The sequence below is a fragment of the Leiobunum rupestre genome, chromosome 2 (assembly GCF_980474605.1).
Source record: "Leiobunum rupestre chromosome 2, qqLeiRupe1.1.hap1, whole genome shotgun sequence".
In the NCBI taxonomy this organism is placed as follows: domain Eukaryota; kingdom Metazoa; phylum Arthropoda; class Arachnida; order Opiliones; family Sclerosomatidae; genus Leiobunum; species Leiobunum rupestre.
Window position 1 is genome coordinate 13,820,518 of NC_143385.1, and position 144,179 is coordinate 13,964,696.

The following is a 144,179-nucleotide window of genomic DNA, read 5'->3' on the forward strand; positions in this document are numbered from 1 at the left end:
TAGAATGTCGTAGAAAAATAAACCGTTTTATAATACACTAGGCTCTTTTTTACCAAAACGATACTTTTAGCTAGCAAGGGGGGACACCCGCTGTGTCTATTTTACGCGTTGGGGGGGGGGGGGAAGGGCCATTCTCTAGCTACCCTTTACCAATTAGGGCCGATATTCCGTAAGACGGATAGCTTTACGCATCGTGAAATTGTTTGAAAATAATGTTACACGGGGAAAGTGTTTGTCGGCGAAAACACAAAAGGCTCGACCCATTGAACTATTTGGATTTATTACATAACACCACTCGCACGTGGAGTAAAGTGTTTGACAGATGCCGTAGGGGGACATTCCCTAAGACGGATAGGTTTTTGACAAGTGGTTGAGAAATAATGATGGACCTATTGACCTATGAGTAAATAGGCCCATTACTCGGGTTTATAGCTACTGGCTGTTTGCATAACATCATGTCAGATGATTCCACCACCCCCACCGAATAGGGACGCTAAAGGGGAGATCCATAACACCGCATAATTTGACTAATCGCGTGAGTCATTGAGTCAACCCATTACATCATCCTGAGTACGCCATCAAATTATTATCTATATATAAGGCATTCACCCGCGTCATCCATCGGCAGTACACTACAAACCGTTTCTCGAACATCATGTCTAAACGAAGCTGTGTAGATAACGTTCCAGGGCCTACTAAAATGTCTAAATTTGACCCGACTCAGCGGAAAGTTAACCCTCGGTATTCACTTTCATCGGAGCTTTTCGTTACTACGGGGTTCACGTCTGAACTCGATATATCTGTAGCTCTATGCAATAAAATCACACACCAGGTTTTTGAAATGTCTTCGCACGCCTGGGATGATTTATACGGCCACTGGGAACAAATAAATGATCCCCAACGGTTGCCCTTTCGATCACCGTTCCCGCTATCTGATGCGCTTGTGACCGCCGCCATGTCTGACCAAAAAGAATTAACCTTGCAAAGTACGATATCCGAAGCGTCGGTCGTAATCAAAGCGCCGGAAACCCGAGAATTGGACAGACTCAAATATTTCATTAATTCGCACATTCAACTGCTTAAAGTGAACCAAAAACTATTTGAATTAATGGGTTACGTTATAACCGATAATTATCATAAAATTTACGAAATATTGTATAAAGAACCATGTGCACCCAACAATTTATTTCTATCGGATGAACATGAAAGGTATGATACCGTTGTCCGCTATGCGTCCAATTACGTAACAGCATTTAAAATTATTGACGATTTTAAAGAAACAGTGGCCAACCAAAATATGTTTTGCGTATTTAACTTTTACAATTTGTTTACTATGGTATCTACAGACCATAAATATATTAAAACTAAATTGTTTTATCTTTAAGCGTTTTTCATCCGCTTAATGTACTGATATATATATATATATTAAAAATAATTTGTTTTATCTTTAAGCGTTTTTTTTCATCCGCTTTATGTACTGTAACTTTGAATGTATAAATAAAACCTTATAATTATTATACACTCTTCTCTTTTTTTCCAAAACACTTTTACCGATGACCGCCCGCTATTTTACGGTACCCTTAGGGGCCCGAAAGTGTTTGTCGGCGGAAACCCTATTTATTACCAACTCGAAAGACAGGGGCCAGACATTAACTATGACGGATCGGTTTTGACGGCTGTTTGCATAACATCGTGTCAGTCCACACCACCTGCGGAATAGGGGCAGATAACCTATTGACCTAAAATGAGGGTAACATCGTAAATCAGCTAACCTTTTGACCCTAAAATGGGGTGTCCCAGCTATTGACCTTTTGACCTGCCGAAAATGTACGCAAAATGGGGGGAATGCTTACCCCCACAGGGGCCCGTTTCACCCCCGTTTCCCCCGCCCGCAGGGGCCCCTATCGGTAGATCACCTCCCTTATCTCTAATAAATTTATTCAAAATTTGAATATTTAAGTTTTTCAAAAGTAATAATTGATAATTAAAAAACATTGCAAACGTATAAAAATCATCGTCATAACTTTTTAAGAAAATATCGGTTGGCAATAAACTTTGGCTCGAACTCTATACAGCACTAATAGGTAAAGCGTCAGATAATTTTCTTAAATAACTTTAATTTAAAATATAAGTGTTATGCCATATATTAGGTGCATCCTTCTATGTGTAGTATGAAATTAACTATTTCTACAGTATGTTTTAATCATGTCCCCGACTGTACGTCGCAGCGTTATGATTTACGAGAGAAGTATTCATCTATCTCTTAAATAGTAGTATATCTTTACTATTTTTTTTTAAATATTACATATGGAACTGAATTTTAAAATTGATGACAACTTTGTGAACTTCTGGCGTTGGCTCTATGTAAACTGAAAAGGCTAACTGATTGTGTCACTTTGATGCTCGATTTGACGGGAAGAGCTCACAAAGCAAAAACCGACGTCAAATTTGTGAAAACGTTACGAAATGGGTAAAAGCAAAGGATTTAAAATCTTTACGATTACAAAATTGTATAGGGTTGCGATAATATTCGAAGTTAATTTCCCCTGACTTCTCTGTTTTTCCTGCCAATGTGTGGAGATATTTTTGACATTTATAAGGCCCCAATTAGGAAATATGTCTATTTTTAATCCACAAGTTAATGAATTTACTTTTACTTATATTTGAGTACAGATGTTATGTATTAAGAACCAGAAAAAATTAATATTAATCCTAGATTTTTACAAATTAACAAAATTCCCTAAATTTTTAAAAATTCTTAAAATTATCTGACTTTTTAGAACCATTCTGAAATTCCCTGACCTTACATAGCAAACCTGTTGTTAATAAAATAATTGTTTTCATATTAAAATATTTTATTAATACGTCGAAGACAAATAAAATTATTTATTAAAACGAACTACTAAGCATACTGTATAAAGAAAACCAGTCATCAACAATGGTTAAAATGTAGCTTTAGGCAGTATCAGAGGCATACTAACATTTTAAGTTGGTATTAGGTAATTTCCCTCCATGTTTTTATCATTGGAGAACGTTGCCTTCAGATATCATTTTATTTCGCAATTTAGATTTAAAAATGAACATTAGTCGGACATAAAAAAAGGTCTTTGGTCCTTATCTAAAGTTCTTTCAACTCCATTAATAACAAACCTACATTGTCATTGATTGACAATGGTGACCTTTGACCCGAAGTGTTAGTTTCGATTTTTTTCATTTATGCAGGGAGTTTAATTAATTTATCGGTTGGTTTATCCTAAACGTCGAATATTTTTAAGGAAAGATAAAAAACTTTGTAATTGAAAGTTCTGGGGCCAGACTTTTAAACGTGAACGTCTACGTGGGAGTAACATTTGCAGTCGACACCCCGTTTTAGTAGCATAAAAATGTTTCTATTCCAATATCATTTCTTAGAGACGATAATTCTTCGACCGCTATTTCATTTCTTAGAGTAGATAATTCTTCGACCGCTATATCATTTCTTAGAGTAGATAATTCTTCGACCGCTATATCATTTCTAAGAGTCGATAATTCTTCAACCGCTATATCATTTCTTAGAGTCGATAATTCTTCGATCGCTATATCATTTCTTAGAGTCGATAATTCTTCGACCGCTATTTCATTTCTTGGAGTCGATAATTCTTCGACCACTATATAATTTCTTAGAGTCGATAATTCTTCGACCGCTATTTCATTTTTTACAGATAATAATTCTTCTGCCGAAATTCCGCAAGGTACATGTAGTTCTCCAGTGAGTTGTTCGTTTAAATAGATCATCGCAATATTTTCTTCAATGTCTGTTTCTTGTTTCAAAGTTTTAAGTATTCCATTGTAGCTCTTCAAAACAGAACTTGACAATTTCTTAAGTTTGACATAACAAGGCTGGATTAAAAGCGGAATGGGGTTCGGTATAAGCACCTTGCATGAATTTATCAAGGTTTCGTTTGCCTTGTGAATTTGGAGTCTTTGATTCGGTTCGGCTTCTGGACAGATCTCTGATGGGCTTTCTTTATTTGGTATTAGTTTTTCGGCTTGATTTGAAGTAGAAGCTGCAGGTCTAGTGTTTTGACCAGTGTGAATTTTCTGGTGACGTTTTAAATCGGACTTTTGCCTAAAAGCCAAAGGACACTGCCTGCAATCGAACCATTTCTCCACCTCATTTCTTTTTTCATCTTCGTTCGAAGCCGACTTCGTAGACTCGTATACTCGGGCGGAGCCACGACAAGTCAGCTCGTGATCCTTCAATCTGCCCCTTCTAGTATTGGAATAGTCACACAAAGCACACTTGAATCTTTTAACGACTTCGTGAGTGTGCAAGTGTAATTTTAGAGACTGTATTCTATCGGTTGCGAAACTGCATTTAGCGCAGCGATGTTCTTTTTTGGGTTGTTTGCCAACAATATGCTTTCTATCGTGAATCTTCAATTCAATTGGCGAAGTCGTCGAATAATTACACTTTTCACATTTATGTGGTTTAGTGCGGTCGTGTTGATATTGGTGCAACTGCAAACCGTATTTACGATAAGACGAAAAGGGACACAGAGAGCATTTGAATGGCTTTTCGCTGAAATGCGTTATTTCATGTTGACGTAAATGTTGGGCAGTGGGAGCCGTGAAAGGACATGATTGACATTTGAAAGACATGATACCAGTGTGCAGAGCTAGGTGATTGTTCAAACTTACTTTGTAGTGGCTTGAAAACTTACACTCGGTACATTTAAATCGTTTCTTGTTCGTGTGACTATTCTCGTGTAATTTTAATCGACTCAATATGGGTGCTGTAAATTCACACTTAGAGCACTTGTACGGATGATAAGTGGCGTGATATTTCAGTCGGTGTAATCTTAAACATCTTTGGTGTCGAGTTGAAAATGTACACTCGTTACATTTAAATGGTTTCTCGACCAAATGTTTGCCTTCGTGACGATTGACATCACGTTGGTTCGTCGTGGTATAACTGCATTTAATGCACTTAAAAATTCCCATCGTCAATTCTATTAAAATAAAATGTCAAATATAATAATAATTAATTCAAAATCAATCATCGTAGATTTAAATAATGTTTAGAATCTAAACTATTTGAAGTTCACAGAATATCTTTAAAAAATGTCAAATATAAAATGTGCGCTTAGCTACGGGGTGGAGCTATTTCAATGTTTTTCAACGACACTGTAAAGTAAACAATTTACCCAAGTGTCACCCAGATGGTTATTATGTTACTTATGGGCATTAAGTTATGATTTTACTACAGCATATTTTAAAATAAATTTTATTAATTATATTTCCTTTTTAACACATTGAAAATATTATAATACCTGGTTATGAATGGCAAATAACCTTATGCGCTTACAAATCATCCGCACCATCGGTGTCAGTAGAGTCTAACATTCGAAAATATTCCATTTAGTTTCGTTATGAGTTCTGTGCTATCGTAATTTTCTGTCCTCGAATAACTGTATTTGACACAAGGGTTTTTTCAAATTATGTAAATTTATTAATCATATTCTTCTCCGACTTATATATTTCATTAATTTTTATGTACTTACAAATGTGCAATGTAATGTTCATTAACAAAACAACAGACATACACTGACTAGTCTGGCAACTTAATAATAACAAAGAGCAACGTGGAAATTCAGTCGGAATCGTAAGTCTTTCAGCACCCAACATTTCGAAAACAATTATTTCAGGATATGGCAGAATATGTGACGAAACAAAATAAAATAAAAGGCAAGACTAAATAAAATATTATAACAGAACAGCAATTTTTTTAATGATTTATATTTATTTATGGCATAATATTAAATCTATATAAGACCGGCTACACTCGTAAGTCGTAATATAGTGGTTTAATCCCAAATTAAAAAGTCACAGAAAATGTATTAAAAAAATTCCAAACTAACCTCCTTATGATTTTCTCCATTAAAGGCAATTTAAGGTATATTGCAATAGTTTATGATGGTAATAAATAGCATAAGTCTATAATATTGTTCCACAAGTTTGACATTTTGGGGAAAATTTTACTGAGAGCTAGTAACGGAGTGACGTCATCACAAGAAAAACATTTCCCCCTAGCGAGGCGCTGTCAAAAGCTACGTGTGACGTGTTAGCAAGCGGACGCAAAACTGCAAAGAAACCCGTAATGCAGTCTGTCTTGTGAATAGCTAGCTCTCAGTAAAACTTTGGCATGTGAAGAATAGGAAGTGTCACACTTACGTAACAATATTATACACTTATGTAAATAGTTACAATCAATTAAGTTAAGAATGTTGAACGGTGTTATAAGGGTAAATATATAATTTTAATTTTTCTATTATGATTTATACTCTCACCTCCAAGATTTCAAATAGTCTCTGGGCAAAATTCTGACAATAATTTATGCCAACCCTACTATGATTGATTTCAATTCATTTTTTTTAAATTTATTTACGAATTTAGTTAAATCACTAAAAGTTTAATTTTATAAAATTATAACTTTGATACTTACACTTTATAAAACGTTACATCACTATTTGGACCAAGAATTTAAGAGGATTTAACTAAAAACACGTCTTAGCACGAGTTATCACGGCCAGTTTTGGTTGATTTCGCTGTAGTCTATTTCTAACGACCTTCGTAGAGATAGTTGAACAACATTCTTAAAGCTCTTTTTCTCGACGTGACGAGGCTAGCAGCTTGCCTTCCTATTAAGTCATACATACCGTATCCAAACCATATTCAATGAGTCCCTTATAATCTTTCAACGAGAACTCTAAAGTCGGGTTAAGACTCCGTTTGGGCAAACCCCAGTTAACTTTAGGTGCTAAAATATATATTAAATATACAGTTTGGTTTAATAAACCCAGTTTTATAGGCCTCGTCTGAAATGGATCTCATAATTAAAATCTTGGCCATGCAGAGCCTCATTTACTTCGCCACCTAGCGATTTAACTCCTCTTGACTTCGGTTTGACGTACTCCACTGTTAGACGCTACCTACAACGGCTATCGGTTGCTAAATCTCCGGGCACAGATAATGTTCACCCTCGGCTGTTACGCGAGTTTGCTTCGATTTTAGCCTCACCTTTACTTTCGCTTTATACGCGCTCTATCTCACTGGGTTGTGGAAACAGGCAAACATCACTGCTGTCCGTAAAACCCCTGGCTCCTGTGCCTATGATAATTTTAGAGGCATAAGTCTCACCTGTATCCCTTGTAAGCATTTGGAGACAAATGTTCGAGATACTTAGGAGTCTTTCCTCGAGAGTCAATCGTTCTTCTCTAAAGATCAACATTGTTTCCTGTTACGGCGATCTTGTTTCACTAATATGTTGTCCACTCTTGAGGAGGTCACTCGATGTCTTGATGGTGGTGACTCGTTTGATTTAATTTATTTGGACCTGCGGAAAGATTTCGACACGGTGTCACATTCTCTACTTATTCGTAAACTGGAGCTCTTAGAGGTCCCCCCTACGATTGTAAATTGGATTTCTGAATTCTTGACTAGTCGCTCTCAGCGGGTTGTTTTGGGGGGTGCACGTTCTTCTTGGTGTGAGGTGACTAGCGGTGTCCCCCAGGGTTCGGTTTTGGGTCCAACTCTCTTTGTCATCTTCATCAATGACATGCCCCTGGTTGTCAAGGAGTCTTTTCTGACACTATTTGCAGACTACAACAAAATAGGCCACAAAATTTCGTCACTGGGTGACTCCACGTCCCAACAGAATGACATCCAAGCTATTGAGCAATGGATGTCTTCCAATAGCATGGGTTTCAACGCCTCTAAGTCAATGGTACTGCACTGTGGGGATAAATACCCTGTTTTGGAGTTCGGCGAAAATAGGGAACTCTTGTAGCTCCCGACGGGAAAAAACAGGGGACGCCGGCCGCCAAGGCTCGTTTTTAGGTGACCACAGAGACGGACCTAGGCTGCCCAAGCCTAGCTCCTAAGTTATAGCCACCCCGTGAGCCGTCGCGACCTAGACGCTCCAACGGTCCACCACCCGTTACCCTTTTCAGTTGTACCTTCTGTTTATGTGTTTTCAATCTGAATTGCATATCTGAACAGAATGAACCTCGTCGGATCACAAACATTTGCGACTGATTTTTAACCGTGACAATGTTTTATATTTTATATTTTATTATTTTATATTTTATGTTTTATTATTTTATATTTCCTATTTTATTATTTTATATTTCATATTTTATTATTTTATATTTCATATTTTATTATTTTACATTGCATATTTCATATTTTATTATTTTATATTGCATATTTCATATTTTATTATTTGATAATTAATATTTTATATTTTATTTTTCATATTTTATTATTTTATATTTTATTTTTCATATTTTATTATTTTATATTTTATTTTTCATATTTATTATTTTATACTTCATATTTTATAATTGCTTAGTGAAATATTTCATTGAGCCGGGAGTAGTGGCTCACTCCTGTAATCCCAGGCGTCCGGGAGGGAGTTTGTGGAAGGCCGTGTGAGGACGACCACTAATCCCCCAACGGGTGGTTGTCATACTTCCGCCACGGGTGTCCCAGCCCTATCCCCAAGTATCCCCCCGTTGGCGTGGCCGTAACACATATCTCGCACCTGATTAATCAAATGGACGAGCGGACTGTATTGTCCCATTGATTATTGAAGAAAAATTCTGATCAAATTATTGCTGCCTCATTCGCTCGTTAAATAAATTAAGTGTTGCAAAAATCCCAGTGGGTCAATACTTCCCTGCGCAATGATAATAATACGATAAATTATTCCCAGCGTGGTAATAAGTAACATTTGGCCCGTGTTTACTTTAAAAGCTCGTTAACGGTAATTTATCTGATTAATCTGTTAAAATATATAAAAAATAGCTAAACCGATTATGTCTGATAACAAGGTTTATAATTAATAATTAATACTTTACATACGTATAAAAACCAGTTATTGGTTAACTTTTATAAGAGAGATGGTTCGTTTTTGCGATAATTGAACAGTAATAGTTCTCTAACTATTTTTCTTCAAAAACGACAATTTTTATACAAAAAACTTGTATTTTCTCTATACCGATTAATCCTTTATAGACAAGCTCTACTTCTTAATAACCACAAAGCCAATCAATACTTGTTTTATATTCCTTTTTTGCATATTAAACCCGGCCCGACAAGAGAGGGGGAAAACCTGGTACAGTATAGCGGGGCCAGCGCAGCTTAGGGGCCCGGGGTATACTTATAAAGTATAACTATCTCCAGAATAAATGGCTCTAATTTGGGCCCGCAATTTATATTTTACCGGGGCTCGGGCCCGTTCTCGGCGGCCCTGTATGAAACTAAACATATCAGGTGGAATAGAAATGCATCTGATGCACCTTATTATCTTTTACGGCATATTAATCTACAACCCAGTGTCTCTCACTTTATACACAATTAAACAAATCACTAGAAATTATATATAGATGCAATACAAATCTTTTGCTTATACAAGCAATTAATTTTTATTTTTAACATTTAATGTAGGTTTTTTAGCTTGGATAAGCTTATTGTCTATTCACCGCTATTCTTAAGTAACAAAAATCCATACCTCTACTTGGTATGCTGATCCTTCAGTATCGTATATGGTAAGATCACTCTGACGGCTTGGGCCCCGCCTACGAGATAAAAAGTCCCCTCTGCGCGCGCTCCCCTCTCACGTAGTTGTTTGTTAAGTTAACATAGTGACGTCAAAAAAACCGTCAGCCACATCGAGACGAAAATCTGCCACGATAATCATTCCAAGTAGAGGTATGGATTCCTGTAAATAGTTTTTGTGAAAATTTTACTCATTACTTTAATTTGAATGAGTGGTCATTTGGCAATAATGGTGGTTGGAATTTGAGGCGAAACGCGAGTTTGAGACCGAGTCCTTAAAATAAATATGAAAAAGCACGAACCCAAGCCGAATCCATCCTAATTTTCGTGAAATTTTGAGCTCGAGCTGACATGTGTCAGATTTATAGCCCGGTGTACCGGTAAGATTTAAACCACACCACCTGAGGTCTATCATCAGAATGCCCTTCGCCGGCGTCCACAAGCCCGGACAGGTTACAAAACCAGCATGGGTAGCAGAACCCTACTACTGATGGTCGCACCCTCGACGGAAGCCGCTCAACCCAGCAGAAAGTGCAGCAATGGTTCGACCAGCTCGCCACTTCGCACACAGCAGTGGGAATGAGAGCGGATGCTCTGGCAATTCCGGCCGACACCCTACCTAGGAAGGTAGAGAGCCAAACCCCTTGGAAAGAGCTCCTAAAGGGGAACGACGAGCACACAGCAGCCCAAGTAACCCAGCACAGCTGGCACCGGAGATCCCGGTGGACTCCAAAGGCCGGGAAACAGGGCCGCCGTGCCCGCATATGGAGGCCCGCCGCCCCACAGCAGGCTACCCATTCCGCCGAGTCGGCCAGTTTGGCCGGACCCTCTCCGTTAGCCTGGGCCGAAGTCCAGTATCCAAGCTCGAGCTAACAATGTGAATCTATTAAAAATATGTTAAATTTATTGAGGTCTATCATCAGAATACCCTACGCCGGCGTCCACAAGCCCGGACAGGTGACAAAACCAGCATGGGTAGCAAACTGATTCCAACAATTATTTTGGCTTATGTATATAGGAGCTGAGCCGAGACGCAACATTTTCTTGAGACTAGTACTTTTAGTTTCCCTAATTTTATGAGCGAAGTGCCTATGAGGTAATTTAGTTGTTGAGACGAGCTTGAGCTTAGTCTATTTGCGGTATTTTTCTCCCGAAATTAAATATTGTGGTGTAAAGGATACCATTCATTCTAAAAAAAGCAATAAAAGAATTTAATTAAATTACTTTTGGTCATACGCCCAAGACTAGGTCGATCAGTGTCATACTTAATTGTTACTTCGGATCATACTTTGAAAGCGCGGTGCACTCTGAACGGCCTTGAAAAACCCCTAGATGGAAACGGGCGCGAAGACGTCTATAACGCGGATTTACCATGTAGGAAATGGCGGATGTCCGTATACGCTGCCCAAAAAACCTTACTTAGAATTAAAATTAAGGAACGTATTTGCAACTCTAGGTTATATGTAAACCACAGCTATTCAAAAATATAACTTTCATGAAAATCGGACTTAAGTTAAGGAACTGTATGTAGATTTTTAGGCGAAAATATAAAACCACGAAAATTGGGGTCCCGTAAATTACCCTGAAAACTATACTTAAATTTAATATTTACTGATATAACCGAAGTTGTAGGTCTACTGAATCCTAACCTATCTTATAAAAATTTTTTTTTAACGGACTTAATTTTAAATAAAATGTCTACCACATAAAGCGAAATCACCGAAAATGGTAAATTGGGAAAATGCCCAACTGACTGATTTATTATTTAAACGACATTATATAAGTTATTTTAACGACATTATATAAGTTATTTCAACGACATTATATAAGTTATTTCAACGACATTATATAAGTTATTTCAACGACATTATATAAGTTATTTAAACGACATTATATAAGTTATTTCAACGACATTATATAAGTTATTTCAACGACATTATATAAGTTATTTCAACGACATTATATAAGTTATTTCAACGATATTATATAAGTTATTTCAACGACATTATATAAGTTATTTCAACGACATTATATAAGTTATTTCAACGACATTATATAAGTTATTTCAACGACATTATATAAGTTATTTCAACGACATTATTAACCGTTTTTCAACGACATTATATACATTAATACATAAATTATAGGTAAGCCAATTTTATAAACGTTTTAAATTTACGGGCCTTGAAATAAAATAATCTTAGAAAACTTTTCTAATTGCTTTCCCTTTCATTTCCAGGGCTTTGTCTCTGGCAATTTTGTGCAGGCGAACTTGGGCATATAACATAACTAGTTTTCTAATTAAACTTTTGCGATGATGGCCCATCCGAAATTTAAAGTCAAACATGTGGTCCTGAAGTTCGCCGAAAATGAAAAAAATATATATTTCGAGATTAGCATGAAATAATTCCTATCATATAACACACTTATGAAATGAGCATTTTATTTCTTACCGAAATCGGTTATACAGGGCAAAAAAAAACCCAATATTTTACCTTTTAAAATTTTTCGCGGTTATGCTTTTAGACGTGAAAAACGCAAAGACAAAAGTACCGTCACTGCGCACGGAGCTATGCGCAGTGGCACGCCGCTTTCAAAATTTCCGCCGTAAACATGGCGATAATGTTTAATGCGCTTGCCTGATTCCACCCTAATGGCAGCCTTCTGCTTGCCCGTTTCCTTTGGGATTGGCGGAAGGCGCAGTGGTTTTAGTCTCATTTCTATTTCTATGGTAGCGAATCGTATGTGAAAATCTCTAGATATAGATGAGCCCAGTGGCGGCGCTAGGGGGTAGGCCCCAAAATCACCCTATAAGGGGCCCCAAATTGATCTAGAAAGGGTCTCAAAATTGTCCCAAGAGATAAAATTATTTATAAATAACAATGAAACAAATGTCGATAATGTATTTAGAAATGTTTGAGGTATCTCCTAGTAAATAAAACCAGTTCTGTAAAACTTATGTTATATTTGGACTCGTTTTACTGTTGTTAGAACTTTTTTGTTCGTCATGTACACTCTGTTTAAAAAGTCTTTGACAGGTGAAATTTTTGCCCTCTTTTTAATTCTGCTAGAAAACTATAATAGATATATCGATGAAACCAATTGCAACTACTATTTATTTTCCAATATCTTTCGTTATTTATCGGTTTCATCCGCCAAAAATTAATAGTTTTGGCGGGTACCGTCAAAACTCATTTTTGACAACTTTTTAAATATTGGTTCTACGGCTTTGACTCGCACGTTTTTGAATTCACAATAATCGATCGGAGCAAAATGGAGCTAAATTGGTGCAATATTTTAGAATTACTGATTTTTCAGAATTTTCTAAAATCTGAATATCATTCATTTGGCCCGAAAATACTTAATTTCAGTTTCGTAATTAACACGGATTCAGAGCAAAACTAGATAGATACGGAGCAAATTAGAGTAAAATTGAAGTAATTATATGTTGTTGTATTAAGAAAATTTAACTGGTTTTTAGATTTCATTAAGTTAGCCCCTTAATTAAATGTTTTTACTTCATTCTCCTCGCTTAGTAAGCTAAGGAATTTCTGAAACCACTATAGAGCTAAATTTAAATCTTACAGAGCATAATGGAGCAAAATTAGAGCAATATTTTTGTTTGGATGTGCGTTTTCATTTTAGGTACACTCTGTTTAAAGGCTGGTTTAAAATTGTGGTAATCATTATTATAAACAATTTATAACGCAAATAGCTTTTTAAAAGCTTTAGCGTATAAAAAAGGATATTCCTAAAACCACTTGCTAAGTTGTTCTTGGGATTTGTTTTTTTAAACCGGCCTTTAAACATATTTTAAATGTTGTTGGATTGCTGTCGAAGTTGCGTTATTAATAATCGCTTGATGCATTTTAGGTGTTTCCCAATTTCGACGAAAGTTTGTAAACGCGATAACGTCTCAACCGTTGGTTGTAGAGGGAAAATTTTTCAACTTTCTAAAAATGAATCGACCATTGTGAATTCAAAAACGCGCGAGTCAGTGCCGTAGAACCAATATTTAAAAAGTTGTCAAAAATGAGTTTTGACGATATCCGCCAAAACTATTAATTTTTGGCGGACGAAACCGATAAATAACGAAAGATATTGGAAAATAAATAATAGTTGCAATTGGTTTCAACGATCTATCTATTGTAGTTTTCTAGCAGAATTAAAAAGAGGGCCAAAATTTCACCTGTTGAAGACTTTTTAAACTAATTGGGAATTAAATAAGCAGTGTGAACCACAAATATTTGGCTCACATTTTGGGGAACCAACACTCGGTCTGCTACATATATAATATTGGCATTATTGAAATAGCACCTAATACCTTTTACAAATCTAATTTCTAAATTTCATACAGGAAATTGTTTAGCATGAGAAAAATGTGAATAATCCCATTAGAGGATTCGAAAACGTTAGCCCTCATGTGGATAATTTTTGTACGAATGCGACACACCCAAATTCAAACAATTTTTTGGTGGATAACTGAACGGCATAGGGTGATCAATTAATTAGACGTAATCAAAAAATTCTGACCAATAAAATCGCATAGTCTGAACGTTACTTTATTCAATATCTAGGATTGGAAGTTACGTTTGGCTTAGTAGAATTAGTTTTTATATGTTAAGGAAATTAGTTTATTTGTTCTAAGCATAGTCTCGAAGAAAAAATAGTTTTTCCCGCTAAACAAAACGACATCGGCAGAAAAATCTACTTTTAACGACAACTAGAGCTTTTAAGTTTACGTAAGCGTATTAGCTTTGTACAATCTTTGGTTGCGGCGTTCAATTTGACAAATAAATAATTGTGAGAATTTGTCCTTGGTGGAAAGATGCTGTTCTACAAGGTCAATGTCGGCTCTTTATCAAGAATTGAAAAAACTTATCTAATTTTTAAAATTCCGGTTCCTTTCCTTAAGAATAGGGTAGCTGTACATAACACTTTCCTCTCAACTTCCTCGTTCAGCCCCAGATAGGCATCCTTCCAGACTTAGATTTCGTCTCCCGAAAAGAGAGCTGATAAATTAACTTTTTGTGATGTTTTCTTCAAAACTGAAGCAAACTTGTAAAATTGCAAATACAGCGTCTGATATCTCCAAATAATACTCACTTAAGCGGGTGTTTTTAAAGCATTTCTAAGGTAAGAAAGACTCACTGTACTAGATAAATTTGCGCGATTTTCTATAATATTTTTTTATGGTTTGTCAACCGTATAGGGTGTAGTCTCGCCCGTGAAATTTATTATTACATATTACACGCGTTTTTCTTCCATAGATAAGCGAATTTCAGATTTAGAACTAATATTATAATTTTGCATCTTGTACTTAATTATATTATTTCCATAGACTTTAAAGATTTTGGTATTTAATATAGCAGTATATGAAAAGTTTCAATATTTTTTTAGAAACTGTGCATATTGGCCAATTTTCTTAAAAGTCATAGAAATTAACTTTATCAAGAAGTGTTTTATAAATTTCTTAGGGATTAATTTGTGTCGGCTATCGCATTTTTGAGAAATTAGTTGCGTCACAAAAGGGGAAAAAACCACTTCCAATTCAAAAACAATTTCGATGAGTTTTTTTGATAAATTATTTTTGAAAGTATTAAAGTTAAAAAAATCCAAAAACTTATCGCCTTCGAAGTGTCGAAAAGTAAATGAATCAGCAAAAGTCGGTGAAGGTTTCAAGTGAATAACATTAGCAGTACAAAAAGATGGTTTCTCTCATAAGATATATATTCAAGAACGCCAAGAAGTAACTAAGAACGAATTAAATATGAAATGCTACTACCATGAAGTTAAACTTCTCAAAATCAGGGAATTGACGTATTATTATTATTATTTATATAACTTAGAATAAGTATACTTCAGTCAGCGAATTCAATTATTTTTTTAATCTTCTATCAGACCGTAGAAACAATATTCCACTTTTACCCTTTCCCGATGGAATATAAAGACAGATTTTTAGGCTGTTTCCATTCTCATAAAAGTATAAGATCATGGCAACTAGAAGCAATGTTACTATACATAGTTCTTAGTTATCTCTATGCGTTCTTGATATATTATATAGTATACTAGTAACTTTATGTATGTACCAGATAATCTTTTTTTAATATATTTGAACATATAACATTACCTTTTTCTTTTACAATTTACACAGTAACCTAGGAGGATTCTTAATGCTGCCATAAATAAAGAAGAAATTATTACTAGAGGCAAAAATCGAACGATACTTTTGCAGTTTTAACTGGTTAACCTTCATGCGAGTACGATGACCAACCTCACTTTGAAAACCGAATATTGCCTGAAACCAATACGCCAAGTGGGACAATTGGATGCCCAAACATTTTACCTTGGACCTGAAAAGGATACTTATACGATTGGATGGTCCAATGACTCTGACTTTTGTGTAAATTGCATCAACGTTCGCCCACAACACTCACTTCTAAAATTGTCGGCTTCAGGTTGGTGCATTAAAGATATTGCGGCAGATGATTGGACTGTTCACTTAAATTGGATGAAAATTGACAAAGCGAAGTACTACGAGTTGAACGAAGGCGATGTCGTCGCTTTCGGCATCGGCATCAATTCCCATTCTCATCAGCAATTTCAATATATTTTTTCGATCGGTAATCGTAAAACGAACCTTTTCAACTTCGAGATCCTCACTTATCGAATTTTGCACCTGGGAAGCCATGATAACGAAAAAGAAGTGATGCAACACGAATTAATAGAAGCCCTGGAAAAACTGAAAGAAAATTGCGAATTTCTCGGTAGAGGCCTTTTAGCGAAAAACCTAGAGATGAGAAGGTTACGCGCCAGCTTGGAAATGTTATCAAATGAAGGTTCTTTTGATAACTATCACAACATGCAAGTCGAAACTAACTTTGGAAATGAGACGTTACAAAATCGGTCGTTTTCCGAAGCACCGACTCTTGCAATTGATTTCCGTAGTCATAATGAGAACGGCCACTCCGTGTTGGAAAGTCCACGAATGACAAATTACGATGAAAATAAGTGTCAGGCGCCATGTTTACAAGGAGAATTTATAAGTACAGGAAAGTCAAAGTCATTCATTTTCTGCGAAACGGGAGACTGGTGTATGATCAGAGATGTGAAAGCAAATAAACCTCCATTCCAACAAGAAAGAACGAACCGTGACGCTGAAATTTTTGAACTCAGGAAATTACTGCGTGATAGAGATAACTATATCGAATATTTACTCCAGAGTTTCAATCGAAGCAAACCTTTTATTGAAGCGAGCGATTCCGACGAGCGAGATATGGCCACTAATGCAAAGAATATTGCAGTTTTTCAAGAAAGCGAAAAGGAGTTGCGGGAACTGAAAGAGTTATTGCGACAGCCTTGCGAACGCCAAACGAAAATGTATCGAGAATTGAAGTCTGAATTAACGTGTTCCATTTGTGTCCAGCTGTTCGTTGACTCGGTGACACTGAATTGTTCACACTCATTTTGCGAGAAATGCATTGGAGAGTGGATGAAAGCCAAAGATAAATGTCCGACGTGCACTGCCAAAATAAAGCACCTGTTTAAAGTTAATACTCTAAACACGATACTCGAAAAATTCAATGATTGTTAGAAAACCATTTGTCAATTTGTTTAATTTTCAACGATTATGCCTTAATTTAATTTCTTCGAAATTAAGTAAACGTTTTTTATCTGTAATTTCCATTTTTATTATGTTTGGTTTAATGCGAAGAAAATGATAATGTTAAATGTCATCTTATGGGAGTTTTAATTGAAATATATTTAAAACACCCTGATGATTTAAGCTTTCAAATAAATCGCCTTTAAAGTTTTATCAGCTTTTGTATATTACTCAATTTACAATCATTGTATTATGTGTAATATTCATGGATAAAAAACATTTGGCAAGAGATGTAAGTAGTTTCGTAAAGCCAATTTGTTTAAAAAAAATGGCCATTCCATATTAAAAGGGGGGAATTTACCAGTCAGCAACTGCCGCAAGTCTAATAGAGGTAACTAATATCACTTCCAAATAAACTTAATGAGCGATTTAAAGAATCACAGAATCATAATAAAATTCGGCCGAATTTCAATTATATTATGGGATTTTTCGAGCCCTATTTCGGAACAAAAGCGCGAGAAATTGAAATGATTCCGTGTTACATAAAATACGATATAGCAGAGGTTTATATATGCCGATCGGTAATCCTTATTTGATAGGTTCTAGATTATTTTGAAAGTGTTGATAGGATAGTTTTTAAGAATATAAAGTAACATTTCAGAAGCATTTTTTCAACTAAAACAATCAAACCAATTGGTTTTTTAATCACATAAGTAACTGATTTTTATACAACGTCTAATTCCGAGACCATTTAGGAAGGAAAACTAAAATTTGTATTTAAACTAAATCAATTACAATTTTGACAATCCACGAGCTCTTTTTTTAACACAATTCATACCTGGTTAATTATAATTCAATCCGTTTTACAAAATTATTTAAACTTCGACAGCAAGGTACATGTGTCAATTTAATGGTAAAGGTTTCAGTTTAGAAATTTGTTTGTTTAATGGCTATTATAAACACAGTGCCGTAACTAGGGCTGTGCCAGCGGTGGGCGCAGACCCTGTAGGGGCGCAGAAATGATCAGACTAGAACCCAGTTTTGGCAGCACTGCATTTTTCAAGGGCGCAGTTATAGAAGCTCGCACCGGGCGCATAAAAGGCTAGTTACGGTACTGTATAAACATAGTTATTTTTTTCTGGAGTTCTGCAAAGAACATGCTTTGTGATATCTAAGTTGCACACTTAAGGGTAATTTAATAATGGCGTTTAAAAAGTTTCTTTAAATTGAACTTCAATCTGAAACGCACGTGAAAATGGGTTCTGCTTTCGAAATAGTTAGTGTATCAGCATATTCAAAGTAACCTGGTTCGTCTTTAACTTAAGTTTTTGAAATAGATACTGGAACCATGGAATCTCAAAGGTTTAATTTAAATGTTAACGTTTGCACGAAACCCAATTCTGGATTTATTTAATTCTTTTATTTTATTTTAGGAAGTGGGTTTTGTTCAGACTGTGAAATATGGCGAACTGTCACTACATTATCTAAACCATCAGAATTATTTTCAACAGAGTGATTCTTTAAATGGTTCTTGAAAGCGCTAATTTCAGAGCAGGTGAAAGAGCAATTAGGGCAGCAAAACCCCTCCTTTATAGAATGCGCAGTTAGATGACAATGAAAAACGTGTTTATTTGGGGTTTTATAGACGCAGTTTGTACAATGGTACCACTTTACTTTTTCAGTTTTATTACTTTCGGAGGACGTTTCCTGTAGCGCGCGTTTTCTTTTACCTAAAAGTTTTTTATTCTTGTGCATACTCAGATGGCGTACTAAACTGCATTTGAGCATGAAAGAGGCGCTGCAATACTTACATTTCAATCGTTTTTGGCTTTTATGAATTTTAAGATGATGAATTAAATTGCTTTTAAATGCGAAAGATGCGCTGCAATCTTCGCATGTAAATTTGTTTTTGCCACTGTGGATTCGAAGATGACGAGTTAAATTGTTTTTATACATGAAAGAGGCACGGCATTCCTTACACGGAAATCTTTTCGGGCTCTTGTGTATAGTTTGTCTGTGACGAAGTAAATTAATCCTGTGGGCGAAATAGGCACTGGAACTCTTAGATACGACTCGTTGTTGTCCACTGTGAATCCTAAGATGACGATGTAAATTGCTTTGCTGCGCGAAATAAAACTGGCCATGCGGACCAGAATACGGCCTTTCTCCCGTATGAACTCTTAGGTGGCGATTTAAAAGGTAATTACGCTTGAACGAGGTGTTGCAATATTTGCAAGAAAATAGCTTTTTTTGGACGTGATGTCTAGGTTGATGGTGCTCTAAATTATCTTTTTTCGCTGCTCTGTAAGAATATTGTGGACAACGACCAGGTTGGTGCATAACTGTTTTTCTATCTATATCTTGATTTTCATTGTTAGAATCTGAAGCATTTTTCCGTTTCATCCTATGAGACTGTGTACTGTCAATTTCAAAATCTAATCTTTCTATACAAACGAAACAAGAAAGGTGTATCTTGTCGCTTCTGTCAAATGATTCCAAGAAGATTTTCATGTCATTCCCCGTTGAACCAGATTGGGTTTGAATAGAATGCATCTCTTGGTGTTTGATCAAATCAGATAATTCAAAGCACGTGAAAGCACAATATGGACACAATAAAGATCCTTTAATGACAGAACTTTTCGAAAGTTGTGACTTGCCGTCAGTTAGGTAGACGGGCTGACGACGTAAATGACGCATCCCATGTTTATTTAATTCATTTTTAGAGTTGGTTTTAAATGCACATTGTGAGCACCAAAACACTTCACAATGGGAGACGAATTTAGATTCAGTTTCCTTCCTTGTAATGCTATTGCTCACAGAGTATTTTAATGTTACTTTGGTGTTTGTTTTCTTCCTTGGTCTTGCCTTAATATGTGTCATTTCATGTAATTTTATATCATTTTTCAGTTTTGCACTGAAATCACATCTTATACATCTAAATGACCTTTCATTGGAGTGATCTTTGAAATGTTTCTTTAGCTTTTCCACGCACAAGCTACTATAAGTGCATTCATTGCAGCAATACAGCTCAGGCAGTTTTTGTGAATTTACGAAAATGGAACTAGACTTGGACATTTTGAACTATCCGATATGTCTTTAGTACTACCTGAAATACTGAACATCAATTTGATACCACATGTAACCCAACGTACCTAACTTACCGTCAATTCAATTTTAAACTAAGCCTTGGATATCCTTGGAATAATAAAACTTCTGTATCCGTAAAGTATACTAATATATAAAAGTAATTCACAGTTGCAATATTAGTTATAATAAATTTACTTTGAAAGTGATTTTCCCTAATTTTTACCGAAATTATTTGTGTATGCAATGGGACTAAGCTTATTTCTAGTTAAGTTTACGTTTCACCTAAAGAAGTGTATCGTAGATTCCGGTAAACTTTTGAAATATCGTCTATATGGTTAATGCAGGGTACGCGACGACGCCAAACGAGATTGAAACATATCGAGGCGCCAAATTCGAAATCACTCTAATCTTAAAAATAAACTGATAGAATACAGAGTGAATATTTAAATCCTATCCAAATTCAGTTTGTTGACTGTAGTGTAAATTTTCCAATTGGAATAAAATTGGATATCAATTGTGTTTTAGACATATAACCAATTTAGCAATAACATTGATATAATGGTAACAGGAAACGTATAGGCGCTTTAATAAACCCCTCTCTGACTGTCTTGAAAAATGCTGCCAGATCTAAGGATAGAAAATTCTCAGCTTCGGCAGTTTAAACAGAAAGCAGGCAGTCGCAGCAGCACATACTCTATAATCGGCTATGAATTATCTTTTATTGAAAGGTCTATTAGTATTGGCATATATTTAAAAAATAGAAGCTGTCAATTAAAATTTTTTTTCGTAGTTAATTGGTCCGGCGTGTTTTTTAGTTTAGTCTGAGTTTCGCGTTTTAATTTTATAGTTCGAAAACCTTTTGGTCCGAGTATTTCGTAAGTTTTTTCATTACTTTAAATTTGTTAGTGTTTGGATTTTTTTGCCCCCTTTTTATTATGGACTTTTTTCCTTTTCGCGTAATTTAACTGAATTATAGTCCATAGGTGGTTTTTATTCACTTTAACCCGCCATTGCCAATCTGTTTCATGAAGGAGGTTTATTTCAATGGCTTAATAAGCTTCAATAAATACTCCTACTAAAAGTAACACATTAGATTTAAGTATGACACTGAACGATATTGGTTAATCATAGTAAGTTATATCAGAAATACATGAACCGAAATTATCAACGCCCTATTCCTCTAACACGGGAGGCAAGTTCCCATTCCCCCCTCTATTTAGTGAGGAGGAGAAAACCCCCCTCGAAATTCTGCCTCTCCCGATTTCACCAAGGCTACTTGAGTACGCCACCTGGCTATCGATCTTTCCTCTCACTAGATGTCGAAGTAATCTACCCGTGATGCACTAGAATTTTTCCTCTCCCGCGGGCGGGCAGAAATCCGTTCGGTTTTTATTTCCTCCCTCTCCTTGTAACTATGGGAAAATGCCCCCCAATAAAAAGGAGGTCGTTGATAATTTCGGTTCATGTATTTCTGGTTATATAGTAATTGTCTATTCGGGTTTCAATGCGTAGGAGGGTTTTGGCAAGTCCTTATGTCACGCGAGCCAACAGCTTCCTACACTAACTATTACTGTTAACTTCAACCAGTATTTATTGAAATGGAAACTGAAGAGCTCGGGAAAAAACGCCCTTCAAACAGTGGGTAGAGAACTAGCACACTCAACGCAGAAGGCGTTGGTTCGAGATTTCACCCTGTGTCACAAGCTAGGATCGCACCCGGCTCCTCTTGCGGCGAGGCGAAAGTGCTCACCACTCCGCCACCCCACCTGTTTCGCGCTTTTTTCATGTTAAAATTCAGAAGCATTTCATGCCGTTGTACTCAATTTATATAAGTTAAATATGATGTCTACATGATGGTGGTTTCGACACTTGGCTTATTCTTGTGAATTATAGAGGTCAAATTTAAAAGTACCTGCCACCAGATGACACTATTCAATAAATAGCTAGGTCGTTCCCGCTGTTTCATCATTATTATATAAACTTTAATGGCGTTTAATCGCCCACTGGGTTTTCACATCTCTTTTATTTATTTAAAACGAATTCTTAGTCTCATATTTCAAAATAAGTAAATAATGAATTGAAATTCTAGCATCGTTAAACGTTTTGCGACGCTTCCTTGAAAGTCATTAAAAGTGACAATATAGTTTTTTGTCCCTTTAAACCGCGGCGCTATGTTCAATCTAAAATAGTTTATTTTTTTGGTATTTCAATGTAAAGATAACCTCTTCACCAAAAAAATCATTTGAATACACATATAAAAGCATCCCAACCGCTAGTAGGTTTCATAGATTCTTCTGAGTTTGAACCGCTGAGGTCACAGTTCACGTTAAATATGGCAAAATCAATAAGTAGGACTGACAAGAAAAACAACGGCAAGAAAGTAACTGGAAGGGCTACCAAACAACCGGGCGTTTCGAAGACATCGAGAACGACGCTATCCAAGAAAGCCAATATTATTTTCCCAGCAACGCGCGCGGTCAGACTATTAAAGAAAGGACGCTATGCCAAACGAGTGTCTCCCACAGCTGGCGTCTTCATGGCAGCCGTTCTAGAATATTGCGTGAGTGAGGTTTTGGACATTGCCGGAGACGCCGCTCACGCCAACAAAAAGGTCCGCATCACGCCCCGACACTTGGCCATGCAAATTCAAATGGACCGCGACTTCAGCGTACTCTTGAGCGATGTCATCTTTCCCAATTCTGGAGTTCTGTCTGAAGCGGAAAAGGTCAAAAACGCCATACCGAAATGACTTTTTAGTTTTACCCGTTTTTTTTCGGCTTGTTTGCATTTTTCGTTTAAATGTTGATTTTACTATATTTTTCGTGTTTTTAAATTCACTTTTATAAACGTATTTTAAGTATTTGTTTTACAAATCTACAAAGTGAATAAAAAAATTTTTAATTTAAATTGGCAATCCAATTAATACCGCAGTCTTTTTCTTGCCCCCCCCCCCCTACGAGCATGCGCGCTAGTCCCTGAATAAAATAGTCACGTATTTGTTAGATCAGAGCAACATATATTTTATGATTAAAATGAAGGAGGTAGTGGTTAGTTTAATTTATAAGGCTAAAGTTGATAGCGTGCACTCAATTTTTATCATTCAGGAGGCGCGTGCGAAAATGAACGAGTACTTCTATTTTGAAATATTAAGCAGCGCGTACTTTAAAATGTAACGCGTTTACAAGTATGTCCTGGCTCTGTATTATTACTTCTAGGCAAATCGCTGAACAGGTCTATTGGAATATCTTATCATAGCAAATCTTCGTCATACGTCTTTTACGACACGCTACTTGAGAGCAAAAGTCTAAAAACACTATTTGGGAAAAATAGTGTTTTTGAACATATATTTAGGCCTAACTATAAACGAAATTATACGAAAAGAAGGTTAAAGATAGGCTACGTTCAGCAGCAGTCAACGGAAAAAAACCGATGGATTTGATATTTTCCAACGATTAGCTTTTTCGTCATAATGTCGTCGTAAGTTGCTGAACGCTTTTATTCGGTCATCGGTGTTTTCTAAAATGGCGTAGCTTTTATAGTAGTTTTACGTCAGTCATCGGAAAAACCGACTCTTCCAGCCGATGACTTCGGTGAGTAGCCGATGACTATCGTGACGTCAAAACCGGAAACGCGATAAAGCGTACAGTAGGAAACCGATGTCACCGATTAGTAATCGATGAGCTCTGCCGAACGTACCCCTAGTTAGAAAAAAGTAAGTAACAAGTCAGTCTAATGAAACAATACTGGAAGATTCTTATTTCGAAAGTCACGTAACTGGAATCGCTAGACTCTTGCTTTCAGGTAGCGCAGCTTTAAATCTAATTTATCTTAACCGCAATCGAGTCGCAATCTGACTGTAAAATCAGGGTGCCCAATTTCTCTATTTAAATGGTTGCCCTTTCGAAGGTCAAGCTCGCTCCATTTGTTGTAGTTATTTTTTAATTGAAGACTATTATATTTTGTAGATAAACAAGATCGAGATCACCCATTTGGGAACCACTGGTGAAAGAAATATCAAATTTAATTCAAAATGCCTAAAATCTCATATCTAATAAATCAATTTCTAATAGATCGATTTCGAAAGTCAGTAGGTTTAAAATATCTTCCACCTATTTTGTGAAGACTCACTTTCCTTGCATCATAACGTCGTTTGCTCCGTCATCTTGCCTAGAGCTAACGAGAGTGGGGAAGAAGATGACACAACGGACGGAAATTAAATGGAAGGCCAGAAGTACACTAATTTTTCAAAATACGTTAACAATAGAATAGCGCAGGTGAAATACTTCATAGGGTAAATTTCGGATACTATTAATTATAAAAAAAGTGGTTCTTAAATAAATATCCTTACGCAACCATAATTTTTTACATTGCAAGTTATAATGCGTTGTAATTGAGCCGTGATACTGCATACGTGTTAGTGGTTTCGGAGGAACTCCACACCCAATCGAATGTACCACTATATGCTATATACTTCTGCTATCACTGTAAGATTAAATTCGCCGAAAGAGACGCTATTATCAAACCGAAAACATGAAACACCACCCAAGGCACCATCTTAGGCCCAAGTTCTTTAGCGATTTTTATTGCCTTTAAACAGGTAGCCGGATTACTATGCGTAGGAGGGTGGTGTCAAGCCCTTCAAGCCACGCGAGCCGACAGCTCTCTACACTAACTATTACCGTTAACCTCTACAAGTTCGCCGGGAGTAGTGGCTCACTCCTGTAATCCCAGGCGTCCGGGAGGCAGAGTTTGTGGATGGTCGTGTGAGGACGACTACCAATTCCCCAACGGGTGGTCGGAATACTTCCGCCACGGGTGTCCCCACCCCTCCCCCCACGTATCCCCCCGTTGGCGTGGCCGTTACACATATCTCGCCCTGATTAATCAGATGGTGTTTCGCCGGGCTCGCGGTCTTCTCACTCATATCAGCCCTTTCTTCCTTGAATAAAAAAAAAAAACCTCTACAAGTTTTATGGTAAGGGGAAACGGAGGAAAAACACCTTTAACCAGTGGGGAGACAACTAGCAAAATCAACGCAGAAGCACAAGTACGCTTTAAATTTTATTAAGTACACGTAAAATAAAGTATTTAATTATTTTCGGAGTACAGGTTACAGATCTGCAAATAACTCAGCTACAATGTCTAGTCGTAAGATGAGAGAACAAAATTAAGTAAACGGTGATTACAATTCGTAATTATTTCCGTATTCAATACCAAAAGAAATAACACTTATCAAATTCATTTAAACAATGAAGGTTTCTGAACTAGACTCCGAAAAAGGTTTCTCGGTTTTTAACCAAAATTGGGACACAGAAAAAGAAATGTTCCTCAGACTATACATTTTTTCATAGCTAATAGAAGTAGGTAAACAGTTTCTTTTCTTCCATCGTGTCATTTGGCGGGAAACATTTCAAATTAGAATGCAATAAATGCAGACGTGGAATTTAAATCTAATTTTTCCTTGGCAAACTTTAAACCTTAAATAATGTTTAGTTTCAATCTTGGAAACATCTTTAGAGTTACGCCCGTCAGCAACTTAATTATCGCAACCGGTCAACGTATTCATTCTAGATTAAAATTAATTTTGGCACGTTTGCCAGTTTCGTTATTTGAAACGATTAAAAAAAAAAGGTTGTGTAAATTTCATATTTTATTTAGACAATACACCACAGATCGAACGTTTACATTCCAAGAGTGAAACTATTATACTTAAAATGGTTATGGCACACATAATTTAAAATTTCCATCAACATGCAATAACTTAAGTGGTAAAAATTATCGCACCTGCTTAATTAAAGGAAGACAAGAAATTAACTAAGCCTAACTATGATTTGTTTAAGAACAAAAATCGAGCCAGTCAAAAAACTATTTGGATTTCACGCTATTTATAAAAAGTGAAAAAAATAACGCTTTCGAACTAATTAAAAGGGAAAGTCAAGCTAGTCTAAAGCGCTATTTGATAAACCTGTTTTTTGTTGTTCCAAATGTAATATAATATTGTTAATATGTTAATCTAGTACTGTAAAACTCGCTGTAAACACACTTAAACGTATAAAAAATTAAGTAATGAGTCATTGTAAATTTAAAACCCACATGGATTATTTTGAATTTCTTTCGAAAAGCTCGTATCTCGACGCGCTCGATTTTTGCTCTCAGCCTGAGGTTTTTGTTAATGAGCATCAAACACCACAGGTAATTTAAAAAAGAATTGAATATAGTGATGAACTTTAAGAAATCTACCACCGACAGAATAGTATACAAAAACGTAATAATCCGTAACTGGAACAGGAATCTAGGAGGCGCGCAGAACACCTTGACCACCGAAACATTTTTAATTGATAATGAAGAAATGGAAGTGTTTAACAGTTGTCTTGAGAGTTCGTGCGTTGAAGAGACTAGATACAGTTTTTTAATTCCCGCGTGATTATCTTACAGGGAGACGTAACAAATTTGTTTTTTATAGTCAGGGAGAAAGACGATGTCAAAACGGCCATCATTGTCTAAACCCTCAATGGCGTGTGATTCAATCGCGTTGAAAAGTGTTAACTTTAGGAAAACAATGAGATACTTGGCTGATTTTAATTTCTTTGCAAAGGAAAGAGCTTACTCTTCCAAACGCGAGAGGGATTTGGAGAAAAGCTAAAAATCGTCTCAACCGAGTCATTCTCCATAAGTAGAAATAAATATGAAATTGGTCAGAGCTAGCATTCGAAATGAGCACGAATGGCAAATTTTATAGAACGGTTACAGTTACTTGTATACATTCTGAAAATGAAAGACTTATTACAATTCTTTTGCGGTACGGGAATATGAAAGGAACTAACCATCAACTGAGAGATAACAATACGATGATGTTTTTTAAAATCATGTACGTTAGATACGGGGGTCTTAATTACAATTGTTCTTGTTCAACAGATTCAATTCCACCTTGGCGTGAACTCTTTAGATACATTATCAAACTTAATGCAATAACCGCGCACGACTGAGGGATTTACAACGGCTTTAAGCAGTTGAAACCTAACTGAACCTAAAACCAAACATATTTTTAACACAATAAAATATTAAGGAACTCAAAAGTACCAGAATAGGTACGTCTATCATATAAAAAATGTTCGTGTCGACCATATACATCAAAATTAAAACGTGTCCTTTTACACGCGTGCTTTTATGTGAACCTTTAGTTTGAGATTTCAAAAACGTACATCTACAGACTCTATACGCAAACTATGATTAAGATTAACAAACGCAGGTCCTTCGTAGGCGAGTTCGCGGTTTTGAAGGGAACTTAAACTTGGATTCTTTCGGTTTACTTTGAGGTTTAGGCGAGGGCTGAGGTTGAAGTTTTAGAGTTGGCGGTTTCATTTTTTCAATTTTGACAAAACAAGGTCGAACCGTGGTTAGCCATTCGTTTTTCAGCCTAGACTTTCTCGCAACTTTGCACGCTTTGATTGTTTTAAGGCTTTCTGACTTCGGATTGGCGAAAGAAGACAGATGAGATTCCCTAACTCGCTTCTGTTCCCAAATTTCGTTCGAAACCTTCGCGGCGTCAAGTGCGCTATCATTGAGATCCTTTGGTGCAATGGACGGCTCATGTCTCTTGATAGTTCGATGCTCGTCTAATGAAAATTGATGGATTGGGACCAGTTGAGTTGGTGGGTAGAATTCATTCTCGAAAGTTGCGATGTCTTCCGAAAAGAAACCTTCAAATTCGTCGAAAAGAGTGGATTCTTTAGGCAAGCGTGTAATGTTTGGGATATTTTGCTTGTTAGCCGTGACGTTTAATTTAGTTTCCAGCGCGGTTAGCTCGCCATCGTATGAGGTGGGATAATCTTCATCAAGAAACAATGAACTCGAGTGACGTAAAATGTTTTCGTGAGTAGCTGAATGGTCATATTCCAAAACGGGATTGGAAGACCTTCCAAAAGTGGTTATACCATTTGAAGAAGTTTTTAACAGACTTTCATCGAAGGGATTTAAGGATTGGTGGTTATTGTCCAACTTCGAAAAATGATTCGAGTCGAATGGTTTGGGCAAGTCAATTTCGCAACTGCGCTCATTTATATTATTTGGATAAGATATATCATCGATGCTAGTCACCTCTTCGTCACTTTCTTTACTGTTTATTCGGTCATTTTGGTCCCGAATTATATTAAAAGAGAATGTATGGTTATAAGTAACGGTATTCTTGGGCCCTTTAGAATATGTCCGATAAGATTTCACTTTGGGAAGAGCTGCTGTGGAATGAAAACTGGTCGGAAGCTGTTTACTTAGCTCGCTTTCCGAAGAATTTTCAGTTTCGTTAGATAAATCAGTTTTCTGAATGCCCTGCATTTCCCCAATGGGAAAACCATCGAGGCTGACACTTGATTTGACGGCAAGGAAGTTATTTTTAATTGGAGTAACATTGGTAGACTTGGATCCTTTACTAGCATAATGTAAAGGACGATTAATGAAATGGTCTCCGGTTACTTTTGATTTCACCGCAAAAGCCATGATCGGAGTCTCCCTCGATGTACTTCTTTGGATGACTGATTGACTAGAAATACCAGCATTGAGTGCTTGCTGCGTATTGTGATTATTTTGATTTACTAAATTCTGACCATTAAAAAGTATTTGTGAAGGGAAGCTCATCTCTGTTCCTTGAGTTTCGCGACTTATTCTTTCCAAAGAACTCGTAGATATTCCACTGGAAATATTCAGTTTAACAGGTTTGTCCGATTTATTTAATTCACGTTTACTAATACTACTGGCTGTGGAAGACAAATTCTTAATACTAGACTTCTTTGGTTTAGCGGAACCTTTCTGTTTGGCTTTGGACTTGACAGCAACATTGCATCCCGCAATAGGATGAACTGCAACATCACCAATGAGGCTGATGGAAATCTGTTGACTATCATGAGTATTGTTTACTTTAGTCAAACATTTCTGTTTTAACTTGGTCTTTATAGCTGAATGCAACGAAATCTGTGAATCTGTATCTTGTAGGTTGCAAGAGGCATTACTAAAATCTTCCTGTTTCATAGAGATAAAATTATTACTTTCAGGGTCCTTTGAACCATCTCCGGCTGGAATAGCTAAATCAATTTTACATGTGGGCTTTTCTTGTTTCAGAGGTGGCTTCAAATGCCCATCCTTGTGTTTTTTTAAGCTATTCTTCCAAATTGTTTTAAAGCTACACATATCGCAATTAAATGGTTTCGCTACGTTTGCATAGGTGTGTATGAGTTGATGATCTCTCAACCTTCTTTCTGTTAAGCTAGCGCAGCCACAGATATCACACAGAAAAGGATACTCTCCCGTATGATACATTTTATGCCGTTGAAGATTTGCATTACAATTTAACACAAAATGGCACTGGTCACAAGGAAATATCCTTTCATGCACTTTCTTGAGATGTTCCTTTAAGCCATACTTTTTTGTAGTTTCATATTCACATAGTTGGCATTTAAAGAACTTTACGGAAACCGAAATATTTTGCACCGAGCCTTCTGTTTCAGTTCCAATATTATTTAAAGTCATTTCAGGCAGTTGGCTCTCCTCTTGGTTTGATACCTCCAATTGGAATTTAGCTGAGTCGTGATCAAACGATTTCTCGCTTGGAGGCATTATTAGTTCATTTAATGGACTAAAAAATTGGCACGATTCTAGCACAAAAGACGTCATATACACCCTAAAAATTGTTCTATTTGGTTTTGTTTAAAATTTAATGTTTTGAAAATGGGTAATATATTAATTCCAAATATATAAATTGTTGATATAGTTTTGATTTACCAATATTTAATAATTATTTTAAATTCAGTTCTTGAACTGAACATTATCAGCAGCGAAACTAGCAAAAAGCCAATGTGTTTGCTCCTGAAATAAAATGAAACAAATCTGTTAAGATGAGACAGGTATAAAGAAATATCTATAAGGAACATTATAGCTATAAATAGTCCAACTATCTTCTGGCCTAACAAAACTGACACTCTATAAAGAAGCAATGAAGTATTTTCAATTTATCACGTCACAAAAATGTTCGGGGAAATACGTTAAAATAGCCCAACTACATTTGCTACAAAAAAAAATTGCTATAGCAAAAAAAGCGAAGTTTAGTTCTATCCAACAAACTCGTACCAATATATTTTTTCAATGTGATGAGTCCTACGTTACCCCAAAATGTTTCTTAAAAAAACCATTATCAAACAAAGCCTAGGCCCATAATTTTTTACTGAAAACAGCTAGCATCCTAAGCCAACTTAATTATCTAATTTAAAATCAGAAATCCTTTAATTAAAAACCAGTAAACCAACCTTTTATCTAGGACAAATACTAGGAAATTGTGTTCCGAATTTCTGAAGTACCCAGTTTTCGTTTAGCGTCTTCACTAAGCCTCTTTTCATACACCTCTATAAAAATCGATAAATAGCAATAAATTTTAACACAATTAAATCAATTTTAGCCTTAATTAACAAACCATTTCCACTAAAACCTTCAAAGACTTTTAAACAATGTTAAAACTAAAGATGGCTTAATTTTAACATCAATCAATCGACTTCTAGGAGAGCTTCCTAATCTCAGAGACTCCGATATGAATGTATCCAGTTAAATTATCCGCCGCTTCGGTTTTGCGGAACTCCTTATTTGAAGAAATAATCTACGCGTATGGACAAATGGACGTGACCAAAATTATGTCCATTAAATAAATTTGTGACACTGTTGGGTGATATATAAAGGCGCGTGCCTAGATAACCATTTTGCCCACTTGAGGGGTTTTACCCGTGTAAAAGATAACATTGTAACATTAGTGGTACTCGTCCAAAATTACATGGCGACTGCATAGTGTATTGCTTCAACGCGCCATTAGCATATAAATAATTATTCCAAGTTGTTAAAAGTTTTTCTTTATTAAGAACATCAAAATAGGCGATAAAGCGTTTTAAAATATAAAACATTATATACGAATATATTTGGATGAAAAGACTATAGCAGTATGAAGATAAAAGAACTGTATAACGAAATGACACCAGAAACTCAACATTTTAACGAGTCATCTAATGGCTTTGTTTAGAATTCCTCCTATGAAAGAGATTAAATTGTTGCCTGGATTATATTAAAATTATCATTCTATTTTTCGCCTCGTGAGTGAGATCTTTCCAAGAAAAGATCTTGAAGATTTACCCAATTGGATCAAATGAGCTTCTGTCTCTATAGGGTCTTTCGGGACGGACTCCTGGTCCAGCTGGTTGATCACGGTTAGGAGACACGTACCAAGTTGATAAAGACCTTCCTTTTTCATCCGAAACTGAAAATTTTGAACTAAAGCGAAGCCGAATTCAATAAAAAAATTGCTTGAATCGTCATCATTCGAAATGACAGCTTCATTCAGTCATGAAGAAAAAGTAAGTAGTCGTGTTGCAAAAACATTTTAACGCCCGGTCTTTTGTCGCTTTTGAAGCAGAGTGATGACGTCCATTGGATCAGAACTTTATATACCGTTGCTCCAAGTGAATCAAAAAGCCTACTACACCGGGGGTCTCATCATAATGCCCTACGCCAGCGTCCACAAGCCCGGACAGATGACAAAAACAGTCATAGGTAGCAGAACCCCACTACTGACGGTCGCCCCCTCGACGCAAGCCACTCATCCCGACAAAAGACGCATCAATGGGGCGACCAACTTCCGACTTCGCGCCCAGCTATGGAATAGAGAGTGGATGCTATAGCAACTCCAGCCGACACCCTACCTACGTAGGTAGAGAGCCATACCCTTCAGAAAGACCTCCTAAAGGGAAAGGACGGGCACACAGCGGCAAAAATAACTCGGCACAGCTGGCATCGGTGGGCTCCAAAAGGCCGGGAAACAGGACCATTTCGCCTCATACGGAGACCCGCCACCCCACAGTAGGCTGCCCAATCCTCCCGGGCGACTAGCTTGCCTGGACCCTCTCCTTTAGCCTGAGCCGAAATTCCAGGTGGAGATAGGACCATCTGATCAGAGCAACACCACCCTTATGGGTTACAAGAGCCGGACCCCGACTCCCCGGTAAAGCCACCAGTTATTGCCCACTCCAGCCCCTTAAGGGCCGAGTGATGACGTCCAAGAGAAAGCCAGTAATAATAATTTGTCGCTTTGTGTCATCAAACCGCTTCACGAGCGAAAGAAGACGCGTTGTCAACGTTTTATAGCCAGCCCCATTCTACCGGTGGCATAACAATGAATCAATGACCCGTTAATCGTCTTACAGGACGACTTCTTACCTTTCTTCCATGTGGTGGTTACACTCACTTCTTGGATCCGTCGGTATTTATTTTCTGCTTTTCCAACTTAATCGCGTTCATTGATTGGTTTTCCGTTCTCTAAAAGAAAATCAATTTGTTTGTTCATGGAACAACTCAATTTATTTTATTTTACTTTGAGTTGAACAAGCATTTCTCTCTCAGCAAAAAACTGCATCGAATGTTCCATCGACATAGTTGGTATTTCGAAACCGATAATTCTTGGCGGAAGTCGAAGTCGAGCTTTCCAAATGGCATTTCGGTCAGCTATCATTTCCCGAGCCACTTTCCTTCTTTGATCTTCGAGCAGTTCTCGTCTCGAATCACAACTTCTTGGTGAAAAAGAAGGTGACTATAAAATTGAAGCGAATTCACGAAATCGTCATTATACATTTGTGCTGAAAATTATTGGCTAAAGGTTAATTCCGTGTATCTATGTGAGTGGGTTACTCTATGGTAACGCCTTAAAACAGCCGCCATGACATCGTTCTACGTCACTTCAAACATCACGATACTGTTTGACCAATAATCACGTGACCACCATGGTCGTCTTAATGTTGTGACTACAGATATTCATTATCATGGCAAAGAAAATAGGCCACAACCAAGAGCAACTTACGAATAATCAAACCATAACCTTCATGTTTTCCTAATGTCAGTAAGAAATATTACGTAACAAAACTAGGCTTAAATGAATACTAACAAATATGAATTTTGTGGCTCATAAGAACACACATGGTTTAATTTAGTAGAAAATAAAATTTTGAAAATAACTTAATAAATTTAACTTAACGCTGACGGTAACCTAACCTGGCCCAAAATCAAATTACCTCGACTTAAAACGTATTACCTCAATAATACTCACTGATGGTCTTGATGTAGTATCGGTCATTGGGCCAAGCTGAGCTGCGCGTCTTGCTAAAGTTGAAATGGGCACTGGTTCATCGTCCTCTATTTTCTTTATCGGAAGATTGGCTTTTTCAATTGTGGTTCTCAATTTCGCCATTCTTCTCGACTTCATCGTATGTCCCGTTAATTTTTCAATTTTCAAAAAGTTTTCGCCAGGGGAAACTTGTCTTGAAAACGTTCCTAATCGCTCTCGGGGAATTATATCAGCTTGAAGAGTACCAACAGGTGGGGTTATTTCGGTGGAAGTCTTAGACGACGACGCCACTAAAGGCCCGTTGGCAGTATCTTTCATCGGCCTTTCGTAGCTGGAGACGTTCGGCTGTAGAGAAAGACGCCTATTGGCATAATTGTAGCAAATTGACTTATTGGCGTCTTCATTATACAGCAACGACTGGTCAATTTCGAATGGCGTCAATGCTTTTGATTTCATTCGAGTTCGCAATGGTTGGAGCTCTTCGGCATCTGTGAACGAAGAAGGTAAATAAAATCTTAACTGTTACGGTACACCGGGCTATAAATCTGATGCATGTTACGGTGGTATATAAATCCATTAGTCAATGTTAAGCTTTGCTATTTAGAAGGAGCCATTACTTCATCTCCTTTCATACCAAAATTGTTTTTAAGTTCTACTGATTGCGCTGCCCTGTGTAACATTTCCTAACCTACCACTACGAACCTTTAACATTCAATCCCAGAAAAATGTGGCTCGAAATTGGCTTTAAAATGATTCAGATGCAGTCCAAACTTATTCGCCTCACGACCAGCGAGAGCGTGAAATAGATAACTTTCTCTGCCCTGCGTAGGGTACAGTTTGTAAGGCGACCTTTCAGTAATGTTATAGAAGTCACAGAGGCATGGGTGCAGTATGGTACGGTTTTTCAGCCTAACTCGTTTTTCCCACCAAGACTAGGAATGAAATTAGTAGCCTTGACTAATTTCACTCTTTCGGGAAAAGTTCACTCGGCTGGTGACGAAATGGGAGAGTGGAAAAGAGTGAAGATTTTTTATTTAGTTCCAATCCAGTGTTCCAGAGACCCCAAATTTTTGAATAAATACCACGAAAGATAATGTGGAAATATTATAATCAGCTAGGCTAATACTCTAGGCCTAAGTCATCGAGCGACTTTTAAAGCCTTTATATCAGGTGGCCGGGTTACAATGTGTACGAGGGTGGTGGCAAGCCCCGCAAGCCATGAGAGCCAACAGCTCCCTACACTTCACTATTTATGGTTCCATGATGTCGATCGTAATTAGTACACCATCAGATTAGTCAATTAGGACATTTTCAGGTTCATTCAAACTCTCTGCACAGACGAAATAAGAGTAAAAAAAAACGTTTTCGGACACTTCTTAAAAAAAGCGCAATAGTCATCTGGAAATTTTATAAACATTTTTGAGAACGTGCCCCTTATTTTAAAGGGCAACGCAAGCTCTGTGGCAATATAAAGAAAAAGCAACGTGCTTTTTACCCCCACTCGGTACTGGCGAAACCACGCACAGTTTACCGTAAGTTTCGCACTTTGCAAAGATTCACACAAATGCCAGCTCACTTGCGTTGCCCTTTAATTCAATTTACTAAAATTTGTTGATCTACGCACAAATTCAAAATAAACGTATTTAAAGTTAACTAAAATCATTGTAAAAAATTCCCACAAAACGTGAAAATTTCGGCTATAAAAAGTATAATCCTACAACTATATGTAACATAATTACTCATAAGTATGCCACTGTACCTTTATTCCATTCAAAAATCTTCACTAACGGTTTGTTTCACCACGAACCAGTAAAAAGTTGGACTACGTTAGATTTTAACCTTTTTATTCATCCTAGTAATTTTGGGAGTCACACTATTGGCTAGTAACATATTTATTTAAGCCAATGGAAAACCTCTAAATTGAGAAGGAATTTTTTGCGTCGGAATTTTAGTCAGCTCAATGTAGCTTTATTGAAATTTATAAACTCGCTCGGTTTGTGCGGATGAAGTCAAATTATGAGTAATTTAGAAAAATAAAAGGTTGAGGAAATGACCAATAAGTGATCGCTTTCCGAAAATGGAACAAGTCGCCGAAGTGGGATATTCCACCAGCGTTATTAAAACCCATATCAAACCTAGAAGAGTTAGGCCTATTCTCAAAAGAATCTGCAAAGACTCCAACCTTGTAGATGCGCCAGAAAATCTTAAAATGAATTTCAACTGTTTTTTCCAATAAACTTGCTTCTTTTATTTGACAATACAAATTTATTTTAGAAAGTGAATCTCCGAGAATTTAATTAATTTGCAAATTAATTACATTAACAGAACTTGACACTATATTGTAGTTAATTTTAGCTCCTAAGCCTTGGTTGTTCAAACTGTTTTTTTACTAAAATAATGGCCGTCGGTTTATCAGACGTAGAGCTAATTGGGCGACGGCATTATCGGCATTTGAGATTCGATGACGTCAAATATGACATCAAATATGACGTCAAATATTACGTAGGGTACGGATGACGCAATATCTGTGAAACAAACCGTTAGCGAAGAAATAGAGCTAGTGGCATACTTATGAGCAATTATGTTACATATGCTACAACCTTATTTCGGTTATACTAGTTGGCAATTGTTAAAAACTATCACAGTGTAGTAAAGCCTCATTTAGTCAGAAACCATCCAATAATTAGGTAGTAAGAAAAAAATTTCACGGATTTTTTTAAGTAGGTCCTCGAATCACCAATGGATTTAAACTCAATTTTTATTAATTTTTTTTAAAACGACAGAGAAAACACCATAGTGACCCACGAAAATATATCTATGTTAAATAATCTAAGATTAGAAGTTCGTTCGGAAATAAAAAATTAATATCACCAAATATACGTTTGTAATACTATGTCAAATTAAAACTTGATTGTTTAAGGATGATAATTCCTATAATAAAGTTCTGCCATTTCATATAACTCAAATTTACTCTTTTTAGATTTCTTCTGCCTTTTCTCAGTTGCGAATACATAAAAAACTCAAGGGGGGGGGGGCACTAAATGACATCTTGAGCTATGAGTGTAATAACAAATTATCAAGTCACCACTTGGTGCTGGGCTGCCCCTCGTATGTATTCGCCACTGCCTTTTCTAGACAGACTAGTGCGACTCTGGGCTAATTTTCGCCAATTCATTTAAAAATTAGAAATTAACTTTTTAAGAATTAGCGCGCAGATCAAAAAAATTTAAGTAAATATAATTAAAATTAGGGGCAGTGTTCTTGAATTTTTGGATAAAATTTCAGGATTACACTTTTTTGAGGAATACTCTTCTGAACATGCCCGAAAACGTTTTTTTTTTCACTCTTATTTCGTCTGTGCTGAGTTTGAATATACCTTAAATAGCCATATGGATTACTCCTTCCGTTCTTATACTATAATAAATAGTATAGTGTACTGAATCATAATATGTAAAAATATTTCCAGATTTGCTTTGGCGGAATATATGGAAAAATTTTGAGTCTCTGGAACACTGTGCACTCTCACTCTTTGTGAATCTCTAAAAATCACTAGCGATTTTGCCTATGTCTGTCCCTCATAAAGCGTTCGCTTTTTCATAGAGCTCTAACACAGCTAACGTGTATTAGTAAAAGTATCGTCTTTTGAATGTACAGAAAATATATAGATAAACAAATATTATTAACTTACCAGAGTCACAGTAATAACTCATTGCCAAATAAATCGGTCACCCTGCGAAATGAAACACATAAGAATAGCATGCAAGCATATTTTGTTAAATAAGTATTTTAATTTAGCAGAAATACATGTATTTCTGATTTCAGGTAATACGAAAATTTTCCAACCCGCCCCAAAGGTTTTTAAATTTTTGTTCGTCAAGTCCCCAAGATAAATTTGATGAAGTTCCCGAATGGGAAACGAAACTAGTCGTCGTTTTTCTAATAAAAACTTTTATTGTACACTAAGTGGTTTAAATCTTATTTCCTCATTATTTAAATGTACAAGTGCCGTTTAATTTTTTAATTTTTTAAATTCATTTTAATATATTTTAAAATATTCAATTATCTCACCTCGTCTTAAGATAGCGGGCGAACTTCCACTAGACAATATCCGTGTGGAATTGTATACCAATTTAATAACTATACACAACTGAAATTACCTATAATTTAAATACGATATTTTAACAGATAAAAGGTATTTTTCACGTAATACATAGTACTTTCACTGGTGTTATATTAGTCAAAATGTATAACTGACTGATAAGCCTAATGATAAACAAATCATTTACGGAGTAACGGAGGTAACTAGTTAAGCCTACAGAAAAAACAGAATCCAAAACAAAGACTATAAGTATTAGACTGACTATAGAAGAAATCGCGCGGAAATATGGATATCGCAATTTTTATACAAATATGGCAACACTTATCTACAGCTTTTACTAAATAACCATTATGAACGAGTTAAAGTAACAAAATCAGCTGGGGGTAACAGACATGCTATTTAAAAACCCGGTACTATAGGGGACCATTGGCTTCCGCTTCACCTCTTCAACAGTATCCCTCCTTTAAAATTTCGGTTAGAAGGGTCCGCGATGACATAATTTGGCCCTGACCCCAAACTGAATTTCGTCCAAAAGAAAAAAATGACCCAGCTGCTCCATCTTTATCTACTTGCCAGGCAATGTGAATTAAAGTTGGTTTTCAAAAATCGCCACGGCGGCGAGGGCCAACGCAAAAACAATTCCCCGTGAGTACAAAGTTCCACGACGGAAAAGAAAATGAATAAGGCTAAAAATCCCTATTAGGCATAAAGCAATATTTTTGCATTGAAAATAGCCTTTAGGCATAACGAGATTTTGCGTCGCAGTCGATATTTCGTTAATCGCAGAACCGTACTTTTCTGTGTACTACTCAGGCCCGTACACAGCCGCCAAAACTCGGGGGCGCTCAAATTATTTTAGGGGGTGCCAATGCCTTGAGTAATTTTTATCTCCCCACCTATGAAATTAGTAAATTGGGGATGCTCAAGTACTCATTTGGGGGCGCTGAGCATCCCCTGGCGCCCTCCCATGTACGGGCCTGGTATTACTCCAAGGTTTTTGATTTTTTGGGTAATTTTACTTTCCTAAATTTGGTAAGCCGTTTAATATACTTTCTATTGGTGATTTTTTTTTCCTTCCTGCCGCTGCTGCCGAAATAAATGACCACGACGGCGCCGACGAGTAAATTTTTGTGGAACAGCATAGCAAATAAAATCAGAGCTATTATCTTCCGAATGGTTTTGGTAGACCACTCAACTTGATGTTTTTTATTCGATAACTGATTTAAACTAGGACGTCATAAAACCCCGATGGGTATTTTAGATAAAAACTTGAGTGGAACGCGTGCAAAACTGACGTCACAAACCCCGACATGTATTTTGGACCAAACCTTGAATCCAATAATGTTGGGAATAAGAGTTGTTTAGGTTGGAGCTAAGACTGTCAAGGCACCCCTAAGTTTGAATTGGGCAAAAGGGCCCATGTATTCAGCACTAGACAGGCACGGGAAAAATCAAAATTACCTTTCCCTTCCTCACGACCTTCCCAAAATAAGCTCATATCTCGCACCCCCTTTACCTTTCCCCTCCTCACGACCTTTCCAAAATACGCTCATATCTCGCACATACTTTACCTGGACCAATCCTCACGACCTTCCCGAAATATGCTCATATCTCGCACCCTCTTTACCTTTCCCGTCCTCACGAACTTCCCGAAATATTCTCATATCTCTCACCCCCTTCTTTCGCTCGTTTTCTCTCATCCGATTTACTCTGTTTTGGTTGTTCCCCCCATGGACTAATTAACAACAGGGACGGTCCGGCCCGGGAAAAAAAGTAAAAGAACAAGCATCGACGCACTCTAGTGGTACTCGCGGGCATAACAGGAAATGCTTGTATAGGCTGGTGATTCAAAATAAGTGGGGGGGGGGGGGTGAAAATAGGGAGAGAAGCTTCCTTGGAATGCTTGGAATTTAAAAGTTGAACTACGAGATTACCATGCGGTGCTAATATATTAGTCTTTTAAATTAATCGTCGTAAAAATTTAGAATGTCGAGCTTTTCCGATCGTACATATAGTAAAACATTCTGCTTCCCGTCTGAATTAGTTAATTAGTCCATGTTCCCCCTTTTTCCATGCCGCTCATTAAACGGACCGACCATGGACGAATTAAAGTAATTATCAGCCATGGAATTTTTAAGGGGTTCCCAAATCTACTAAGAGGCCCAATAAATATAAAATTAGCGGGTTAACTTCTAAATTCGTTAAAATTCTACGGAAATTAATTGCATGTAGCATATTTTGTAACTTTGTTTGCTCCGAGAAATGAAAATGTCCCCCAACTTGCCTCTAAAAGGGTAAAAAAATAGAGATAGGGGAACCACTTACTTGGATTACACCACAAAATAACGTTGGAGACGATACTGCGTGCATAACGCTTAATCAGTGTAGAAGTTTGGGAAATAACTGATATAAGCATGTATTATATAAAAATGTTTATCAACTTCAAATTAAAATTAAAACCAACCCAGAAACACAGTGACGTAGCTATCGCCCGTCCAGGTTAAGAGAACATGGCAGCCATATTTTAAAATAAAATTAAAATTAAAGACTAAAGATTGAGCAGAAAACTCTTTATTTTTCTATGTAATTTAAAACGTGGGTTTCTCATTGTGATGATTGGTGCGAGGTTCGTAAATTCTAAGCTCTAATATGACCGTAGTACTTCTCAAACAACGGCAGACGATTTAGTGCCATTTAATGACCAGTTAAATAGGGTTCACGGATATTTATTAATGTTAATTTACAACCAATTTTATAGTAACAGGTATCATTGGGTACTTTCAACCTGTTTCTGATTCATACACGAAACAGTTGTTTTGGTTATTCGAGATAGGTATCACCATATCGGAAGGGTATCAAATTAACCTTAAATAAGGTTAATATTACCTTATACCTTAAAAAAAAACCCAATAAACGTATTCATGGGCACCCGCAGGGTTTTTTATGAAAGGGGCCTTCATACATTGACTAACAATTTGTGGGGAGACTTCGTATCTTTATTAGTGAGGAAAAAGCGGCCATGTTGTACATTGAAGATTTAGGTCAGCCGCCCTTTGAACTGATTAATTTAAAACTTATGTTGGGCGTTTTGGCGTAGAACAACATTTAAGCAATTGGAACGAACGGTAACGCGATCATAACTATAATGGCATGAATGTATTAATTTCAACCATGAATATTGAACTGCATTAGGTAATTTAGCAAGGGAGGGGCTTAGTTATTATGACGTTGTCACGCGCCGCCTCTAAAAAATGTATTGACAGGTAAAGCATGGAGGAAGCACGTGACTGATACTGCGTTCAGTCAATAGGAGCGGACATCTCCATAGAAGAGGAGGGGTTCAAAAATCAAGTGGCTCTGCCGAACGGCGGAGACACGAACTGAGTCTCAGCGGACGAATTTTCGTGAAAATTGTTTTTTCTCCCTAATGCTTTTCCTACGGGAATTTGTTTTCCTAACTGTGTTGCAATTCGGAGACTTTTTAATAATTTTAGTGTTTGTACTCAACTTTGAATTTTTCATATGATTTTTAGTAAGTTTCCAGGTTTTATTTAAGACTACTTTCATAATTTTCCCTTAATTATTTCGCTTGTAATCTACTTTTAAAATCGACGAAAATTTTAAGGCGAGGAAATGGGACCTGTATTTGTGCTAGGCCTCGGTTTTAATGTTTGGAATTTAAAAATCATTGCGCAATACCGAGGCCTAGCACAAATACAGGTCCCAAAGGCGGGGAATTCATTTCCTCGCCTTAAAATTTTCGTCGATTTTAAAAGTAGATTACAAGCGAAATAATTAAGGGAAAATTATGAAAGTAGTCTTAAATAAAACCTGGAAACTTACTAAAAATCATATGAAAAATTCAAAGTTGAGTACAAACACTAAAATTATTAAAAAGTCTCCGAATTGCAACACAGTTAGAAAAACAAATTCCCGTAGGAAAAGTATAAGGGAGAAAAAACAATTTTCACGAAAATTCGTCCGGTTAGACTCAGTTCGTGTATCCGCCGTTCGGCAGAGCCACTTGATTTTTGAACCCCTCCTCTTCTATGGAGATGTCCGCTCCTATTGACTGAACGCAGTATCAGTCACGTGCTTCCTCCATGGGTAAAGTTTTGAAACTTGAACAGCTATCAGTGCCAAGGCTTAGCTCAAAATTTGAATACACATCTTATTGATTGAACCAAAATAGTTAAGAATATTAATTATAAATTCCTTTATTTATGATTATCAAGTAATTGGGTTAAAATATAGGTATTTTTCTACGAATCACGAGTCATTTTAGTCGCCAGTTAAATCGTGCAATCCCGGAAACATTTTGTGGATCGAGTCAACGACAAACACCAGTCCTGTCTCCTGATTGTCTCAAGTGATTACGTAGAACACAGAACGGCACAGCCCATCTTAGCCCCTGATAGTAGAAAGGGTAATGATATAGTTCGATATTCTTGGTTAAAATGAATACATTCATGGTAACGGGTTATTTTAGTATTTTGTTGGTTCAACGCAGCCATTGTTTATTAGTAAAGTCCCTCTATAGAGTCAATATGTTTGACCAATTTGACAGCTAAAAGTTTTAAATCGAGTTCGAAAACACGTAACATTTCAGCTCACACGCTTCAATAAACGTTCTGTATACTACTACAAATTACGTCCGAAAATAATTATATTTAAATATTTCGAACAAAGCCTAGGTCATCAAAAGCGATCGTTAAAACACGTTAAAAGTGTTCCTCTAATCGAACGGAGCTAGTGTTTACCATATATATTTTGCAAAAATGTTGGCTTGTGTGAATAGACCTTAAGTGTCGCACTGTAGGTCAATTAATTTAACCCCATATATCTAAGAAGCTCTGGGTTAAACTGAATAAAAACTATCGTGTAGGTAACGGCCAAACCGATAAACGACAAAATCAAATTATTCGTGATAACGAAGCAGGATCCCGCTTTAAAGTTCATCTTCACACACCTTAATTCGTTGTATAAAATTAAAATTTCGTGGTATCTGCCTTGGCGCAAAGCCTCGTCAGTTATTGAAGGTAAGGCCTTAAATACTCCTTCGAATTGAGACGGCAAATCAGAAGCAATCATTGTTAAAGGTACTAGCAACGCGACGTCCTTCAAATGCAAAATAAAGTAATTGACCGAATAAAAGTGCTCGTTAAATGGCAGCAGGATGGCACTCGCTATCATGGCCGAGTTGCGACACAAACTGAAAAGAGTGGCTCCAAACCAGGCGAATATGATATTTTTAAAGAGTTCGTTGACGCTATCCACTAACTCTTTCATTTTTATTAGTCGCTGACGAAATGTGGACAATACTTCCAACGAACCAATCGCGCACTTCGCGGAGAAGTCGGTTACCATTTCTCGAGCTACGTCGGTTAGGGTTTTGGTTAAGAAACAATACAAAATGACCTGAGTGAAACTTATACCGATGACGTTAGGACCGTGAATTGTGGAAACGGTGAAATAGTAAATTTGAAAAACTTTCATGTTCCAGGTGGTGTAATTGCAACCGAAACAAATGTGAGTGAATTTGTCCGAAACGTAAACCTTTTGGTATATCTTCGAGGTTATCTTTATAGAGCAAAAAATATCGTAGACGGCGAAGATTATGATGCCAATTAGAGCCACGTACGATTTGCGAATCAACCTTTTCACGATATTTTTATTGGTTTTATTCGATACGTTTATAAGATTCACAGTCAAACTAATAATTTTGTTTCTTCTGAGGGTGAGTACAAAGAATGAAGAGACAAAGGTAACGTAGGTCACCACGGCCGTCAGATACTTGCGAAATGTCCGGTCTTTCCAGCCATGCAGCCAAAGGTTGTGGAGGACAGCCACGACCGAAAATGTCAAGGTCAAGCTGGAAAAAGCAGCCCACGCGACCATACACCTGGCGACCCTTTTCATTGCTCGATAAATTATAATTTAAATTTAATTTAAACAGTTGTTTTTCGAATTTCAATTTGACCAGTCAGTTACGGTCTTACGGCAAAATTCAGTGATATAACAACCTGACGTCTTTCGCAGATTTGGCATAAGAGGCAGGTTGAGCTCGCGCTAGAAAACGTGTACGGCGAACATATACGAGTGCATACCCATAGCTTTATTGCTCCGAGTTCCTCTTACGCGTTTTCGGGCTCGAGCTTAACTCATATTTTATTGATTTACCAATATATCTTAAATTAAGGAATTGATTTATGGGTGTTTGTATTTTGCATTTGTTGGCTTTTACAAATTTATACTCTTTGTGTTTCGGTTTCATTAAAAGAAGTGTCAAAGTTCGGAAATAAGTTGGATCAAGAATGACTTACGACGAGACTGCAGATAATCGTTTACTTAGTAACTAAAGTTCGTCTGCTTTAAAATTGTCGTGACAATCTTTCACACTGATGATCTTCTTATGTATACGTTTTTTGATTATAAAGCAGAAGTACTTCATACTTTTATTGTTTAATTTGAAATTAATAAAACACTTAAAAAGTAAGCTTAAATAGTGACACATTTTTATTTCCACTTTACGTTCTGAACGGAAATTCTCGTTTAGTAGCCATTTCAAAAAAAATTATATTTATCGTTGAAGTGTCGCGCCCAGAAATTGGTTTCCTTTTGATCGTAAAACGTGGTGTGGTGGCGATAATGTTTGTCCAATTTATTTATATTTATCCCATTTTTTATTAATTTTACTAATAAAGGTAAAAGCGAAAAATATTTATTAGTACGGTATCTCGGTCACCCGGAAATTTCAATGCATTTCTTTTAGCCTTCCCGTTTGACCGCAAACCTTTTCCCGCTTCGCTTATTTGCTTATTAATTAGTTTTTGGAAATATTTTTCCACTACCAGTATATTTCAAAAAATGAAATAATAATAAAACTATGTCTAGGCTAGAATAAAGTTCCATTTTTTTTATTTTTTTTTATTCAAAGAAGGGAGAAATAAGGGCTGATTGAGTCTGAGAAGACCGCGAGCCCGGCGAAGATCTGATAAATCAGGGCGAGATATGTGTGACGGCCACCCCAACGGGGGGATACGTGGGGAGAGGGGTGGGGACACCCGTGGCGGAAGTATTCCGACCACCCGTTGGGAGATTGGTGGTCTTCCTCACACGGCCATCCACAAACTATGCCTCCCGGACGCTTGGGATTACAGGAGTACGCCACTACTCCCAGCAAAGTTCTATTTTACTTTGTGATTGATATCAATAAGGTATTTATTTATTCTAAATTTAATTTTGGGCGTTGCTGGCAGTCCACCTCACGCTCTGACAGTAGGCTCCTTCCTCCATAAAATATTAAATCAAACCGGTATCTAATTGGTTTCCTAAAATTGATGCGATTGACATTTAGCTCTCACCCACTCGTGTTAGGAAGAAATTCCTCCACTAGGCCTCAGATCCTCCGAACATGGTAATTTTCCCTAACATCCAACATAGTTAGATACTAATATTTACATAGTTGAATACTCCTAGTAATTGGACCTGCAGCGGTATATGAACCGTTGCATATCGTTTGCAGGCTTGCAGCGTTACGTCAAGAGCTACTGAACGCTTATATGTACTCACACCTAGGAGCAACAAACACAACACCCCACACAAGGAGAACGCAACCCGTCAAAAGTCGTGGATTTTCTTGTGTACGTTTTTCATTGGTTAGATGCTTTAGCGCCTGCTGCCGTCGGAATAGGAAATTCCGTAAATTCTCTCCCCCCCCCCCCCCCCGTCCGTAAAACGTGTTCAGCGTAAAGGCTCGTGACGCTCGTCCAATGAAATTCGTACACAACCCTTCGTTAGCGTGTTTAAAGGCTAGCTGCGTTCTCCTTGTGTTTGTTGCTCCTAGCTCACACTATTGGTAGTTCATAGGTTCAAAGTTACAGGTTCCTTAACGTTGTGACGTCACACTACAAATGAACTTCTTCCCTCAGCAGGCTGAAATGCTTTTCAATCGACCGAGCAGCGTAACGTCATACCGGAAATTGGGAAAATCGTTCAGTAAGAAACCGCTCGATAGATTTTAAAATTTTGCATTTGCTGGAGGTTACTGAACGCAGCCCTAGTTGGATACTATTATTTACATAGTTGGATACTATTATTACATAGTTGGATACTCCATGTTTACATATTTGGAAACTCCTATTTACATAGTTGGAAACTCCTTTTACATAGTTGGAAACTCCTATTTACATAGTTGGAAACTCCTATTTACATAGTTGGAAACTCCTATTTACATAGTTGGAAACTCCTATTTACATAGTTGGAAACTCCTATTTACATAGTTAGATACTTACATAGTTGGATACTCCTATTTACATAGTTGGATACTCCTATTTACATGGAAACGAACAGTGTAATGCGGAATTAGTGTTGGCAAATGAAAATATAATTTATCGGTTTACGATGTTCAAAACCTAGCTGAAAATCACAGAATCATTTGAAAAATTCGAACCGAATTTCAGGTAGCTCTTCCTCTTCCGTACCCTTATTCCGGATTTCAAACGATGCTGTGGCCCTTTAAGTAATCACCAGATATGCGCCATGGTTTATTAAATGAAGTACATTTTTTAGATTAAACATCATTCTTTAACTGTATGAAGGGCAGCTGTTCTACCGAGGAATATACGATGATCGTTAAAATCTTAACGGAACCCTTTCTTCGCTACGGTTATTGGTAATTTTTTAGCGATAACTCTTAACGATTCGATAAGATTTGGGTCCGGTGTCTATTCTCTTTTGTTAAACGTTGAAGAAAAAATATCGTTATATTAGCTAAAGCTAAAAAGTATTTGAGTCGTTAATGATACGAATAGAATCAGGTCGGTAGATTCCCAATTTTCTATATAAATCCGAAAACAGATACTGTTTAGAAGTGGAATTTTGTAATTGAAATTCGATATTATAAAAGCTTTTTAAAATGTGTTTTTTCGTCATATTTGAAGAATAATTTAAAAATAAGTCGCGCTACATTAGCATCGTCAGCAAACTCAAAACCCGACACAATAACAGAGAAGTAGATGTAAGCCGCAGATTCTACCAAAGACGGAAATGCTAAACTTCCCGAATAACCTCTTTTCATAATATAAAAAGAATTCGCGAGCTATCTATTACATATTATCTTCGATATTATAATAACAACGTGCTAAAATCAAACTTGACATATTTTTTTACGTTCCCTTTCGTAGCTACAGGGCCAGCCAGCAACTTTCTTTTTCCGACTTCTAATAATAAAGTATGATTCGAACTCGGCCACCAGAAAATCGTCTACTTCCTCGTGCCCGGTAATCCGTAGAGACACCCACCTTTTCACTTTCAATTCCGCCTTTTAAAGTCCGTGTGGTAAAAAGTAACTTCACGCTTCGTACGTTCTGACAAGTAAGATAGGATTCTTAATTATATTTAAAAGTTTTAGACAAATTCAGTTGTCTCCGGGTAATGATACGATCACTTATTTGGCTTCGGTGAAATTTATTAGCGGCAAACGGGTAATACTAGACGTACGGCGAACTTCCCAACGTCTTCGTTCCGCTTTCCGCAACACCTTGGCAACGTAAGAAGGAAATGTTTAGCGGAGGGGCAGGAAGCGTACGTTAAGGAAGTGTAACCGGTCTCCGGGAAAAGAGAGCAGCTTGAATAATTACAAACGGCAGTGACGGTAAGAAGTCGCACCGCGGGCGGTTGCGAAGAAACGTGGAGGATGTGATTAGTACTCGTTGTACCGTTTCAATGTATCAATAAGATCAAAAGGGTCGTCTTCACTCTACCACTTTCGTTTAGTTCGGTTACACAGTGTTTTTTAAGGCTTAATTTGTTGGAATTTGTGTTTAATAAAATTTGAAAACAATACCGAATTTTGAAATCTACTTGTTGTATGATTCGGATTCACCTGTAACAAAAATATGGAGCGCCTCTTTGACACCATTCCCGAGTATGTGGATGACATTCGTGCCACAGTTAAAGGTAAGTACCCTTTTGTTTATATTGCGGAATAAGTGCCCCATGAATTCATCATTGTTTCTTCTTGAATTAATTGAAACCATGCATAATCTCCAATTTCTTTAAACGGACTATGTTTATTTTAGAATGCTTTTAAACGAAGTATGTTTATACATAAATGGCTTTAAGCGGAGATGTTAATTTTATTTAATTTTTAAACAGACTATATTTATTTTCAAATGTATTTAATTGAACTGTGTTTCGTTTAAAAGTTCTTTAAACGGACTATATATATACTTAAACATATTTTAACGAAGTGTTTATGCTATAAGCTTACTACGTTTATTCTTAAATGACTTTTAACGGACAATGTTTATTCTTAAATGACTTTTAACTTACAACGTTTATTCTTAAATGACGTATAACGGAATATGCTTATTCCTAAATGACTTTTAACGGACTATGTTTATCCGTTTTTTTTGTAAAATAAATTACTTTAAACGGGTTATGTCTATACATAAATTACATAAAACGAGTTATGTTCATACAAAAATATCTTAAAAATAACTTAATTGTAATTCGTAAGTGACTTAGGCCCGCCAGTTATTCTTTAGACTTGTAATTCATAAATAATTAACTTAAAACGGATAATTTTAAACAGATAGGCTATTCTTAAATGACTTGAAAGGTTCGATATGTTTATTCTAAAATAACTGATCTTAAAACTTAAATAGTTAAAACACACTGCGAATATATTTCAATGACGGACTAAACATGTTTACTTTTCAATGATTTAAAACAAACTAAACATGGTTACTTTTCAATGACTTAAAACGAACTCAACATGTTTATTTTTAAATAACTTATATTGATTAATGTTTATTTTAAATGTTATAAAATGAATTAAGTTTTTTTTAAATGATCTAAAATCAATTGTGATAATTTTAAAATGACTTAAAATCAATTGTGTTCTTTTTAAATGTTTTAAAAAGACTTATATTTATTTTTAAATGTCACTTTTGAATGACTTATAGTGGACTATCGTTAGTTTTCAATGATTGAGAAGTCTGTACTATCTCACAGTAAAATTGAGTAAACTTAAATGTTAACCAACGGTTGGTTCCACTGCAGTGGCGTCGCTAGGGTGTTTTAGGTGGCGCTTGAGCCACCTATAAAATTTCTGAAGCGCCACCTAAAATTTCCGAAAAGCGCCTCCTAAAATTCAAAATTTTTCCAATTCACTTGTCGAAAAGTTTCTTCGAACTTAAAAATGAGCATCAAAAATTTCATTTTTCCTAGTCGGCCTCAATGTTTCAGCTTTAAAAACCTTTTGGAAAGCCCCCCCCCCCTCCCCCATATTACTCACTAGGAGCCCCTGGCCAGTGCTTATGGCTTAAGCGCCACCAGTTTGGAAATCCTGGTGACGCCACTGTTCCACTGGGACTTTCTAAGTAAATCTCACTTCTCCTTCATGTTACATAGAAAGTTCTTGATAATAGAACGCGCGGTTATTTCTTCTGAGGAAAATAGTTCATTAGAACTACTTCGCTTCAGTGACGAGTCGCTAGAGACAACCTAGTTTAAAGGGCCTCCAAAGTTCGGTGGCAAAAAATAAATAAAATTGAGCATGCTTTTTATTCGGCCTTGGCAGAGGCGGACAGAGTCAACCATAAATTTCGCACTTTACTGACTTTACACACATTTTGCCACCGAACTTTGGAGCCCCTTTAAGTTCGCCCTTATTAAATTCCCAATGATTCGATATTGGTTAAAGAAAACAGTAATAAAAATAAGTTATAAACCTTTTTAATTGTAATGCACTTAGAAGGTTAAGCGCGGGCTTAGCCTGTCTAATGTCATCAATGCTTAGCAATATAAATCTTTGATTTCGAATGTGAAGACTTACAAAATCCAGATATACTTGTACTAAAACGATCTTTCTCTAATTGGATAATAAGAGATTTCAGACCTACAGACGATTGTATAGAGGGTTCATTGTAGTGAATTATACTTCCATCGATGTCATTTTGTTGATCTTTCCATAGGAACCATTCCCAGTTGGCTGGAAGGAAATCTCTATCGTATCGGTCCGGGCAAATTTGACTTGTCGTCGGACTTTTCCCTCAATCACTGGTTTGATGGATGCGCCCTCGTCTACAAGATGACCATACATAATCAAGAGGTACGCTGTAAATATATACTTTCCTACGCTACACCAGGGGACATACATAAAACGCGTTACGATTGTTTTTGACTTCGAATGAACTAAACGAGTTTAAATTGCATTGACTCAAAGCGAGTGGTAGTTCGCGTCTAGTAGGTTTCGCTTACGATAGAGATCCCAAGCGTAAAAATCAAAACAAATGTATCAAACTTCAAAGTGGAAGTCTTCAAAGACATGTGTAAAAGCGTTAATACTTCTTTCCATAAAGTACTGTTTTGCACAGGGCCGACTATGCTGTCAGAATTTTGACAACAGCTCTGGAAATACAATGAAAAACCTTTTTAAGTCGAGCCTCTGCATCATATACTGTTTATTTCACATTGACGAGGATTTTATTAAAAACAGCTATTCTATGGGCGCGTGCTCTTATATTTCGTGGATTGTGGATCGCGCGATTTTGCGCGAGCTGCAAGCTTTACCAGTACTAATAGATGGATGCCTTAAACTTACTTTAAAATGGAGTATGTTTACTTTTAAATGACTCTTAGCCCTTGTCACAATTATCCATATTCTCGAAAGAGTCCGTTATGAAAATTACACCAGATAAACTGAACGTCCGTAAAAGATACTTTTAAAATGTTCTAATTGTCATTAATAAAAAATAAGCATCGCAAACTATTTTTTTTTCTTTCAACATTGGCCACTGCGTCGTACTTAAGTTAATAGCTCTTGTAATAGCGTGGACGAGACTTAACAGAATTGACCATAGACCATTCAATAAATTTGCGGATGAATCTATCCGGCAGGTATCATTCAAATCACGGTTCTTGGACACCGTCGCCTACCAGAAAATGTGCAACGTCGAGAGACCTGTTTTCACGGAATTCGGAACACGTTCTTTCCCAGATCCATGCAAAAATATATTTTCCAGGTACATTTCCTCTAACTAATCGATGTTGTAGATTTGGGGTATATAACATGTTGATTGATCTGATTCAATTTTAATTTTAGATAAAATAATGATAATTAATTCACGAAAAGACGGTATTTTTGAATTTATTTTCTGTCCTTTAAAGAGAGTATTGAAAATTGGGAAAATAAATCTGTATTTTGTGATCAGTGGCGGTGCCGAGGATAGGCTGTGTCCCAGTGGTGTACCGAGGGAATATGGTGTCCGTTTCAAAGTTTTCAAAATGCCCCACCCCCTCCCTATGTACAAAAAATAAAATAAAAAACCTTGCTATTTTAAAGATAGGAGTGTTTGGGTGCACCCCTACTTGAATGACAACTTGGCGCCCGGTTCAGAGTGTGCCACCTGAACCCGGGTCGGTACGCCTCTGCTGAGTCCTACTCTTCATTATAATTGGGGGTCATAAATCAATTTTAATGGGCTCCGGAAGAGCCTCCCCTCGTTGACTAGCAATTTCACTTTTATCAAATTTTGAAATGATTAAAACCCTTCTTAAAATCCTTGTGCCGCTTCTGGGTCTGATAGGAGTTGGCAGATTCTTATTTTAGCCAATCTCCAATTTTGCATATGACGCTCCTACATACTTGTCACCCTAAAAGTCATTCAACAGTTCTCCTAGCGGCAAAAACTTGATATTCTTAGATCCACCATAGGACGATTTAATTATTATTTTTCCTTTAAACGATATAAAAATCTTATAATAGCAAGAATGAGTTTATTTATAGCTGGGGAGAGTCACGAATTTTCCACACGCAGAAGAAGGGGTTAAGGAAAACCAATGCGCCAAGAGAGGAGGAACTTTCCGGGGCCATGCAGCCTTGGGGCCCGCGTTAAATTAAACGAGGTATACTTTTCCTCGAAAAAGGATATAGCTAGCACCTGTATTGTAACGGTCCTCTTGGGGCCCGGAACCAATGAGTCACCAGGCTAAAAGTTTTTTTTTGTTGGAGGAAAGGTCTTGAACCTCCTTAAATATAAATAAATATATTCTTGATTATACTGCCAGATGTTTCAGAAACGCATTATCGACCATTTTTGACTTTTGAGTTTGAATGCTCCTCATACTAATTTTAGTCCGTTTTTTCTATCTGATCTAGTTTTCGAGATGTCAAAATGCAAAAACGCATTAAAATCGAATAGTTTCGAAAATATTTCGCAGAAGTACACTCTGTTAAATAAGTCTTCGGCCGTTGGGATTTTGGCACTTATTTGCGATTATCTCAAAAACTATGAATGATAGCAAGTTGAAACCAATTTTATTTTTAATATTTTACTAATATCTTTCATACCTCTGTCTTGATTCACGTGTAGCATTTTCATATCCACCGGAAACGCCAAATATCGTTTTTGACAACTTTTTTAATAATGATGTTACGCCCCTGAAACTTACATTTTTGGATTCAAAGGGGTCGATTCATATTATGAAAGTGCCATTGTTATCCGGTTACGTCGAACGGCTGCTAAGATATGGCCTATCAAAAATTCGAGTCCCATTCGGAAAATTCTAAAATGCTCGAGGCATCTTATTGTTGAGCAAAACCAACTTTCGTCGCGTCGTTTCATTGTGATTTAACGAGTTGTTGGAACGCTGTGGTTATATGCCGGATTAATAATATTGCTTAATTAGGCATTTTAGAATTTTCCGAATAAGACCCGAATTTTCGATAGGCCATATCTTAGAAGCCGTTCGAAGTAGCCGGATAACAATGACACTTTCTAAATATGAATCGACCCTTTTGAATCCATAAATGCAGGTTTCAGGGGCGTAAGATCATTATTAAAAAAGTTGTCAAAAACGATATTTGGCGTTTCCGGCGGATATGGAAATGCTACACGTGAATCAAGACATAGGTATGAAAGATATTAGTAAAATATTAAAAATTAAATTGGTTTCAACTTGCTATCATTCATAGTTTTTGAGATAATCGCAAATAAGTGCCAAAATCCCAACGGCCGAAGACTTATTAAAAAATCATTGTCTTCATTTCGTATAAATTCATTGGCTCTAATTTATTCAGCTGCATTCCTAGGGTAACAGTCACAATGGCCGTTACTCAGTATTATTATACCACAAAACGAGATTCTGCCTAGAGGTTTTGCCAATTATAAACGTACAAAACGCATTATGCCAAATTATTCTGAGATTTACATAATTTTGGCGATAGCTGTTGTCATATTTAGATTGCGGACTAAAAGAAACCCCCAACAACTAGTTTTGAGTTACCTAAATTTTATTTTCACAGGAATTACAAATATCTATTTATCTCAAAATGCAATTTTTGGAGATAATGTGTTTCTAAAACGTATGGCAGAATAGCTATAAAACGTAAAGCTAAAATATAAAACGTTTCTAAATGCAGAAAAACATGCGTGTTTTTAAATACCTTGTGATAATTAACCATCGTTGGACTATTCAGCCACTAATAACACTATAGTTCCGAAATCAATAAATTCCTTTTAACTAATTTGATAAACCGTTTTAGGTTCTTATCTCAAATTGTTCCTATTGAGATGACAGACAACACCGTTGCCAACATTTTCGCAGTTAAGGATGATCTATACTGTTCCTCTGAGACCTGCAATCTTTGGAAAATCGACTCCAATTCACTCGAAACTTTAGAAAAGGTACACGTACTACAAATACACTAATTTGTAAGCAGCTAATATTATTTAGTTTGATCAAGAATACATTTAAGTGCCTAATAATAATATTAGCCGGTGGTACTATCTTAGCATACTTCGTTGCGTATGGTTGTCTGCTTTTTAATAAAGAAACGTAAACATAGATGGCGATCGTCTGCATGAAATTATGTCGGTAACAAACGAACCCTCTCTACAAAGTGTAAGAGGATGGGGTTTCGAATCCCGGCGTTCCCTTAAGCTCAGGTCCCTGAATGCAATCTTCGTTTGAAATGCGTATCTATTTATTTGTTTATGTACTTAATGAGACAATTAAAAGAAAAACGATGACCGGAGTGTGAAATCAAGAGTCAGTGCTCCTTTAAATACTTGCTATTAATTTTTAAATATATTTTCAGACCGATATTAGCAAATTAGTGTCCGTGAACATGGCAAGTTCGCATCCTCAACGAGACTTGGATGGTACCATTTATAACCTTGGAGCCAGTCTCATGACTGGACTGAAGTACCATATCGTCAAAATTCCCGATTCGAGTCACAAACCAGGTTCAATTTTTTGTTTAAATTATGAGTAGCAGCCAATTAACGGAACGAACTACTAACATTACACTTGTTTCCTATCATTGATATTGCTATTATCATAAGTATAATATTAGACATAAGTATGAAACTGAACGATTTCGGTTAATGGTGGTCTGTCATGGAGTTTAGCCGTAATTGGAAGTTTCAAAATTTCTTAACAGGAAAATTACTGACAGGTTCATTTTAGAAAGTAAATGCTACTTCTACAGTTGAAATCGTTTCCATTTCCCATAAGCCACGGTTGATCCTACAAATAGGGTGCCAGTGGTTTTTTCTCTCTCTATTATTATGGTACTAATATGATCTTTAGCGAAACGGACTATCATTTCAAAAATTTGAGTCAGGAGAAGCGGCGTACTTATGCGCTTTATGTTACTTATGCTATTACACAGAGGTTATTAAGAAAACTAGATTAATTACTCGTGTACGTGATGAGTTATAAAAACGTAGCAATGATAGAATGCTTTAATAAGTCTTCGTTGATACTTTTCGCGTGTAAACATTCAGATTCAAAGTTCCTGAAAAACGCCTCTATATGTTGCACCATCTCCTCAAGTTGGAACACGTGTCTGGGCTACTATCACAGCTTCGGAATGAGCGAAAACTACTTCATATTCGTCGAACAGCCATTGCTCATCAATACGATGAGGCTGGCGGCCTGCGGCGTCAAAGGATACAGTCTCAAGGATTGTCTCGATTGGTCACCCAAAGAAAAAGTACCAATAAAACAGGATCTTCTTATGGAGAGGTCAACGCACGCATAACCCGTTCGTCTTAAGTGTAATCTGCAACTAGTGTGAGAGGACATACAGGGCAAAATATTTCGTTTAGGCCATTTAGGCTAGCGACAGCTATTGGAACTTACATGATTTTTACCACGTAAATTACAGTAGACTGCATAAAAGAAGTGTACACTATGACGCGCTAACCGCAGAATATTTACATTTTAATATGGTACATGTAAATATTTATTTATAGTTTAAATATTAAGATGTAGTTAACAACAATCAAGACTAAATATTGGTATCAAAAGGTAATTTGTTTTATAAAATTTATTATATGTAGCTTGGGGTACTAGAAAAAATTGCAAAAATAGCACACTGAGACTTTAATTTCTGCAAGAAAGTGAGCGCGTTGTCCTGTCAACATGAAGATCCTGATATAATCTAAATTTTTTAAAAGCTTGCCAAGATCTAAACCAATAATAAGTTACGAAAAGGCGAAACACGTACAGAATATCTGATTTATGTAATTCTCTACCCAGGCACGATTTCACATCGTCGAGAAGTCTTCCGGCCGAGCTTTGAAAACGAAGTACTTGTCCGACGCGCTGTTCCTATTTCACCACATCAACGCCTACGAAGAAGAAGGACACATAATCGTTGACGTCATCGCTTTCGACGACGCGGAAATTCTCGACAAGTTTTACTTGTCCAAACTACGAGCCAATATTTTCGACACTAAGTCAGAACCGCAGCCACGCCGTTACGTAATACCACTGCTAACGGTAATTTTAATTTCGGACCAATGTCGTGTTACCCTTTTTACGAATCAGTTATATTGTTCATTGTCCAAATAGGATGCAAAAAAAGGAGACAATTTGATGAAAATTGAAAATTGTTCCGCTACGGCCATCTATCAAGGGAACGGAGTTGTGTCGTTGACCTACGAACCGCTTTGTACACCAGGTGAATGCACCGAACTATTGTACAGATTATTCAATATTTAAATTAAGATATAACATTAATATTATAATTATGTTTTTTAGGCTTGGAAATGCCATCAATAAACAAGACCTTTAACACGAGGAAGTATCGCTACTTCTACGGCAGCGGAGTATTCGAGCACTCTACATTTAGAAACGCTGTAAGTTTTGCTTACAATTGCAATAAGCAAGATTTTTACTTAAAAACGTGGATTATTTTGGCGTGATTTATACAATAAGTTGAAAAACTTATCAGTATTTTGGAGAAACCAAATATGTAAAATAGTCTTATTGTAGCCTTTTCTGGGACTTTTACGTAGTCCCTTGAAACATTTTCATCGATTATCCATCACGATTTTTAGATATAAAACATTTTCAGGGATACTTTATGACGATTTTTATATATCAATCATTTTCATTGGATATCCAGTACGATTATTAGATATCAAACATTTTCAGCAATACCATGGCCTTATTCATTTCTAATATCTATATCAAACTGAATTAGTTAGTCTACCCTCAGTCGCGGGAATATAATGACGTTGATCACAAACTGCCGCTCAATTAATTTAATGTTAACCTTATTGCTAACGAGAAATGTAATATAAAATGTTAATATGCATCTTTTCGATTGCATAAAATAAAAAAAACTATTAACAGTAAATACTTTCAACTGATTTTGTAAAAGAAGAGGTATTTATTCCAGAAATACGATTAATTTACTTCACCGGTTGAAATGTGCCATCCCGGAAACGATTTGTGCATTGAGTCAACTCTCTTGGCTTGAGTGCTTACGTAAAACAGAAAGGCACCGTCCATTCTAGCCCGAGATGCAGATGGTAGATAGGGAAATGTCTTTGATTCACGGCAATACTCGATGACGTTTACAGATATAAATAATTTATAGCAATGCTCAGTTTTTCAGATATTCAATGTTTTTAACCATACTAAATGACGTTCTTCAGATATAAAACTTTTTCAGCAATACTCAATTACTTTTTTCAGATATGCAAAATCGATATTGTTGATAAAAGCCACAAAATTTGGAGAGAAAGCGACAGCATGTATCCTGGCGAAGTGACGTTTATAGCCAGTCCTACTTCCCAGCAGGAAGACGACGGTAAGCCCTTTCACTCATATTGTTGTCGCATTAGATTGATACTGTGAGAGTTTCGGTAATATATTTAATTTTTCCATTCATAGGAATACTTCTAACGACGGTAATAGACGTTGAGCCGGGGAAACCAGATTTCCTTTTGATTTTAGACGGCAAGACCTTTACTGAAATTGCCCGAGCTGATATTAACCCGGATGTCCGAGTGCCTTACGCCGCCCACGGATTCTTTAAACCAATTTAATTATTTTCAATATTGCTTGAGTGTTTACGCGTTATCTAAAGTCTTACTGCTTAAAATATTTGAGATTTTTCATAATAATAAAATCTGAGACCATTTAGATATATCTTACTTTGTAGTAAGTGGTTATCTGTTTTAAACTGATATTCAGTTATCAGATCAACCTGCTATTTTAAGATACCAGATATACGATTATTCTATATATCGGAGAAATTAGTATGTTCAAAGCTAGAGCGGTCCAATTGTGTCGGTTAGAAGCACTATACGATATAGAGCTGTAGATTACATGTAAATATTTATTAAATTGTACTTACTCATTTATTTCTGAAATTGGTTTACTGCAATCGAATCGGCATTAATATTTTAGGTATAAATGTAATTCTATGTTCAATACAGTTAATAGAAAATAATCAATAAATTTATTTCATATTTGTAAATTATTTTAAACAATTCCGTTTTAAATGTAACCGTCTGCTTATTTTTGAAACGTCAGGGATTGGGTTTTACGCCAACCATTTGTTTAATATGAATAGCAACGATGGGAGGATTTTTGGCCCTGGATATCGCAACATTCGCTTGTCCGGCATAATTGACGGTCACGGCGTATCCGGAACAAGCGTTCCCGACTAGACGTCCGCTTAGCACGTCGCAGAAAGTACCCTCGGGCAAGCCCGTGTTCAAAGTCACGTCCATGTCGTGGTCGTCAATATTGATGGCGAGGAATCCTTTGTTGGCTCGACCAAAAGCGATCTGGTTGTTTCCGTTATCCCACCATTCCACCACTTCGGATCGACCGACAACTGCCCGGAATTGCACCATGCTCAATATCGGAGTCCACCTATGTTATACATCCACAAAGAATGAAAATTAATACAACTTGAACAAAAATTCAGTACTAAAAAGAATGCATTCAGGAGCCTAAGAATACGAAGTAATAACATTAAGACTCTGGTACTTCATAGCTAAAGTTCCTCGACCTTTTAATCACATCATAAGATGACAGATTCACGAATAGTCGAAATTAGATGAACTTTAACTACAAAGTATGCGAGGGTGGGGCTTAGAATCTATGCAGTCCCATATTCTTAGAGGCCTGAATGCATTCTTTGTGGGACCCGATACACGCCTTGCAAGAGATTAAGGCCAGTAGAAAAACATAAAAACCAATGTTGGGAAATCTATAGACGCTTCAATAAAACATCTTCAAGGAAGTTGCCAAGAAGTAATATTTCCGAGAGCCAGGACCTACAAGTTACTTTTTATATAATGCTTGTTGAAATAATGGAAACTTTTAACCTTTACGGTATGCAACAAGTGTTTCCTTTAAACAAGGTAGCTTTTTTTAGACATATTAACGCTTAGCCAAAATCCGACGGTCTGTTTACAGGTGAAAAGTTTCAATTATTTCAACAAGCACTATATATACATTAACTCGCAGGTCCTGGCTCTCGGAAATATTACTTCTTGGCGATTTCCTTGAAGACTTTTTATCTAAGCGCCCATTCAAACAGGGTGGATTTACAAAGCAAATGCTCCTAGTCAAGGAAAGTTCAACAATAGATCTGATTTCTAGGCTTGCCATCCGGTCGTTAGACCAGATCAGGAGGCAATCCTTCTGATTTATAATACAACGGCAGCGTGGTTCCCGCATTGTGAAACATGAAAGCATTCCTACAAATAAAGTAAGCTCTAAAAATGCTTATTTAAAGAGTAAAAATGGCTACTAACAGAGATAATGGACATAAAGTAAAAGTTGCGTATCTTTTTCGAAATGCATAGCTTCATTGTGGAAAATTGCTAGTCTGCCAGAGTGATGGTCTTCGCGTTTGGGCTCTTTCAACATATCACCCGTTAAATAAAATTAAATTCTGACCTGTGCTCACACACCCATCCGTTTAGACAGGCGCCTTCAACGTCGACTAGGACAGCTAAGATGTTGAAATCGTTGTCATGCGGAGGACCAATCCAGTTGTTCTTATCTTCTCCGCGTACTATTTTGCGAGGCCAATTGTAGCTGCTCATGAGGGAAGGGACTCCGTAAGGCCAAGCCAACATGAAAGCGACTGCGACGACGTATTTCTGTCCGTCTCTGAAAGTGAGAACGCGGTTGTCCTCTCCCGCTCCATGTCCTCTTTGAGTATCGTGATTGTCCACGAAAACAAGAGCGTTCTGGCCTTGCAAATAGCCTACACCTTTTCCCAGTGATCGTAACAGAGTTAAGTTATATTCGTGTTGATTTAATATACAACGACCTGTGAGGAAATTGTTTCAAGTCAGTGAAGCATAAACCGTCTTGTTAGAGATGAATAAACAGTCATTTTATACCGATATGGAATTATTTTTAAGATTTCGCGGTTTTTATTACTTTTCGACCAATGATGACAGGGTTCGTACAAAATTTCCGGAATTATATTCCCTGACATTTCCAGGTTTTCCCTGTCCTTTTTTGTAGAATAAATGAATGTTTTTAGGTTAAATCTTGAAAAATATTGATTATGTATTTTTAATACATCTTTCAAAACTTTATTTGACTGATTTTTTTTGGGAACATATTAAAATTCCCTTACCTTTGTGGACCATTTCAAAATTCCCTTACCTTTTTGGACTATTTTAAAATTCCCTAACTTATCCCTGACCTTTTGGAAACATTTTAAAATTCCCAGACTTTTCCAGGTTTTCTAGGTAGTGTACGAACTCTGGAGGAAAAGGTCCGTTAAAATGAAGATAATCTAAGCTTAATTCATAGTATTCACAATAATTTATTTATACTTAGGGAGGACTACTGTGGAGACGATCGAATGGTATGATGGTCGAATATTTCCTAGGCAAGAGAGGGGGGAAGGAAAAACTTTACAGGAGGGCGCTTCAAGATTAGGTAATAAATGAGATACCTGGCTGATTAATAATAATAATAATACTAATCAGCTAGGCTAAAACCCTTGGCACCACCTTAGGCCTAAGTCATCAAGCGACTTTTAAATCCATTAATTCAGGTAGCCGGGTTACGATGTGTAGGAGGGTGGTAGCAAGCCCTTCAAGACCCGCGAGCCAACAGCTCCCTACACTAACTTTTAACGTTAATCTCAACAAGATTTGATTTATAAGAACGTGGGAGGATTGAGAGCCACACTAAAAACCGTCTCAACATAGTCATTAATCTCCCGAAGTACAAATAAATAAATTTTTGCTGTTTATCCGAGGGCGTAACTACTTGATATTTTTCTGTTGACCGATTCCATAATTATTGAATTATTACAGAGATTACGGATCGATTACAAGATGATAAAGAGGTGATCATAGAACGTTCAACAAGAGTGTACACCTATTACGGCAAATAGTCAGTCCCTTTCGTACACTCAAAGAGTACTAGGAACAATAGAAATTCCGCGAGCTTACTTAGATCGATTCCGTATTTGAATTCGGTGACTCGACTCATTTTGGTGTATTCGGCGGCGGAGATTGGATCGAGGCCGAGGTCGGTGACTTCTTGATAAATGAAAGGTTTCGAAGACGGAGGGAAGTAGCTGACGTTCAAGTCCTTCACGTGACTGTAAATGAACTCCAAGTCGTCGGGCCACATGTGTTTGGCGGCGTCCACGCGAAATCCGGCCACTCCAAAGTCGATCATTTCGTTGAGGTAAGCGATGATCTTTTCACGAACGTGTGGATGACTTTGATCCAAGTCATTCAAACCAAGAAGGCGACAATTCCGCAACTACTAAACATGACAGCATGTAAAAAAGGGACATTTCCCAAAAATACCGTAAATACGTTCCTAATTCCCTTTATTAATTTTTTTATTGCTTCCTATTAAAAGGGTAAATGACGAGTTTTGACTTTCCAATTGATTACCTCGGAAAAAACTAAATTCTTATACTAATAAATAAGTATCATAAACATAGCGATCTAGACTTTCAAAATGACAATTTTTTTAAATTGAAGATTTGGGCAGCATTGCTACACATTTTAGTTTAAGTACAATTATATCAGTTAATTCTTGCGGGAAACAAAACGTGAATGGTACCTGATCAACGTCAACTAAATTTTCGATATCGCCGCTTCTGCTGCCGCACTTCTGTTTCGAGTTGAAATGTTCCGGTTGGTAGGGTACAGCCCAATACACGGGAACTGAAGCGTCGAAAGCACTGCCCGCTGTACTTCGCATATTGTCATTGTGATGACACATGTGATTTATCACTACATCCACGTAGATTCTAAAAGATTAGATTTAAAAGGAAAAAATATCTACCAATAAAGAGCCCAAACTTGCTACAGCAAATTCATACGAATTCCATTCCAGGATGTATGGTTTTAGATTATTTTTGTAAAGCTTCACAAAATAAACTTGGGAATGCCCTAGTTACGGTATTCTCACCGAAAAAGGCATTAACAAAACCAGAAATTATTTCTTAATCTAAATGCTTTTAATTAGTCTAATAATACTTAAAATAATACCTAATATAGAATGTTATCAAAATTTGGTTGTCATTTTTATTTTTTTTTGAACGGATGTGCAAAATATTTTGTTTTACCAAGTATTCTATTCGAGCTGATCAAATAGACGAATATTGGAAAGCGGGGTAGAAAATGTTTGGTATTTCTAATAGTTAGCAAAACTGGGCGAATAACCGCTTGGGGTTTTTTTTAATATCAGGATCATGAAAGGAGTACGCGATGCAATTTCCAAAATCTACTTCGGTATAACGCGGGTGGTGTGGCGCTGTACATGATATGATAAGAAACATGTATTGTATTCCATTTTCTGAGGCGTAATAGAGAAGACCTGTACGTGTACTCAGCTCTTAGGTCTCTTATTGGTTAGAGTAGCAAAGTAAAACGGGACCAAGTACGTCAAATTATTTGGAATTCGAAATACTAATTGGTATTTGATCAGTTCACTGGCCCTGATTTTTCCTTAAAAACTATTCGACCAAACTACATGTATTTGACTTTTAAATTATCCAATTTGATAGTTCACTTGGCTAGAAAACAAATATTTGGTATTCGATTCGATTTGCACACATCTATTATTGTCGTTTTTCGCCGTAGTTTAATTATGCCCTAAGTTATAATTTCGGTATTCAAAATTTCCCAAATTAATTAATTAACTATTTCAAAAGATATGAAGTCGATTATCGAAATATAAGAAATAAAAGACAAAATGGTTGAAAAGACCGTACTTTTAATACAACTAAAATCGCAGTACTACGGAAATATTTGCCTCCATGAAGGTACATATCTTTCCAAAGTTCCAAGAATTTGGTCGTATTAAGAGTAAGGTTCCTCCAATCAATACTACATAACAAGTTAGACAATAGACGCTTCAATAAAACATCTCCAAGGAAATTGTCAAGAAGTAATATTTCCGAGAGCCAGGACCTGCAAGTTACTGTTTATGTAGTGCTTGTTGAAACAATGGAAAGTTTTCACTTGTAGGTTATGCAAAAAGTGTTTCCTTTTAATCAGGTAGCTTTTTTGACGAATTAGGGCTTAACAAAAACACGACGCTCTATTTACAGGAGAAAAGTTTCCATTATTCCAACAAGCACTATATAAACCAAAACTTGCAGGTCCTGGCTCCCGGAAATATTACTTCTTGGAAATTTCCTTGAAGATGTTTTATTGAAACGTCTATTGAAGGCAACGATTTCGATATCAATTGAAACTAAGTAATTTTCAAATAACGTACCGTACACCGGCACCGTTGCAGCGTCTGATCATTTCCTCAAAGCGGTCGGCATCACCACTTCTGGTTTTCAGTATGTAACTGACTGGTCTGTATCTCTCGTACCAGGGCCTCTTAACTTCACGACCCCAAAATGGCTGCCACAAAATACTATATTCATTCGGCGGAGATATCTGCACGAAAAGAACGATAAAGTAAAGCGGCACACGCGGCTAGAAAAATATGAAAATGTTCAATTGTAAGTTTTAAAATAAAATCCACTATTGCACAGTTTGAAATATTTAATTCGCGCGCTACGCACGTTTCGACTCGATCGCACGAGTCTTTGTCAGGCACTAAAAAAAGTAAAAATAATAATATTTATTTCTTAGCAATAAACGATATAGAAAACGGAACGACAAAAAAAAAACCAATGACAATTACAAAATAAAATAATATATTTTATTTCAAACTGTGCAATAGTTGATTTTTTTAACTTATTTATATGTACAAGGATTAGCCAGTTTTCCATAGGTTCAATTACAATATTTTACTCAGATTTTTTATTCGATTGTAACGTGTGGGACAGTTGAGTCCTCGCGTCCATCTGATTAATCAGGTGTGAGATATGTGTTACGGCCACGCCAACGGGGGGATACGTGGAAACAAGGGTGGGGGCACCAGTGGCGGAAGTATGCCGACCACCCGTTGGGGGATTATTGGTCGGCCTCACACGACCATCCACAAACTCTGCCTCCCGGACGCTTGGAATTACAGGAGTGAGCCACTACTCCCTCTTTACTCAGATTTTTGATTTCACTACTCCAGACTAATTTTTATAAGCAATAACCTTATCACTTACTTGAACTCCGGCGAAGCCATTAGGGCCAAGGTAAGTTTCGCATTCCCTGGAAATATCTTGCCATCGCCATTCGAAGAGATGAACAATAACATCCTTGTTTTCGGGTGTGATCTGAACGTGATACGGCGTCTGGATGCTGGATTCTATGTGCACTGAAATTAGCCTTTACGTTTAAAATGAAGACTCCTTAGCTTATGGATTTTCGTCTGCTAAGTAGACGCCGTCTGTTAAAATTAAAGCAAGTGCCGGTTCGACGTGTAGTAACTCTTTTTTCAATAGATGTCGCTAGCGTCGAAATAAAAAAAGGCGGTACTTAAAGGTACCCCTCGCATTGATTGGATCGTTTGTAATTTGGTCAATAACATAAATTACAGCAATTATAAACAATTTTTTACATGGAATATGTAACTTAGGTTAAAGTCCACCAAATAGAGTCTAACTACAATACTCTACAATGGCTCTCTGACGACGTAATTATTTGGCTATTTTACATTTTAGCTTCCTTTGCCATAAATAGATGGCACCACGCTCTCAAGTAAAGTCGCGTTTTGCGAAGAATCGGATAGATTCATGGCCATATCTAATAACAGAGGTATTTTCATAATAATAATAATAATAATAATAATAATAATAATAATCAGCTAGGCACCACCTTAGGCCTAAGTCATCATGCGACTTTTGAAGCCCTTAATTCAGGTGGCCGGGTTACACTGATAGAGCCGACAATTGATTTAAAATCGATAAAGCGTTTGCTTACCAGATGAAAAGTAAGTAGCAAAGAGGCTATGTTAACTATACGTGGAAAGTCTTAAGCCTTTGGAAATTTTTGGCGCATTATCACCAAATTTTATTTCATTGTATCACGTATTTTCCTGTCATTAAAAGTAAAAACAACTCACATGTCCGCCTGAGCTGACCAAAAACAGCTTCATTGGTCCTTTCCAAATGAGGAGCATCGTCGGTGTGCTGGATATTTTCCCGTTCGTATAGTGTACCATTTCCGACAACTGAACAGGTTTGGCATTGATCTCCATCCTTTGAGAGTAAACCCTTTAAAAAATTTAAAATATTTGTTGTGCTTAGTAAACGCAAGGGTTCTCTTATACCTGGAGGCGGCTTCTAACATTAATAGAACCACGGTGTAGCCAGATGTTGTGTTTGTAAAGCACACCTTTAATTACATCCCATAGGCCATTACAGCCATATATTTCGGGCGCACGTTCCCCATGTGCACCACTGTTTTCCCTTCGACGCTCCCATTGAAAAGTATTTAAAAATTGAAATTAACGCATACTGGAACGTTTAGAAAAAACTCCCAAGTTGGTTTTAATCATTTGAGATTTTAAGAAGACGAGTACAAAAAAACCAACATGAGTTCTTAAATTTTAATAAATTCGTCGGGAGTACGAATTTATTTATTTATTTTAGTACTACTAAAAATAATTTTTCTTAAAAACATTCAGCGGAATGTCGTCGGTAAAGAACTAAATAACCAACGGAGAGATGAATCAAAAATGTCTGTCCTTATCAACGACTCTTTGCCTCTGTAAGTGAAAAATATTGTCTGCGAAAATGAAAACCAAATATTTCAAAGTTGAAATTGATTACACGGTTGATCCTGCAAATTAATTACAATGTGCTTTTCCAGGTTCTCCAAAACACTAAATCGCGCCGCTTCGCACGTAATAGAAGAGAATACTAGTCAGATGTGTTGCGAAATTATCCGCTTCTGAAATGTTTTACTTACCAAAGACTTTGGTTTAAATGAAAGGTAATCTTTTTCGGTCAGTTCTAAATTAATATGTGTAGAACTGTAAACACATATTACCAACGTAAAAGGTAACACAGTTCTGAAAGTAACGAATTTAAACATAACGCGGCATCTGTAAGCTAGTTAATTCGGGGAAATTTTTAAAAACGAAAGACTAGCACGATGCTTTCAGAGCTGTTATGGACCAGGATGTACACTCTTTCGATTAGTATTGCTTATCTTCGAATCTTCGTTCCAAAGATTTAAGCGAAAATTGTTCCAACTCTCACTAGTAATATATTCCTTGTCAATATAAAGACGTAATAGCCAACCTGAATAGTTTAGTAGTTGGTAAATTAATTAATGGTAGTTCGATTAGATGCTCAACATTGTATGGAACACCTGTACTCGCGAAACATATAAATGAGGTGAATTTATATTTAAACGATACTAGTTTACTTTTTATATGGGCTATCAATGTGTCGTCTTATTAAATATATACGATAAGTTAAGTTAGAAGAAACCACCTATGGACTATGAGAAGGATGATAAAATACGTGAAAAAGTAGATAAGTCCATAATTAAAAGGGATAATATAGCTAAATCCTAAACAAATTTGAAGAAAATTAAAAACTTACTAATAACTCGTACCGATAGGTCTTCGAGCAACGCGAAATTCGGATCAAATAGATCTTCGAGTAATAAACTAAATTTTTATTTTTAATTTAGTTTATTACTCGAAGATCTATTTGATCCGACTTTCGCGTTGCTCGAAGACCTATCGGTACGAGTTATTAGTAAGTTTTTAATTTTCTTCAAATTTGTTTAGGATTTAGCTATATTATCCCTTTTAATTATGGACTTATCTACTTTTTCACGTATTTTATTAAATATATTATTATTATTCTCATTTTTATTATTGCGTCATGATTTGGAAGTGGACAATCCTAGTCACCAAGCCAGCGATTGTTCAAGCTCAGACAATGAATCAGATAAAAAATTATCTCTCTTCAAGTGCGAAAATTTTAAAATGGGAGGAAAGCAATTTCATTAGCACTAGGAAACGCAGTTGGCAAAATCACCAAGAAGCTCACATGACCAAACAACAGGTCGCGTTGGATTCATTTTATACGGGTCCCACCCAATTTATCGAGAAATTTACTTCGTTTTCATTTGATTTTAAGCATTTTAGAATAACTTAAATTAAATTATTTTAATATCATGAAGCAATTGCTTTGGCGAAAGGTCTTTTGCGATAAGAAAATGAAAAACCCGACGTTGAACCAATTTTTACCGATTGTATGACGAATGGTCAGAGCCTTTTCTATCTTACGCCGATAAACATCTGAAAAACGATTTAAAGGAAAGGGCTATACTTGCCAGTTTAAAAGATATGCAATTTTCCGGTAAACAAATACCTACCAATAATGTACTGGAAAATATAAATAAGCAACTCAAAGACGCCGGAGGGGAATACCAGATAAAGGAAGATCAAATAGTTTTGGTTAAATGAAATTAACAGGGCGTACCGAAATCTCGGTAATTATAACGTTAGACCTGCATTTAAAAATGCTCCAGAGCTAGAATTGACCAATATCAAGCTTGTGCTCGGAAACAGACATTGTGGATGCTATTCTAAAGGAGGAGTTTCATTATTTTATCGAGGAAGAAGAGAGTTATGACAGGGTTCATACAGACCTGGAAAACCTTGAAAACCGGGAAATATCAGGGAATTCAATCGCTGAAAGAAAAGTCAGGGAAATTACAATTTTTTTTTAAATTCAGGGAAATTTATGAGGGCCCAGAAAGTTTGCGTTAATGAATACAAATTTACAATAATAAGGTTTTCTTATTAAAGATTTGACTTTATTTCTTCTTTTATATTATAATATTGAACCAATTTAATTTAAATTACAATCATGAAATGAGTTACTCTGTAAATCTTAGTTTTATTTTATTTTTCACCCGGAAAAATCAGGGAAATATTCGTGGAAAAAGCTGGAAATATCAGGGAAATCGGGTTGCTAATAGCTTTATGAACCCTGTATAAGCCAAACGAAAGAATTTCCGACCCGGCATTAGCGTCTCTATGTTTCCGTTATGGAGATGTGTTTCATTCAACAGAAGCGCAATGTTATATCGTTGGGAATCCTTTTAAGAAATCGGACACCTACTCGGTTACGATGAACAAATCTACCGCCTGGTATGGATGTAAAGCTAAAAACTCATACTACATCCAAGTGGTAGAAATACTCTTAGACAGCGGGCCAGCGAAACCAACGACGCCAAATTATCTTTCAGAACTGAGAAAAAACGAACATCACGCTGGAAGGAAATGGCCAAAACGAGGCGATTTCGAATACACTTATAATGACGCGCCTGACTCTATATGCGCTCTTCAGTCAACACCAAAATGGCCGAAATGAATAACGTTCGATTCCTTAGACTTGTCAGCTATCGAGCCATGTTTTAATTCGTCAAAGGCATTTAAGCGAATTAAAAGAGAAAGGGTCCATACCGATTTCCCGAGTTCAATTCGCGACATTTGAAAAGGAGCAAATTGCGAATTTAGATATCATACCGCGTGAGAAGATCCAAGAAGATCAGCAACCCAAAACACCAGAAACTGTAGTAAAAAAAACAAGACTATGAAATTCCCACGTTTCGGTATAGTAGGATATGTAGAAAAAGAATACCCAAAATGAAAGACAAAAGTATATTAACTAATAATGTGGGTTGCGATTTTAAGGATGTCCCTTATTATGAAATTGAGTTGCAACACTTTACAGAGCGTGAAAACACTAAAAGCCTTCTTCAAAAACGTGGATAATTAACTTCGTAATAGGGGCTTAAATAAAACATCTCGAAGGAAAATTTCGAACTTAATTTCACAACATGCACATTAAAAGACGATTGCAATGGAAAAAGAAAGGATCAGCATATACTTTGTGTAACAAAACCTCATTGGTACCACGTGAAAAGTATAAATCCAAATAATAAAAAAATCTGTATTTGCGAAAACAGTAGATCAAGTAAATTTATCAATTGACAAAATATAGCGGTTCGTGAAAGACGAAATAACTATAGTTTTCGGTTGCCTTCGATTATCATCGGTAGTAGCTAAACGTCGCGGCTTTAAAGTGTACTACACTCACCAGATGAACTGTCGTTTCCAGATGAAGCGGTTTCCATTTTATAACTAGATTTCGGTAGCTTTCGATTTTAGTTATCCTATCGTCAGGCGGTATTTCGGTGGTCATCGAGTGTAGCTAAGCCTCGCAGCTGTAAAGTGATCTACCTTTTCTTGAAGACTTCTCGTTTTAAGATGAAGTGCAGGATTTAAGAGAAGTCTGTGAATTATGATCTCATTTCACTTCCAGACTACGATGAAGGATAAAGGATCTACTATTGCTTCATTGTGAAGTTAAACTACGAAGTTTAGGAATTTTTTCGCGGCTGTGAAGTGTTTTTTTGGTGGTAGCAGTCTTTAAGTCTTAATTAAAATAGTTATTTGCTAAATATAATAATAATTTGTCGTTTGTCTGAAAACTTTAGTTAAACATTTTATCCGTAATATTTATGTTTTTCCTTTTTTATTTTTATTTCCTAAGTGCAGTTTTGGCTGCTTTTAAAAGTGAGCCACAGCTCAAAAAAAGTGGCCCAATTATTATCTGAAAACTAATAAAAATTAATAGTATAAATAGCACAAGGAATTCCGAGAGCGTTGGTGGCAATGGATGCGTTAGCTAGCAGTTGCTTTTATAAAAGTGAAAATAAAATGAATAAATACATTTTAATAATATTTGACCATCACAGACAGCTCTATAGATGTCTGAAACGAACTGACGTTTAGTATTTGCATTTTTGAATAAATAAAATACCCAGTAAACTTCATTTACGCGCAAAGTTCACCTAAATACAACAGGAAGAATAAAACGACGACATTTTACCAGAGATGGGCAAAAACCAATTTTCAGAGCTCACACTCCTCTCTTTAGACTCAGATGTTGGAGCTCGCACTCTCACTCTTCTCTTTTTATGGCGGAAGCTTGAGCTCGCATTCGCGCTCTTTTCTTTTTTGGCGGAAGCTTGAGCTTGCGCTTGCGCTCGCGCTCTTCTCTTTATATGGTGGAAGCTTGAGCTCGTGCTCGCGATCTTCTCTTTTTATGGCGGAAGCTTGAGCTCGCATTCGCGCTCTTCTCTTTTTTGGCGGAAGCTTGAGCTCGCGCTCTTCTCTTTATATGGTGAAAGCTTGAGCTCGCGCTAGCGCTCTTTTCTTTTTATGGCGGAAGCTTGAGCTCGCATTCGTGCTCTTCTCTTTTTTGGGGGAAGCTTGAGCTCGCTCTCGCTCTCTTCTCTTTTTATTTCCGAAAGTGGAGCTCGCGCTCGCACTCTTCTCTTTTTATATGCAAGAGTGAGCTCGCGCTCGCTCTCTTCTCTTTTTATATGTGAGAGTGAGCTCACGCTCGCGCTCTTCTCTTTTTATATCCGAAAGTGGAGCTCGCGCTCGCTCTCTTCTCTTTTTATATGCGAGAGTGAGCTCGCGCTCGCGCTCTTCTCTTTTTATATCCGAAAGTGGAGCTCGCGCTCGCTCTCTTCTCTTTTTATATCCGAAAGTGGAGCTCGCGCTCGCACTCTTCTCTATTTATATGCAAGAGTGAGCTCGCGCTCGCTCTCTTCTCTTTTTATATGTGAGAGTGAGCTCACGCTCGCGCTCTTCTCTTTTTATATCCGAAAGTGGAGCTCGCGCTCGCTCTCTTCTCTTTTTATATCCGAAAGTGGAGCTCGCGCTCGCTCTCTTCTCTTTTTATATGCGAGAGTGAGCTCGCGCTCGCGCTTTTCTCTTTTTTTATCCGAAAGTGGAGCTTGCACTCGCGCTCTTCTCTTTTTTCATCCGAGAGTGGCACTCGCGTTCAAAAATAGCTCTCTCACTCTTTTGAGCTGAGAGTGCGCCCATCTCTGCCTTTTACCGGAGTTTCATGAAAATACACTCGATCCATCTCTACTAAAATGTGTGCCTTTCAAACATAAATTCGTATTCACGCAAAACGAACTACTAGTGTAATAAATAGGTTTTAGTTAAAAATGTGACCTTTCATCTCGCAGTTATGCTTTTTCCGGAATAGCTCCAAACGCCGTTGGAACGTCTACCACTATCCTTAGAATTGACTGGAATTGTTTCCAAGACCCCAAAGTCACGCTCAGAGAGCGTGGGAATAATTGGAGTACTTTTGATATTATAAACATAATTCGGATTCCGGCGAAACAAATGCAACGCGGGGCATTTTATAGTATTAAATGAAAGACCGCGGCAATCAGCCCAACGGAGTGATTTGGAAACTCTTAGCCGTTGCAGATTTTCCTGGCAGTTTGTTTAACGAATTCAAATAAAAATAATTTATTGTTACCCAGTGTCTTCCTTAAATGTCTTGTATAGTGTATGTCCCAATTTATATTTGAAGATATTTATTGAACATTTCAATTTTTGTATTAATTGGTCAGTAAAAAGAAAACCATTGTAAGCTGTTTTTAATATTTTTAAATTGACTGCCTTGAAAAAAACTTTTATCAATAAAACAACTGACATAAGTAAAATTGGCATTCCTATGTATTTAAAAAAACATACCTACAGTTATATTTAAATTTAAAACTTTTTGGATTAACGTTAATTATTGAACACATCGAATCAAATGGCGGTAGGGTCGTATTCCGATTTAATCTTTTTAGGATTACGTCATGCATTAAAAAGCAGTTGCCTCTCTCAAGACGCCATTTTTAATTTAGTTTGTCGTTGATTGAGAAAAAAAAACTATTTGTAAGTTCGCACATCCGAGCAATTACTACACTAGGATACTAAACAGGTAATAGTAAATATTATTCGTATCGTATTATTCCCAGTAAATTACCCGTCGGGTATTTGTTTATAATGTGGCAAGGAAAAATCTGAGAATAAAACCGAATTTGAAGGGATCCATTTTTACTGGATGAAGCAATGTCGATTTTTGTACATTGATAATTCTCGCGTATTATCAAATTCAATCTCGATTATAATAGATTTGAAAAACCAAAAGTATATAATATGCCTCTTACGAAGAGTACTTTCGACTCGCACTGATACTTCATAATTCGTTCTCATACTATTACCGGGGAAAAGAAATACTCGTAAAAATTACGCTCCATACTTGTTTACATTTGTAATCTTTAGGCTGGGTAATAAATAATTTTAAGCCGTGACAGGTTTTTCATTGCGCAGAGGCATTTTACTTCTATCTTAAGTGATTATACAAGGTGTCCACTAAAAATCAAAAATTATAACTGAAAAAGCTTTTTGTTTTTCAAAAATTTCAAATTTCTATGGAACATTCCTCGTGAATGACCTTGAACCATGTCTTCAAGGTCATTCAAAAACTATCTCGAGAACCGTCGGGTTTACGGATTTAGTTCCAATTAGAAAGTTGTTGCTCGCCATATTAATAGTTCAAATAACTTTGATTTTACCAAATTTGACAGATCCGAATCCATTAAATTAAATTTTACACTAGTAAATGTCCCCGCACGAGGAATGTTCCATAGAAATTTGGAATTAAAAAATACGTTTTTCAGTTATTTATCATTTTTTTGTTTTTTAGTGGACACCCTGTATTATACACTTCTGGTAAAAGATGTTTGGTTGTCGTCCGCTACGCATCACGTCGCCTGAAGCCCCTGCTATAAAACCTTGCAAAATTAAATTACACGAGCTGAGCATAAAACGCAGCAGGTGGGATCTAATTGTAGGATAGTGTAAAGGTTGGCCACTCTACCGGCAATCAACCTAGTGTATTTTATACCTGTGTCTTTTCACCTAACGTTAAAAAACAATTCGCGTTGGGCAGAAAAAAATATATCAAAATTATTATTATTATTGTAATTAAAATTTGCTCGAGATTTTGAACCTTTACAGTATTGCTCAAATAAATTATAGTTTATCACTTACAGGTCTGAATTGTTAAGATGCTGCTTAACAATGGCTCCAAGTCGGAAATGGTCAGCCCCACCCAGGACGACTCAAATTCTAATTATTATACCGATGGCGACGTATTATGTGGCAAATTGACGTTTCTTAGAGGGAAAATGTTCAAATGCAAAGAATGTGACTTCAGTAGTACTTCGAGACGAAGTTGGCAAATTCACCAATCGGCTCATATCGAAATTCAACCGTTCTGGTTCGATGAATACGACTACATACCCATCCTGAAGATGCGTTTTCAGACTCGCGGATCGACCAAATGCCAAATGCGTTTGTTCAAGTGTAAAGTTTGTAAATTTCAGACCCAGTGGGAGGGGATCTTCAATTTTCACACCAGCCAACATTCTAACTTCAAACCTCGAAAATGCCAGGATTGCAAGTTCTCTACAGCTGCGAAAAACCTTCTGAACTCTCATCGAAATATCCATTATTTTAAAGACTCTGTGGAATGTAATACTTCCGATACTAAATACTTCAACGTATCTTCTGCCGATGAGGAATCGACTTTTCAGTGCTGCAAGTTGATCTCGAATTCTCCAGGAATAGCTTTAAGAAAATGCTTCGTTAAAATTGAAAGGATGCCGTATTTCGTGAACCGGAAAAATCCAAATAACAAAGATTCGAATGATTCTAACTTTGGTGAGACCCAGAACTTTCATGCGAAATACGGTGAAAAATCTCAATTACATGTAACCAATGAACAGTCCAACTTTCAGTCCACCAAGTTGAACACTAATTCACGAGGAATCGAGAGATTGTAAATAAATATCAATATCGTATTTCATGTACCCCAGATTTTATTTTAATCATGATTATGATATCATTAAAAAAATCTATTTTGGTAACTGCTTTAACTATTGCATAATTATTACGATTGTGCTTTGTGGTAATAAATGAAACAATTCTATTTGTAAAGTAGTGAGTTGTTGAAAACCATTATTTCCTAAAAAGTGATATTATAAAATTAATGTAGTCGATTTTAAGCAAATATTGCAAAAGCAGGGTGCCGTGTAGAGGCCTAGAACTGGCGCATGATGACTTAATTCTAGGTTCCATATTGTTCAGATAGAGGCGATTATCTTTTTCGGTATGACGTTTCATCGTTACTCCAGAGTATTCATTAAGTATAACCATAAGTGTATAATATTTTTTACATAAGTATGATACTTCTTATTCTTCACATGCAAAAGTTGGACTGAGAGCTATTAACAAGACAGACTGCATTAAGGGCTACGTCACAGTTTTGCGTCCGCTTGGTAACGCGTCACACGTATCCTTTGACATCGCCTCGCTAGGGGGGGGGGATTTTCTTCTTTGGATGACGTCACTCCGTTACTAGCTCTCTGAAAAATATTCCCCAAAGTGACAAACTTATTGAACAATATCATAGACTTATAGTATAACTCGCATACGTACGCAAAAATATTATTGACTTACGAGACGAAGTTATGGATGGTATGGTGTTTCTAACCGACAGTCACAAATGTTATTCAGTTATACGATTACAGCAACGTCTTATTATTCATTCAAAAATCCAACTGACATTTCATATTTTAAAATCAGTGGCGTCGGAAAGAAAATATTTGATGGGGTGCAAAAGCAAAAATTTGGGGCAGCCCAGAGCACTCCGAGAAAATTACTTTTTTTTTAATTAAAAAATGCTGATGATTTCAGTTTTTTTTGTTTTTCTAAATTTGTTAGTGACTTTCACTACAAATATAGTTATTATTTCTGAGGATGTTGGAAAAATAAAAACCAAAATATGATTAATTAAATTTTGGGATGGGCAATTTGGGGGATACAAATACATTGATAGTACCCCCGCCAGAAATCTAGGAGCGTTCAATGTGCCCATGTACCTACTTGTTCCGACACCACTGGGAAACGTATCAGTTATAATAAGACGTACGACGGTCAGAATACACACAATCCTTCTTAGGCAAAGACTAGTTCGATCAGTTTCATACTTATTTGTTACTTCTGATCACACTTATTACTTCTGGTCATACACCGAAGACTAGGTCGCTCAGTGTCATACTTAATTGTTACTTCTGGTCATACGTTGAAAGCGTGGTGCACTCTGAACGACCTTGAAAAATGCTAGAGGGAAACGGGCGCAAAGACCTCTAAAAACACGCGGATATACAATGTTGGAAATTGCGGGGCTCCGTATACGCTGACCAAAAAACCCTACTTAGAATTAAAATTAAGGAACGTATTTGCAACTCTTAGTTATATGTAAACCACAGCTATTCAAAAATATAACTTTCATGAAAATTGGACTTAAACTAAGGAACGTTATGCCGACTTTCAGGCGGAAATATAAGTGTCACACTTATTTGTTACTTTTGGTCATATTAGAATGGCCTCCGATAAGTGGCCCACTTAATTGTTTCTTCAGGTCATACGTTGTGAGAACGGCCTCCGATAAGTGTCACACTTATTTGTTACTTCAGGTCATACGTTGTGAAAACGGCCTCCGATAAGTGTCACACTTATTTGTTACTAGTGGTCATATTAGAACGGCCTCCGATAAGTGTCACACTTATTTGTTACTAGTGGTCATATTAGAACGGCCTCCGATAAGTGTCACACTTATTTGTTACTTCGGGTCACACGTTGTAAGTATCGCGTATTACTCCGATAAGTGTCACACTTATTTGTTACTTTGGGTCATATTAGAACGGCCTTGGAAAATTCCAGAGAGAAATTCGCGTAAAGTCTCTATAACCACACGTATTTCCAATGTTGGAAGTTGATGGGGGTACTTATACGCTGTCCAAAAAACCTTACTAAGAATTAAAATTAAGCAACGAAATTGCAATTCTAGGTTATATGGAAACCACAGCTATTCAAAAATATAACTTTCATGAAAATCGGACTTAAATTAAAGGGCAACGCAAGTGACCATGCAGGGGGGTAAATTATCTTATAGATAAAAAGAACGACTGCGCATGCGCTATCTGCCATAGCCTTTCCCTCTGTAAAAAAGCAGAACCATATTGGCCGAATTTATTTTGTATAAATGCGCCTCTCGCGGTTTTTACGCAAAATCCATGCATTCTTTAGTCGCGAAAATGGCCGAGGAAAGTGAAGTCTCCGTGCTTACCGACAAATCGGATCCTAAACTTCTACAAAATAAATGTAATAAAAAAAGATAAATATTCTGTCGGGGTATAATGATAGGGAAATTGTTAAGGGAGACGGGATATAGGAGTGTGTGTGGTGTTGAATTTTCTTAATCCAATGTGAGGCTAGCGGCAGAGATTTACCGCGTCCAAGGCCTAATGTTTCAACTTCCATTATTAAAAATATTCAATTCACAAATAATTTTATTCCAAAACATTGTTAAATCGAAAATATCAAGGTCCAACTGTCGGAAACTAACCCAGTTCTTTTCTCCATAATAAATAAATTAAGCTAGGCCTAAATTCCTAGGTTCGTTGATTGCGAGCTAACTCAGCGCCACGTGGCTACACCAAGGAGAATAAGGCTTTCGCGCTGTATAAAATCATCCTTGGAAAACCTACTTACGGCTTGTTGAAGAAAACATAGTTCCCCCCTGCATGACCACTTGCGTTGCCCTTTAAGGAACGTTATGTCGACTTTCAGGCGGAAATATAAAACCACGAACATTGGGGTCCCGTAAATAACCCCGAAAACTATACTTAAATTTAATACGTACTGAATCCTAACCCATCCAATAATATTTTTTTTAACGTTACCGGACTTAATTTTTAACAAAATATCAACCACACAAAGCCAAACTACCAAAAACGGTAAATTGGGCAATGGCCCAACTTCTTGGGCTTCGATTTCAAAAATTTATGAAAGGCTATCAATGGCGAGATATGTACACTCGAACGAAATATCATTGACTCTTCTAGCCTTAACCGTTGAAGAGTTATGCGCGACACGGCAGCATCGGCATCGGCGGCAACGACTACATTGTACATGAGACTAATACACACAAATCCTTAGGATTGTGTGTAAAAACGGGAAAATAACCTTACAGTGATGGTTCTCTCTAGTAAATTGTTTCTCTTGCAACCTAACTTGGTGACCTAAGTAGTAGTACTTCGTTTTTCAAGTGTTTTTTTTCTTCAATCAAAGTCGAATTACGGTAGTGTAAATCTTTTATTTCCTCTAAAGAAGTGATTTAACAAAGCTGTTCTAACACGTGATATCGATGCCTGTTTGCATAGCCTTTAGTATTGTGAAGTCATTAAAGTCTTGACTGAAAAGTAAATTATTCAATTATTAAGATGATTTGCATTTACACTTTTAGAAAAGAAAGTGTTTGAAAACTTTTTTACTGGAAGCAGAGTGATAATACTTTTTAACTTACCTCCGCATGGATGGCTATGATTGGATCTTCAATATTACTTTGGATGTAAAAGTAGGCGAATCCAGAATCATCTACTTCAATTGTTTTCCCTGTGCATTGCGACTTTTCCTTGCTACCAGAAATGACGTCGCAATACGAACCTTTTGGAAGACCAGTCTGCAGACGAACATCCATCAGTCGCCAGTCGTTGTTGATGGCGATGAAACCTCGGTCTCCTCTTCCGAAAGCGATCTGATTGTCGTCATTGTCCCACCAGTTTGTCACGCCATTGAAACCAACTACGTTGCGGAATTTTACCATATTGAATATTTGCCTCCATCTAGGAAGACATAAAGTATACTGTTAATACTCCACCTTGGACTAACGAATTGTAGGGACGTTTCGCTTCAACCTAATTTCCTTAGCGAGCGCTAAAGCACTTATTTCCTTCACTCTAGTGCGAATAATAGACGTAACAGTGTCTGCGCATGTGCGACTGTATGAGTAAAAACATAGAAGGCGCTATCGAACAGAACCGCTCAAAATATTACTTTCGCACACGCTCAGAGATGATTCCGATTATAATCCGCCAATAGAGGGACCAAAACAAGCGTTTGAACGATTTAAAGAAGCAGAAATGTCCCTGTAATTAGATCAAGACTCAACCAAGGCCCAAAAAAATTATTCAATAGACCTTTCAACAAAAAGTATCCAGAAACTATCTAGGAAGTATATGTATTATTATACGCGCTTAAAGTTGTTCCAGAAATAAACGCTTTTTTAAAAAGGGCAGGAACACCGTAACATGTGTTCGGTCTAACGGGTATTTATTGCCTAACAGCTTGCCATCGCTTCGTGTAAAATATAAACCAGCCTTAAAGAAATCAATAGACAAGTTGCATAGACTAAGTCGCCATCTAACGACACTACGAAATGAAATAATGTTGCTCACTTTTTAATAACCAATTAAAGTTTCTTTGCTCCCTGAACTTTGTTGCGTGTTTTGGTTTTGATATTATTCGTAGTCATCAGCTTTAACTTCGTTTGAAATCGTGTGGCAGCGCTACTAGCTTACATTGCTACTATCGCGATTAAAGTGAATGTAGAACGGTAACCTAGTGGACTTGGTATGAGTTGAGTATAGATTGTAGTTGACTTCTTGGCTTCACGGGCTATTAAGTGCGAGCTAAAAGAAGGGGGGTTTTATTAAAGCGCTGATTACCTATGTTCGCATATCCATCCGTTTCCACAAGACAAATCAGAATTTCTAATGACACTTTTAATGGCGTAATTGTCGTCGTGCGGTGGTCCGATCCAGTCGTTGACGTCTTTTCCGTTTTGGTCGATGTACCTGGGCCAGGCGTAGCTGCTCATTAAGCGAGTGACGGCGTACGGCCAGGATAACATAAAAGCCGTGGCCATCTTGTACATTCGAGTGTCGAAATGCGTAAGGATGCTTCCAAATCCACCGGCACCGTGTCCTCTCTGGTTGTCATGATTGTCCACGAACGCCAGGCAGTTATCCGACTTCAACATTGTCCATCCTTCGCCGAAATTTCGCAGGTACTTTAATTTTTGGTTGTTGTTTTTTCTGATGACATCGCCTGGAAATGTATAATTAAATATATTTCACCAGCTATTCTTACGGAATAAAAGAATTAATAGATGTTTTTGCCCACTGATTTTTGTCAGAAGTAAATGAACTTAATATTTTTAATTAAGAGGCACACCGGAGGTATTTTCTTTATGCGAATTCATCTAATCTCTATTTGTAGCTTCCTCTTAATTTGGGTGTGGCTAATTTTCGCTGCCATGGTAACAAGTTTTATAATTTCCACGGAATTAAGACACCCATGGTGGTCACGCTATTATTTCCTAAAGAAGATCTATTGGTATTTTGCCTATAGTGAACAGTGAAGTAGGGTCCATGGCGTAGAAACGAAGGAGGGTACAATGTACCCCCTTTGAAATTGGAAAGGGGCGCCAAATTTAGCATCCAAGCTGTGCCCCTTTTAAGCCAAAACTTTTCTACGCGCCTGAGTAGGGTAATGTGTTGTTGGCTGTGTTAAGTCGACGCTTAGCTACGACGTAGGCCTACGACGCAACGACCAACTACGAAATTTTTCAAATTCACCGGAAACGAGTCAGTCGAGTCAGTGCGGCTTCATTCTTACCACCATTACGTAGTGAACGCGTTCAAGTAAAGAGTAAGAGGAAGACTGACTCTTCCAGTCTTTAAGCGAATTTCCATAACTTTAATTCCTAATCTTTTGGGTTGGTTCGTTTAGTCTTAAAGCAGTTTTAATGCATTTTAAATATTGCGTAAGTAATGGTGAAGGGGGGGAGGAAGATAATTTTTATTTCAAACCCCGTTTCGTAGTCAGCCAAATCTGTACTACGATAGGAGTATTTCTCAAGTTAACGCCAGAGATGGGAACTTTTTTGGCTATCTATCTTTTTACCTCTCAAGATGGCGCTAATATCGCTATCACGATCAATTTGTTTTTTAAACCCCGCAAAGTTTAAATATCATTTTCAAAACATAGATGAATAACTTTAATCGATCAATTTTTTTCCTCTAAAATGTGTCACTATTCCGATCAAATTTTTAATATAGCGCCACTATCACTATCCCGATCAAATTTTCTATCAATACCTCAAAAGGTTTAAATATCACCCCTCTCCTACGCATCGTAACCCGGCCACCTGAATTAAAGGCTTTAAAAGTCGCTCGATGACTTAGGCCTAGGGTGGTGCCTTGGGTGTTAGCCTAGCTGATTATTTATTATTATTATCAAGTGAATATCAAATATAATTACATTCTACCCGATCAATTTAAAAAAAACCCAGAAAGTTTAAAAATCAAATTAAAATCAAATCTTAGTACTTCCTACCCGAAGCATTTTTTTACCTTTCAAAAATCTTTAGAAAGCACCACTATCAAATCCCAATCAATTTTTATATAAAGCCCTTTAAGTTACATATCAAGTAGTAAGTTATAACTTATGAAAATAAATTTTACCTTTTAAACAAAAATTCTAAATTTGAAACGAGTCAAACGACTTCACAATGGTTGGCTTTGCAATCGCAGTGTGAGCACCCGCGAATAATGTATGGTTTGGTTTAGTTATAGTTATTTACCGCGCCCTAAAGAAATTTCTAGAATTTGTTTACAGTTTACATTACACAAAAGATGCAGAGCTCCGTGGCTCTCGGCTAGCCTCCAAGCCCACGTGATGACATCGAAATTTCGAAACCACCAATCACCAACCTATCGCGATCAATTTTTTTCAAAACCCCGCAATGTTTAAGTATCAATTTAATATCAAAGATGAGTAACTTTTCTCGATAAATTGTATTCCTCTCAAATTTTTTAATATAACGCGACTATCACTATTCCGATCAATTTTTCTATCAATAATCTTCCTTGGAATCACAAACAATCAATTTGTATAGAATTTTTAGGTTAAAAATCGTTTCAAAATTGATAAATTTATAAGGTTTATTTCTGAAATCGGTCAAAAAAATTATCAGATTCAAAAAAGGTATGATAGTGCCCATCTTTGGTTAACGCAGGAAATTGTTTTGCTATTTATAAATGTTAAAATTTCGATCCATGGTAAATTTAAACTTTAAAAATAGATAGATATCAAAGGAGCTGATACTTCATGTGTATAAAAATGTTTTTATTAAAAATTTTCGGGAGCTTTCAGACCGTGGTCCTTCGTCAGCCGTATCATCATTTCTTGTTTGAACGAATCATTTTCACTAAGCTAGGAGGATAGCTCACGAGACCGAATTATAGAGTCAGAAATAAGACTACCTACTGACTGATAACCCCAAACATCAATCAACAGCGTCCAAAACTAGTGTAAAAACGTAACATAATTTGATCTACCATCTAGGGTTTTTTCTGTGTATTATCTTAAGGTCGTTCATCTTGAGGCTCTAAATACCGAGTGTATGATGAATTTAAACTCCCTGTCATCCCCTTTTTAAGATCCTCTCCCAGTAGCTGACTGATTTACTTTAAGAATCTATTAATTTATATTCACGGGTATCATGGTCAAAAAATCACCAACCACCGAGCTGATTAAATTTTTCAGGGAGCTTACTTTTAGAGAATGAAGGGTATTTAGCAGCAACGTTAAATTTGTCTCAAAATTATCATTATCCCTAAGAATAAATAAATACATTCTTGGTTCTATGAGGAATACTCGTAAAGTGTGAGTTGCATTGGGGGATATGATTCTACCTAAATATTTTAGCGTTTTCCATTTGATTGCTCAAGATTCGCTCTGAATCTGTCTCTGACGTCATAGATCTCGCCCCAATCGACTACAGTAAAACCGCAAATGGAACATTCCACGAACGTATTCCCGCGCTTTGTTGTTTTTCGTCTGCTAGTAATTTAAATTTTCGCGTCTTGGTCTGCTATTTTGCCAAACAATCTAAAAGGAACACACGAAAATTTGCTCCGATCTCGATCTTGATCCGTTGATCTGTCGAAATCGGCAGATCGGTTTTGGGCGATCTCGGAGCACCCGAGAACGTGAAATGGAACACGCGAAACTTGATCAGAGCAGATCCGAGCACGCTAATGGAACATAAAATGTTGAGAAGAGCGATCTATAGTGCTCGAGAGCAGTCAAATGGAAAACGCTATAAGTAAGTACAGTTATATTATTATTCGTGATATTCAATAGAGAAACGAAGGTCACGACAATTTTTTTTTAAATTGATGTAATTCTGTTGGCCTATCGCTCTTTATACGTGTTGGCTTACCTAAATTCTTCCCGTATTTGAATTCTGTGACTCTTCCCAAGTGAGCGTAATGTTCGTTTTTAATAGGTTCTCCACCCATATCAATCACTTCTTGGAAAATGAACGGTCTTCTATTTTCGGGAAAGTACTTGGTGTTCAGATTGTGTAACGGGTGGAAGATGTTTTTCAGATCGTCGGGCCACATGTGTTTGGCCGCGTCGATTCGGAACCCGGCCACACCTATGTCGATTAGACGATTCATGTATTCGACGATCTTCCCTCGCACGTAGTCCTTTCCGACCGCGAGGTCGTTCAAACCAGCCAGCTTACAGTTGCGAACCTTTCGGAAGATATAAAATTTTTGAACCTGTTAGTCAAGAAATGTACTAAGAGTAAATGTTCTACAGTGTCAAGCCCATGGCAATTTTTTTTCTATCAAAGCATTCTGAAGCTAATTTGGCAAGGCTGCTCAACAATCTGAAGCTAATTGTCCAAGGTTGTTCCAGCATTCTGAAGCTTAATTGGAAAGGCTGTTCAAACATTTTGGAGCTAATTGGGCAAGGCTTTTCCAGCATTCTGAAGCTAATTTGGCAAGGATGTTTAAGCATTATGACGCTAATTGGACAAGGCTGTTCAAGCATTTTGAAGCACATTTGAAGAGGCTGTTCAAGCATTCTGAAGCTAATTTGGTAGAACTGTTAAAACATTCTGAAGCTAATTTGGTAGAACTGTTAAAGCATTCTGAAGCTAATTTGGTAGAACTGTTAAAGCATTCTGAAGCTAATTTGGTAGAACTGTTAAAGCATTCTGAAGCTAATTTGGCAGGACTGTTAAAGCATTCTTTAGCTAATTTAGCAGGACTGTTAAAGCATTATCAAGCAAATTTGTCAGGGTTGTTCAAGCATCCTCAAGCTAATTTTGCAGGATTCCTCAAGCAATCTTAAGCTAATTTGGCAGGATTGTTCAAGCAATCTTAAGCTAATTTGGCAGGATTGTTCAAGCAATCTTAAGCTAATTTGGCAGGATTGTTCAAGCAATCTTAAGCTAATTTGGCAGGATTGTTCAAGCAATCTGAAGCTGATTGGACTGTGCTGTCGGGGTAATCTGCATCTATAAAAATGCCATAAGAAAAAGTCGTCGCTTTGGAATAAAGTCAGGTTATATTTATTACCTGAAACTAATATGGAGTTATAAAATTTAAAACATGGATAAAAATGTACAATTTTACTAGAAATGTTTTGATCGTAAAATTAAAAAAATAACAGTAACATACATGTAGTATCTATTTAGCTTGTTAGGCATTCAAACTAACATCCGCTTCAACGACTAAAAGAAAATGGCGACCATATTTTAAAACATATGTAACCAAATACCTCCCAATAGCCAGAAAACGCTTAATTTTGATATGCCAGTTAACATGTTCATTCTTTTTAGTTTCAGTGAAAAAGTCAATCAGTTGCGAGTTCGCTGTAGGTACGAGGGTACTCATATTTAAAATTTGCGTGACTTTGTGCCCCTACAGACGACCAACGACATCTAGTGACCAGTTTATGAAGTTTCGGGGATGTTTAATAATTGACAAAAATATCATTTTATTAGAAATTCAGCTTAGAATGATTTCTAAAAATATTACCTGACTAGGATCGTTATAATTCTCGATATCTCCGCTTGGCGAGTTGCACCAATCACGCGGCGTGAAGTCCCAAGGTCCGTAAGGCACTCCGTCGTATCGCATGTTGTCCGGTTCGTAATAGCTTCCTCCTGTTCCCTGTCCCTTGCCAATGTGACCAGTCATATGGTTTATTACCACGTCTACGTAGATTCTATTTGTAATTCAAAATACCACGGTTAATACCAGTATACAATTAATATGAGCGATTGCAACTGCAGGTGGGTAAAAATTTTGTTGTGAAGACGCACTTCCCCTACGTCATAGCGTTGTCTGTTCCATCGTCTACCCTTAATCTTAGGGGATTATATTCTATTATAAAGTGTGTCATTTGTGGGGTCCGTCCTGCATCAACTCTCTCAAGATTAAACTAGTGTGAGGTTTTAGTAATTATGTCCATTATAAGACAATGGTTCATTGTGGCCAAACTTGTCCACAAAACTTATGTTAAGCAGGTTACTTAAGTAATCACAGGCAGCATTTGAAAGGTTAGATTTACAAAAAATTTCTCGCTCTCGATAGGCTGTTTTCCCTTGAATTTTTGAGGTTACGTATTTCTTTTGGGTTAAGGTACGGAGGGTCAATTAGTTAATCGTTGAGCTATTATTTTACTGCCCTTAGAAGTATTTGAAATTTTGAGGGTCGAAATTTTCGTAAAATTTAATTCCCCAAAATCTTCCCAAAGGAAAAACTAAAAAAAGAGGATTCGAATCAAACGTTAAAATGTGTGTTCGCTGTATGCGCTAGACGGGCCTTGTTTACCAGAATTTTTCCTGACTAAATAACTGATTGAAACTTAGAATATGTGCGAAAAACTATTTTCATTCGCTGCCTCGTTAAGCTTCAAGATAAGCACGTAAGAACCGTACTGCGGTCACTGATCTACTCGAAAACCATTTTAAATGAGAACAACCTTCGACAAGGAGAATATTATCCCAAGATCTTAATATTCACCTCCGTAAGAGAATTGAATTGCTAATTGCCATCAGATCCGAACGTGGCAACATTCATCAGCTAGCACGCGCAATATAAGTAACCATAAGTGGTACGATTTCTTTTGGGGTATAACCAGCCAGTATTTCGATTTTACCTTGTACACATAGGTCCCCCAAATTCATTATGTATAACAATTATGCTTTATTGTCAAATATTGTTTGCTACATTTGAGCTTTTAATTTTTATCATTCTAATCTAACTAATAAACCTATTCACAGTTTAACTTTAATCTGAGTTTTTACATTTTTATAATAAATTTTAATGATGACACTATTCTATTATTACCCATAAAACCCCTCACTTTTCTTTGTAAAGTATGGTTTCGTAGACCGGTTTCGTCCTATTTGGGACTCATCAGTACCGTGCGGGAAATCTGGCTTGCGACTATTACAACAAAAAGAGAAACTAAGCCTAAGCATTAAAAAATTCCAAACACGTTGCATAGCAACGAAAACCCGAATGCAGTCCATAGGTGGCTCTTATTAACTTATTAAATTAATTATAAATTATGTCTTCGTCTCTAGAGGTAATATACTACGAAATTGAGATCTAATCGCCTTAATCTCACTGGTTAATCAACGACATAATTAATTTTCTGATAATTATATTATTGGCTAATCAGTAGGAAAGAAGAAACCTACAAGGACTACTTAATTGAAACACTTTTATTTCATTTTCATTATGAGTAATTAATAAAAAAAGTTATTGAAACTTTTCCGTTATAATAGAATGAGAGGCTGTTCACAAATTACGCAAAGCAAAAAATTTACTTTTTCAAAATGGCAGGTAACAAATGAAGACCTCCCCACCTCCGAACAATTAGGGAATTATTAATTTTATTTCGAAATTAAGCCTTTGCTTATGCCTTTGCTTCTAGAAAACCAAGTTAACCAACTATATGAGACTGTAAATTAATTTGAATTAATTTAGTTTCCTGTATAAAACTATAAATACCCTCCCCTTCTCATTTAGGACATGCTGACTGGGTGGACTTAAACGTCACAACAATAATATTAAGATGGGGACAGTGGCGGACTGGCCATAGAGTGAACCTACCCGATGGCAGGTGGGCCCCACGGACCGTTCATGAAGTGGGCCCCTCAAACATGATAGCGTTATAGTTGTTAAAGCTGGGGCCCTTTGTCTTCTTTCAGCCCAACATATTAGACCCAGTCCGCCACTGGATGGGGACCTTTGAGAAAGAATTACAACTATTAAATTGGCTTACCCCGCCAAGCTGGGATTTCTTAGTTCAATGTTTATTTATATATTTATATTGATTTTTGATTGAAATAATATTAATTCTTTCCATATGTATGTTTCTAGATGTATATTTTTTATAATTACCAATTTTATTTATTTGGCTTTGATATATTTATAAGCCATAAAAATTGTCGCTTGTGAGTTCATGTAGTTATGTGAATTTCCCCTTGGTGTAAAAGGGATTTGTTACTACCAAAAGCAAATAAATATTCATTCATTCAGGAACACTTTTACAAAACACTAGCTCTTCCTCCATACTGCGTTACGTAATTTGTGAATGGTCCCTCATCCAGTAGCCATTGTTGCTGAACCTTTTTTGAGAATATCTTACCGAACACCGGCGTTGTTGCATCTGTGTACCATATCTTTGAAATCGTCTTCATTCCCGCTTCGCGTGGCAATTTTGTAACTCACGGGCTGGTATCTTTCAAACCACGGCCTTTTCACATTGTTATTCCAAAACGGTTGCCAAATTATCCCATTTTCGTTAGCCGGTGACACCTTATTACGCATGAAATTAAATTGAGGTAGTATAGCGTACCATATTTGTTTTGAAATGTTGAAGTATTTCTGTTTCAAAGTATGGAAAAATAATTGAGAGAATTTTGGAATAAATTGACCTTGAAAATTCTTTACATCTTAGAATAACGGTGATTTTTAATTTTTATTAATACTTCTTATTATTTATTTATTAATATTTATGTTATCGGGTATATGGCTACTTATATAAAAATCAAATATTCTAGTAGTTTGAAGTCAGGGTTTGCATAGAACCAGCCATACCGGTTATAGCCACCTGGTTAAAACTGGATATAGCCACTTGAAAAAATCCAGTTTTTTAAAAAAAAATTACAATATGAATATTTTAGTAAATTAATAGTTTTTATTTAGAAATTTAGTTTATTTTTGTTTACCGGTTTACTTTTACCAGTTTTTCGGTAGGTTTAAAGTTACAAAGTCCGCTGCCTCGCTTCTGTCGGTGCGTCCTACACAAAAACTAGGGGGAATTTCCCGAGGAAATCAAAAGAATTCAGTTATTTTATATAGTTATTTCGCTTTACTTGTTTAGCTCCTTATTTACGACAATAACGGCAGACAATTTCTACTTACATATATAAAAGGCACTGTTTATATTTTACCCGGTTATAACCGAAAAAAACCACTGGTCTGGATTTTTTCAAAAAAGCCGGCTTTTGAAGTGTCGTTAAATTACGTGGTTTCAAACTGCCTTGTTTATAATTACTATTGAAAATCTTTCTCCTATATAAAGCAAATTTATTAAACGCATTATAATACGTAAACAAAGCAGTTAGAAACCAGGTAATTTAGCGACTTATATTAAACTTCTCAGAATATTTGATTTTTAGATAAAATAGCCATAACCCATAGCTAACTAACCAAATATTAATAAAAATTTAAATACACCATTTTTTCTTATGCTAAGATAAGGGCATTTTAGAGTTCATTCTGCTCAGTGACGTATTAACTACTACCCGGGCCCCTAGGCTTGAGCTTTATTAGGGTGCCTATCACCATGCTCCCTTATACGTTGTCTATGGACTATCTACCTTTAGGTAAGCTCCGGACCCTAGGCTAAGTCTACTCATCCTATAAGTTTATTTTGCACAGTCTACTCCAAAACTCTCCTAAATTATTGTTCTTACATTGGAACAAAATTATTGGATAAGAATTCAACATTAAAAAAAAGTTAAATTAGGAGCACCCTAGTGAAAAGTGTACCTGAACACCACCGTATCCGTACGGGCCCAGGAATGTTTCGCACTCTTCGGCGATGTCTTTCCATTTCCATTCGAACAGGTGAACGAACGTAGTTCTTCCTGGAGCATAATTGGGGTCGTGGTATTGCCAGGAGAGCGCCAAAAGAGACGAAAGAAACAGAAGCTGAAACATGTTGTGGTGACTGCACTAGCCTCGGGAATCACTACCTTCACCACAAACTTACAAAAAACATCTGCATGATCTGCAAATTTCCATGTTGTTATTAGTTAGTTTATTAAGCTTGAACAAGAAATGTATTTATACTTAGCGTAATGAATATCTTTAGACGATTTTTGACCTTTATTCCAATCTAGCTCACGTTCTGATAGTATTCTCCTCCCATTCAAAGGCAATAGAACTGACACCGTATTTCATTGGTTCCTTAAAAATTTCGGCGCGCTTGAAAGGCACTTGGGGGACTTGTGACGGTGTAAAACTAGACCATGGCGCTCGCGAATCATTTCAACTTATCCATTCTTGCTACGGATAAATAAGTACATTCTTGCGTTGAAGTAGTAGAAAGAAAGTCTTATCTTATCTCAAACGAAACTTTGAGAAATCTTCGCCGGGTTTACGAGAATGCGAGCACCTGTTCATTTCCGCTGTGACCAATGTACAAGCCAACAATTATACGGAAAATTCCGCGTTGAAACCGAAATTTTATCGGTATTTATCTTGATCACAAATTTTCAAAGGGTTGATATTCCAATGCGAGTTGATTTAACTTAAAAGTCTATATGCACCCATAAATAATAAGTTCGTAACAGTTATACGTCATCCTTAATAGTAACATAATCAATGTTAAAAAATTAAAAAAAAAACCATATTAGGATAATTATAAATAGTGGAGCTAATTTTTGTCATTGTGATGATAAATGTACAGGGTGTCTTTATTTGATCAGCCCAGGCATTTTTCTCAAAAACTATAGAAATGTTAAATTTTCGGAATGTACTCTCTCGTTGGAGATCGTTGTTATTTGTGAATTTCAGAAAAATTGTGAAATTTTTCACGGTTTTAGAATTTGTAGTTTTTGAACGCTAGGTGGTAGACGAAAAGTTTCAATGAGTAAGTTGTAAAGCATACTCGAAAACCTTTAATGGAGTCGGAATGGTCAAAATCGTACATTTTGTCACTGAAATAATAGGTCATGAAAAATAACAATTTGGTACTACCCAACTGTTTTTACGCCTCATGTTATTGTAATGATTTTTTGTGAAAAATGAACATGTTTTGAGTCAAATCATTGTTTTATCTTTATAAATTTAGTGTTAGAACAAGTGCAATTTTATAAGGAATTACAGCAGGACCCCGCACACGTTTTCTAGGGACAAAAAGTTGTTTTGTTTTTTTTATTAAACAAGAAAAATAATTTTAAGGGTCTACAAAATGTCTGATTTATGACAACTGAATTTCCGAAAGCTTTTTTTGCACTTCTGATTCGTTTAAAATGTGGGTCCGTTTTAGTATTTAAAGTGCCACCGCTTTGTTTGAAAAACATTATCTCTACGTAATCCGGTAAAATTTTTTGAATATGAATCTCCGAGCTGTTGCTTACTTCGAAGGAGACGGCAATGTGAATCCCAGATTCCGCGGACGTCAAAACACTAATATGGAAGACACAGTCATCGCCTACTTTGTCGCTTACCCTCGAGCAAGTATAAGAATGACATGCTCAGATTTGGACTTGTCTAAATATTATGTCTGGAGTGTCCTTAACCACCATAAATTTAACCCATTCCGTGCCAAGCTCCACCAAGCACTTCACGATGGTGATCAGCGCCTTAGGTTGGATTTCGGTAACTGGTTTAGTACCATGGCGGATGCTAACGAAGATTTACTCCATTTGATCATGGCGACGAGTGTTCCTTTGGAAGGGACGGCCCATTTAACCGCCAGAATAACCATATGTGTAATTCCTTTAAAAATTGCACTTGATCTAACACTTTACAAATTAAGTGTTAGAACCAGTGAAATTTTACTAAAACGGACCCACATTTAAAAAAAAAAGCTTTCGGAAATTCTGTTGGCATAAATTAGACATTTTGTAGACCCTAAAACTACTTTTTCTTGTTTAATAAAAAACACTAACGTGTGCGGGGTCCTGCTGTAATTCTTTATAAAATTGCACTTTTTCTAACACTTAATTTGTAAAGGTAAAACCATGATTTGGCTCAAAACATGTTCATTTTTCACAGACAATCATTGCAATAACATGAGGCGTAAAAACAGTTGGGTAGTACCAAATTGTTTATTTCATGTCCAATTATTCAGTGACAAAATGTACGATTTTGACCATACCAACTCCATTAAAGGTTTTCGAGTATGCTCTACAACTTACTCATTGAAGCTCTTCGTCTACCACCTAGCATTCAAAAACTAAAAATTCTAAAACCGTGAAAAATTTCACGATTTTTCTGAAATTCACAAATAACAACGATCTCCCCCGGGATAAAACATACTGAAAATTTCACATTTCTAAAAAGTATAGTTTTTGAGAAAAATGCCTGGGCCGATCAAATACAGACACCCTGTAGAGAGGAATTTAATAAAATTAGGGAATACTCATGAGGGGAAATATAAATGGAATTAAATGAATTTAGAAGCAACCGACGCTAGCTTCCTAAAGCGCGCCGAAAAAAAAATCAGGTGATCTCCGCAGCACCTGTGACGTTACAAGCGACACTCGAATTGCCGTCCCCGCAACAACGTACTCGTAATTTTTAAGCGTAGGTCTACGTTATTTTTTGCTAAATTTTTACAATAATTTATGGGGATTAATATGGTAGAACATCCGGTGAAGATAAAGTAAATAATAAAGAAAATTAGAATGAATTTTGCAGAGGCTATTAAGGTTAAGCTTTGAAATAATTAATACAGATAGGTTACGATTCCCCAAACACACAAAACACTTTTTCCAATCGCTCTTCTGACTAGAAAATGTAAAGCTCAGTTTGCGCATGTGCGAAGGTATTACAAGGAGATAACATTTAAAACAAGGCAGCAGTAACCTGGGCTGTTTAATTACTAACTGGGTCTTTGGTATAATCATTATCTGTAAGGCGCCAATTTTAAGTAAAGTGTTCGGTTATATTATCATTAAATTCAACATACCTAGCCAAATATAGGGTGTAATCACCCAATGATTCGTCGGATTACATAATTATAATTACTCATGTTCGGAATCCATAACACTACTTGGGATGTTTAGCCGGGATATCAGTAGAGAACACAGCTACTACAGAAATAACGGATGATTAGTGTGTAGAACAGGAAAAAACGTCAAATGACATCATTGCAAAATGTTTCATTAAAAAAAGATGTTTACGGCCTACTCACGCAGGTCCTCGGCGCCGCGCCGCCGATTTGAAAAACTTACTATTGAACCAACACATTTAATTAGATTAAAACTCATGCTTTGTTTACAACGATTGTATCGTCTGGTATAAGGAAACTTATCTCCTGATTTGTCTCGAAATAAGAATTAATTATGATTAACTGAAAACATGATTTACCAGGGATAAACTACGCTTCTGACATTTTCGAGCTAAAGGACAAAGACAGCAAAGGAGAGAAGGCACACCGCTGGCTTCGTAGTGGCGCAGGTGCTCTCTCGCTGCAGGCGTATAATATCGTCGCTAAACCACGAAAGCGAAAGTTATTAGCTAGCTAGGCTAATATCCACGGCACCACCTTAGGCCCAAGTCATCGAACGACTTTTAAAGCCATTAATTCAGGTGGCCGGATTACAATGCGTAAGAGGGTGGTGGAAAGCCCTTCATGCCATGCGAACCAACAGCTTCCTACACTTACTATTACCAAAAGTAGCATAAGACCCAAAAGTGTGTCAGCTGTACCTTCGCGCCTATTAAAATTTATAGTGAGACCTAGTCACACTATAGACTACATAACCTACTAGTTGGAATAGTACTAGCAACATTATATTTAGTCTAGAATCTGGCGCGATTATCTCTCTTAGATTTAATCGCCCGTAGACATACGTTCTAAAACGCCTCACTCGGCGGCGCTGGTGTACCTCAATTTTTATGACGTATTTTCCGACCCCCCCCTTCGTTTCCTTGTTTTACTTTGCGACAAACTAACATTAACTACTATACCGTTCTGACACACGTTTGGGTCTTATGCTACTTTTGCTATTACAGTTAACCTCTACAAGTTTTAATGGGGAGAGAACTTGCAAACTCAACGCAGTAGCTGTAATTCCGAGTTTTCAACCAGTGCCACAAGCTGGAAAGCCTGGAATCGAACCTGCCTCCTCTTGCTGCGAGGCGAAAAAGCTAACCATTCCGCCACAACACCCTATAGTTGCGCCTACATATATTCACTTAACGCGAGTTAATTTTTGCTGGCACTCAAATACGAAAGAAGGATAGACTATTATTCTTCAGTAGTTGTCCTATTATCTATGTCAACCTGTAATTTTGCGATACCGGCATTGATATACCCCTGAAACCGGTAACAAGGACCACAAAACGGTAGCCTCATCCTAATTCGAAGGCGTGGTATTTGGTGAAAACCTGGGAATCATGACCTCCGTGTAGTGTTTGAAAATTCTTTCCCTATCAGGCTTAATTCCTTCTAATTTTGTTCCCATTACATCATAGTCAAGGTAGGGTGGGTGTTGCCTAGCTGTGGAATAACTGGACACAACCCAGAATCCCAACTCAAACATCAATTTGTTGATACCAATGTCGGTGGGAAAATATTTGAAATCAAAATAAATGACCCAGGTCAGTCGGCATAATCTAAGAAACCCTGAAAAGACTCGAACCAAAACTAAAATGGCAATTTCTTTTGCGAAAGAAAAAAACCAGAGTCCAAAAAGACGGAGTTTTCAAATTATACTCCAAACATAAGCTTAATGCCAAAAAAGAGTGTCAAAGGTATTTTTAATTCTCAATTTGGTTATCTTTCTCGATATGTACATGATAAAATTAATTTATTCTAAAAAAATATAATAATCAGCTAGGCTAATACCCAAGGCACCACACTTTCAACACTACTTAATAATCAGCTAGGCTAATACCCAAGGCACCACCTTAGGCCCAAGTCATCTTGCGACTTTTAATGCCTTTAAACAGGTGACCGGGTTACAATGCGTAGGAGGGTGGTGGCAAGCCCTTCATGCCACGCGAGCCAACAGCTCCCTACACTAACTATTACCGTTAACCTTAACAAGTTTTAATGGAAGGGGAAACCGAAGAGCTCGGGGGAAAACCCCTCTTAACCAGTGGGGAGAGAACTTGAAAACTCAACGCTGAAGGAGTAGTTCCGAGTTTTTACCCAGTGCCACAAGTTGGGATAGAACCCAGCTCCTCTTGCGAAAGCGCTAACCACTCCGCCATATTAATATTTTGAAAGTCAATGTTTTTGAACCCCGTCGTCAATCTAAAAAAAGAACAGTGCCAGATTTCCCGCACGGTACTGCACTACTGAATTAATGATGAGTCCTAAATAGGATGAAATCGGTCTACCGTTGGAATTTCTGGCTATTTTATTTAGTTTTTTACTCGAAGATCTATTTGGTCCGATATTTGCGTCTTTATGTATGGTACGAGTTATTTGTAAGTTTTTAGGGTTTAGCTTTTTGGTCCCTTTTCACGATGGACTATTCTACCTTTTATCACTCTTGAAAATTTTTAGGTCAACTCCATGTCACATTATTAGGGTCCTTCTTTAAAAATTCTGTAATAAGAAAAAAAATAAGTAAGGACCTCCTTATTCGAAGTCCCCCGGCGTCTGCTGTGCCATCGCACTCTTTTTGTGATTTACACCAAAAACTATACAGAAAGACTAGCGTATATCAGTTGATTCTATTTTTAAACGTTCTCAAGTTTTCGGATGAATGCTTTAGTTACCGTCTGTTAAAATCTATTAAACATGATTTCGATTGTGGTGGACTGGACCAGGTGGTATAAAATATAATGTAGAAAATCAATACCACAAAAATCAGTGGCGTAGCTGAGAACTCAAAGGCCTCCCCAAAATCTCCATGGGGTCCCCCTTTTCAATATTTTTATGGTGTGCGGCGCCCCCTGAAGCTCGGGGGCCCCCGCGCCGCGGGCCCTGCGGACCATCGGCTACGCCACTGACAAAAATATTTCATCGGTATTTAATAAATTATATTTTATTTTGCTCGACATTCAGCGTATTGTGATTAAAGCTTATCACTGACTCACTTTAGGGCTCTTTCATGAGTGCCTGCCTCGTTTGTGTGTAATAGAGATTGTTACGCCTTTACTGACATTTGCAAAAAAAAATATCAAGAGAGTGCTTATCTTGTCGAACCAAATATATTTTGCTGAGATATGTATTAAAGAAACCGATGATAATGTTACTATTTGCTGGTGGATAGCTGCATTTACGTTTCGTACGTAATTCGTCTTTTTATAAAATATATAAAGAGTTATTATATAATATAATAGCGTTAAAATATTTATAAATATATGTTTTATCGTAAAATAATAATAATTCCTTTCCTTTCAATAATGCGATACCACTAAATTCCGATGATTACGATTTTTTGAACACAGCAGATATTTGAAAGAGCCTTAAAAGGAGGATAGACGTGCAGTGTTTTGGACGGCACGCTATAAATATTCGAAGTTATGTTTTAGTGTTAGTTCTGGTTTTATTGATTCAACAGTACAAGTTAGTAGCGTGTTTACGGTTTGGATGGCAACTCACCGAATGAAACGTAAGTCACAAGTCTCTCCAAAATTGTTTTAATGTTTTCAATAATCTTATTAAAACACAGTCTCAGCTTTCGTTTCCCTTGGAGGTAAAAGGCGCAGAATATATTTAAAATTTTTACTTCTTTAAATATAGTTTTAGCGAGAATACAATGTGCATAATGTTTTGAAAAACGTAGCAATAAACACTCCATTTCCTGTTTCGCGTACTCAGCTGTATTAATATAATTTCATAATGGAGTATTTGAGCTTAATACGTCATCACAGTCGAACCTGGTAACGAAAGCAAAGTCGTGGCAATAATATTATTTTTCTAAGTAATTTAAATAATTTAAAGCCCTATCATTCAAAACATACGGTCAAGATCTTCTAGTAGAAACGTCAATTATTAGAAATTGTAAAACATTCAATTGTAACTTGTTAGCTGTTAATACTACTTTACGCCTATATTTATATTTTAAAATATAAATATTCTAGATAAAGTAGGACTCACGACTGACGAAATTATTTTCTTTGACGTTTTTAGATTTCGCTTTCGCGATGATTTATTTCATCCAGAACAGATTGCTTTGAATGTATGATATTGGAAAATTGTTTATTGTGATATTGCTTCTTAGTTAGATTATAATTAATAAATTGGTTTGAATTTATTAAAGACGTTTGTCTTATATTTTAGGTAACGTAATCTTCAAATAACTGGTAAATGTCTAATCCCGAAATGGAATATTATGCAACCTCATCAGAGTCTTCTAATCTCAAAGAGGCATTTGAAAAGGTGAAAAAAGATAAAGACTATTTATCCGATGCCCTGAATTTCATTTGGAAACAAAATGAGGAGCTTGAACGACAACTCGAAGATATTCGCAAATCCCGAGAAGAGTTAATATCCGAAAATTGTCAACTGAAAGACAAACTGAAGGAACAAACAGACACCAATTTTAAACAAAAAACTGTGTTTGAAACGGCCAAGCAACACACCGTCGATGCCTTTGAGTTCTTGAGTTGTCAAAAGAGGGACTTCACGTTGAAGATTGAACAAATGGAGAGGTTGAATGAGAAGAATGAAATGTATAGGATAAATCTGAATAAGGAAAATGATAGTTTGAAAATTGAAAACGGTCGTATGAAATCTGAAAACGATAGTTTCAAATCTGAAAACAATAGTTTAAAAAATGAAAATGATAGTTTGAAAACTGAAAACGAAGTTTTGAAGTATAAAAATGGTAGTTTGATAAACGAAATCCATATTTTGGGCAATAAACAGAAAAATGCAGACAATTCTGGTAATTTAACAGATGTCAACGATAAGGTCAATTCTGAAAACAGCAGTTCGGTAACGTTCAGTTCCAGTACGACCCTCCAAGAGGACGAAGTAATTGCGAAACTGAAAACAGAACTAGACGAAAGTCGATCTCAAAATCCGATTTTGAGGGAAAGTTTGGAGAAAGAAAAGCGACTGATCGACGAAAAGGACCAAGAAATTGCTAAACAGAAAAATCAACTGGTAGAAGTCAACAGAGTCACGAGATCTTTACAACACGTTTTTGAGATGACGCAGGGAGAAAAGCGCGAGTTGAGAGAAAAGGTCGAGTCACTGAAAGTCAAAATTAATCGACTGGAACAGGACATGAGCGCTTTAAGAAATGATAACGAAATTCTGGAAACAAGCATTAAAGAGATCAAGATGGCCAAAAGCGAAAATGAGAGCAAGTGGCCAAATCTAATTCGTGAGCGTGATCAACTACAGAATCAGATGGATAGAATAATCGAAGAAAAACTTTCCCTTGAAATGGAGAACCGTAAACTATTAATGACAGAAACTCGTATGAAGGAGCGAATTGAGCACCTCGAAATGACGTTGAAAGGAAAGAGACTTCCCGACGGTTGGGATTTGGATAAATTCGAAGATGAACTTGCGGCGGCGGCGGCGGAACTAAACGCAGACCAAAATATACTCGAGTTTTTCAGTCAAAAAATGAGACTGGAGTCTGTGGAATCCGAGACAGACAGTTTAAAGAAACAACTTGAAAAGGAAAAGGCAAAGATAATCGAAATTATAAGTCGAAATAAGGCCATGTCAATAATTCTAGAGAAATCTGAACAAAGAGAGGAATCAAACGGTGAAACGGACACCGTCAAGTTGAGGATTTCCAGGAAATCGACGGAAATTGAAAACGTCCTCTTAAAAGACGAGTTACGAGAGTTGGGAAATGAGTTCGGAACTCGTGATTCAAAGTATCGCGACGAGATGATGAACCAGAAAATTGAACTTGCCACCACTCTCTTAAAAATATCCCGCTTGACGGAGGAACTTAAACACGATAGAATTAAGCTCGATCGCTTAATTAAAGAGAAACAGAAGGCGAAAGAAACTTTTGATAAAGAAAAGAGGGCCCTGGAAAAGCAATTATCCGACGAAAAGGCCAAGAGCAACCAATACGTAACGACAGCGAGCGCCAACAAAAGCCTACAGGCTGAGGTCAAAGCTCTGAAGGCCAAGAACGATAAACTAGAAGACACAATCTCTGCATTACTTGAAGACAAGAGGTATTTAAGTTCGGAATTAAAGTCATCGAATTTCGAAAACAAAGAGCTGAGACGAACCTACTGCCTTTTGAAAGAGGACAGCGCCCAACTAGCAGAATATTTGGAACATTACAAACAAGAAGTAGCTACAACGAAAGAAGCACTTAAGCAAGAAAACGCGAAGACGAAAGAAAAACTCAAGCGCGAAATTGTCAAGACGAGAGAAACACTCCAGCAAGAAAATCAGAACAAGGAGCGAGAAATTCTAAATACGGAGCGTAAAAAGTTAACCGATGTTGAAGAAAAGTTTGAATCCGAACAAAAGAAATGGAAGCAGAGCGTCGGAGATCAGAAAAAAGCTTGGCAAAATGAGAAACTGCTTTTAATTGACGATAAACGCCACATTGAAAATATGCTTCAGATGAAATTATCAGAGCTCGAAAACGTGAAGCGGGACCTCTTGTCCGTGGAAACAGAGAAAAAGGTATTAGAAGAGCGATACAATGACCTTCGACTCCAGGTTGAACAAACTGATGAATATCAAGAAATGAAAAGAGCGCGACAAACAATCGACGGATTGGAAAAAGATGTTCGTGACCGAGACGACGAAATTTCCAAAGCTAAAGAAGCTCTCAGTTTGGAAAACGAGAAGCACGATGAAGAAGTTCGCGCTCTCAACGAAAGAATAAGCGACGGAGATAATAAATTTTCCACCTGGAAAATTAAACACAAAAAAGTGCTCGAGTCGCTCAAATCGGATAATCTTAAACAGGAAGGCCAAATTTCTGATCTCAACAAAGATAAAGAAATCCTGGAAAACAGGATTCAATTTGAACTGGAGTTATTCAAACAACAACTTGCTGACAAGGACGAGAAGCTTCAAACCGAAAAAGCCATTCACGAATCGTTCAAAGAACAGTTTCAAAAGCGGTTAAATGACCAGGTGAGTCCTTTCGTAAAAGTAATTTAATCTAACCACTAGTCTTACGACAATTAACGCTCTTTGTAGTTACCCAACTCTGCGCGAGTAGAGTTGAAGGAAACTACTGATAAGGATGAATTAATCGCGAAGCTCACCTCGAATGTGACGGACCTCACGGAGGAAGTGGCTACCTGGACGATGGTGGCGAAGGAAAAAGAATTAGAAGTCACACAAATGAACGAACAAAGTGCTAATAAAGAAAGCGTGATTAAGGCGATCACGGGAGACGTGGAAGGACTGCAACTTCGAAACTCGGTCCTCTACTCGGAATTGGACAAGTACAAGGATTACTTGAACGAATGGATTAACACTTTGTCGTCTAGCGCTGAAGATAGTCGTCAATACGGCACCTATTTCCGTGACACCAGAGGGGAAAAGGTTAATAAGTTGATGAAGAAGAAGTTCGTGTACTTGCAAAAGACTATCGTGAGTTTGGGAAAGTTTGACAAGTACGCCACTTCCGATTGCTTCAGCGTCATTCGTGAATTTATGGAAGCGGAACTGAACTGCTCAGTGTGCACGGATTTAATGTCCAGAGCCGTGACCCTCAATTGTTCGCACACATTTTGCGAAACCTGTCTGGGCAAATGGAAAGAGTCTAAGCGCGATTGTCCCATGTGCAGAACGCCCATTAAGCACGAATCCAGGACGACCATCATCGACAACGTGGTCGAGAAAATGGTGGAATGTTTCCCCAAGCAACACGTCGTCAGTGCGAGCGTCAATACTACTCATGTTTTAGACGCCAATGAATTTCCAACTTTGAGTCAAGCTGCTTTTAACTTGTAAAAGTGCCTAAGCTTAATTTGGATATTAATTCCTAATGTTGATCAGCGTAGCCAGAGTAAAATATTCTAACCAGCTAATGACCGATCCTACTCTGATTTTATTTTTTATATTGTGTCGATTGCAAATTAAAGTATGAATTTGCAGACCAATATTCAAGGCTCTATTGCGACTTAAGAATATATTGTGACAACTTTGTGTTTTATTTCTTTGTTAAATAAAATTGATTTCGTCTTCTTACTATCAGATTTTTACCAAAATGGGTAAGATTTTTAGTGACCCAAAATTTAATCAGAAACTACAATGTATTTTCCTTAAATATATACTGAAAGTTGAGTAATATTTTAGCTTCCAACCATAAAGGTTGAAGATACCTTTTTATACACAATCCCTCCGGGATTTGTGTGTACTATTTTCACCAGCCGCTGCTGGTGTTCGGGACCGATCCCAGTAAAATGATAAATGATATAACAATCCTTATTAATCATTTTGAAATCGGAGGCCCAGAAGGTAGTCATTTGCCAATTTTAGCAATCTTCGGCGTTTTTCGAATTTCAATTACATACTTTTTTTAATTAAGACCGACTTGGTTTAAAAAATTTATTTTATTGCTGATATTTTCCGAACTACGTTTACGGTTGCATTAAGAAATTTTACTTTTAAGTGAGTTTTCTGACCAACTCGCGGGACCCCACAACCCGCGTACGCACTATTGGGATATTTGAATTTCGTACCAATTTAGGATTCGCAATACAAGAGCCATTCGTCTCCAGATATTTGATATTCGACCTTGAAAACATCTACGAACTGTGTTTATTCCTACAGGTTTCCGGCGGGGTTCTCTTCGTCGTGCACTTCTGAATCAAGGTTTAGGGCCCTTTTCATTTCGAGTTTCATTGGCCCGAAAGGCGAACTAAGCGAGTGAAAGTTTAAACAAGTTGCCGAAAGGCAAAATACAAGTCCAGCGCTAGTTATTTGTGGAATATCAATGCAGCTTAGTAGGCGAAAATATGTTTGATGTTTCTTGTATTGAACGGACGTGGTACACGACTAATCTAGGTTGAGGGATAAAAAAATTCTGATTTTCACTACCAAATAGCTACCATTCATTTCTAGTATCAGAATTATACAATATATCCCTTACGAGAGAAGTATTCGTATCTATAAACTGCGAATGGTATTTACTCAAGTGAAACACGTACCCGAGCAGGCTCACGATTTTTCGAAAGAAGTTTCGAATGAAAAATTAGTGCGTGGCAAAATACACCATAACTATTACTGTCTAAGTTGCGTTATTAATAATCGCTTGATGCATTTTAGGTGTTTCCCAATTTCGACGAAAGTTTGTAAACGCGATAACTTCTCAACCGTTGGTTGTAGAGGGAATATTTTTCCACTTTCTAAATATGAATCGACCATTGTGAATTCAAAAACGCGTGAGTCAGTGCCGTAGAACCAATATTTAAAAAGTTGTCAAAAATGAGTTTTGACGGTACCCGCCAAAACTATTAATTTTTGGTTTCATCGATCTATCTATTATAGTTTTCTAGCAGAATTAAAAAGAGGGCAAAAATTTCACATGTCGAAGACTTTTTAAACAGAGTGTACCTAAAATGAAAACGCACATCCAAACAAAAATATTGCTCTAATTTTGCTCCATTATGCTCTGTAAGATTTAAATTTAGCTCTATAGTGGTTTCAGAAATTCCCTAGCTTACTAAGCGAGGAGAATGAAGTAAAAACATTTAATTAAGGGGCTAACTTAATGAAATATAAAAACCAGTTAAATTTTCTTAATGCAACAACATATAATTACTTCAATTTTACTCTAATTTGCTCCGTATCTATCTAGTTTTGCTCTGAATCCGTGTTAATTACGAAACTGAAATTAAGTATTTTCGGGCCAAATAAATGATATTCAGATTTTAGAAAATTCTGAAAAATCAGTAATTCTAAAATATTGCACCATTTTAGCTCCATTTTGCTCCGTAGGATTTAAATTTCATCTATTGATTTTCAAAAATTCCCTAGCTTACTAAGCGTTGAGTATGAAGTAAATGCAATTATTAGCGGGCTAACTTAATGAAATATAAAAGCAGGTAAAATTTCTTAAAACACAAACCATATTATTGCTCCAATTTTGCTCTATTTTGCTCCGTATCTTTCTAATTTTGCTCTGCATCCGTGTTAATTACGAAACTTAAATTAATTATTTGTGGGCCAAATCAATGATATTCAGTTTTTAGAAAATTCTTAAAAATCTGCTATTCTAAAATATTGCTCCGATTTTGCCCCGTATCTAGCTAGTTTTGCTCCACAATGTGTTAAATAAAAAACCTAATTTATTAATTTTGTGGAGATATTGTGTTAATTTTACACATTCAGGTAATTGACGTACATCTAAAATAAGATAGATACATTGATAATAATAAAGAATTTTAATTATTCGGCATTCAGGTACAGTAATGGATCATTGATTAAAAGTGATTATTTTTGCCCTTAGGTACCGTCGAAGAAACCGATTTTGCCATTCAAAAACATATTGTTACGTGTCCCATGCTAGTCTTATCTATTTTTGATATATTTTCGCGAATCTGACTTTACTATGTAATGAACAAAACTTTACACAGCTGATATTGACTATTCTTCAAATCAATTTTGTATAACACATCAAAAAAGAATTTTGAGGATAAAGCTGGGTACATGACAACTGTTTCAGTGATTAGACATTAGTAAACTGTCTAATTGTAGTATTTCTTATGGCGATTATTTATAATGATTTAGATTTAGGCCTAACCTCTTACTTAGTAGTTTTTTAGTTTAATTTGATTATGTTTTTGTCGTAATAATGAAAATTTTTCCGATTAGCTTTTTTTCAATTCTTACTAATAATATGTTGTTTTATTTTATCATGGAATGAGTAAGTAAGCGTGTAGAAGATTAAAAACGTTATCGACTTTATCGTTACCTCCTAATCCGATTAAAATGTAACTTATGTTAATTAGATATCTTTTTAATGCTCCACTTATCCTAATTTACTATTTTTTAACCTAGTATAAATATCCGCGTATCGCGTTGATTAGTTTCACTCATCGCACAGTGTTTCGAAAAGCCCAAAATGCGGCAGAAATTAAAAAATTACCAGACACATACAATATTTTCATATTTATAACCAGGAAGTCAACAGGAATAACGTAGCACCAAAATTTTAATGCTGCGCCCCCTAGCGACGAAGTTAGCTTCCCCCTAGGAACACAGGGTTAACGTTGGTAGCATTCGATAGCCCTTAAAGAGTTTAGAGAGTTGACAAAAATTCACGGTCGTAAGTCTTACCATATACTAATAAAATTAAGTTTAAGGGTTGGAAAAGTCAATTTTAGAGCATGTTCAACCGAGATTTCTTCCGAAACACGCAAGTGGATACCCAATATTTTTCGAACGTTTTCTTGTAAACGTTTCATTATATCCATTCCATAAATATTTCCGGTTTCCCTTCGCGACCGTTGAAGAAAGTTGAGTTTTAATATTTAGAAATTAGTAATAAAATTCCTAGCCAAAATATGGCTAAAACGAATAACAGAAGAAAAGCCCTACCGTTATGCAAATTAGTATTACCCTAGCTTATACTAATTTGCAAAAAATATATTATAGAAAACAGTTTAATCAGGCAAAACATCACTTGATAATATACAAAAATTATGTTAAAAAATATCTTTATTGCTTATTTATTTTAAAATATATGAAGCAAACATAGCTATTCAATATTTTCAGTTGCTAAACGCATATTGTTCAGAAAATATTTGTCGTTTTCATTACACAATTCTATCTCGTGTTCAGAATTATTTAAACTGACTGGATAAGGTGGTTCATTTGGTTCTTTAAGTAAATCCATAACGGCTCTCGGAAGTGGAATTTGTTTTTGCTTTTCTATTCTTTTGCTGAGGGAAATGTTCGAAATAATGGGATCACTCGAAACCAGGGCTCGATTAAATATGTCCCGTAAATTTTGAATTCTAGATGTTTTCCTAGAATGCATTTCCCTGTCTCGACGGTATAATTTATTACTGGACTCACCCGCCTGTTCACTTAGAAGTCCTATAGGTAAAGTAGACTGCTGAATAATTATTTCACCATGAACAAGGATTTTATGTAGGGTTACAGGCAAATTTAACCACTTATAATTGTCAACGTACTTTTTACTTAATTCTAGACAATACTGGCCAAATGTTTCGGAATCAATGGGAAAATTTGAGGATATGGCACATAAAATTACGTGCAACCCCTCCACAAGCCAACGTTCAATGGAAAGAATTTCGGCAAATATTTCTTGATTTGAAGGCGAAAAAGCCCTTCTGGCGGTGTTTCCATCGTTGCTCGTGCCAGACCCACCAGGATTAATAAAGTCTACCCTTAATGATAACTTCTCCCACATCAAACGTTGAATATCTTGTTTTCTTTTAATAAAGGTTGGGTTCTTAGCTCCCCCCTTAATGCGCCAGGTCTTTAATCCATCAACGTTGCGGTACCCCAAATGTAAGCAAAACTCCATAAACCGTATCCAGGCGTGCAATGGACTCAGTCCATATCGTAACAGAGTTCCATCTTTCTGTAAAAAGTTTTGACGATGAATGTCGTTAAATTGGCAGCATTGCTGAGACGAAGCACCAGATAAAATACTAAGCACTTTTTGCCGTTGATTACAGTAAGATTAAGACTCTACGCGACTGACACAGATATGCCCGAAATGTTTGAAGTGAGGATCTGCAGTTGTTAAATTTGTTGTTTTACCCAATCACTTTCTGCTAATATAGATTCCTTGGATTCTTTAATAAATTGAATTCTTAGGGGCCGACAAAAGGGTACTGACTGCGGGGTTCTGTTTTTACAGACGGTATGTCCATATTCTGATCTTAGGCTCAAAGGAATAATTGTGGTTACAAAAAGGCAGGCATCACTAGAGTCGATAGAGCTACCGAAGCTCTGTTTAAACCGCGATTGACCGGTGCTTCCATCAAAGCCCCAAGAGACTGAAAGAGTTAGATGTAAACTTTCCTGATTAATGTCCTTTGTGTACCTGATGATAAATTCTCCTTGAAGATTTAAAATCCTCTCTACAATGTGGTCTAAAAGATTTTGAAGATAAACGAACGCTACCGTTTCAGATACATTCACAACAGCCGGCCTGCAGAGTAATTTAGCCTGAAGAACTTTATAGTAAGATGGGAAGAGAGTAGAGCCATGAGATAAAGCAGTTTGCCTGATCATATTATAGGTGTTTACTGATAAATCGCCATCTAAAATCAATGCGAAAGCTTCTGTGTCAGAACAAGACGTTGGCACATCCTTGGGCATTCTTTCGGGTACAGCTGATGCTGAATTCGAACGGTTCATCAGTTCTTGTAAGCCCAAGGTCAATCCAGTTTCTCCTTTCCGTTGAACCGCTACTGCTGCTGCTTTTATGATTTTCTCAGCGGGTTCATCTTCCAATAAGGATGCTAACTCACTAACGTGAACTCGTTTTGTGCGAGCAGATGCAACCGAAAATTCGATAATTGGCCTTCCTACATCAGGAACTCCTAAGCGCGTATTTGGATCAGAATTAGTAAGAAGAGTTTCAGGAATTTTAAAAGCTGTCTGCAACCAGACGTGGTGCTTCCTCTCAAAGTAAGCCATCACTCTACCAGCTTGTTTCCACCAACGGTTAAACGTTTTTTTTCGATCTCAATCGCTCTCCGTAGAATTTCCATTTGAAACTTCGAAAGGTTTTCCTTTATTTGATTTCCAAGTAAGATTCGGATACTCGAAATACAGTCACCTAGGTTTTTGTGTTCCTTGAAAATTCCAACCAATTCCCTTTTTGTAATGGGAACTCTCGGGTTGCTCTTATCAATTGAATTACTGTTGGTTGGCGAAGAACTTAAAGAAGGTAAAATATTACTACTGAATGAAGCGTCGTTTGTTATTGTTGCGTTGAAAGAGCGGTCGTGGCAAACATTGCCAAAAATTTGACTTTGTGGGTTATCCATATTTGAACAAACACGTTATTCAAATAAGTGAAAGCGCGTTAAATTTAAAAGTAACTTTCGGTTAAAAAAAAACACGCATTTTGGCGCTTTAAATATTGTTATCTCGCTTCAATTTGTTTTCTTCTTCAGAAAGCAACTACGACCTACCAAAATCAGGAATTCATACATCGAACTTGGAATGGTTATCTCACCCGATTTCCGTCTCTATCTAGGGGACCGTTTTTTTTTTCATCATTTTGACGTCAGAGCATACGTGTTTTCTCATACGATTTTCAATGGTATTAAATCCTAGTTTCAGATAATTTCATTCCCCTGTGTCGAAAAAGGTTCAAACATCTTTTTGCTTTTCCCTTCGCTATCGCTCTATAGCGACGGTGAACCTCGTCATTCGGACTTCGCGGTTCTCAAGGGCATTGTAACTGACAGCGCTATAACAATGCCGGACTTAATCCTTCCACATGTAGAGGTCGGGAGAGCGAGCTGAATGGTGGGGTTTCAAACCCTAAATTTCGATATGGCCGGGGAGTCGAACAACAAAAAACTACAGTTGTAAAAACGGGAGGTTGCGCGGGGTAAAAACTCCTAAAGAGGGGAAACGCGTGCGAGGGGGCGATTTTTTTTCTCATACACGTCACTGAAAACGGTCCCCGAGATCTTACCATAGGAAATACGGCCGGATAACCATTCCAAGTTTGAGGTATGAATTCCTGCCAAAATGTATTCGGTAATGATTTTAAACAGTCATTGAAATTCTACATAAATAGCGATACTTGTGGGGTAACCGGCTCTTTAGTACAAATATTCAAAATGATATAGTTTTTTTACGAAAAAATGTACCTTAATCTTTTATTCTATTTAAGATCGTTAAATTTTTAAGAAAAAATTCAGGAAGTGTAATGCAATTTTACTATATTGCCATAAAAAATTGATTTATAGCGTTGATAACAGATTAGAACCTCATCAAAAAAGCGGTCAGAATTTTACGCGATTTTGGCTTTCAGCCCACGATATTTACTTTTAATTGACATCTGCCAAATAGTAATACCCAAATTGGTATGCATAAGTTGCTTTACCCGCTGATGAAATTTATAGCCAAATATGGCGGTTTCAGCATAGATTTACAGTAATATTCTACAAACCTTCCAAGTCAACTTTCTTCAACGGTCGCGAAGGGAAACCGGAAATATTTATGGAATGGATATAATGGAACGTTTACTAGAAAACGTTTGAAAAATATTGGGTATCCACTTGCGTGTTTCGGAAGCAATCTCTGGTGAACATGCTCTAAAATGGACTTTTCCAACCCTAAAACTTAATTTTATTAGTATATGGTAAGACTTACGACCGTGAATTTTTGCCAACTCTCTAAACTCTTTAAGGGCTATCGAATGCTACCAAAATTAACCCTGGGGTCCTAGGGGGAAGCTAACTTCGTCGCTAGGGGGCGCAGCATTAAAATTTTGGTGCTACGTTACTCCTGTTTACTTCCTGGTTATAAATATGTAAATATTATATGTGTCCGGTAATTTTTTAATTTCTGCCGCATTTTGGGCTTTTCGAAACACTGTGCATAGTAAAATCGGACTCGCGAAGATATATCAAAAATAGATAATACTAACATGGGACACGTAACAATATGTTTTTGAATGGCAAAATCGGTTTCTTCGACGGTACCTAAGGGCAAAAATAATCACTTTTAATCAATGATCCATTACTGTACCTGAATGCCGAATAATTAAAATTATTTATTGTTATCAATGTATCTATCTTATTTTAGATGTACGTCAATTACCTGAATGTGTAAAATTAACACAATATCTCCACAAAATTAATAAATTAGGTTTTTTATTTAACACATTGTGGAGCAAAACTAGCTAGATACGGGGCAAAATCGGAGCAATATTTTAGAATAGCAGATTTTTAAGAATTTTCTAAAAACTGAATATCATTGATTTGGCCCACAAATAATTAATTTAAGTTTCGTAATTAACACGGATGCAGAGCAAAATTAGAAAGATACGGAGCAAAATAGAGCAAAATTGGAGCAATAATATGGTTTGTGTTTTAAGAAATTTTAACTGCTTTTATATTTCATTAAGTTAGCCCGCTAATAATTGCATTTACTTCATACTCAACGCTTAGTAAGCTAGGGAATTTTTGAAAATCAATAGATGAAATTTAAATCCTACGGAGCAAAATGGAGCTAAAATGGTGCAATATTTTAGAATTACTGATTTTTCAGAATTTTCTAAAATCTGAATATCATTTATTTGGCCCGAAAATACTTAATTTCAGTTTCGTAATTAACACGGATTCAGAGCAAAACTAGATAGATACGGAGAAAATTAGAGTAAAATTGAAGTAATTATATGTTGTTGTATTAAGAAAATTTAACTGGTTTTTATATTTCATTAAGTTAGCCCCTTAATTAAATGTTTTTACTTCATTCTCCTCGCTTAGTAAGCTAGGGAATTTCTGAAACCACTATAGAGCTAAATTTAAATCTTACAGAGCATAATGGAGCAAAATTAGAGCAATATTTTTGTTTGGATGTGCGTTTTCATTTTAGGTACAATCATTATAATTAAGTTGGCCCACACAGTTTCAAACCATTTTATACTCTCACCCTATATGGTGCAAAATTTTAATCTAATGGAGCAAAATGAGAGCACTATTTTTGGAATGATGTACATTGTTTTTTCATAAGTATTTAATTATAATTAAGTTAGCCCACAAAGTTTGAAAAACGTTTAGTTTTTTACCTAATGTGGTGCAAAATTTTAATTTATGGGAGCAAAATGGAGCAAAATGGGAGCATATTTTGTGTGTGGAGTTTTTATTGTAAATGTGAAATTTTAGGTTACCGTTAATTTAGCCCACCGCTTGTAATTAATTTTTTCTTTCAATTTAATAATCTAATTTGATACGATTTTTTTTGCACAGGGTGAATGTTTTATATCGTGCTGTGATTATTTACTATATTGTAGACTTTATGGAAATTCTGGTGCTAATTTTGATACAGGGTGAATGTTTTATATCGGGTTTGATGCTGAAGAAAATTTAGCTAAGCAATTAAAAGCTATTCCGAAACTATAACAACATTTTTTACCAAATCAAAACAACTGATAATCATAGTGAAACTACATCAAAATCTCAAGACACACTCGCATCCCCGACCAAGACACCGACGCTTTTAGAAGAAAAATCCGATTGCAGTACTTATAATTGGCAGTCTAAAACAACCACCACAAGAAAATCATCCGAAAAGGGATTCTATATTTATTTCTATCTTAATTAAGGATGGTTTAAAGCAATCAAATCATCATGAGTATGATAACCACATGCAATATTCCACGTCCCCGTGTAACGTTACACTGGGGGAAAAGGCATGTTTATAAATGGAAACTATCCGCCAGATTTGGGGCTTTATACTGGCTATGTAACTGCTGATACCAAAAGAATGATCTTAGATCATGGGTAACGTGACCATACGTCCCGTTTTGAACGGGATTGTCCCTTTTTTCGTACTCAGTGGCGCCGCCAGCAATAGGCACGAGTAGGCACGTGCCTACGTGGAAAACTAGAGGGGGCCCCAAATTCATTAAAAAAGGGGGCCCTATTTTTTCATATTGGTAAATTTTCCGTAGCCGAATTAATAGAGTAATTGCTGAAAAGTTTCAAACTTGTGACTATCAACTAATGCACATATTTTACGGGTTTATATTTACACCATTTAAAAAGGATAATACCCATTTTATAATACCATGGGTGACTTACGCGGCCGTCACTTCTCCTCCCCCTGAGGGAGAATTGAGCGCGTGGCTAGACGAAACACGAAATCGCACAGGTGCGACAGAGATAAAATAAACAAATAACAAGCTATCTTGTGACTAGATTTAAGGCTTGTATATAGTTCCCTTCGCTGTATTTTGACGACTATTTTGAAATGACCGTCAGTGGCTAAGATGTAGACATGTTGTGTATTATTTCCAAGATAAAATGGGTGACTCACTTTCTCATTTTTGTTAATAGTCTGTTTTTAGGTTTGTAGAGTAATTAGTCTATGGTAGAGCCTATTTCAAAAATCCCTTACCATTTTCATATATCTTCATTTTACAGTCTGTTTTCTTACGATAAAGCAGCCATTTATAACTCGCGATCATAGTAGAATTATAAATATATTATTGTAAAATATTGTAGGATTAAATTATTTTAAGACAACCTAGTTTAAAATGAGTTTGAGAAAAACCCCGTCTGGTTTCCAAAAGCGGAGAAAACGCAAAATGGAAGAGACTCTAATTAAGAGCCAATCTGGATCTATTAATCTATATTTTGAGTCCATTATAATGACTAGCGATGCCGTTCAATCGGAGGGTAAATAAGATCGAAATTCCGTTTCCGAAAGAATTCATGGGAAGAAGACACTAGGGTCTGAAGAGAGAGTGACTTCCGAAATAAATTCTGGTAGTAAAATAACTCTAGTTTCCAATTTACGTCACTCGACCACCGAAACCTTAGCTAATGACGATGAAGATCTACACAGAGAAACGCGACAAAAACCTGCATACTTCTCAGCTCATCCCCTACAACCAACAGAAATTTCTGTACTGACTATTGAATCACCCTGGCTGACAAAGTAACTTTGTTAGTTATAGTAGTAGTATAGTTTCAGATGGTTATTCATTATTTTCATAACAGCGAAAACACATGTTTTAAATTCGAAAATAACTAGCTAATGTATAATGTTTATAATAGTCATTTTAATCTCCTGATATAATAATGCATACATATTTTAACATAGAGTAAGCGTTATTTACATTTTTGAAAGCATTTCAATTTTTAATGGGCCTTGGCTGTATCACTCGGCGATTTCCAAAGACTAAGAGGAATTCGCCGAGAGTTATTAGTCTTTAGTCACATCATAATTTACGTTTTCAATGGCGAAACAGACCATTTTTAAAAAAATGCATTAGGTAAATAGGTAGTGTCATACTTATGTTTATTATGTTACTTATTTTTTAAGTAAATATATAAAAAATTGGTGAGAAAGAGGGGGCCCCAAATTGTAGTGCCTACATGAGAAAAAATCCTGGCGGCGCCACTGTCGGTACTCCAACCCGGTGTCCCCGGGGAAAGCTTCGGGACGCAGAATTGTTCCGTTTTCAGTGAAGAGGCTCCGATAGCATCGAATTGACGGAGCGCGCGGGCGGCGGGGTGGGCACCTTCAAGTGGTCTTTGAAACCTGACGTCATCTAGACCTTTTCACCTTCTTCAAGCTTCGTCCATCACATAAAAAATAATAATTAAAAAAAAAATTCCATCAACAACACTACTCACCTTTTCTACCTATTCAACAAAATCATATACCTTCAAGTGGTCTTCGAGTTCGAACCCTGCGGGCTCATCTAGACCTCATCATCTTCTTCAAGTTTCGTTCGTCACAAAAAAAAATCTCCATCAACAACTCTACTTAATTTTTCTACTCATTCAACAAAATCATACATACCTTCAAGTGGTATTCGAACCCTGCGGGCTTATCTAGACCTTATCACCTTCTTCAAGTTTCGTCCGTCACAAAAAAAAAACAATTATCCTCCAATCCTGTAATAAATATCATCTGCGACTGTGGGCGGTCTACGATTGAACTTTGCCTCTCCCCTGTAGCATTAAGTGGTCGGTTAAGAGTCGGTGTTTGGTCGCACAGTCGGTTAAGAGTAATCGACCCCACACCGACTTTAAAACGCGTACGTACAAAATCATTTTCTGTAGTTTGGAGTCGATTTAAAGTCGGCGCCTAATCTGTTGGGCGACTTCGATGAGGTCAACTTAGAGCGAGGGGTCGGTTAAGAGTCGGTGTTTGGTCGCACATTCGGTTAAGAGTAATCGACCCCACACCGACTTTAAAACGTCCCTACTAAGCGTACGTACAAGAAAAGTTTCTGTAGTTTGGAGACGATTTAAAGTCAGCGCCTAATCCGTTGGCCGACTTCGATAAGGTCGACTTAGAGTTGGCTCATACCCGTATAGCATTAAGGAATCGGTTAAGAGTCGGTCTTTGGTCACACATTCGGTTAAGAGTAGTCGACCCCACACCGACTTTAAAACGTCCCTACTAAGTGTACGTACAAGAAAAGTTTCTGTAGTTTGGAGACGATTTAAAGTCGGCGCCTAATCCGTTGACCGACTTCGATTAGGTCGACTTAGAGTTGGCTCATAGTCAAACCGATTTGAACATAGACGTATCTGATAAAAACAGCGTTATTAGCGAGGTATCCAACTACATTGTGCTAATATATTATTTACTACTGCAGTTAAATAAATGAATTGCCAATGCGTGTGCTGTAAAATGCCTTCACCTACCAAACGCCATCTATGAGTCACGATATGATTTATATACTAGAATTTGTCGGGTTCTCTTAGGCGAATTGTAAATGTAATTGCGCTCGATAATTTTACTATTTACTGAAAAATTTAAAGTGCCAAACTCTAAAGACTGTTTCAATTAAAGAAAGACTAAGTTTCCAAGGTAAGAAATTCAATAAAATATCTAATTTTTGTGAAATAGCTATTTCAACTACAGGCTTTTGTTATAGCTGTTAAGCCCTTATGGGTTATTGTTTCCCCAACAAATACTAAAGAACTATTGATTATAAAGATCAGTTTTAGTTCTTTTTTCTCTATTAAAAATGTCAAAACTGGCTCCTTATAAAGATGATGTTAACATTAGTGATAGGCATAAAAGGAGGAAACGTTCAAATTTCGTGCAAAACATAATAAACCAGGTCCATAATGATGATCGTGATACTTCACCGGAATCTGATGAGGCCCAATGTTCTCAAGCTTCTACACATGAAGTACCTACTAATGTCAGCGAGGAAATTTGTGAAAGTGAAGATAATGTGTCACTTTCAAGTAACTCTTATTTAAACTCTGACAAAGATTGAAGCACAACCTGACAAAAATGTATTTTTTTAAGATTTTATTAAATTTTGTCATTAAACTATATTTTAAATGGTATTCTGTCTTAGACATATTTCTATCAAAAGTGACATAATTAACAAAAGTGTGACAATCCCTGTACTTTCGTATGCTAAAGGTTTAATAGTAATAATAATAATAATCGGCTAGGCTAATACCCAAGGCACCACCCTAGGCCTAAGTCATCGAGCGACTTTTAAAGCCTTTAATTCAGGTGGCCGGGTTACAATGCGTAGGAGGGTGGTGGCAAGCCCTGCAAGCCACGCGAGCCAACAGCTCCCTACACTCACTATTACCGTTAACCTCAACAAGTTTTTATGGAAGGGGAAACCGAAGGTCTCGGGGAAAAACCCCTTAAACCAATGGGGAGAGAACTTGCAAACTCAACGCAGAAGGAGTTGTTCCGAGTTTTCACCCAGTGCCATAAGTTGGGATCGAACCCGGCTCCTCTTGCTGCGAGGCGAAAGTGCTAACCACTCCGCCACCCCACTCGAGATCGACCACATAAAAGACTATTTATTGTCGCCTTTCTGGATCTTTCTTTAGTCTATGGTATTATATCGTAGGTAGATGGCGGTAGCATCTCCACAGAACCAGTGCTACTTAGTTCCTCCGTTCCTCACTACGAGGCGTTATTTGTTGGTTTTAACTTCCTTCCCTCCCCAATGCATACTTTCCCTTCTCCCCTCCCAACTTGTATTTCGCTCGTAACATTCATTAAGAAAGAGGGTCGATTGACACACTTTTGGTAATTATGTCACTTTTGTTTATATTAATCTAAAACACGTCGTTTTATGGTCGGAATTGTTGAATTTTACCTAGTCGGCCCATGCCTGTTTTGGGGTACTATCACGGTTATTTTACAGTCGGATTATTTACGGGTTAAAGCTTATTATAAAGTCAGCCGACAGTCGATCGACCGTATTTCGACTAACAATCGGACGGTCGGTCGACCGTTGATCGACCTGGCATTTTTCGAATCTTTTTGACGTCGGGCCGACCCAAAATTGCTACAAGAGCTATTGTCTCTTCGCGGGGTCGGGTTTGGTGGGCCTCTTCTTCCTAGTGGTCGTTGCCGGGCCTGTTTCATTGGCTGTGGTTTAGCTATATCAGAATTTTAAATATTTCACTTTATTGACAAATTTAACATTATCTCCTACACCCCCGGTATGTATTAAACTACGGTACCGGGGTATAAAAATCTATTAGTCTATGTCGCTTCACTCGCGCGCCGTCTGACTTGATTTGCGATTGACAATCAGGAACGAATGAAACACAAGCGCGGATTACTTTTCTTTGCAATTCGTTCCAAATTTTTGCGTATCGTGGTCGGTTTAGGTTTGGAAGTGGTAACTTTTAGTGTTTTGAATAGTGTTTTAACAATGTCACGTTTTGAGTGAAAATTAAAATGGTCACGTTAATCATGGGCCGTGTAGAAAAATCTGGTATCTAATTTGAAACATCGTGGTTGCGCTACGCTCCAAAATGGGATCCTGCCTATTGCGAGCGTGGTAATGGGCCAATTGTGCAGTTCCCATTAGCGCAGTTCCCATTTCCGCAAATGCAATTTCGCGGTTTTCCATTAGCGCGTTTTTCATTTGCGCTTTTTCCGTAAGCGCAGTTTTCCACTTGCGCAGATATTTTCCATTTGCGCGGTTTATCATTTGCGCAGGTTTTTCATTTGCGCGGTTTTTCATTTGCGCAGGTTTGTCATTTGCGTGGTTTTCCACTTGCGCAGATTTTCCATTTGCGCGGTTTCCCAATGGGGCTGTTTTCCATTTGCGCAGGTTTTTCTATTCCGCGGCTTCTCACGACCTGAATATTCTATATTAAGCAATTTTCCTTGAAATAAGATTTTTTCAGGTAGTTTATTTTTAACGTAACCTTGTTTACCATTAAACTGTGCTGCTGGTGTATTTTTAATTACCGGTCGCGCTGCCCATACCAATAATTTAAAGTTGTTTGAAGTTGACATATCGGTTGTTTAATTATTTTTTTGGGAATAAACCTTCGGTCGACAAGCAAATCGTAGCTTCTGAGCCATTAGGCTAAAAGAAAATGTAGTATCTGTAACACTGAGGACAGTATATTGCCTGCTATTTAAATTTAGTGCCTTCCACCAAAAATGAACCTTTATAATTGCACTGCATGTTTCCTAGGGGTCAGAAAGAATATTGTTTAACGGTTATTATATATATTTTCCCAAGAGACTAATTCAACGAATGCTATTTTAACTAAGAAAAACCTAATTTGTTTTGGTATTTACAGCCCAGCCGGACATTAAACAAACACTAGCAGCGCAGCTGGATGGTAAACAAGGTAATGTTAAAATTTACCTGCCAGAAATAACCCTTTTTCTAGGAAAAAGGATTAATAGTGAATATTTAAGTCATAAAAATCCCCGCAAATGGGAAAACCGTTCAAATAACAAATCTGCGCAACAGTAAAATCGCGAAAACGGGAAACTGCGCAAACGGGGAAACCGCGCAAACGGGAAACTGCGCAAACGAGAAAACCGCGCAAACGGGAAACTGCGCAAACGGGGAAACCGCGCAAACGGGAAACTGCGCAAACGGGGAAACCGCGCAAACGGGAAACTGCGCAAACGAGAAAACCGCGCAAACGGGAAACTGCGCAAACGGGAAACTGCGCAAACGGGGAAACCGCGCAAACGGGAAACTGCGCAAACGAGAAAACCGCGCAAACGGGAAACTGCGCAAACGGGGAAACTGCGCAATCGGGAAAGAACGCGCAAATGGTAAATTGCGCAAATGACAAACTGCGCAAATGGGGAGCTGCACAAATAGCAATTCCGCAAATGGGAAACGCGCAATTGGGAACGTGCGCAAACGAAAACTGCGGAAGTGGGAAGTGCGCAAATGAAAACTGCGCAAGTGGACCCAAACCGCGAGCGTTGTTGGTTATTTTCATATAAAATGTCTTTACGCTTGACCAGCTTGTTGAAATGTTGCACTGGAATAGTTCAGGCAATGCCTAAGAATGAGTTCAGAAACTCTTTAGTGTGAGAGAAGACGGATCCACAGTTGAAGCGGGGAGGCAACATTTCAACAAGATGGCCAATGTTATTTTATAAAAAGAACTATTCTGAAACTCACATTCCATCGTGTTATTTAAAAGAACAACGAAAAAGAAATAAAACGATCGACGCCGATCTAGAAAATCGTTTGCTACAAGAAACGGCGTGTTGGTGTCAAGTTTTAGAAAGACTGATTAAAATTACTCTAAAATTGGCCTTAAAACGGTTTGGCGGCCATAGAGAAAAACTCGACCCAAGGCACCACCGTAGGCCTAAGTCATTATGCGACTTTTAAAGCTATTAATTCAGGTGTTCGGGTTACTATGCGTAGGATGTTGGTGGCAAGCCCTTCATGCCAAGTGAGCCAACAACTCCCTACACTCACTATTACCGATAAACTCAACAAGTTTTAATGGAAGGCGAAACCGAAGAGCTCAGAGGAAAACCCCTTTTAACCAGTGGGGAGAGAACTTGCAAACTCAACGCTGAAGGAGTTGTTCCGAGTTTTTCACCCAGTGCCACAGGCTGGGACCTAACCCGGCTCCTCTTGCTGCGAGGCGAAAGTGCTAACCCGTCCACCCCTTCTTATCTGACGTTAGACTTCTCGCTGAGTATGACCAAGTTTTAAAACAAATTATTAGTGTACCTCATAGAACTACGAATTACCTTTGTCCGCAAGTACGAATAGAACTCATGCAATGTTTAGGTGAACGTTTGCGACAAACGTTGGTGTTAAAAAATAAAAAAGGACCATACTTTGCATTAATTGTAGACAGTACCTAAGATATAACCAAAGTGGTCCACTTAGCATTGGAAGAATATGGAGGACGAGTCCAACGAGTTCAATAAACGTTCTTCAATAAAAATCAAATAATTATTTTTTGGGATTTTTCAATCTTGGAGTCCGCTGAAGTCGTAGAAGAAATATTAACCGACTTAAAGGTATAAGGAATCGATATCAAAAAGTGCTGAGGTCAAGGCTACGATGGTGTGAGTACCATGAGTGGTATCATAAGGTGGATCATTCTCTCTAAGTAGACAAAACGCTATGCTACCTATGACTAGTATCTTTGTCGAGGTCGGTCTGGCAGCCCTTTATAACCGCCCTATACTGGGTATCACCTCAACTTCACTCTGAATTTATACTGCCGAATGTAACGTTTCTTACATCTCTTATGGTACGCTTCACGTCTGAAACGGGTCTCGAGGGTCCGAGAGAGATAAATTTTTGGGGTTGGCTCATCGAATTTCTCCCACCAAAAAACCTGTACCATATTTGTTCAAAGTCAGTTTCAGATCCAAGGGTAGAGTTTTGTTCAATAAACGCCCCTTTAGTTGCCGTTTTGACCACTCGGTGGCTCCTCCGCCGAAATATTTTCAAAAATAGCTGATAAGGCGCCCAAGATAATTACTGGCCAAACTAGCAAGCAGGCCGTGGTCGACAAACCTATCAGGGGAAACAAAAAAATCTAGCAAATGGGCATCGTTCGGTCGCAGAGTTTTAGCGTTGTCATAAACCAAAACAGAGGGGTCGGCCACCATTTGTACGTGTATAAAGCATATCGAAGAACACCCCTAATGTAGATCTTTAAAGACGAGCTAGAATTCTCGAGTTTGGTTCAACCCCGGTATGTATCAAAATACGGTACGGGGGTATACAAAAAGCGATCAACCATTCAAAGCGACGTCACAGAAGTTAGATGAGCTACAAGTCTCTCCGGAGAAGCATACATTATTAAATCAGAGGCCAGCACCCAAAAAGACTGCTCAGAATGATCAGAGAATAGGAAACAAAGGCGGACCGTTTCAAACTTTGTATAATTTATATTTAAATTTAAAGACATAATTATTGGAAATTATTATATGTAGTTACAGCAAATTAATTATGTTGTTACCCAATTTGAATGTGTCATGTCATTTTCAAGTCAGAACAGTTATTACAATTTAAGGTCGGCGTTAAGACTCTAAATAGTTGCAATGATTGGATGTATTTAGTCGGCTTGTCGTCGTTGAACGAAAATCAAACTTCTGTCAGCATCTCGACACAATAGTTCATACAGCATTTTTCAAAATTGAGCCCTTTTAAAATCGGCAAATGGACTTTAATTTTAAATCGGCTTTGAGTGGGCAGACCGACTCTGAAAAGTATGTCGCTATCGAACTTCGTCGCTATAATGTTAGGGACTTTTTAAGTCGGCTTTTTCTCTAAAATTACTTTCATTTTTCATTATTGTTTTCTAAAGTTTTCCACAGAACACTTCTCTTTAACTTCCCAAACACTTCTTAAAATTATATTTCCAACGTGCAAACCCCCAAAGACTACTTAGAGCTCCCAAGGATTTTTTTAGATTTATTGAGACATTTTTTGAAAGGGATGGCCACACAACTGATCCACCACGTCCTATCCATCTTAAAGGAAATGTCGCATCAAGATGAGCTGTTACGTCATGGTTAAATTGGGGTTAGGCTGCATTGTGCAAAAACCACAAGTGCCGGCTTCTTAATTCTTGCAGAAATTATAATTTCAAGATCGATTTATTTTCTGACAAAAATGTAGTACAAAGAGGGATAGTGCTAAGTCACGAGTGACTAGTAAGCCCGGTTGTTGTTGTTATGCATATATTTTTATTGTTGTAAAAAAAAGATCAACAAATGTATACCAAAACAAAATCCCAAACTTAGTTAATAGACAAATAGTTTTTATTGTTGTAAAAAAAAGATCAACAAATGTATACCAAAACAAAATCCCAAACTTAGTTAATAGACAAATAGTTTTTATTGTTGTAAAAAAAAGATCAACAAATGTATACCAAAACAAAATCCCAAACTTAGTTAATAGACAAATAGTTTTTATTGTTGTAAAAAAAAGATCAACAAATGTATACCAAAACAAAATCCCAAACTTAGTAGAGAGGGGGATGTCCCGCTGGTGATTGAGAATTTCATTCTCAATCACCAGAAGGACACAAAGAGCTTGGCTCCCGCCGTTCACCCGCGCCTCTCCCGTTCCTCCCCCACCCGCGCCTCTCTCTCTCAATCACCAGAATTTCTAATCACCAGAATTTCTAATCACCAGATTCTCCTTCACGGGTTGCTTTCCCCCATCTCAATCACCAGAATTTCTAATCACCAGATTCTCCCGTTCACAGGTTGCTTTCCCCCAACCCCCATTCACTGGATACTTTATCTCTCGTTCACCAGCTCCTTTCCCCCATTGCTTTCACCCCTTCTAATCACCAGTTGCTTTCCCCCATCTCTAGGCAATAAAAACAACCATAATTGTTATCTCTCATACTATCGATCCCAATCGCTAGAAATTGGCTTTTTCCCCATTCGCTATAAATCGCAGCAGTTTGCCAGAATTAGTTTTATCTCTCCGAAATAATTAATGTACCCAAAATTGGACCGCCAGTTTATTATTCTTTTTAGGGGAATCTCTATGGGAGTTTAACATTACAATAAAGCTAAAAGGTCCAGTTTGGGGTACATTTGGTCCGAAATGGGGTACATAGGGCCGAAAATGGTGACTTTGGTCGTTTTTGGGGTACATTTGGTCCATTTTGGTCCATTTTTGGTCCATTTTTGGGTACATCCCTGCTTTCCCCCATCCCCATTCTCCAAAATTAGTTTTCCTCGCGCAGATATCTGGAGATTAGATTTTTACCCGTTTGCTTATCGCTTTCGAACCCCTTAATTTCTAATCTCTAGGCAATAAAAACAAGTTATTTACATTTAATTTTTTATTTTAGAACTTTGTTTTACATGTTAGTAGGTACTATCAGATATTCCATTAGATGGTTATCTTGTACATTACACAATTAAAACAAATTAAAGTAGTTAAGTTTACAGGCATTTAAATGGGGTGAAACGATCTCCTGCAACTTAATTTAATTAAAAGTTCTAACTCACGTATTTGTAGTGTTTAGCAACAGTATCGTCTGACATCCGAGGGACAGTCACAAACGTCTTCTTCTGGTACAGGTGAGAAGCTTTTGTCAGAGACCGTAGTTGCTTTTGACGTCGGGGGAATGTCCCATTCTAGCGAAAGGTACTTTTTTTCCGATGGTGAATTATCCCTAGCCGGACAGTTTGGAAAGAATCTAGCATGTTCAAGTTCTGGTACGTCTCCTGATTTCCATCCTTCTAATACGCCATGGCATTTGTAACATCGTACTTCATCGCCCTGCTGAATATAGTAGAATCCAGCCTTCGCTAGTTGCTCCTTAGTGACGTGCGGATTTTTCCAGTGACGAAACGTTTCAAGTCGATACACTTCAATGTCCATAGCTGATCTAGACCAAATACGTTCTATAGTTTCAAATGATACATTCTCTAAGCCTACATTTACCTCTAAGTCTACTAAACCTAATTTTATCAATATGGTTAAATTTCTACGCTAAAATTATCAATATAAACGCTTTTTTCAATATGCAAATTGTTTTAAATATGTCTAAAAATATAGTCTATTACAAAGAAAAAAATAGTTACTTACTTTAGGGGTAGAAATCCTTTGTCGAGCTGTAGAAAAGACTGAGCGATCCGTCAGCAGGTCTTTACTCGTCAATGCGCCGTAGAGAAATGACGCACGGAAGATTAATTTATTCCTATCTTGTTGAGAATAATTCATCACGTGATCTAAACTTCAAATAACCCTCAAATTCTATTGGCTGTCTCTCTCTCTGACAGTTTAAACTGCCTCTAATGATTGACGGCACATATTATCCCACTTGAGTATTTGGAAAAAACCCTTTGCTACTCGAAGGGGAGTTTTGGAAATACCACGTTGACGATATCAAAATCGAGCTCTCACTTCAAAATGTTTACGGAAAACAATCCTCTTGGAAAATTGAGTTACGTAGAAGATTGCTAAAAAATGGCTAAGTGTTATGTTTTTTTCAATAATGAGTCTTATTTTTTACATTTTAAAGTATTTATTAAGAGTGAAAAATCCTATGACTACACTGACGGCATATCTTAAGTACCGGTGGAAAAAAATCCATTGCTCAAAGTTCAGTTATCTTATTAAACGTGCGCGTGCACAGAAAAATGAACGAGTCACGTGATAGTAACTTAATTTCTACGCTAATCTTACCCCTACTAGACCTAATTTCTGTCTAATACATTTCCAATATAAAAGAATGCCTAAAAATTTCATTTTAAATATAATAAAATAGCCTAGCTGATTATTATTGTTATAACTTACTTTTCAGCGTGACCTTCAATGACTATTCCCAATGCTAAGACTCTTTATTGAGATAACTAAGAATTGATTCCCATGACTACCCTGACGGCATATCTTAAGTACCAGTGGAAAAAAAAATCCATTGCTCAAAGTTCAGTTATCTTATTAATCGGGTGCGCGCGCACAGAAAATGAAAGTCACGTGAGAATCGGTACGTCACTGAAAATAGTGGAAGTGTCATCACTAGAGTTCTTTTATCAATATATTTAATTAAGGATTATTTCAAAGTTTAGATGGCGCCATGGTTCTCAAAGCAGTGATATTAAAAGATCTCAACGGGTGGAATTGGAGAAACGCTAAAAATATTTTCGACATATTCATTCTCCCTGAGTATAAATAAATAAATAAATAAATACATTCTTGGCATAGTAGTAGGATTTTAAGAAAAAAATTAAATACGGAAAATCAATTATTTTATTTTAAAGGTTTTGTGATTTCTCACCAAACAATTTCAACATCTTCAATGTAGGCTATCACATCAGGGGCATCTCAAAAATCTTTTTCCTCTGATCTCCTAGTTTCTGCCTCTGTCTTTAGTATTTATAAATATTTTCCTATCCATGAACCATTTCCTAACTGGTGGACATTGATAACGCTAAAAGTTTACTTATAATAATAATATGCTGAAATACATTTTCCAATACGCAAAAAATTAAAGCTAGACCTAAAAACCTGTAAAGTGTAAATAGTTAAGACTAAATTTCTAAGCCTAGCCCATGAAAGTACATTTTCCGTAAATCATATCCTAACATCAATGCATTTGTTAAGAATAAATGTTTTTTTTTAAAAATATGCTAATTAATTTCGTAAACAAGCATAAATTTTAGTTCGCCCTTCCTCCAAAATATCTAATAGAGCTAGTACATTCTCGATAAATATACATGTTCTTGGGGAATAAGAGACGTTTTTTATCAAAGTAAGCCAAGTTTAAAGCTTATTGTCATTGGTTCCATAACAAAAACCACATTCGGATCAAAATAAATTTATTTATTTTATTTTTATACAGATTTTTTTTCATTTTTTTTGCCTTAATTTCAATTTTGGGAGTCGGTACCCGTTTCACCGAAGATGAAGATGCTTCGTTTTATTCAGCGTTGGGTAAATCGCCGTGTAAAAAAACATCTAGCATTGCATTAACTTTTTCCTCGTCCTCGTCCGAGACCCCCACAATACGTCTCTCGATCTATAAAGTAAAGAAATCAAAATAATAAGCTAAACGATAATCCATACCTTCTATTCACTAGTTCAATTTATCACTGTCTCATATATCCACTATCGTACATACATACATTCACTAACTTACTAACGCTTTATGTTGTATAATCAAAGTTTTGAATCGAATAATAATAATAATAATAATAATTAGATCAAAACAAATTTCAAGCTTACGTTAATGTATTCCCTTGAGTAAGGGCCCAATCTTTGAAAAATCTTCTCAATGACGACATGGGTAGCTAGATGGACGTCGATGTAACCTTCGTCCTCTTGCAGGTTCAATTCACGTAAATACCAGTTTTTATATTTTCTTAACATTATTTCTAACGTTCTAAACGAAAATTGTTTTTCGTTTGGCATATCAGGCTTAAAAGAAAACCTAAGAACTGCTTTAGTTACACGCATATCCACGTTATTTTCCATAGCTAATATTTAGCCCTTAAACTTGCTCGTAATTACGAAGAATGTAAAAATGTAGAATGCTCGCTCCTATATTTATGCCAAATCAGAAATCACTTGAAATAATAACTTCATTTGGTACTTAAAAACGGTGAGAGGTGGGAGGAGGGGTTTGGTAATTTATAAATTTTTATAATCAAGTGTACCGTAGCAAAATTATATAAATAATACAAGAAGTGCACTAATTATTATTTTCGCTCGCCAGGTAATTTCGTTTGATTTCCGTTTCGCGCGGACGCAGATAACATGGTAACGCGACTACAGCGAACCGATAAAGCTAATTAATAAAATATTGTCAACCATTTGATATTAGAAATGTTAAAATAAAACTTTTACAGATAAATCTAATTTATAAAATATTGCCAATTGAGGGTTTGCAAGTTAGTTTGATTATAGGTTTTGAGTGTTAGAATAGAAATAACGCTAAATACAGGGTTAAATTCAATTCAAAATAAAAGACCATGACAATAAAAAATAACCTTTAAAATATAAATCGCGAAGAAAATGAAGTAACGCGACTTTTAAAATTAGTATAAAATGTTTAATCCCTCTGAAAACGTGAAAATTCATATAGGACAAAACCCAAATACATGTTTACTGAGCTTAGCACTCTACTTTTTCAATCCTCTATTCTCAATGGTGGCCTCTATTTTTACCATCGTCTGCTTCGTAAACTTTATGGATGCATTGGAAGGGCTCAAATTAAGCTAAGTGGGTACACTTCTTGTTTAATTTATATACTTCTAACCATATTAAAGTATCAATTTTAATAAAAGGAATTCAACTTAAGTGTTGTTTTGCTATCTGAAATTCGAAAACAAAGAAGGTAGTACAGGGGTACTTAAGTTGATTTTAATATTTTTTTTAGAAATAACTTAAGTATACAGCGAAATAATCATTTGTGGTATCTAATTTTTTAAGTCCCCACATACTTCTCATCTCGTATAAAAGAGGGTCATTTTTGTACTATAAAACCATTCCATTCCTGAAATCCGCTACAGGAAAAAAGTTGATTAAGCTAAGCAATTTATGAGCGACGCCCTAGCGTACTTGTAATTAAGAAAGTAAGTACTTAGTTTTACGATTTTGCTTAAAACTATGATTTTAAATCGATAAAGTGAAACACGTAAAGTGTCCCTGACCAAAATTGTTTCACAAACATCTGTACCGTTTAATAAAATACGAGTATGATAACGATTTCTAGAGCCCTATGTTCGATAATGATTCATTAGGAAAATTTGAATATAGTTTAAATTTTTAATTACTTATTTTTTGGTTTGACTACCAATTTGGAGGACTACTGTTTTGATTTTGATATAACTAAATTTGATTGGTTTTCGAAAAGTTTTCTCTTCTACCCCCGCCCCCAGTTTATAATTATGATGTCAGTTGTAAATTGTTTTTTTCGAGTATAAAAAGGGTAAACAGAAAAATTGAGAGATAGTATTAAGAAAACAGCCAATTCGAATTGTTTCGGAATCGGCTCGAGGGACTAAGTACGTAGATATACGTCAATTGTAAATTCTAAACTTTGTATATATATTATATTCAATCATTCATTCTTACTAATTTTATAGTAATGGATCCTATTTCCATAACTTTGGCCTCGGGAAATGAGTACGTCGGTACGACTACCGAATCTATGATTTGCTTTCACTGCGGCGAATGTACGGAAGAATTGGCAGTAAGAGGCGGAGGACTCTTCTTTTGCTGGGGTCGAGAGTGCGCGCATTATCAAATGGGAGTAATTTTTCGACATGGTAATGTCTATACCAAACACATCCCAGGGCATCTTATAAAGGAGTTCCCACCCCATCTCCGCTGTACGTACTGTGGAAGAAGAGGGTCGAAGAGAAGCCGTCGACAGGAGGAGTGCTCAGCGTTCGATTTCATGGGATGCTGTCATTACCCTAAACCTCCCAGAGACCGAACTGTAGTTCGTTTTATAAATAGATAAATAAATAAATAAAATTGCGAATAATTTACAAATAAATGTCTATTGACTTTTCTTCATCCTATAATATAAGTTTATTCCTAAATTTTTAAGCTTATTACAATAAGATTTCTTTAAGAGAGAGAGAGAGAGAGAGAGAGAGAAAAGAATTGCTTAAATTATTAAGTTAGGGTTATAAGTCAACATGATAACTTATATCCTGGGTATAATTTACTAAACTTTGACTTGATAAAGTAGATAATATATGATTCCATCTAAGTATACAAAAAAATGCTTCAATCTTTCAATAACTTTATTTAAATTACATTGATTGTGGAAAGGCATAATTTAAGTATGCGAAGGATATAATTTACTAAACTTCAATAACTTTTCGAAAACCAATCAAATTTAGTTATATCAAAATCAAAACAGTAGTCCTCCAAATTGGTAGTCAAACCAAAAAATAAGTAATTAAAAATTTAAACTATATTCAAATTTTCCTAATGAATCATTATCGAACATAGGGCTCTAGAAATCGTTATCATACTCGTATCTTATTAAACGGTACAGATGTTTGCGAAACAATTTTGGTCAGGGACACTTTACGTGTTTCACTTTATCGATTTAAAATCATAGTTTTAAGGAAAATCGTAAAACTAAGTACTTACTTTCTTAATTACAAGTACGCTAGGGCGTCGCTCATAAATTGCTTAGCTTAATCAACTAATCTTCACTATAACAAGATCTGTTTACAAGAATACTTCATAGATTATCTTAAGTAGCGTATCTAAAGAATTTTAAATCGAGTTAAACGCTATAAAAGGAATTTTTTCGTAAAACTTGTCATTTGTGTTTGAAACTTCTTTACTCGTTAGAATATTTTTTTAATATTTGTCTTTAATATTTATCCATAATGGAAATTCCTCAGCAAATTCTGAAATTCGTAAGATTAACGAAATATGCATGCGCGCCTACTCGAGAAACACCTGGCTCTGCAGGTCTTGATTTATGTAGTGCATATAACTATGTTGTAGCCCCCATGGCAAGAGAGCTAATAAATACTGATTTAAGTGTAGTTATACCTGATTTCTGCTACGGCCGTATTGGTAATATTATATATATATATATATATTTATTTATTTAACGAATACCATGTTTTACGGAAAGACCCGAACGAGGGGCTAGAAATAAATAAATAAAAATAAAACATGGTATTCGTTAAATACCACTCTGTTTAACTCAGAATGAAGTGGAATCCCGCTCTGTTTAAATCAGAATGAAGTCGAATCCGGCTCTGTTCAACTCAGAATGAAGTGGAATCCCGCTCTGTTTAAATAAGAATGAAGTGGAATCCCACTCTGTTTAAATCAGAATGAAGTGGAATCCCGCTCTGTTTAAATCAGAATGAAGTCGAATCCGGCTCTGTTCAACTCAGAATGAAGTGGAATCCCGCTCTGTTTAAATAAGAATGAAGTGGAATCCCACTCTGTTTAAATCAGAATGAAGTGGAATCCCTCTTTGTTTAAATCAGAATGAAGCGGAATCCCACTCTGTTTAAATCAGAATGAAGTGGAATCCCGCTCTGTTTAAATTAGAATGAAGTGGAATCCCACTCTGTTTAAATCAGAATGAAGTGGAATCCCACTTTGTTTAAATCAGAATGAAGTGGAATCCCACTCTGTTTAAATCAGAATAAAGTGGAATCCCACTCTGTTTAAATTAGAATGAAGTGGAATTCCACTCTGTTTAAATCAGAATGAAGTGGAATCCCGCTCTGTTTAAATCAGAATGAAGTCGAATCCGGCTCTGTTCAACTCAGAATGAAGTGGAATCCCGCTTTGTTTTAATCAGAATGAAGTGGAATCCTGCTCTGTTTGAATCAGAATGAAGTGGAATCCCCCTCTGTTTAAACAGAATGAAGTGGAATCCCACTCTGTTTAAATCAGAATAAAGTGGAATCCCACTCTGTTTAATTCAGAATGAAGTGGAATACCACTCTGTTTAAATCAGAATAAAGTGGAATCCCACTCTGTTTAAATCAGAATGAAGTGGAATCCCACTCTGTTTAAATTAGAATGAAGTGGAATCCCACTATGTTTAAATCAGAATGAAGTGGAATCCCACTCTGTTTAAATCAGAATGAAGTCGAATCCCGATCTGTTTAACTCAGAATGAAGTGGAATCCCGCTCTGTTTAAATCAGAATGAAGTCGAATCCGGCTCTGTTTAACTCAGAATGAAGTGGAATCCCGCTCTGTTTAAATAAGAATGAAGTGGAATCCCACTCTGTTTAAATCAGAATGAAGTGGAATCCCGCTCTGTTTAACTCAGAATGAAGTGGAATCCCACTCTGTTTAAATCAGAATGAAGTGGAATCCCTCTTTGTTAAAATCAGAATGAAGCGGAATCCCACTCTGTTTAAATCAGAATGAAGTGGAATCCCGCTCTGTTTAAATTAGAATGAAGTGGAATCCTACTCTGTTTAAATCAGAATGAAGTGGAATCCCACTTTGTTTAAATCAGAATGAAGTGGAATCCCACTCTGTTTAAATCAGAATAAAGTGGAATCCCACTCTGTTTAATTCAGAATGAAGTGGAATACCACTCTGTTTAAATCAGAATAAAGTGGAATCCCACTCTGTTTAAATTAGAATGAAGTGGAATCCCACTCTGTTAAATTAGAATGAAGTGGAATCCCACTCTGTTTAAATCAGAATGAAGTGGAATCCCACTCTGTTTAAATTAGAATGAAGTGGAATCCCACTCTGTTTAAATCAGAATGAAGTGGAATCCCACTCTGTTTAAATCCGAATGAAGTGGAATCCCGCTTTGTTTTAATCAGAATGAAGTGGAATCCTGCTCTGTTTGAATCAGAATGAAGTGGAATCCCGCTCTGTTTAAACAGAATGAAGTGGAATCCCACTCTGTTTAAATCAGAATAAAGTGGAATCCCACTCTGTTTAAATCTGAATGAAGTGGAATCCGGCTCTGTTTAAATTAGAATGAAGTGGAATCCCACTCTGTTTAAATCAGAATGAAGTGGAATCCCACTCTGTTTAAATCAGAATGAAATCGAATCCCGCTCTGTTTAACTCAGAATGAAGTGGAATCCCGCTCTGTTTAAATCAGAATGAAGTCGAATCCGGCTCTGTTTAACTCAGAATGAAGTGGAATCCCGCTCTGTTTAAATAAGAATGAAGTGGAATCCCACTTTGTTTAAATCAGAATGAAGTGGAATCCCACTTTGTTTAAATCAGAATGAAGTGGAATCCCACTCTGTTTAAATCAGAATAAAGTGGAATCCCACTCTGTTTAATTCAGAATGAAGTGGAATACCACTCTGTTTAAATCAGAATAAAGTGGAATCCCACTCTGTTTAAATTAGAATGAAGTGGAATCCCACTCTGTTTAAATCAGAATGAAGAGGAATCCCACTCTGTTTAAATCAGAATGAAGTGGAATCCCACTCTGTTTAAATCAGAATGAAGTGGAATCCCACTCTGTTTAAATCCGAATGAAGTGGAATCCCACTTTGTTTAAATCAGAATGAAGTGGAATCCCACTCTGTTTAAATCAGAATAAAGTGGAATCCCACTCTGTTTAATTCAGAATGAAGTGGAATACCACTCTGTTTAAATCAGAATAAAGTGGAATCCCACTCTGTTTAAATTAGAATGAAGTGGAATCCCACTCTGTTTAAATCAGAATGAAGTCGAATCCGGCTCTGTTTAACTCAGAATGAAGTGGAATCCCGCTCTGTTTAAATAAGAATGAAGTGGAGTCCCACTCTGTTTAAAACAGAATGAAGTGGAATCCCGCTCTGTTTAAATCAGAATGAAGTCGAATCTGGCTCTGTTTAACTCAGAATGAAGTGGAATCCCGCTCTGTTTAAATAAGAATGAAGTGGAATCCCACTCTGTTTAAATCAGAATGAAGTGGAATCCCTCTTTGTTTAAATCAGAATGAAGCGGAATCCCACTCTGTTTAAATCAGAATGAAGTGGAATCCCGCTCTGTTTAAATTAGAATGAAGTGGAATCCCACTCTGTTTAAATCAGAATGAAGTGGAATCCCACTTTGTTTAAATCAGAATGAAGTGGAATCCCACTCTGTTTAAATCAGAATAAAGTGGAATCCCACTCTGTTTAATTCAGAATGAAGTGGAATACCACTCTGTTTAACTCAGAATGAAGTGGAATTCCACTCTGTTTAAATCAGAATGAAGTCGAATCCCGCTCTGTTTAACTCAGAATGAAGTGGAATCCCGCTCTGTTTAAATCAGAATGAAGTCGAATCCGGCTCTGTTTAACTCAGAATGAAGTGGAATCCCGCTCTGTTTAAATAAAAATGAAGTGGAATCCCACTCTGTTTAAATCAGAATGAAGTGGAATCCCGCTCTGTTTAAATCAGAATGAAGTCGAATCCGGCTCTGTTTAACTCAGAATGAAGTGGAATCCCGCTCTGTTTAAATAAGAATGAAGTGGAATCCCACTCTGTTTAAATCAGAATGAAGTGGAATCCCTCTTTGTTTAAATCAGAATGAAGCGGAATCCCACTCTGTTTAAATCAGAATAAAGTGGAATCCCACTCTGTTTAAATTAGAATGAAGTGGAATCCCACTCTGTTAAATTAGAATGAAGTGGAATCCCACTCTGTTTAAATCAGAATGAAGTGGAATCCCACTCTGTTTAAATTAGAATGAAGTGGAATCCCACTCTGTTTAAATCAGAATGAAGTGGAATCCCACTCTGTTTAAATCCGAATGAAGTGGAATCCCGCTTTGTTTTAATCAGAATGAAGTGGAATCCTGCTCTGTTTGAATCAGAATGAAGTGGAATCCCGCTCTGTTTAAACAGAATGAAGTGGAATCCCACTCTGTTTAAATCAGAATAAAGTGGAATCCCACTCTGTTTAAATCTGAATGAAGTGGAATCCGGCTCTGTTTAAATTAGAATGAAGTGGAATCCCACTCTGTTTAAATCAGAATGAAGTGGAATCCCACTCTGTTTAAATCAGAATGAAATCGAATCCCGCTCTGTTTAACTCAGAATGAAGTGGAATCCCGCTCTGTTTAAATCAGAATGAAGTCGAATCCGGCTCTGTTTAACTCAGAATGAAGTGGAATCCCGCTCTGTTTAAATAAGAATGAAGTGGAATCCCACTTTGTTTAAATCAGAATGAAGTGGAATCCCACTTTGTTTAAATCAGAATGAAGTGGAATCCCACTCTGTTTAAATCAGAATAAAGTGGAATCCCACTCTGTTTAATTCAGAATGAAGTGGAATACCACTCTGTTTAAATCAGAATAAAGTGGAATCCCACTCTGTTTAAATTAGAATGAAGTGGAATCCCACTCTGTTTAAATCAGAATGAAGAGGAATCCCACTCTGTTTAAATCAGAATGAAGTGGAATCCCACTCTGTTTAAATCAGAATGAAGTGGAATCCCACTCTGTTTAAATCAGAATAAAGTGGAATCCCACTCTGTTTAATTCAGAATGAAGTGGAATACCACTCTGTTTAAATCAGAATAAAGTGGAATCCCACTCTGTTTAAATTAGAATGAAGTGGAATCCCACTCTGTTTAAATCAGAATGAAGTCGAATCCGGCTCTGTTTAACTCAGAATGAAGTGGAATCCCGCTCTGTTTAAATAAGAATGAAGTGGAGTCCCACTCTGTTTAAAACAGAATGAAGTGGAATCCCGCTCTGTTTAAATCAGAATGAAGTCGAATCTGGCTCTGTTTAACTCAGAATGAAGTGGAATCCCGCTCTGTTTAAATAAGAATGAAGTGGAATCCCACTCTGTTTAAATCAGAATGAAGTGGAATCCCTCTTTGTTTAAATCAGAATGAAGCGGAATCCCACTTTGTTTAAATCAGAATGAAGTGGAATCCCGCTCTGTTTAAATTAGAATGAAGTGGAATCCCACTCTGTTTAAATCAGAATGAAGTGGAATCCCACTTTGTTTAAATCAGAATGAAGTGGAATCCCACTCTGTTTAAATCAGAATAAAGTGGAATCCCACTCTGTTTAATTCAGAATGAAGTGGAATACCACTCTGTTTAACTCAGAATGAAGTGGAATTCCACTCTGTTTAAATCAGAATGAAGTCGAATCCCGCTCTGTTTAACTCAGAATGAAGTGGAATCCCGCTCTGTTTAAATCAGAATGAAGTCGAATCCGGCTCTGTTTAACTCAGAATGAAGTGGAATCCCGCTCTGTTTAAATAAAAATGAAGTGGAATCCCACTCTGTTTAAATCAGAATGAAGTGGAATCCCGCTCTGTTTAAATCAGAATGAAGTCGAATCCGGCTCTGTTTAACTCAGAATGAAGTGGAATCCCGCTCTGTTTAAATAAGAATGAAGTGGAATCCCACTCTGTTTAAATCAGAATGAAGTGGAATCCCTCTTTGTTTAAATCAGAATGAAGCGGAATCCCACTCTGTTTAAATCAGAATGAAGTGGAATCCCGCTCTGTTTAAATTAGAATGAAGTGGAATCCCACTCTGTTTAAATCAGAATGAAGTGGAATCCCACTTTGTTTAAATCAGAATGAAGTGGAATCCCACTCTGTTTAAATCAGAATAAAGTGGAATCCCACTCTGTTTAATTCAAAATGAAGTGGAATACCACTCTGTTTAACTCAGAATGAAGTGGAATCCCGCTCTGTTTAAATCAGAATGAAGTCGAATCCGGCTCTGTTTAACTCAGAATGAAGTGGAATCCCGCTCTGTTTAAATAAAAATGAAGTGGAATCCCACTCTATTTAAATCAGAATGAAGTGGAATCCCGCTCTGTTTAAATCAGAATGAAGTCGAATCCGGCTCTGTTTAACTCAGAATGAAGTGGAATCCCGCTTTGTTTAAATAAGAATGAAGTGGAATCCCACTCTGTTTAAATCAGAATGAAGTGGAATCCCTCTTTGTTAAAATCAGAATGAAGCGGAATCCCACTCTGTTTAAATCAGAATGAAGTGGAATCCCGCTCTGTTTAAATTAGAATGAAGTGGAATCCCACTTTGTTTAAATCAGAATGAAATGGAATCCCGCTCTGTTTAAATTAGAATGAAGTGGAATCCCACTTTGTTTAAATCAGAATGAAGTGGAATCCCACTCTGTTTAAATCAGAATGAAGTGGAATCCCACTTTGTTTAAATCAGAATGAAATGGAATCCCACTCTGTTTAAATCAGAATAAAGTGGAATCCCACTCTGTTTAATTCAGAATGAAGTGGAATACCACTCTGTTTAAATCAGAATAAAGTGGAATCCCACTCTGTTTAAATTAGAATTAAGTGGAATCCCACTCTGTTAAATTAGAATGAAGTGGAATCCCACTCTGTTTAAATCAGAATGAAGTGGAATCCCACTCTGTTTAAATTAGAATGAAGTGGAATCCCACTCTGTTTAAATCAGAATGAAGTGGAATCCCACTCTGTTTAAATCCGAATGAAGTGGAATCCCGCTTTGTTTTAATCAGAATGAAGTGGAATCCTGCTCTGTTTGAATCAGAATGAAGTGGAATCCCGCTCTGTTTAAACAGAATGAAGTGGAATCCCACTCTGTTTAAATCAGAATAAAGTGGAATCCCACTCTGTTTAATTCAGAATGAAGTGGAATACCACTCTGTTTAAATCAGAATAAAGTGGAATCCCACTCTGTTTAAATCAGAATGAAGTGGAATCCCACTCTGTTTAAATAAGAATGAAGTGGAATCCCACTATGTTTAAATCAGAATGAAGTGGAATCCCACTCTGTTTAAATCAGAATGAAGTCGAATCCCGCTCTGTTTAACTCAGAATGAAGTGGAATCCCGCTCTGTTTAAATCAGAATGAAGTCGAATCCGGCTCTGTTTAACTCAGAATGAAGTGGAATCCCGCTCTGTTTAAATAAGAATGAAGTGGAATCCCACTCTGTTTAAATCAGAATGAAGTGGAATCCCGCTCTGTTTAACTCAGAATGAAGTGGAATCCCGCTCTGTTTAACTCAGAATGAAGTGGAATCCCGCTCTGTTTAAATAAGAATGAAGTGGAATCCCACTCTGTTTAAATCAGAATGAAGTGGAATCCCTCTTTGTTTAAATCAGAATGAAGCGGAATCCCACTCTGTTTAAATCAGAATGAAGTGGAATCCCGCTCTGTTTAAATTAGAATGAAGTGGAATCCCACTCTGTTTAAATCAGAATGAAGTGGAATCCCACTTTGTTTAAATCAGAATGAAGTGGAATCCCACTCTGTTTAAATCAGAATAAAGTGGAATCCCACTTTGTTTAATTCAGAATGAAGTGGAATACCACTCTGTTTAACTCAGAATGAAGTGGAATCCCGCTCTGTTTAAATCAGAATGAAGTCGAATCCGGCTCTGTTTAACTCAGAATGAAGTGGAATCCCGCTCTGTTTAAATAAGAATGAAGTGGAATCCCACTCTGTTTAAATCAGAATGAAGTGGAATCCCGCTCTGTTTAAATCAGAATGAAGTCGAATCCGGCTCTGTTTAACTCAGAATGAAGTGGAATCCCACTCTGATTAAATCAGAATGAAGTGGAATCCCTCTTTGTTTAAATCAGAATGAAGTGGAATCCCGCTCTGTTTAAATAAGAATGAAGTGGAATCCCACTCTGTTTAAATCAGAATGAAGTGGAATCCCTCTTTGTTAAAATCAGAATGAAGCGGAATCCCACTCTGTTTAAATCAGAATGAAGTGGAATCCCGCTCTGTTTAAATTAGAATGAAGTGGAATCCCACTCTGTTAAATTAGAATGAAGTGGAATCCCACTCTGTTTAAATCAGAATGAAGTGGAATCCCACTCTGTTTAAATTAGAATGAAGTGGAATCCCACTCTGTTTAAATCAGAATGAAGTGGAATCCCACTCTGTTTAAATCCGAATGAAGTGGAATCCCGCTTTGTTTTAATCAGAATGAAGTGGAATCCTGCTCTGTTTGAATCAGAATGAAGTGGAATCCCGCTCTGTTTAAACAGAATGAAGTGGAATCCCACTCTGTTTAAATCAGAATAAAGTGGAATCCCACTCTGTTTAATTCAGAATGAAGTGGAATACCACTCTGTTTAAATCAGAATAAAGTGGAATCCCACTCTGTTTAAATCAGAATGAAGTGGAATCCCACTCTGTTTAAATTAGAATGAAGTGGAATCCCACTATGTTTAAATCAGAATGAAGTGGAATCCCACTCTGTTTAAATCAGAATGAAGTCGAATCCCGCTCTGTTTAACTCAGAATGAAGTGGAATCCCGCTCTGTTTAAATCAGAATGAAGTCGAATCCGGCTCTGTTTAACTCAGAATGAAGTGGAATCCCGCTCTGTTTAAATAAGAATGAAGTGGAATCCCACTCTGTTTAAATCAGAATGAAGTGGAATCCCGCTCTGTTTAACTCAGAATGAAGTGGAATCCCACTCTGTTTAAATCAGAATGAAGTGGAATCCCTCTTTGTTAAAATCAGAATGAAGCGGAATCCCACTCTGTTTAAATCAGAATGAAGTGGAATACCACTCTGTTTAAATCAGAATAAAGTGGAATCCCACTCTGTTTAAATTAGAATGAAGTGGAATCCCACTCTGTTAAATTAGAATGAAGTGGAATCCCACTCTGTTTAAATCAGAATGAAGTGGAATCCCACTCTGTTTAAATTAGAATGAAGTGGAATCCCACTCTGTTTAAATCAGAATGAAGTGGAATCCCACTCTGTTTAAATCCGAATGAAGTGGAATGCCGCTTTGTTTTAATCAGAATGAAGTGGAATCCTGCTCTGTTTGAATCAGAATGAAGTGGAATCCCGCTCTGTTTAAACAGAATGAAGTGGAATCCCACTCTGTTTAAATCAGAATAAAGTGGAATCCCACTCTGTTTAAATCTGAATGAAGTGGAATCCGGCTCTGTTTAAATTAGAATGAAGTGGAATCCCACTCTGTTTAAATCAGAATGAAGTGGAATCCCACTCTGTTTAAATCAGAATGAAATCGAATCCCGCTCTGTTTAACTCAGAATGAAGTGGAATCCCGCTCTGTTTAAATCAGAATGAAGTCGAATCCGGCTCTGTTTAACTCAGAATGAAGTGGAATCCCGCTCTGTTTAAATAAGAATGAAGTGGAATCCCACTCTGTTTAAATCAGAATGAAGTGGTATCCCACTTTGTTTAAATCAGAATGAAGTGGAATCCCACTCTGTTTAAATCAGAATAAAGTGGAATCCCACTCTGTTTAATTCAGAATGAAGTGGAATACCACTCTGTTTAAATCAGAATAAAGTGGAACCCCACTCTGTTTAAATTAGAATGAAGTGGAATCCCACTCTGTTTAAATTAGAATGAAGTGGAATCCCACTCTGTTTAAATCAGAATGAAGAGGAATCCCACTCTGTTTAAATCAGAATGAAGTGGAATCCCACTCTGTTTAAATCAGAATGAAGTGGAATCCCACTCTGTTTAAATCCGAATGAAGTGGAATCCCACTTTGTTTAAATCAGAATGAAGTGGAATCCCACTCTGTTTAAATCAGAATAAAGTGGAATCCCACTCTGTTTAAATTAGAATGAAGTGGAATCCCACTCTGTTTAAATCAGAATGAAGTCGAATCCGGCTCTGTTTAACTCAGAATGAAGTGGAATCCCGCTCTGTTTAAATAAGAATGAAGTGGAGTCCCACTCTGTTTAAAACAGAATGAAGTGGAATCCCGCTCTGTTTAAATCAGAATGAAGTCGAATCTGGCTCTGTTTAACTCAGAATGAAGTGGAATCCCGCTCTGTTTAAATAAGAATGAAGTGGAATCCCACTCTGTTTAAATCAGAATGAAGTGGAATCCCTCTTTGTTTAAATCAGAATGAAGCGGAATCCCACTCTGTTTAAATCAGAATGAAGTGGAATCCCGCTCTGTTTAAATTAGAATGAAGTGGAATCCCACTCTGTTTAAATCAGAATGAAGTGGAATCCCACTTTGTTTAAATCAGAATGAAGTGGAATCCCACTCTGTTTAAATCAGAATAAAGTGGAATCCCACTCTGTTTAATTCAGAATGAAGTGGAATACCACTCTGTTTAACTCAGAATGAAGTGGAATTCCACTCTGTTTAAATCAGAATGAAGTCGAATCCCGCTCTGTTTAACTCAGAATGAAGTGGAATCCCGCTCTGTTTAAATCAGAATGAAGTCGAATCCGGCTCTGTTTAACTCAGAATGAAGTGGAATCCCGCTCTGTTTAAATTAGAATGAAGTGGAATCCCACTTTGTTTAAATCAGAATGAAGTGGAATCCCACTCTGTTTAAATCAGAATAAAGTGGAATCCCACTCTGTTTAATTCAAAATGAAGTGGAATACCACTCTGTTTAACTCAGAATGAAGTGGAATCCCGCTCTGTTTAAATCAGAATGAAGTCGAATCCGGCTCTGTTTAACTCAGAATGAAGTGGAATCCCGCTCTGTTTAAATTAGAATGAAGTGGAATCCCACTCTGTTTAAATCAGAATGAAGTGGAATCCCACTTTGTTTAAATCAGAATGAAGTGGAATCCCACTCTGTTTAAATCAGAATAAAGTGGAATCCCACTCTGTTTAATTCAAAATGAAGTGGAATACCACTCTGTTTAACTCAGAATGAAGTGGAATCCCGCTCTGTTTAAATCAGAATGAAGTCGAATCCGGCTCTGTTTAACTCAGAATGAAGTGGAATCCCGCTCTGTTTAAATAAGAATGAAGTGGAATCCCACTCTATTTAAATCAGAATGAAGTGGAATCCCGCTCTGTTTAAATCAGAATGAAGTCGAATCCGGCTCTGTTTAACTCAGAATGAAGTGGAATCCCGCTTTGTTTAAATAAGAATGAAGTGGAATCCCACTCTGTTTAAATCAGAATGAAGTGGAATCCCTCTTTGTTAAAATCAGAATGAAGCGGAATCCCACTCTGTTTAAATCAGAATGAAGTGGAATCCCGCTCTGTTTAAATTAGAATGAAGTGGAATCCCACTCTGTTTAAATCAGAATGAAGTGGAATCCCACTTTGTTTAAATCAGAATGAAATGGAATCCCACTCTAATTAAATCAGAATAAAGTGGAATCCCACTCTGTTTAATTCAGAATGAAGTGGAATACCACTCTGTTTAAATCAGAATAAAGTGGAATCCCACTCTGTTTAAATTAGAATGAAGTGGAATCCCACTCTGTTAAATTAGAATGAAGTGGAATCCCACTCTGTTTAAATCAGAATGAAGTGGAATCCCACTCTGTTTAAATTAGAATGAAGTGGAATCCCACTCTGTTTAAATCAGAATGAAGTGGAATCCCACTCTGTTTAAATCCGAATGAAGTGGAATCCCGCTTTGTTTTAATCAGAATGAAGTGGAATCCTGCTCTGTTTGAATTAGAATGAAGTGGAATCCCGCTCTGTTTAAACAGAATGAAGTGGAATCCCACTCTGTTTAAATCAGAATAAAGTGGAATCCCACTCTGTTTAATTCAGAATGAAGTGGAATACCACTCTGTTTAAATCAGAATAAAGTGGAATCCCACTCTGTTTAAATCAGAATGAAGTGGAATCCCACTCTGTTTAAATAAGAATGAAGTGGAATCCCACTATGTTTAAATCAGAATAAAGTGGAATCCCACTCTGTTTAAATCAGAATGAAGTCGAATCCCGCTCTGTTTAACTCAGAATGAAGTGGAATCCCGCTCTGTTTAAATCAGAATGAAGTCGAATCCGGCTCTGTTTAACTCAGAATGAAGTGGAATCCCGCTCTGTTTAAATAAGAATGAAGTGGAATCCCACTCTGTTTAAATCAGAATGAAGTGGAATCCCGCTCTGTTTAACTCAGAATGAAGTGGAATCCCGCTCTGTTTAAATAAGAATGAAGTGGAATCCCACTCTGTTTAAATCAGAATGAAGTGGAATCCCTCTTTGTTTAAATCAGAATGAAGCGGAATCCCACTCTGTTTAAATCAGAATGAAGTGGAATCCCGCTCTGTTTAAATTAGAATGAAGTGGAATCCCACTCTGTTTAAATCAGAATGAAGTGGAATCCCACTTTGTTTAAATCAGAATGAAGTGGAATCCCACTCTGTTTAAATCAGAATAAAGTGGAATCCCACTCTGTTTAATTCAGAATGAAGTGGAATACCACTCTGTTTAACTCAGAATGAAGTGGAATCCCGCTCTGTTTAAATCAGAATGAAGTCGAATCCGGCTCTGTTTAACTCAGAATGAAGTGGAATCCCGCTCTGTTTAAATAAGAATGAAGTGGAATCCCACTCTGTTTAAATCAGAATGAAGTGGAATCCCGCTCTGTTTAAATCAGAATGAAGTCGAATCCGGCTCTGTTTAACTCAGAATGAAGTGGAATCCCACTCTGATTAAATCAGAATGAAGTGGAATCCCTCTTTGTTTAAATCAGAATGAAGTGGAATCCCGCTCTGTTTAAATAAGAATGAAGTGGAATCCCACTCTGTTTAAATCAGAATGAAGTGGAATCCCTCTTTGTTAAAATCAGAATGAAGCGGAATCCCACTCTGTTTAAATCAGAATGAAGTGGAATCCCGCTCTGTTTAAATTAGAATGAAGTGGAATCCCACTATGTTTAAATCAGAATGAAGTGGAATCCCACTTTGTTTAAATCAGAATGAAGTGGAATCCCACTCTGTTTAAATCAGAATAAAGTGGAATCCCACTCTGTTTAATTCAGAATGAAGTGGAATACCACTCTGTTTAAATCAGAATAAAGTGGAATCCCACTCTGTTTAAATTAGAATGAAGTGGAATCCCACTCTGTTAAATTAGAATGAAGTGGAATCCCACTCTGTTTAAATCAGAATGAAGTGGAATCCCACTCTGTTTAAATTAGAATGAAGTGGAATCCCACTCTGTTTAAATCAGAATGAAGTGGAATCCCACTATGTTTAAATCAGAATGAAGTGGAATCCCACTCTGTTTAAATCAGAATGAAGTCGAATCCCGCTCTGTTTAACTCAGAATGAAGTGGAATCCCGCTCTGTTTAAATCAGAATGAAGTCGAATCCGGCTCTGTTTAACTCAGAATGAAGTGGAATCCCGCTCTGTTTAAATAAGAATGAAGTGGAATCCCACTCTGTTTAAATCTGAATGAAGTGGAATCCCGCTCTGTTTAACTCAGAATGAAGTGGAATCCCGCTCTGTTTAAATAAGAATGAAGTGGAATCCCACTCTGTTTAAATCAGAATGAAGTGGAATCCCTCTTTGTTTAAATCAGAATGAAGCGGAATCCCACTCTGTTTAAATCAGAATGAAGTGGAATCCCGCTCTGTTTAAATTAGAATGAAGTGGAATCCCACTCTGTTTAAATCAGAATGAAGTGGAATCCCACTTTGTTTAAATCAGAATGAAGTGGAATCCCACTCTGTTTAAATCAGAATAAAGTGGAATCCCACTCTGTTTAATTCAGAATGAAGTGGAATACCACTCTGTTTAACTCAGAATGAAGTGGAATCCCGCTCTGTTTAAATCAGAATGAAGTCGAATCCGGCTCTGTTTAACTCAGAATGAAGTGGAATCCCGCTCTGTTTAAATAAGAATGAAGTGGAATCCCACTCTGTTTAAATCAGAATGAAGTGGAATCCCGCTCTGTTTAAATCAGAATGAAGTCGAATCCGGCTCTGTTTAACTCAGAATGAAGTGGAATCCCACTCTGATTAAATCAGAATGAAGTGGAATCCCTCTTTGTTTAAATCAGAATGAAGTGGAATCCCGCTCTGTTTAAATAAGAATGAAGTGGAATCCCACTCTGTTTAAATCAGAATGAAGTGGAATCCCTCTTTGTTAAAATCAGAATGAAGCGGAATCCCACTCTGTTTAAATCAGAATGAAGTGGAATCCCGCTCTGTTTAAATTAGAATGAAGTGGAATCCCACTCTGTTTAAATCAGAATGAAGTGGAATCCCACTTTGTTTAAATCAGAATGAAGTGGAATCCCACTCTGTTTAAATCAGAATAAAGTGGAATCCCACTCTGTTTAATTCAGAATGAAGTGGAATACCACTCTGTTTAAATTAGAATGAAGTGGAATCCCACTCTGTTTAAATCAGAATGAAGTGGAATCCCACTCTGTTTAAATCCGAATGAAGTGGAATCCCGCTTTGTTTTAATCAGAATGAAGTGGAATCCTGCTCTGTTTGAATCAGAATGAAGTGGAATCCCGCTCTGTTTAAACAGAATGAAGTGGAATCCCACTCTGTTTAAATCAGAATAAAGTGGAATCCCACTCTGTTTAATTCAGAATGAAGTGGAATACCACTCTGTTTAAATCAGAATAAAGTGGAATCCCACTCTGTTTAAATCAGAATGAAGTGGAATCCCACTCTGTTTAAATTAGAATGAAGTGGAATCCCACTATGTTTAAATCAGAATGAAGTGGAATCCCACTCTGTTTAAATCAGAATGAAGTCGAATCCCGCTCTGTTTAACTCAGAATGAAGTGGAATCCCGCTCTGTTTAAATCAGAATGAAGTCGAATCCGGCTCTGTTTAACTCAGAATGAAGTGGAATCCCGCTCTGTTTAAATAAGAACGAAGTGGAATCCCACTCTGTTTAAATCAGAATGAAGTGGAATCCCGCTCTGTTTAACTCAGAATGAAGTGGAATCCCACTCTGTTTAAATCAGAATGAAGTGGAATCCCACTTTGTTTAAATCAGAATGAAGTGGAATCCCACTCTGTTTAAATCAGAATAAAGTGGAATCCCACTCTGTTTAATTCAGAATGAAGTGGAATACCACTCTGTTTAAATCAGAATAAAGTGGAATCCCACTCTGTTTAAATTAGAATGAAGTGGAATCCCACTCTGTTAAATTAGAATGAAGTGGAATCCCACTCTGTTTAAATCAGAATGAAGTGGAATCCCACTCTGTTTAAATTAGAATGAAGTGGAATCCCACTCTGTTTAAATCAGAATGAAGTGGAATCCCACTCTGTTTAAATCCGAATGAAGTGGAATCCCGCTTTGTTTTAATCAGAATGAAGTGGAATCCTGCTCTGTTTGAATCAGAATGAAGTGGAATCCCGCTCTGTTTAAACAGAATGAAGTGGAATCCCACTCTGTTTAAATCAGAATAAAGTGTAATCCCACTCTGTTTAATTCAGAATGAAGTGGAATACCACTCTGTTTAAATCAGAATAAAGTGGAATCCCACTCTGTTTAAATCAGAATGAAGTGGAATCCCACTCTGTTTAAATTAGAATGAAGTGGAATCCCACTATGTTTAAATCAGAATGAAGTGGAATCCCACTCTGTTTAAATCAGAATGAAGTCGAATCCCGCTCTGTTTAACTCAGAATGAAGTGGAATCCCGCTCTGTTTAAATCAGAATGAAGTCGAATCCGGCTCTGTTTAACTCAGAATGAAGTGGAATCCCGCTCTGTTTAAATAAGAATGAAGTGGAATCCCACTCTGTTTAAATCAGAATGAAGTGGAATCCCGCTCTGTTTAACTCAGAATGAAGTGGAATCCCACTCTGTTTAAATCAGAATGAAGTGGAATCCCACTCTGTTTAAATCAGAATGAAGTGGAATCCCTCTTTGTTTAAATCAGAATGAAGCGGAATCCCACTCTGTTTAAATCAGAATGAAGTGGAATCCCGCTCTGTTTAAATTAGAATGAAGTGGAATCCCACTCTGTTTAAATCAGAATGAAGTGGAATCCCACTTTGTTTAAATCAGAATGAAGTGGAATCCCACTCTGTTTAAATCAGAATAAAGTGGAATCCCACTCTGTTTAATTCAGAATGAAGTGGAATACCACTCTGTTTAACTCAGAATGAAGTGGAATCCCGCTCTGTTTAAATCAGAATGAAGTCGAATCCGGCTCTGTTTAACTCAGAATGAAGTGGAATCCCGCTCTGTTTAAATAAGAATGAAGTGGAATCCCACTCTGTTTAAATCAGAATGAAGTGGAATCCCGCTCTGTTTAAATCAGAATGAAGTCGAATCCGGCTCTGTTTAACTCAGAATGAAGTGGAATCCCACTCTGATTAAATCAGAATGAAGTGGAATCCCGCTTTGTTTTAATCAGAATGAAGTGGAATCCTGCTCTGTTTGAATCAGAATGAAGTGGAATCCCGCTCTGTTTAAACAGAATGAAGTGGAATCCCACTCTGTTTAAATCAGAATAAAGTGTAATCCCACTCTGTTTAATTCAGAATGAAGTGGAATACCACTCTGTTTAAATCAGAATAAAGTGGAATCCCACTCTGTTTAAATCAGAATGAAGTGGAATCCCACTCTGTTTAAATTAGAATGAAGTGGAATCCCACTATGTTTAAATCAGAATGAAGTGGAATCCCACTCTGTTTAAATCAGAATGAAGTCGAATCCCGCTCTGTTTAACTCAGAATGAAGTGGAATCCCGCTCTGTTTAAATCAGAATGAAGTCGAATCCGGCTCTGTTTAACTCAGAATGAAGTGGAATCCCGCTCTGTTTAAATAAGAATGAAGTGGAATCCCACTCTGTTTAAATCAGAATGAAGTGGAATCCCGCTCTGTTTAACTCAGAATGAAGTGGAATCCCACTCTGTTTAAATCAGAATGAAGTGGAATCCCACTCTGTTTAAATCAGAATGAAGTGGAATCCCTCTTTGTTTAAATCAGAATGAAGCGGAATCCCACTCTGTTTAAATCAGAATGAAGTGGAATCCCGCTCTGTTTAAATTAGAATGAAGTGGAATCCCACTCTGTTTAAATCAGAATGAAGTGGAATCCCACTTTGTTTAAATCAGAATGAAGTGGAATCCCACTCTGTTTAAATCAGAATAAAGTGGAATCCCACTCTGTTTAATTCAGAATGAAGTGGAATACCACTCTGTTTAACTCAGAATGAAGTGGAATCCCGCTCTGTTTAAATCAGAATGAAGTCGAATCCGGCTCTGTTTAACTCAGAATGAAGTGGAATCCCGCTCTGTTTAAATAAGAATGAAGTGGAATCCCACTCTGTTTAAATCAGAATGAAGTGGAATCCCGCTCTGTTTAAATCAGAATGAAGTCGAATCCGGCTCTGTTTAACTCAGAATGAAGTGGAATCCCACTCTGATTAAATCAGAATGAAGTGGAATCCCTCTTTGTTTAAATCAGAATGAAGTGGAATCCCGCTCTGTTTAAATAAGAATGAAGTGGAATCCCACTCTGTTTAAATCAGAATGAAGTGGAATCCCTCTTTGTTAAAATCAGAATGAAGCGGAATCCCACTCTGTTTAAATCAGAATGAAGTGGAATCCCGCTCTGTTTAAATTAGAATGAAGTGGAATCCCACTCTGTTTAAATCAGAATGAAGTGGAATCCCACTTTGTTTAAATCAGAATGAAGTGGAATCCCACTCTGTTTAAATCAGAATAAAGTGGAATCCCACTCTGTTTAATTCAGAATGAAGTGGAATACCACTCTGTTTAAATCAGAATAAAGTGGAATCCCACTCTGTTTAAATTAGAATGAAGTGGAATCCCACTCTGTTAAATTAGAATGAAGTGGAATCCCACTCTGTTTAAATCAGAATGAAGTGGAATCCCACTCTGTTTTAATTAGAATGAAGTGGAATCCCACTCTGTTTAAATCAGAATGAAGTGGAATCCCACTCTGTTTAAATCCGAATGAAGTGGAATCCCGCTTTGTTTTAATCAGAATGAAGTGGAATCCTGCTCTGTTTGAATCAGAATGAAGTGGAATCCCGCTCTGTTTAAACAGAATGAAGTGGAATCCCACTCTGTTTAAATCAGAATAAAGTGGAATCCCACTCTGTTTAAATCAGAATGAAGTCGAATCCCGCTCTGTTTAACTCAGAATGAAGTGGAATCCCGCTCTGTTTAAATCAGAATGAAGTCGAATCCGGCTCTGTTTAACTCAGAATGAAGTGGAATCCCGCTCTGTTTAAATAAGAACGAAGTGGAATCCCACTCTGTTTAAATCAGAATGAAGTGGAATCCCGCTCTGTTTAACTCAGAATGAAGTGGAATCCCACTCTGTTTAAATCAGAATGAAGTGGAATCCCACTTTGTTTAAATCAGAATGAAGTGGAATCCCACTCTGTTTAAATCAGAATAAAGTGGAATCCCACTCTGTTTAATTCAGAATGAAGTGGAATACCACTCTGTTTAAATCAGAATAAAGTGGAATCCCACTCTGTTTAAATTAGAATGAAGTGGAATCCCACTCTGTTAAATTAGAATGAAGTGGAATCCCACTCTGTTTAAATCAGAATGAAGTGGAATCCCACTCTGTTTAAATTAGAATGAAGTGGAATCCCACTCTGTTTAAATCAGAATGAAGTGGAATCCCACTCTGTTTAAATCCGAATGAAGTGGAATCCCGCTTTGTTTTAATCAGAATGAAGTGGAATCCTGCTCTGTTTGAATCAGAATGAAGTGGAATCCCGCTCTGTTTAAACAGAATGAAGTGGAATCCCACTCTGTTTAAATCAGAATAAAGTGTAATCCCACTCTGTTTAATTCAGAATGAAGTGGAATACCACTCTGTTTAAATCAGAATAAAGTGGAATCTCACTCTGTTTAAATCAGAATGAAGTGGAATCCCACTCTGTTTAAATTAGAATGAAGTGGAATCCCACTATGTTTAAATCAGAATGAAGTGGAATCCCACTCTGTTTAAATCAGAATGAAGTCGAATCCCGCTCTGTTTAACTCAGAATGAAGTGGAATCCCGCTCTGTTTAAATCAGAATGAAGTCGAATCCGGCTCTGTTTAACTCAGAATGAAGTGGAATCCCGCTCTGTTTAAATAAGAATGAAGTGGAATCCCACTCTGTTTAAATCAGAATGAAGTGGAATCCCGCTCTGTTTAACTCAGAATGAAGTGGAATCCCACTCTGTTTAAATCAGAATGAAGTGGAATCCCACTCTGTTTAAATCAGAATGAAGTGGAATCCCTCTTTGTTTAAATCAGAATGAAGCGGAATCCCACTCTGTTTAAATCAGAATGAAGTGGAATCCCGCTCTGTTTAAATTAGAATGAAGTGGAATCCCACTCTGTTTAAATCAGAATGAAGTGGAATCCCACTTTGTTTAAATCAGAATGAAGTGGAATCCCACTCTGTTTAAATCAGAATAAAGTGGAATCCCACTCTGTTTAATTCAGAATGAAGTGGAATACCACTCTGTTTAACTCAGAATGAAGTGGAATCCCGCTCTGTTTAAATCAGAATGAAGTCGAATCCGGCTCTGTTTAACTCAGAATGAAGTGGAATCCCGCTCTGTTTAAATAAGAATGAAGTGGAATCCCACTCTGTTTAAATCAGAATGAAGTGGAATCCCGCTCTGTTTAAATCAGAATGAAGTCGAATCCGGCTCTGTTTAACTCAGAATGAAGTGGAATCCCACTCTGATTAAATCAGAATGAAGTGGAATCCCGCTTTGTTTTAATCAGAATGAAGTGGAATCCTGCTCTGTTTGAATCAGAATGAAGTGGAATCCCGCTCTGTTTAAACAGAATGAAGTGGAATCCCACTCTGTTTAAATCAGAATAAAGTGTAATCCCACTCTGTTTAATTCAGAATGAAGTGGAATACCACTCTGTTTAAATCAGAATAAAGTGGAATCCCACTCTGTTTAAATCAGAATGAAGTGGAATCCCACTCTGTTTAAATTAGAATGAAGTGGAATCCCACTATGTTTAAATCAGAATGAAGTGGAATCCCACTCTGTTTAAATCAGAATGAAGTCGAATCCCGCTCTGTTTAACTCAGAATGAAGTGGAATCCCGCTCTGTTTAAATCAGAATGAAGTCGAATCCGGCTCTGTTTAACTCAGAATGAAGTGGAATCCCGCTCTGTTTAAATAAGAATGAAGTGGAATCCCACTCTGTTTAAATCAGAATGAAGTGGAATCCCGCTCTGTTTAACTCAGAATGAAGTGGAATCCCACTCTGTTTAAATCAGAATGAAGTGGAATCCCACTCTGTTTAAATCAGAATGAAGTGGAATCCCTCTTTGTTTAAATCAGAATGAAGCGGAATCCCACTCTGTTTTAATCAGAATGAAGTGGAATCCCGCTCTGTTTAAATTAGAATGAAGTGGAATCCCACTCTGTTTAAATCAGAATGAAGTGGAATCCCACTTTGTTTAAATCAGAATGAAGTGGAATCCCACTCTGTTTAAATCAGAATAAAGTGGAATCCCACTCTGTTTAATTCAGAATGAAGTGGAATACCACTCTGTTTAACTCAGAATGAAGTGGAATCCCGCTCTGTTTAAATCAGAATGAAGTTGAATCCGGCTCTGTTTAACTCAGAATGAAGTGGAATCCCGCTCTGTTTAAATAAGAATGAAGTGGAATCCCACTCTGTTTAAATCAGAA

At 36.8% G+C, this 144,179-nt stretch overlaps 10 protein-coding genes across 13 annotated transcripts; 5 read left to right on the forward strand and 5 right to left on the reverse strand.

The window, feature by feature from the left end:
• Positions 1–2,919: 2,919 nt before the first annotated feature.
• Positions 2,920–5,675, reverse strand: LOC149956173 (uncharacterized). Of its 3 annotated transcripts, none has more exons than XM_090164650.1 (2): positions 5,586–5,675; positions 2,920–4,991 (listed from the first exon to the last, which is right to left on the reverse strand). In XM_090164650.1, the coding sequence occupies exon 2, from the start codon at positions 4,981–4,983 to the stop codon at positions 3,370–3,372; it is 1,614 nt and encodes a 537-aa protein (XP_090020776.1). In that variant the 5' UTR covers positions 4,984–4,991; positions 5,586–5,675; the 3' UTR covers positions 2,920–3,369. The 3 variants fall into 3 exon arrangements, with proteins under 3 accessions (XP_090020776.1, XP_090020774.1, XP_090020777.1); XM_090164648.1 differs by having other exon boundaries at positions 5,544–5,634; XM_090164651.1 differs by lacking the exon at positions 5,586–5,675 and adding an exon at positions 5,313–5,364.
• An 8,939-nt stretch (positions 5,676–14,614) lies between these two features.
• Positions 14,615–17,224, forward strand: LOC149956174 (uncharacterized). The gene is made up of 2 exons (XM_090164652.1): positions 14,615–14,736; positions 15,755–17,224. The coding sequence occupies exon 2, from the start codon at positions 15,866–15,868 to the stop codon at positions 17,192–17,194; it is 1,329 nt and encodes a 442-aa protein (XP_090020778.1). The 5' UTR covers positions 14,615–14,736; positions 15,755–15,865; the 3' UTR covers positions 17,195–17,224.
• A 5,398-nt stretch (positions 17,225–22,622) lies between these two features.
• LOC149956175 (histone H2A-like) lies at positions 22,623–23,039 on the forward strand. Its single transcript, XM_090166791.1, has one exon. It carries the CDS (start codon positions 22,623–22,625, stop codon positions 23,037–23,039), a length of 417 nt encoding a protein of 138 aa, XP_090022917.1.
• A 3,207-nt stretch (positions 23,040–26,246) lies between these two features.
• Positions 26,247–30,679, reverse strand: LOC149956176 (uncharacterized). 2 transcript variants are annotated; one of them, XM_090165408.1, is made up of 3 exons: positions 30,583–30,679; positions 29,329–30,145; positions 26,247–29,268 (listed from the first exon to the last, which is right to left on the reverse strand). In XM_090165408.1, exons 2-3 carry the CDS (start codon positions 29,951–29,953, stop codon positions 27,527–27,529), a joined length of 2,367 nt encoding a protein of 788 aa, XP_090021534.1. In that variant the 5' UTR covers positions 29,954–30,145; positions 30,583–30,679; the 3' UTR covers positions 26,247–27,526. The 2 variants fall into 2 exon arrangements, with proteins under 2 accessions (XP_090021534.1, XP_090021533.1); XM_090165407.1 differs by having other exon boundaries at positions 26,247–30,145.
• A 478-nt stretch (positions 30,680–31,157) lies between these two features.
• On the reverse strand, positions 31,158–37,715 carry LOC149956177 (uncharacterized). Its single transcript, XM_090164653.1, has 7 exons — positions 37,500–37,715; positions 37,120–37,161; positions 33,399–33,919; positions 32,685–32,900; positions 32,559–32,629; positions 31,451–31,588; positions 31,158–31,348 (listed from the first exon to the last, which is right to left on the reverse strand). The coding sequence occupies exons 2-7, from the start codon at positions 37,139–37,141 to the stop codon at positions 31,324–31,326; spliced, it is 993 nt and encodes a 330-aa protein (XP_090020779.1). The 5' UTR covers positions 37,142–37,161; positions 37,500–37,715; the 3' UTR covers positions 31,158–31,323.
• A 9,668-nt stretch (positions 37,716–47,383) lies between these two features.
• On the forward strand, positions 47,384–56,969 carry LOC149956178 (carotenoid-cleaving dioxygenase, mitochondrial-like). Its single transcript, XM_090164654.1, has 11 exons — positions 47,384–47,490; positions 49,512–49,648; positions 50,437–50,561; positions 53,084–53,225; positions 53,639–53,786; positions 54,330–54,538; positions 55,087–55,329; positions 55,402–55,510; positions 55,591–55,688; positions 56,533–56,647; positions 56,731–56,969. The coding sequence occupies exons 1-11, from the start codon at positions 47,430–47,432 to the stop codon at positions 56,883–56,885; spliced, it is 1,542 nt and encodes a 513-aa protein (XP_090020780.1). The 5' UTR covers positions 47,384–47,429; the 3' UTR covers positions 56,886–56,969.
• A 368-nt stretch (positions 56,970–57,337) lies between these two features.
• LOC149956179 (alpha-amylase-like) lies at positions 57,338–65,491 on the reverse strand. The gene is made up of 8 exons (XM_090164655.1): positions 65,157–65,491; positions 64,309–64,459; positions 63,410–63,561; positions 62,572–62,741; positions 60,907–61,096; positions 60,279–60,597; positions 58,756–59,134; positions 57,338–57,720 (listed from the first exon to the last, which is right to left on the reverse strand). The coding sequence occupies exons 1-8, from the start codon at positions 65,280–65,282 to the stop codon at positions 57,372–57,374; spliced, it is 1,836 nt and encodes a 611-aa protein (XP_090020781.1). The 5' UTR covers positions 65,283–65,491; the 3' UTR covers positions 57,338–57,371.
• A 5,392-nt stretch (positions 65,492–70,883) lies between these two features.
• On the forward strand, positions 70,884–73,086 carry LOC149956180 (uncharacterized). The gene is made up of 3 exons (XM_090164656.1): positions 70,884–71,020; positions 72,138–72,543; positions 72,607–73,086. Exons 2-3 carry the CDS (start codon positions 72,153–72,155, stop codon positions 72,927–72,929), a joined length of 714 nt encoding a protein of 237 aa, XP_090020782.1. The 5' UTR covers positions 70,884–71,020; positions 72,138–72,152; the 3' UTR covers positions 72,930–73,086.
• Positions 73,087–76,286: 3,200 nt separating this feature from the next.
• LOC149956181 (alpha-amylase 1B-like) lies at positions 76,287–87,181 on the reverse strand. The gene is made up of 7 exons (XM_090165409.1): positions 86,928–87,181; positions 85,519–85,688; positions 82,893–83,082; positions 81,281–81,599; positions 77,718–78,099; positions 76,517–76,835; positions 76,287–76,405 (listed from the first exon to the last, which is right to left on the reverse strand). Exons 1-7 carry the CDS (start codon positions 87,096–87,098, stop codon positions 76,394–76,396), a joined length of 1,563 nt encoding a protein of 520 aa, XP_090021535.1. The 5' UTR covers positions 87,099–87,181; the 3' UTR covers positions 76,287–76,393.
• A 7,199-nt stretch (positions 87,182–94,380) lies between these two features.
• On the forward strand, positions 94,381–98,108 carry LOC149956182 (uncharacterized). The gene is made up of 2 exons (XM_090166792.1): positions 94,381–97,146; positions 97,213–98,108. Exons 1-2 carry the CDS (start codon positions 94,381–94,383, stop codon positions 97,972–97,974), a joined length of 3,528 nt encoding a protein of 1,175 aa, XP_090022918.1. The 3' UTR covers positions 97,975–98,108.
• Positions 98,109–144,179: the final 46,071 nt, after the last annotated feature.

Bases quoted from the DNA above. Each gene is read 5' to 3' on its own strand.
- LOC149956177 (XM_090164653.1), bottom strand. From the start codon at position 37,141: ATGAGTTATTACTGTGACTCTG. The intron at 32,630-32,684 runs GTAAAATAAAAT...ATTTTCTTTTAG, and splicing joins AAATGCTTGTTCAACTCAAA to AGAACGGAAAACCAATCAAT. The intron at 31,589-32,558 runs GTGAGTGTAACC...GCTTCGCTTTAG, and splicing joins AATACCGACGGATCCAAGAA to TTCAAAATTTTCAGTTTCGG.
- LOC149956176 (XM_090165407.1), bottom strand. From the start codon at position 29,953: ATGACGTCTTTTGTGCTAGAATCGTGCCAATTTTTTAGTCCATTAAAT.
- LOC149956174 (XM_090164652.1), top strand. From the start codon at position 15,866: ATGACCAACCTCACTTTGAAAACCGAATATTGCCTGAAACCAATACGC.
- LOC149956178 (XM_090164654.1), top strand. From the start codon at position 47,430: ATGGAGCGCCTCTTTGACACCATTCCCGAGTATGTGGATGACATTCGT. The intron at 47,491-49,511 runs GTAAGTACCCTT...ATCTTTCCATAG, and splicing joins CATTCGTGCCACAGTTAAAG to GAACCATTCCCAGTTGGCTG. The intron at 55,330-55,401 runs GTAATTTTAATT...TTGTCCAAATAG, and splicing joins ACGTAATACCACTGCTAACG to GATGCAAAAAAAGGAGACAA.
- LOC149956173 (XM_090164650.1), bottom strand. From the start codon at position 4,983: ATGGGAATTTTTAAGTGCATTAAATGCAGTTATACCACGACGAACCAA.
- LOC149956181 (XM_090165409.1), bottom strand. From the start codon at position 87,098: ATGTTTCAGCTTCTGTTTCTTTCGTCTCTTTTGGCGCTCTCCTGGCAA. The intron at 85,689-86,927 runs GTACACTTTTCA...ATGCGTAATAAG, and splicing joins ACGGATACGGTGGTGTTCAG to GTGTCACCGGCTAACGAAAA. The intron at 78,100-81,280 runs GTAAGCCAACAC...ATACATTTCCAG, and splicing joins CAAATACGGGAAGAATTTAG to GCGATGTCATCAGAAAAAAC.
- LOC149956182 (XM_090166792.1), top strand. From the start codon at position 94,381: ATGTCTAATCCCGAAATGGAATATTATGCAACCTCATCAGAGTCTTCT. The intron at 97,147-97,212 runs GTGAGTCCTTTC...CGCTCTTTGTAG, and splicing joins AAAAGCGGTTAAATGACCAG to TTACCCAACTCTGCGCGAGT.
- LOC149956179 (XM_090164655.1), bottom strand. From the start codon at position 65,282: ATGTTTAAATTCGTTACTTTCAGAACTGTGTTACCTTTTACGTTGGTA. The intron at 59,135-60,278 runs GTAAGCTCGCGG...ATTTCCTCACAG, and splicing joins CAAATACGGAATCGATCTAA to GTCGTTGTATATTAAATCAA. The intron at 57,721-58,755 runs GTCAGAATTTAA...TGTATAACATAG, and splicing joins GGATGGGTGTGTGAGCACAG to GTGGACTCCGATATTGAGCA.
- LOC149956180 (XM_090164656.1), top strand. From the start codon at position 72,153: ATGCTGCTTAACAATGGCTCCAAGTCGGAAATGGTCAGCCCCACCCAG. The intron at 72,544-72,606 runs GCAAGTTCTCTA...ATTATTTTAAAG, and splicing joins ACCTCGAAAATGCCAGGATT to ACTCTGTGGAATGTAATACT.
- LOC149956175 (XM_090166791.1), top strand. From the start codon at position 22,623: ATGGCAAAATCAATAAGTAGGACTGACAAGAAAAACAACGGCAAGAAA.